At 38.2% G+C, this 144179-nt stretch overlaps 2 protein-coding genes across 2 annotated transcripts; both read left to right on the plus strand.

The window, feature by feature from the left end:
* The first annotated feature begins 5773 nt into the window (after window positions 1-5773).
* Window positions 5774-82399, plus strand: LOC146002176 (odorant receptor coreceptor-like). The gene is made up of 6 exons (XM_083139894.1): window positions 5774-6422; window positions 15887-16308; window positions 20980-21079; window positions 22859-22963; window positions 25116-25271; window positions 82349-82399. Exons 1-6 carry the CDS (start codon window positions 5826-5828, stop codon window positions 82397-82399), a joined length of 1431 nt encoding a protein of 476 aa, XP_082996020.1. The 5' UTR covers window positions 5774-5825.
* Window positions 82400-89680: 7281 nt separating this feature from the next.
* LOC146002177 (odorant receptor coreceptor-like) lies at window positions 89681-112933 on the plus strand. Its single transcript, XM_083139895.1, has 6 exons — window positions 89681-90289; window positions 91373-91710; window positions 95185-95284; window positions 97033-97137; window positions 99374-99529; window positions 112637-112933. Exons 1-6 carry the CDS (start codon window positions 89681-89683, stop codon window positions 112931-112933), a joined length of 1605 nt encoding a protein of 534 aa, XP_082996021.1.
* The last annotated feature ends 31246 nt before the right edge of the window (window positions 112934-144179 follow it).

The following is a 144179-nucleotide window of genomic DNA, read 5'->3' on the forward strand; positions in this document are numbered from 1 at the left end:
CCTGCTTGGTCATGTGATTCAATGCTTGCATATGATCATTTTACAATTACATTACAGTGCTGGTCATGAATTTTCAACCATTTATAACTGGATTTCAGCTACCATTTTATTACCAAATCCTAAATCAGCGTAATAATTTCGCACAATTTATGTATTCGTAATGTATCTCGTTTTGGTTAATTTTTTTGAAAATTCATTCGTTGATTGATCGTTGTATTTAATCTAGGAATAATATACATCAGGCTAGTCTGTTAAACGCGACACAAAAGTGAGAGCACAATGTAGTGGAAAAAGACGAAGTGGAACCCTCTCGTTAAAGGTACCTTCCCCACATTGTATTTATTTTAATTATCACTTGTTTCAACACGGGCAATGAGAATGAACTTATGAAATGGATCTTAAGACACCACAGTGATGCATCGACAACTCCCAGTGTTCGAATCTGGAACACTAAATATCGATACGTCTAAAAGTTATGGCTAAATATGATTGGTCATGTAGTATTTTAACTCATCTCTTTTGCAAAGAGTTTTGGGTTCGATAACCTTTGGCCTATGATTGATGAGTATTCTATGTAAACCAGCATTTTATGACGATTCTCGACTTGTACTCTAATATCAGTCACGAAAACATTTCCTTACGAGTAGATCTATCTGAAGGAAGCAGTTCTTGATGTTTTAACTCCATTAAGCCTTTTATCTATGATAACCAAATATCCAATATGCTGACCAAGGCAGAATTTATTTGATTTTGAAACATAAACTAAACGTTACGTTTCAACCTTGTAGCAAGGTATTCTTCAGACTCTGTACCAAATACAAATAGAATAAGGTACAAAGCAGGAAGATATATATATACGCAAAAATCAGCCACCTCCAAACACAAGAATATTAGAAAGTTGTTTATCTGGAACATTCCTTTCCAGGTGTTCCAGCAGGTGGCCTTCTCCTGTCAACTGTCAAACTTTCTCCTGTCTCCTGTCAAATTCTGCCTTGGTCAGCATATTGAGATTTTAGTTCATGATCCTTTTCTTTCCATACTTCGTAGCATTTACTGTGTTCGTTGTGGCTATGAGCATAACTTATGCCATTTTTCTCACAATCTAGAGCCACCAGGCAAAACCAAGTCAGAATTTTGTTATTTGGTTTGCATAGGTTTGGTTTGAGTTGTTGTTTTAAGTCCACTTTATGCACTGTAAGGCTAATCGGGACTGGACCTACAGTTTAAAGTGGGATCCGAACCACTTGTGCCTCCACCGGGTATCGAACCCGAGACTCCTTGATTACAAGGCAATGGCGTTACCACTGCGCCATAGGGGAGGCCCCAGTTTGCATAGGCATTATGTTTTAAGACAATACGAAATTTGAGTTTACCTGGCCCAAGTATATTCTCTCATGCCCCAAAAGTTATGTGAATGTTAGGAGATATTATCCCAACAAATGTAGTTAAATTGTTTGCTTCTAAACTGAAGCTAAACTGTATTACCTGCTATAAATATAAGGGTTCCTCAAATGAAAGTGAGACTCTTGTCGTAGCGTGGTGGCTTTGTGTTTGCTCTGGTAGGTGGTGTTGTATGTAAGAAAGCGGACTGTATGGTCTGACGGCGCAGTGTGTTGTGCACAAGCACTTTCACAACATGGATTCGTCCAAACGGGTCCAGCGAGCAGTTATTCAATTTCTGAAAGCAGAAGTGTTAATGGAGCCAAAAGTTATCATCGTATGAAGAACGTGTATGGGAATGCGTGTCTCACTACCATAAACAAACTCAAATCGCCCTCAAGAGTAAGCGAACTGGCATGTTGTCAAATGTGGTTCTTCTGTTGCACGACAGCGCACGCCCTCATGTTGCACAGGTGTGACGTTATCTTCTGCGCCGTTTCCGCTGGGAAGTCCTCGACCATCCTCCCTACAGCCCTGATCTCTCGCCCTGCGACTACCACATCTTCGGGCCACTTAAAAGACATCTGAAGGGCCACTGGTTCGCCAACGATGTTGAATTCAACGTGACGCCGTTGAAGATTGGTTCCGCAGTCAACCACGGACGTTCATCGCTCAGGGTATCCATACCCTTGTGACGCGCTGGGACAAGGTAACTATGTGTAGAGGATATATCACCCATGGAGCAATTTTACTTCCTGTATGTTCATATTTTATTCCAACCAATAAATCATTACCGAAAAAAAGAAGGGTCTCACTCTCATTTGGGTAACCCTTATATAAGTATTTTTTTGTATTTCAAATTACTCACAACCTACATCATACTCATACACAGTTACTGCATATGGAGATGCTGAACACTTGGAGTTGTGTCCTCATTTCGTGGATAAAATAACTAGTGCTCCTTTTTTCTTTCATTAAAGTATATTTGTGGAAATGCAGATATAGAATTACAGAACTTCATAAAGGCTGATTCAATCAGGACTTAATTTCCCAAAACTCCTAATGCCTGACGGTTTCTAGCTAGTAACACTTGAGGATTATATCGCCTCCGTTAAAATTAATGGTTTATCTAACTAGTTCTCTTAAGAAGAAGACGACTGCTGTGGGATATGTTATCTTGAAGTATGTGTGTTTGAAGTGCCATGTAATTTAGGCAGCAAGTACTACACATTTCAGTGTATTTAACCATAGGACCATGGGGCACCTACGTATTTTCCGTTATCAAGTGTAGAAACTAATCAATGGTTCCTAGGTATCCGCACATGATTTGCTTAATTATAACACAGTATGATTTCAGTTTCGTTGTCATCGTATTTTGACCATGAAACGCTAGTCTTATTCTCGTTCTCGGAACAATGGGTCTCGTCTTTGTCTCGGAACTGAAAACTTTACACGATAAAATGACTAAATTCTGAATCGAGACAACGGTCTGCATCAGTTGTATTCAAATTTGTAAAGGTATATTTTGTATATTTAGGCGATTCACAGCTCGCGTCTTCAATATACACACAAATACATTTTTAAACCTTGTCCCTAGGTTCAAAACATGCAGTAGTTGAAGTTCTGTGGATATAACTATTGACAATAGATACTCGAATCATTACATATTATCATATTATCTTATTTGCATAACTTAAATCTTGGCCGTTATTCGCAAAATCCACATTTTAGTGTGCCCTGTCCCCCCTTCTTGAAGAGAGTATGTAGACTCGTGTAGCCACTGGCTTTACGAGTAAATAAGAATATCCCTTCAGTACCAAAAAAGGTGGCTGAAGGTATGTGTACGTGTGTACCCGGTTTCCCACATGAAATGTACTATTGAAATAATTAGAAAGGAGCAAGTGTGTGTATTAGAAGAAAGAAAGTTAACATCCCCGTTGGTTCACATAGTAAGGAAAGAAAGCTCGCCCAGCCGCTCCCCTTAGCGATGAAGATACATCGCCGTACTCCGCCAAACATCTGAGAGCCACTGCTCCCTTCCCTTCCTATTTATAGGCCCCAGTAATCACCTAACCGTTACTAGAAACTTTCCGCTGGTCGGCTGTCCAGCGACACACCTAGCTACCCCAACTGCCAAGAATTCAAAAGTAAAGGAATACATAGACATACACAAAAGTTGCACCCTAAAATTATCAAAACATATGAAACTAAAAACCGACCAACCCAAATAAATCATTTAATATACATATAAAAAAATGGATCAAGTAATGATCGCATTATTACAGATTGTAGGGCTCGCTTCCCTGGGGAGGCGCCAAAGATTCGCATAGGCTCGAGAACTTTCGAGAAAAAAACTGATAGTTAAAAGTGTGTTAATAGAAATATATCAGTGTCTTCTTTTGTATTACTTCAACTAACATTGGCTTTCCTTCGGCATTGTGATCTCCCCGATCGGGCAATGGTAGTGTCGTCATCTTGTAATCAAGGGGTCTTGGGTTAGATACACGGGGGAGGGACATAGTAGTTCGGATCCGACTTTAAACTGTACATAAACTGTGCATAAAGTGCACTTAAAACACCCCATCAGTCAATCAATCAATCCCTCGGCATTGTTTTTGAACTGAGGCAGGAACTACCCTCGTACCTTGTAGAGTAAATCATGCAAGTACTAAAACCTTCATTGGCGGTGCTTTCGTAGAAACATTGGTATCCCTTTCCGATATTTTCTACAAACTGAATGTTCTAAACGTATCTCTACAATGTACGTACAAGAGAATCCTGCACTTATCAGACAAGACGTCAGCCTTCAAAACAATGTTGCCCTGTAAGAGAGAAATTAAAGATAAAAGTATTGGTGATTGCTTCTGTACATTGAGCATGTTGACAAACAGGATTACAATTAAGTGAAATAATCCAAACATTGCTGTAAGCCTGTTTTTAACATCTATTATCTAGCTTGGCTTACTATCTGTATTTATGGTTTTTATCTAATGGATATCATATCGCTGGATGAATTGACACCAACTTATAAATATTAAGAAATTGTGCATTAGCTGTATTAATCAAACATTATATTTTCATTTCTTGTATGTGTACCAACAGTAAGTAAACACATGAGGAGATTTTGTATTTATCTTTCATGGTAACATCACATGTATTTAACTACGTGTATTATTATTGAAGGGAGACGTGTGCAGATATTGGCAGCAGAGGGGAGCTGCGATAGCAAACACTTTGATAACCCCTCGTCTAGATGGTTGCATCTTAGTCTAGTCTGGGTCTCGTCTTGTCAGCTCTAGGTCTCATGTAAGTCGAGTTTCAATTGACGACATCTAGTCTAAAATATGTTGGCCACGTTCTCAATCTCATCTATCGAGAAGAGATCCTTAAATCGAACACTTTTCACCTGGGGTACTTGAGGAACTGTGAAGTGTCAGAGAAAATAATTTACCAAAAATGAAATGAAAAACTATTCAACAAGTGTATTATTCTACAAAAGAGCTTTTATCAAAAGTTGTTCAAAAGGATGATAAAATAATTTTGTATATTCAAAGTGTAATAACATTTTTAAAGATCCATCACCCTCTCCCTCACGTGTCAGCTTAACCCTCAAATACCCTCACAATTATCCTCACGATTTGAATCGATATCACGACTCAACCTCGACCTCAACCTCACGTTGTAACCTCACTCTAAAATGCAAGTCTTCCCCAGGTTTACCCTGTAGTGTAGAACCACAGATAAGGATATTTATATACCCTTAACTGTGGTAGAACACCTTGAACCTGGTACAAAAGACACGTATCCTAACCATTATGCAACCCATTTCAAAGCAATGTACATTGGGTTGCAAAATACAAAGGCGCTTTATGATTTCAAAATTTGGAGTGATTTCTTTTTATGGGAGAGAGATTGCAAAAAAGGTGGACTTACATGGCACCACAAAATTACCCCCCAGTGAACTAACTGCGCCTCAAAGATTTTCTAGAGAAATAGTGCAGAAATATTTATAATGTTTGAACAAGTTAGTAATAAGAGGTCATTCAAGAACTGTTCGATAGGCTGTCGAAATTCTGGTTGTTAACTTCAAAAGAATATTCAGCTTCATAAAGATCCTTGTTTGATGAAAAAGAGGACTGTAATTATCTGGAAGGAGACGATAAAACAATCTTTTAAAACTCATTAGAGGCATATTAATGACACTCTGGCCAGTCGTTCTGATCGGAATACTTAATTGTCTTGGAAAAGGGAATACTTGAGTATGTCTTTGAGCTGGCGAGTGATATTGTTGGCAAAACGGAATTGACAAATTAGGGCAAGTTCTGCTACCACTGGGAGGTATCGGCGGAAGAGCTGGAAGAATTTGTAATATTTTTGATCGAAACATTCTTGATATAGTTGAATTGTGGTGTGCACTATAGAGAGGTGGTTAGAAAGCTCTCAAGATGAAGTGGGAATCGAAGGGCTTGTTGAGGATCCTATCCCCACAAATCACATTTCTACAATTCTGTGGGCACTTTGTTCTCGATTTCCACACCAACAAAGCCCCCATGTTGCAATTTTTCAGAGGTTCGTACTCTGTCATCCAAATCTCACTGACATTTCTCCACATGGCTTTCTGCTTCTTGAAGATCTTCTTCAGTTTGAGCGACCTGACAAAGCTTGTACCCGCCGTGGTGACAACAATGCTTGGGATTCACGGCGTAATAAAGCTGATCTATGTTGCGTCACGGAGAAAGAGGCTAGCAAGGACCCTGAGATTGTGGGACGAGGTCAAGACGCATCCCATATTTGAGAGAAACGATGAGGAGACCCTAAACAGAACGAAGAGAAGAGCGGCGAAGTGGCTCATCATCGCCGCGATTTTCTACGCATTTTTTTCCGTGGCGTGGATCATCTCCCCCATCTTCGACAGCGGATTCGAGGACATCATTGTTGATAATGTAACAATGACGGTGGAGAAGCCACGGCTGATTGTTGGAGCGTGGTATCCTATGAACCTAACAACGTCCCCTGGCTACCAGATAGCGTATATGTATCAGGTAAGGCAATTAGCGAAACCAAACTTCTTCACAGACTCAGGCACACAGGTAATATGAGACGTTGCGGATACGAAGGGCGAACTCAACAAATGCTGGTTTCGAGAAAAACGCATTGAAGTAATTTTGCACTCTGGCGAACTCAACAAAAAAGGCATTTTAGCTACTTTTGCTCTGGGATGTCTAAATTTTGTTAAGAAATATTATCTATAACAAACATTCGAAAGTAAGTAAAGGAAATAAATGTCAAGGAAAAAATTAGAGGAAACAAGACTTGAAATGAAAATAACTTTATTGCACAAAAATACTAATGAAAGGATCTGTATTGCACGATATACTAATAACAAAATCAGAACTCACAACTTTTTTCTCATCGAACTTAAAACATTATTATAACTTTATTTTAAACTGAACAATATGTAACTTAGTTATCGTAATCCACTTTTTCGTCTTATTTCCTCAGCGTCACCCTCGTTTGGCGTGGAGCTATTTCCAGGTTGATTTTCCAGAATGGTTGTGAAGTATGGTGACCATGGTAGTGAAACGTAAGGCAGTAGATCTCGAATATATTTCAATTTTGCAGGGGGAACAGGTACAGGGGAATCATAAAGACTCGGTAACTTAACTGTGGCCAGATTGAACGTCGATTATCCATACTTCACGTAATGAGATCGTGATAACATTCCACCAACGTGCGCAATAGAAGTGACGGGCAAAGTAAGCCACGTGCCAAGCGAAGCGAAGGGGTTGGGTGGGCGGGGTCCGAGGTAGAGTTCGCCCTTCGTATCCGGAGCTCAACCGCTCTTAGAAGATAGGAGAGCTTCTGTCAGCCCTAGTTTTATATGGTTAGCAGGCCGTCTTCAACAAAAACTTATCTAGCATATTCCCTAATGCCTGACAAACCAAGTCATGGAAACAAAAATCTCCTAATGTTGAGTTCGCCCTTCGTATCCTCAACGCCTCATATAATTAGGTCATTTTTCAGTTTTTAGGGCAAACAAACAAGATAAAGTTTGAATAAAAATGATTCATTGATTTCGTTAATTTTACTTCTTTACTTATCTTTACTGTCACCTTTTGACTAATGTTGAAGATGAGGATGTGATGAAATAAACGAAGAAACATTCACAAAGGAGACATATACCCGTCGCGTGGTTTAAACTCAGAAACCGTGGTTTCATAGCTAGGGGTTTGATTGATTGATTGATTTGTTACTTTATGTCTACTTTATGTACAGAAAAGCTAATCGGGACTGGATCTACATTCTAAAGTGGGATCCGAATCACTATGTACCTTCAACGGGTATTGTCATAGGTAGGGGAAAATGAGTGGCAATAGCAAGCGATTACCACGCTGACAAGTGGTAGCTATCGGAACTATAATTATTTGAACTACTGGTACTTTATCTCGAAGTGTTTTCGATATACTTCTGACGCAAGCGAGTATCGATTTGCCTTCAACTAGTTAATTTTTAACGACAGCAACAGTTATTTATACTTTTTATAATAGCTTTATATATCCAACAACATCGCGGGCTAACAAAACGTATATGCAGTGTCCGAGAACTCCACGTGCACCTAGATTATAGTACATAGTACAAACTACCAATAGATACACATATGTGCTATACTTATTTATTATAGCATACGTGCTGACCACGTGGCAGAGTGGTTAACACATCGCGATACGACGCCAGGGGTCCCGGGTTCGAATTCTGGCCTAGGCATGGATGTTTGCGAGTGTTCATTCATCAATTTCATCATATCATCACTCATACACATCATCGCAAATTAGCCAATAGTGGCACAAAAAGCGAAGTATAATAAAGCAAATCAATTAATGAATCAATATAGAGTACGTATACATGTATCTACAGTGTCTCTCAAAAGTTTTAGGACAACGACATTTTAAACTAGGCAACCCAATTTACAAAAAGGCGTTGGTTGGTTGCGTGTAGAGTTAGGCTCAATTTCAGGGTTGCCACATGCACAATAGATATTTATAAAATACGCGAAAGGAATAAAAACAAGTAATATTGTATAAAATTATTAAAAATATCACTATTATATCGCAAGTGACAAAATTCTTTCTGAAAGAAAAAAAATAGGTTTTCTAGTATTTCATCGCTGATGAGTCTACAGAAAGGAAAAGAGGTGAGATAAATCGAAAGGTGACGAAGGAAAGGAGAAAGAAAAAGCGAAAGGAGAAGAGGAAAAGCCGAGGAGAGAAGAAAGAGAGGATAGACGACGAGAGGAGATGTAGTGAGGAGAATGGAAAAAGATTCTAGGAGAGATGAGGAAAATGGAGCAAAGAAGAGAGAAGAGGAGACGAAAAGAGGGGAGTGGAGAGTAAAACAAAGAAGAGAAAAAGAGAAGAACGAAAAGAAGAGGAGAAAAGTGCAGTGGAGTCTGAAATCTAAGACAGGAGAGGAGATACGAGGAGTGGAGATGAGTGGGATGGAGATAAGATGCGAGGAAAGTAGGGTAGGCGATATGAGATAAAGCAGAGCGAGCAAAAGGAGGAGAGAGGAGAAGGAGAAGGACAAGAGAAGAACAGAAGGAACTGAAGAGAAGAGGTAGTTGCAGAAAATATTGTCTCAGCGTCAAGAATTGATGCATTGGTCAAATTATCGACATGAAACATTCAATAACATTTTGAAAAAATTGGAGAATGTATTAGATCGTTTCAAAATGCCTTTTGGCTTAGTTCAGACCAATGTAAAATCTTCCATGTAAGATCTTTGATTTTACCTGCGATTATACCACAAAAAACATGAATGTAATTTGAATATTTATAAGAATTATCCAATTCCTGTCCACTTCTTGGTTCGTTGAAATGGAGATTTTGTAATTTAATATTTCCACTCCCCCCACCATTAATTCCAAACTGAATCATTCCCTTTTACACTCTGTGGACAATGAACACAATGGGATAGGTATAAAACTTACGAACATTTTCTACCACCGGAAGAGTTTGAACCTACGACCATCAGATTGACAGTCCTGAACTGTAAACACTACCCTACAAGCTTTCGCTCCTGAAAGTAAGTAGATGGAGCTGATCAATGTGAAATGTAGATGCAACTCTCCTCCTACATGGAATTTGCAAAGAATACTTGTTTGTAACAAAGAAAACGAAGGTAGTACAGTGGGATCGATGAGAATTACCGTGCAAATTGTCCATGACTATTTTCATCAATTTTTCTCTTGCATCCTGTGTGTTTTTAAGCGATGGATTTTTATGTATGCTGGTGAAGAAGTTGTCAACAGTTTGTTTTGAGTTTTCTTTTAATTCTTGAAGCTCTTATCGGGTCAAATAAAGTGCACGAACATGGTGATGGACAATTTGCAAGGTAATACTCATGGATCCCACTGTACGACTCGGCGAAAACATTTAATGGAGAATTGCACATGCTGAAAACTTTTCATTCGATGTTTGCGGAGGTATCCTTGCATTGAACTCGAGTGGGAAAAGGGGTAAAATTAGTATGTCTTGAATTGCCACAAATATAAATAGTTATTTCATTAATATTTGTCAATGTCTTTGAAGCGTAACACAATTGTCGTTAGAGTATCATAATTCACAATCTTATACATGAAAATATCCCTTTGAATGTGTGTCAATTCATTTATTTGTTTATTTTTTAAATAAATTCCATATGCAGAACAATGTGGCCACTATACACTGCTATTACAAATAATGTTACCATGCGCTCTACACCTAGTACGGAGGATCGAACCTGGGACCGCTAGCAGCCCAATCGAGAAATCTAACCACTAAACCACGTCCTCACCACGCCTTGAAACAACAATATTTAAGTGTTCTGTCCCTCCAATATTGTAAATGTCGTTGGGTACATGTAGTTGAACTTTTACTTTAATTTTGAATTGCTTTCTTGTAGTATAGCAGATAACTTCGAGAAATAATTTTCGAAGTGAAAAACGAGAATATTGGTAGCTGCGAAAATGCGAGTTATTTCTTCTAACTTATTATTGCGATTATACATTATTAATAGAAAATATATTTCTATAGAAAAGGATTTTTATTATTATATAAGAGAGAGAGAGAGAGAGAGAGAGAGAGAGAGAGAGAGAGAGAGACAGATATTACAAAATAGTTCAAATAGTGCTAGCGCCATTGAAAAGTCATGATGATTCTATGTTTAGAAAATAATATATTTATAAATTAAAAGCTGCGTACTAGGAATTATTATTACAATAAAGAACATGTCTAATTGTGAGTTAAGAAAAAACAATAATAAAGGGACATTCTCGCATCACGATTGCAGTTCGAGAAAGTTTTGACAGGGATTGAAAGTAACGCACTGTCCTGAGTAAATCGCTAAATCGGACATCTGGTAGCCTTGCATCAGTGGTTATAAAACTAAAACTTCCCAATATTGCAGCCTGAAGACTTTTGCGCAAGAAACAGATTTATTTATGTAAGAACAAAATTGAAATTTTTACACATTTCTAAAATCGACGATGTAATTTTCGTAGTTATTGAATGGTTCACATTTAAATATTTTTTCAGGGTTCGAGGGGGGCATGGCCCCATGCCCCCCCTGGGTACTGGCCTGACGTAGACAGTGTGAGAGAAATTTTGGAGAATCTTTCTATTAAGTTTATTATTTACATCCACCTTATGCTCAGATACGTTTATTGACAATCGTGAACTTTTCGTTTAATAGATAATATTTAGTTTTAAATGACAGGAGAATATTGGTCAAATTTCCTTTCGTGTTCTTTTGAGAGAATATATACTTCTACAATAGCAATCGCGTTCGGAAACGGTGAAGAAAATGACTTGGTTTTCAAATGCAGATAAGCTTGGTAGCGTAGCTTGCTCGCGTTCAAAGTGACTCACTCACGCTATTCAAGGCCGCTTCTTATCGCAAAACACTGTGCGTCGATGCACAGTGTCTGCACCCAGCAAGTTACAAGTGACCAAAGTCGAATTTGAAGGAGAACATGAAGAAGGATAGATTTCATCAGAGGCGGCTAGGTGGGTACTAGCTCAAATTGCAATAGTTTAATTCATAATTTCTGACAGACAAGAAATCTTATTGAATAAGTATTAGGATAGTAATAGGTGTATCCACTCCTTTTTAACAAAGTAAGCTCGAAGACAATCTGTATTCCAATTGTTTATATTGGCAAATTGGTCAACCGGAGTTTATTATAAGGAACTATTTCGTAGCTGTTCATGTAATCGTTATAAAATTACAAATAAAGTATATTCACAAGCTTAGATATACTAACAACGAAGAAATAAATTGAGAGTTACATTTCAAATGCATGTGTATAGAGTAATTCTAGAAGTACAGAGTATTTAACTTCTTTTTGCAGGATAACGTTTACAAAATTCGCGCGACAGAATAATTAAGAACTGTTGCTCCAAGGGAAGCAAAGGGCGCAGTGTATTGGTTAGAGTTCTTGAAAGCATATATTACGGTCCCAGGTACGCTCCTCCATACTAGGTGTTCTTTTTTTAATTCTCCTTTGATTATAAACAAGAGCATGGTAACATTATTTGTAATAGCAGTGTATAGTGGCTACATTGTTCTGCATATGGAATTTATAAAAAAATTAAACAAGTAAATGAATTGACACACATTCAAAGGGATATTTTCATGTATAAGATCGTGAATTATGATACTCTAACGATAATTATGTACTGCTTCAAAGACATTGACAAATATTAATGAAATAACTATTTATATTTGTGGCAATTCAGGACATACTAATTTTACCCCTTTTCTCACTCATGTTCAATGCAAGGATACCTCTACAAATATCGAATGAAAAGTTTTCTGCATGTGCAAATCTCCATTAAATGTTTTCGCCGAGTCGTACTACCTTCGTTTTCTTTGTTACAAACAAGTATTCTTTGCAAATTCCATGTAGGAGGAGAGTTGCATCTACATTTCACATTATTCAGCTCCATCTACTTACTTTCAGGAGCGAAAGCTTGTAGGATAGTGTTTACCGTTCAGGACTGTCAATCTGATGGTCGTAGGTTCAAACCCTTCCTATGGCAGAAAATTTTCGTAAGTTTTATATCTATCTCATTGTGTTCATTGTCCATACAGTGTGAAACGGAATGATTCAGTTTGGAATTAACGATGGGGGAGTGGAAATATTAAATTACAAAATCTTCATTTCACTTAACCGAGAAGTGGACAGGAATTGGATAATTCTTATAAATATTCAAATTACATTCATGTTTTTAGTGGTATAATCGCAGGTAAAATCAAAGATCTTACATGGATGATTTTACATTGGTCTGAACTAAGCCAAAAGGCATTTTGAAACGATCTAATACATTCTCCAATTTTTTCAAAATGTTATTGAATGTTTCATGTCGATAATTTGACCAATGCATCAATTTTTGACGCTGAGACGATATTTTCTGCAACTACCTCTTCTCTTCAGTTCCTTCTGTTCTTCTCTTGTCCTTCTCCTTCTCCTCTCCCCTCCTTCTGCTCGCTCTGCTTTATCTCATATCGCCTTCCCAACTTTCCTCGCATCTTATCTCCATCCCACTCCTCTCCACTCCTCGTATCTCCTCTCCTGTCTTACATTTCAGACTCCACTGCACTTTTCTCCTCTTCTTTTCGTTCTTCTCTTTTTCTCTCCTTTGCTTTACTCTCCACTCCCCTCTTCTCGTCTCCTCTTCTCTCTTCTTTGCTCCATTTTCCTCATCTCTCCTAGAATCTTTATCCATTCTCCTCACTACATCTCCTCTCCTTGTCTATCCTCTCTTCTTCCTCTTCTCTCCTTTCCTTTGTCACCTTTCGTTTTTTCTCACCTCTTTTCCTTTCTTTAGACTCATCAACGATGAAATACTAGAAAACCTATTTTTTTTCTTTCAGAAAGAATTTTGTCACTTGCGATATAATAGTGATATTTTTAATAATTTTATACAATATTACTTGTTTTTATTCCTTTCGCGTATTTTATAAATATCTATTGTGCATGTGGCAACCCTGAAATTGAGCCTAACTCTACACGCAACCCACCAACGCCTTTTTGTAAATTGGGTTGCCTAGTTTAAAATGTCGTTGTCCTAAAACTTTTGAGAGACACTGTAGAGTATAACACACTTAGGAACTTTACATTACGTTACAGTACATCGTTTTGCACCGTCCGACGTCATTCATGCACCCACACACACGTTCCTTGTCGTTTCTCAGTATTGTAACTAACTACCGTCGGATCAAATATTATAGATACTGGGATTTTGACTCAGAATAAAAATTATGCAGTAGACCTACATAGAAACGAGCTACATCAAACTTGAGCCCATTTAATTTTTGCGTTATTTTATGCTAACCAAATTTGCTGTTGTCACTACCGCGATGTCAGTTCAACCGTGGAAACTGCGGGCTGTTACTGCAAGTCATAGCGTGTGGTGTTGCCACGTTCTACATACATCTTCACTCCGTTGAATAAAAATCTGTTTCGAAATTTGAATTGACATTGAGAATGGATTTTAAAAACAAATGCAAAGATCTTCAAAACAAGACCAATATTATGTTTGTAGGACTACTACCCAATACTAAGAAAACGTTGTTGCGCAAAATTGATAAAAACGGCTCTTTGAAGGACCTGTGACTTTCAGAACAGGGATACCAACCGCGAAAACTAAATGATTCCCAAGATACCGAATACCAACCAACAGATCGCAACAGGATACATGCAAGTAGGAGTACTGGGACTTCTGGGACACTCTTTACTGTGCACATCCTGTACAATTCATCACATATGAACATTATAATGGTCATTAGTTCCGTTATTACTTTTATCTAAAACTATTAGATGATTATGATTGCATTAAAAATCAAAAGTTTTGTATTTATATTCCTCCTTTATGTCAAGGACTTGAACGTCAAGTTAGACTTAAAAATATTATTACCCCAAAACTAAAAGAAACAAATACAGTAACACCTCGATAATCCGGACTGATAGGGGGGATAAGTTGGTTGGTTTAACGAAAGTCCGAATTAACTCAAATAACCTAAAAGAACAGTAGAAAGTTCATTAAAACTCCGTTTATAGCAACAAAACACGTTTATTACGGTGTATTTGAAGGGTAGGCCAAACTACACTATAGAGTACAGTACACAGTCTGCGGGAAACAGAATTTCATCAGTGGTTGACTGCTTTTTGTTTGGGAAGTTCTCTTGTTGACTTCTAGCCACATGTAAAACGTTGCATTCTGCTTTTCCCTGTACGGATTAAGCGAAGTCCGGGTTATTGGGACGTAGATTAACGAGGTTTTACTATATAAAGAAAACTAAATGTAAATATTTTACTCACAAATGATCAATACAAAAGCATCCAAATCTAAAGGTTAGTCCACAACCGGTTTGCGAAACAAATTTGAGTTGTTTAGAGAATCGACGTCTTAACACATGGAAGTTATATCGTGTGAAAAGTTCGGAGCACAACCCCGTGTGTTCGGAGGTTTAAGAGGATAAGATCTCGTTATAGTGTTGGTCTTTGTAATCCATGTGATACAAACTGACAGTATTTGCTCGGAAGTTCAGGGATGACACAAAAGTGCCCTGGAGAGAGAGGTTGGTCTGACGCACGAACTAGGCAACGCAGCCCAGTTGACGTAGCCACACAGTGCGCGGGAAGCAGCGACTTTTGTCCCGCTCTCGCTTTGCTTTCCCCACATGTGGCAGCAGCGCAATTCTTCCCAGCCGCCTATTTTCATGGAAGTACGTTTAGAATGTTCTTTACATATTTCTGAAAACTATGTGGAACGTAATTGGTTCTTACTGTAGAGATGGTCCCGAGACCGGACAACTCTTCATCTTGAATCAAAATTGCCTACGTTTATAATTACTTATTATTATTATAATTGTTGAGTTTGATTTAAGTCCACTCTATGTATAGAGATACTAATTTGGACTGGACCTATAGTTTAAAGTAGGATCCACTACTATGTGTCTCTACAGGATTTCGAACTAGAGACACTTTGATTACAAGGTACTGATATTATCATTACGCCATTGGAGAAGCCATGAAACTGTGTACATGCTAACGTTAGAAGTAAAAGTAAATTGCTACCCTGTACCTTGCACCACACCATAAAGGCGTACAGCGGATGTGGAGTTAGGGCCCCAAACTTTCTTGATCACGGCAGAAGGTGGGAGCCATATGATCAGCACCACGATCCTCACTTCCTTTACACCCACAGAGTTTCCTCCAGGTATCCACTTTATACGACGCTGGGTGGAACTGGAGCTCCGTAAAGAGGTGGAAAAAATCCCGGTTATGCTCCCCAACCTAAGAAATTATAGAAAATTAAATAGACAACGGATAATACATTCAATGAAGATTACACAGTAACAAAATAACATTCAGACAAGTATCAAGTTGTTATTTCCGTTAACTTTTCTTGTATTATTACTATTAGTTGCAACAGTTTTTTGGCACCGTTTCTCACTCTTTCAGATGTACTGGGCAGTGTTCTGTCCAATGCAAGTGTACGGCATAGACATTCTGTTTTGCTGTCTCCTGGTGCACGCCAGCGAACAGTTGAAGCATCTGAAGCAGATCCTGATCCCTCTGGTGGAGATGAGCTCAAACAGAGAAGGCAACCCGTCCGCCAAGTCCAAGTATCTAGGCTTGTCGCAGCTCAGTCTCTTCCAGGACAACAGCCTCTTGTCAGAGCTACCGCGGAGAAGGCAGGTCGCTTGGTCCAACAATAAGATCTACGTGGACGAGATTCTCAACAATGACAACAACCTGAATGCGGAGACTGGAGCGTCGCCTGGAGACCAGGGGATGGCGGCACAGATTATGGATGCTGAGAAGAAGAAGACAGTGAGATCTGCCATCAAGTATTGGGTGGAGCGTCACAGGCAGATCATAAGGTAAGTAAGTCTATTGAAAAAGGTACATTCTCAGTTTAATAGCACGGTACAAGAATCTATCAACTATTAAGAAATTCTATGTAAATTTAAGGCAGCAGACCGTGCAGGCCTAAAACGAAGTACAGAGTTACAATGTACTCAGCCTATGTCGAGGGTATTCGTCCAGTCTTCAAGTCGGCAAGGTTCTGCCAGGCCAAACTTCTCGCTCATACAGCTCCGTGGTCGATCCAATGACAGAGCTTGCTAAAGTCACGTGATCATACAGTTGTACTTGACGTCATTATTGGACCTCGGATTTTTAAGTTCTAAAACGTGTGCTTTAAGGTTCCTAAAATAGGCTCTAAAAATCCTAAAATAGGTTCGAAAAACCCTACAATAGGTTCTAAAAATCGTAAAAAAGTTTCTAATAATTATAAGTTAGGCTCGAAAAATCCTAAAGTTCAAAAATCCTGAAAATGCTGATTAGGTATAGTCACCGGCAAAAAATGGGACACCTACGTATATCCTGAAACACGTACTATCTCGCATAAAGTAATGTGTGTTGCCTAACTATGCAGTGATGGCAGATTAAAATCCACTCTTCGCCGTATAGTTAGGCAACAATCTTTTTTTCATGTTATCCACAGCCAAACTCCGCAATTTTGTCTGTGAGGATAATCGCATTTGCTGAAAATAATCTTTCAACAAAAACATAGTCAATGGTGCAACCTTCAATGCTAAAATGTTAGTTTGCAAGGCGTGAAAGTCACAAAGCACCCAAGTGATGTAAAAGTGAGCAAGACCACACAGATCAGACTACTTTGGATTATACAGGTAACAGTTGCACCAGACATTTTGAATTGAAAATTCACCATGGACTTGGAGGAAGGGAAATCGACAGAGAGTACGTTTCAAACACGTCCGTCATTGAATATGTTTCGTGACCAAACAAAGCAAATGCCTCTGTGTGACATAAAAATCTTGTAAAACCTTTATATGAAAACCTAAGAAAAGGCTTGAATTAGGCGCTTAAATCTAGAATAGGTTCTAACAAGTAAAATAGGTTTTCTTAGGCAGTATAAAGCTTCATTAGTTGTTGCATTTTTTTAACAAAACGCTGACATAACTTATTATTTCTTACATACCTGTAAAGGAAAAATAGGTTACAAACCTAAAATCGGAAGTCTAGTCATTACATGAGCCATACTACATTGTATGCTTATAAAATTCAGATAAAAGTTCTGGCAAAAAGGGGAAAGGAAGAATTTTATAGAAAATATGAAATTTGCAGGGAAATTTGAAGATGTTCGACTCATATATATTAGTATGAAGTCCTTTTGAAATGTGAAAGATACTATGCCTCTCTTCTGTCGCGAAATGTATACCTTTAAAGGGAACTTTAAAAATACTATATTTAGCTAAGGAACATTTAAAAATGCTCTATAATCCAAATTTATAGTTATTGTTATGTGACAGCAAATGTGAATAACACTAACTGTTGTCTTTAACATTTTCGTATTTTGATATCAATCTAAATATTTTGTTATTATCTATATTAATATTTATGCAATGAATGTTAATGTTTTTAAATTGACATTTCTAATGGATCATTAAAAATGATAGTAATTTTTGTTATGAAACATTCCATTATTCTGAAAGGAAATTTATGAAATTGGGAAATTTCGTACTTGGTAAGGTCAAATTGTACTCAATTGTAGTGGCAACACATAGAATTCTAAATATATATAAAACAAAACTACTGTTCATGTATATTGTGCGCTTATGCTTCTCGTCATACTATGAATGGTTAATAAGTGATGTTATGTTGCTTCTAGTACATAGAATGAACGTTCTTAACATTTTTAGGGATATTTTAAAATGTAATTACTCTACCCGAAACTTTCATTACTGGTTAATTACATACATAATTAACTACGTCACATACAAAGTAGATGGTGAAAGGCCGAAGGTTGAAATGAAAATTAGAAAGAAAGGAAACTAGAGAGCATAGCTTTCGCTAAAAGTGCCACCTCGCATTAATTCCCAGAACCTTCTTACACTCCATTGTGTTAACACGATTTAGAAGCGTAGATGGTATAAGGAAGCATAAAACTCGGCAAGTAGCCTGGCCCAAAATCGAAAAACAGTTTTTCTTTAAGGTAAAGTAAGTCACTCCCAGTTGGCTGTCAATGGACATAAAACACCCCATACAAATTTTGTTACAGGAGTGATATCAAAGGATAACCCTCCTCGATAAACGTAATCCATGACCCTAAAAAGGCATGATTACTTTATTTTTTTTAAAACTTGAGTTCATAGATATGCAGCAGGTCATGAAAGAGTCACAGAATACATAATTATTGCTGGAATAGATTTGAAGTGACTAAGTCGGTCGAAATCTTACGTTTCTTCATGCAAGTCCAGATTTGTCTCCTACACTGACCCCCTGCATCACTTTTCTTAGAAGGACCATACTTGTTACTGATTCTACTATTCTTCCTCCACCTGTTTTCCTAGCGCTTGAGCAGAAAAATGAAGCAAGATCTTCACTGGCGCGTCGTCTCCCTTCAGAGCGGTCACCCTTCTGCGGCGGTAATCCTGTCCCACCTTCCAGCTTCCAGCTTCTTCATAAACCCTTCCATTTCTAGAAACTTTTTGCCCTCTTTAACTTCTGTTATTTTCATGACGCTCTGATGGAATATATGGGACCTCCCAGATGGCGCAGTGGTACCTTCGTCGTCTTGTAATCAAGGGATACCCAGTGGAGTCACATAGTTGTCCGCATCAAACTTTAAACTGTAGGTTCAGTCCCCGATTAGCCTTTCTGTGCATAAATTGGACTTAAAACACCAAATAAAAAATCAATAAAAATCTGATGGAATATATTAAATATATCTTCCACTGTTTTTGCAAACGTCGCTTCTCTACAGTTGTTTCGTTGTTCTCTCTTCATGCTTACACACGCTTTGCCATTCGTGGTACAGACCTTCAAGTCTTATTAGCATTTACTATGGGCTTAATAAATAGGACAGCACCCTGCCAATACCCTGTCAACTTATCCGACCTAGTGTCTCAGATTCTTCTCACAGCACGTGATTGATTCACTTTATTTTACTTCGCTTCCTGTGTCGCTTTTGGCTAATTTGCGAAGATGGGGACGAGTGATGATATGATGAAATTGATGAACGGACAATCACAAAGAAGTATGGCTAGGCCAGGATTCGAACCCAGGATCCCTGGCGTCGTAGTGCGATGTGCTAACCATTCCCGCCACGGGGGCCGGCTCACAGCTCTTGAAACATTAGACTTCGCAGGATCTCTTCTCTTGAAGGCAGCTTGTGGCTCTCCAAATCTTACAAGACGTGACTACAACTTCTTGCTTCCTCAGCGGCACTTTCACACATCGTTGCATGCCCACTTCATACAGACACGAGGGCACGTGAACACGAGGATCTACACTGAAAGGAGCGCAGATACTCATTAATGTCGATTTTCGGCAAGTTGCGAATTCCGTGCGCTCTATTGACATGCATTTGCTACACTGCCGGCAAGTGGTGCCACCTAAAGACGATACTGCTAGGCTTCTGATACGGACAGAACCACATGGCATGTCACAACAGCAGCATGTGATCAACTTTGCTATTTTTTGTCACTTTAAGTGTCAGTCTTCATTTTGATGCTAAATAAACATTTACAATGCCCCAACGAATATGGTTACCCCTGGGCCTAACATATCTCTATCATGACCAATTGTACCCAACATAACTGCTTTACATGTTAGACAGGGTGTAAAGGGACTTTTGAATCTTTTATCAGTAAAATAGCTATACATATTATTTTGTATCTCCTGATCCCATTGCAATCCCAGTTTTATTTTTTCATATGGTTTACAGTATAGCATGGTGTACCAAATATATTTTTGCCACGATTTTTTGGCAATAACATGTTTGAGATTTTCAAGGTCAAAGTCAAGGTCACGTAACAATGTTTTATTTTTATCTAAACTTAGGCTTTACATATCATTGGAAAGCTTGTTCAATTCCATGCACAATCAACTTCATACGTCAAATACGAGCAGAATTACAGCACATTTAGTATAGCTAAACGTGCTCAAAAAGAACAATTTCTGCTAAATTTGACCTTGAATAATTTTACACTTACAAGACAAGCGAGATCCAAAGTTTTTACAGTTAGTAAGTTCCATGCATAGTTTCAAGTCCCCAAATTTCATGAAAATCGGAAATGGTCGGGTTGAAAATTTCACATATCTGTGTTGATTTGGCATGGAATGACTCATATATATTCTGTGACTCTTTCACGATCTTCCTCATATATACGACCTCAAGTTTGATAAAAGACAATAAAGTGGTCAAACCCTTTGAGGGCCATTCAGCACGTTTGGCGAGGATAAAAAGCAAGGCCGGAAAAATGTCGCACAGGTGCCAACATTTGTGTAGGATGTTTTTAGGTCTATTGGCACCAAACTGAGGGGTGACTTGCTAAATGCTCGTATTTTGGGTATTTTGGACCAGGATACTGCTCAACTCTCCAAATCATTGAAAAAGATTTAGGCTCATTCAACAATAAGTACAGTAGAATTTTTACAGTGTTTCATTCTTTACAATAATATGTTTCCATTCATACACTTCACCTCCATCTCTACCAACATTGTTTTAAAATATCCTTTTTTAGGTTTACCGTCGAGGTTGAGGACATGTATGGAGTGGCACTCCTCTTACACATCCTTCTGGCCGCCATGAATCTGTGTATCCTTGCATTCGAATCTAGTCAGGTAAGTTCTTTCGCTTACAATAATTCGGCTTTAGTTCTAGTAATGCGTCAAAAAATTACGTCGGTACTGTCCGAATCACGTAAGACACACCGAGCTTGAATGGACGAGTCAAAACGCGAAAGGGGAAGTAGCTACAAAAATGTGCGAAACGCTTCGGGTTTCCGTAACAGTATTTTGCTTGAATACATTCTGTTGTTTGTTATCGCTTGATAGTTTGTGTTTGTGGTTCCTGATGATTACTACAATACGTAACGAATCCTAACGAAGGTATACGCAGACGACTTTTGCAGCATTTGCTTCTCCATCAAGCAACTACCACCTCTATTTTGCTACTGGACTTGCCCAGTTCGCACATGCGCATTTGTGTCAATGGTCATGCCTAACATAAGCGGACTGTAGCAAGAATGCGATTTGAGTTACGTTTTCAACCAAAACTGAATAACATTTCGGACGTTCTGAAACGATAATGATGCTTTACTCACAGCCATGTGGGTTTAAGTACAAGAGTGATGTTTCACTCATATAAATATTACTCCAGAAATAAACAATTAAGTTGCGGTCACAGGAATTAGTAACAGATCTCAATATAATTTCAGTCACTAGAATACATTTTGAGCCATAGAAATTGATTTCAGTCACGAGAATTAGGTGAGGGCGTTTTCACTCAACATTATCAGGAATTAATACAAAATAATTATTTAAGAATCAATAAAGAATAATTGTTTCCTCTGTGGAGAAACTAAAAATCACAGGATCAAGTCCTTGTGTGGACATGGTTGTTTCTCTGTACATAATAAATCACCTAACTGTCACCTAACTATCCTACTGTCGTGATTAGTCAAACGTGGCAGAAAACCGGAGTAACATAAAAGAAATACAAATATCCGCAGGGTTTTCTTATTTTCTAGTACTCTAAGAGAGAAGTTTCTACAAAGATGTTACTACTCAGTGATTAATGAAACCAATGTATCTTATAGAACAACCATAGAATAACTAAGCAAACGCCTTATCCCTTCACTAACATATAACGCTATTAGCTACACTGTGAAGACATTTACCGCAATTTTACGGCGAATACCTCGGCAGCTAGGACGCCAGTCCTATCAACATAAAATTGCAGTTGTATCACAGTAAAAAAACAACATTTAACCAGCGAAAACAATGAACAACACCACAAAGACAGCAAAGTCAATTTCCCATCTTTCGTTGTTTTTCATGTGTTTGCGTGTAGTTCTCTCTAGACACAGTAGTGTAAATCCGCTGTTTCTTGAATATCAATAATTTACACGTAAATTATTTTACATTTTAGTACCGAATTGCATACCTTACAATAACAATAACGGTTTTAAAATGCATCTTCAAGTTGTTCGCCGTCATGTATGATATTTGTAATATACATTCAGGGTTTATAAATTTATCTTATGGACGGTGAAAATAGTGTGGAGTGAACTTACGGTGAACCATCAGTGCATTTAACGGTAACATGACCGTAAAGTTACGGCAATTTCTATACATTGTAGAATGTAGTCAAAAAGCCTACAACACCTTCAACAGATTGCGTAATGGAATGTGCGCGACACAGAAAAATAGTCAAGTATGGAAGATTGTCTCAGTTACATCACTTCATAAACTCGCATTGGTTATACATATAAGAAGAAACCACAACTACCCAGAAAACGAACCTGTCTTAATTTTATATTATGTAATCAAAACTTAATATATAAAATATGTTTTATGGTTTCAAGCATGTAATCTTTGTCGATTTTGTCTGTTTTCCAGATTAGGCAGATGAACATCTACTCTATCAATGTTCTTGGTTTCATGATTCAGAATCTTCTCCACATCTTCGTCTTCTGTATAGAAGGGAATAACTTAATGGAAGAGGTAAGACAAGTATCAAACTTTACTTTATGGTATGAACTTGTATCGTGGACCTCGCCAATGGCGTAGTGATGGTGCAGTCGCCTTACACTCAAAGGTTTGATCTCCGGTTGAGAAATGTTCATATCCTACTTTAAATGTAGGTCCAATACAGGTTATACTGATCACGCAATGGAATTAAAAAAAAAACTTTTAAAATAGCTTTCCTCGTCTCCAGACTTACGTATAATAACAAACCATTAACTACATGAACTTTGCACGTATGTTTTGTACGCTCTGTAAACACAGAATCTTTACAGCGTTCCACACCCTGACAACGTATCACTCTGCAGATTCCACTCTGACAATGTAGCTTCTTGACAGTGAACACCCTGACAACATATTATCGTGAAAGTGTACCATTCCAGCAACGTAATATCCGGACAGCGTATTACACTAGCAACGTACGTGACAGCGTACCACTTCACAATGTAGCATTGCAGGAGCATACCACTTTCACAACGTAACATCATGTCAGCGTACAATCCTCTCAACGCAGCATCCTTACAGCGTACCACTTTGACAACGTAACATCACGACTGCCTATCACCCTGACAACGTAGCATCCTGACAGCTTAACATCCTAATAACATAGTGTTGTGAAAGCATACCACTTCGGCAACGTAACACCCGGACAGCGTATCATACTGCAACGTACGTGACAGCGTACCACTTGACAATGTAGCATTGCAGGAGCATACCACTTTCACAACGTAACATCGTGTCAGCGTACAATCCTCTCAACGCAGCATCCTTACAGCGTTCCTCTTTGACAACGTAACAACACGACTGCCTATCACCCTGACAACGTAGCATCCTGACAGCTTGACATCCTAACAACATATAGTTGTGAAAGCGTACCACTTCGGGAACGTAATATCCGGACAGCGTATTACACTAGCAACCGAGCAGTGTACCAGTTTGAAATATCAACACCCTGGCAGCTTTTCACTTGACAACATAGCTTCCTGACAGCGTACTCTCATCATAACAGAGTATCGTGACAGCGGACCATCATTACAATGTAGCAACGTAGCACACTCATCTAGAATGTGTTCTTCAATAGACTGAGTGAAACAAGCACGAACACAATATCGGAAACAATATAAGCTCACGATATCCTTCTTCAACTTAATTTAATTATGAAAATCATAACACCATATCTATTTTCGACATCAGGATTAAACAATTGAACATCTGTCATTCATACAGTCCTGACACAAGTATACATTAGTATTAACAATCTTTTGGTTTGTTTGAAATCCACATTATGCTTCGATAAACAAATTGGTGCTGAACTTACAGTTTGAAATGGTATCAGGTTCACTGTGCAATATACTTCAAACCCTGGACCATAGATTACAAGCGACACAATTACCACTACTACATTGAAAAGGCAGTGCAATTAGTTTTTGGGAGGGAAACTAAAACGTAGGATTTGGTCTTTCCAAAACTTAAAAAGAAGACAATGCTTATTTGTATGATTAAGGATCTAAAACCTTTTCGCTTAAATTAGATTTAGTTACAGGGCATTCCATTAGGATTGGTGGGACGCCAAGTGCACATTTTTGGCATTGAAGTAGCTATTGTACTGATTTATAGATATAAGTGAACAATTTTGTGCCACTGCCTCTTTATGTAATAAGAAATTTATTTTAATTTCTATGAATTCTCAAATGATGGAATATAAATTATTTAAGACAACGAGAGAAGGCAACGTACCTTTTAATACTTTAGTGGAGGTGAAGAGGAATAGAGATAGTTAGAGGGGAACTTAATTGTTATTGGATATCTTGGGTTTGATGGGACACAATAAAAGAACAAAACAAATCAAAAAGTTAAAATAAATTAACAATATGCAAAATATCGTCTACCTTTAACATTATTATATATAATACTGAAATTTGCATCCAAATGACAAGTCCATATTGTTGACTCACAAGATATGACAAAGTTATAGCATTTGATTTAATTTCAAAAATTGAGATTCAGGGGCACAGTAGTAATGAATGCCAAGAACGTATCCTAACGATACACATCAACTCTACACTTATATTTATATTTTTAACTGACTCATCTGCACAACTGACTATTGAATCCTCACCTCTCATTCCAGAGTTCGTCTCTCATGAGATCTGTGTACGACAGCTCCTGGTATGCTGGTTCAGAAGAAGCCAAGGTCTTCATCCAGATCGTCTCTCAGCAGTGTCAGCGCCCTCTCAGCATCTCTGGAGCAAAATTCTTCACCCTGTCTTTCGATTTCTTCGGGTCGGTAAGTTGCCTAAAATTATACATGAAGAACTATCATTGTCGAAGAGTTCTGATAGTGTATAGTATTGAAAGTGTATCACCCTTTCAACGTAAAATCCTGCGAGTATGCCACTCTGACAACGTAGCATTCTCACAGCCTACAACAACGTACGAGGGTCACTATTTATATTTTGAGCCTAACAATGAAAAAACAGGTATTTGGCATTGAAAACTGCTTTATTGTTTTTCGAAGTATTCTCCTTTATGGTCAATACACTTTTGCATTCGTTCGAACCATTTGTCAAAGCAGTTTTTCCAATCTTCTTGAGACACCTCCATAATATGGTTTTTGAACGCATCAACGGCGTCTTCAGCCGACGAAAATCGTTGTCCACGCAATTTATTCTTGACATTCGGGAACAAGAAGAAGTCATTGGGTGCCAAATCAGGACTGTACGGCGGATGACCCATCAATTCGATTTTTTGACTCTTCATAAAGTCGGCTGTTAGACGAGATGTGTGACAGCTGGCATTGTCTTGATGAAGAATGATCCGACTGCGTTTGTTTGTTTTCCGTATTTGACCGAAGACCTCTGGCAAACAAATTGTTGTGTGCCATTCAGAGTTGACCGTTCTACGTTCCTCTAAAGGCACAGTTGCCACATGACCAGTTTTCCCGAAAAAAAAGGCGACCATTTGTTTCGATGTGCTTCGAGCGCGAACAACTTTTGTTGGATTGGGTTCATCTTGAAACACCCATACAGTCGACTGCTGTTTACGTTCCTGCTCATATGCACATATCCATGATTCGTCACCTGTTACAATCTTATATACGTCTTTTGAAGCACCAAGATTGTATTTATTGAGCATTTGTTTGCACCAATTGACGCGAGCGTCTTTTTGAGTTTTTGTCAAATTGTGTGTGATCCAACAAGAACATACCTTTCTCACAGCTAAATGATCATGTAATATTTTATATATGCTGGTGAAACTAATGCCTATGGTTGCCTCAATCGCACAGTATGTCACATGACGATCTTGCAGTATTAGTACAGCGTCTTGAATAACGTAGTGTGGAAAACAACCCAAGAAACTGGTTCCCCGAGACGATGACAAGTAGATGGCAGTGCGATCGACCCAGGTGCTAATTTTGTTACGAAAGTAATGCGGCTTGTTAGTTTTTGGAATATATTGTGTAGATTTGTTTGTCTAGAAAGGCGGTAAGTGAATTGATGGAAACAGTTATATTTGTGGAGTGATTTGCATTCACGAAATGGCATTAATTTGGAAAGAAAAGTAAAATAAAATTAATAAATAAATAGCATGCGTAACACAAGAAGAAACATCGCAATGTGATTCCGGGCGTCAGGTCTTGGACTGTGTATTACAGTTTATTTTTCTATGTTATGATAATATAAATAGTATCCTGAGAGATATTTCATACCGAGGCGACAAACTACAAATGTCGCTAGTAGAGTATTTTTGTGACTCCCACCACAACTTTGATTTCTTGACCAAACGACTACAAAAAGTTGAAAAACTTACTTTCTCTCCCCGTTCCGCGCCTCATTTAGTGCGCTGACGATGTTTCACGGGGGCAAAAAGGCAGTGATGAGTGAAAGATGAGCTCTCATTCTCTCATCCTCCTCATCTTTCTCATCTTTCTTATTGTTCTCTCATTCTCTTTTTATTCTCCTGTTAATCCTCTCATTTTTTTTTTATTCTCTCATTCTCTCATTCTCTTATTTTCTTATTTTTTGAAAGATGAGTGCACCTTATCGTAATTTTCCAAGTCTGGGACCAAATGTTTATATATCGTGACCTACGTAAACCTCTCCTCTCATTCTCTCATTCTCTTATTTTCTTATTTTTTGAAAGATGAGTGCACTTTATCGTAATTTTCCAAGTCTGGGACCAAATGTTTATATATCGTGACCTACGTAAACCTCTCCTCTCATTCTCTCATTCTCTCATTCTCTTATTTTTTGAAAGATGAGTGCACTTTATCGTAATTTTCCAAGTTTGGGACCAAATGTTTATATATTGTGACCTACGTAAACCTCTTCTCTTATCCTCTTATTCTCTCAATCTCTCAATCTCTCAATCTCTCATTCTTTTTTTACCTTTAGAATATTGTCGTCAACATTAGAGATGAAGTTGGAGTGCTGGAATCAACGGGGCCAAATGTTTATATATATCGTGATCTTCGTAAACCTCTCCTCCCATCTTCTCATCCTCTTATTCTCTCATTCTCTAATCTTTTGAAAGATGAGTGCATCTTATCGTAATTTTCCAAGTCCGGGACCCAAATGTTTATATATATCGTGACCTTCGTAAACCTCTTCTCTCGGGGAGGGAACGATGTACCATACACACATACACATATACACACACACACACATACACACACACACACACACACACACACACACACACACACACACACACCCCTGTTTTCCCACCCTCCATTAAGAGGAAGCTGGACTTTTCACGCCAAAGCGAGGAAGTTTTAAAAGTGCTCTGATTGGACTGAGATTTTTATACGTAATAGAGGTACTCCCGAGGATAGCGGGAATCTGGGTGTGGCTGCTATACACTCCATGGAAGTTGAGATATTGACAATGAATGGGCGGACAAGCACAGCACCCCCAAGAGAGGAAGGTGCAAACTTAAGAGTATTGCGAGGAATCGTTATTCATTTGTTATTTCTTAGGTCACACACTGCGTTGACGAAACGTTATGTAAGAGGAAGCCACAAGCACCAAACCCCGAAGCGAGGAACCAACTAAACACAATAGTGTCCGTAAAACGTGAATAGAGAGGAACTACGTGTCACGTTATGATGAGTGACGGGTGATTCGAAGCGCGCGCTGGTGTTTGACGTTCCTAACTCGGCCCCCATTGGCTGCGCTACCTGTCAGCAATCTGCCGTCGATCACGCGGCAACCCAAGCACCGCCCTCCATACCAAATCATATGGGAATAAATGTTGCAACAATGTGCGAGAGCGTCTCCGCGCCAAAAGGGGTGGAACAAGCTGGTTTCGGATGGCTTAGTAACGGTGCAAGCGGTACGACAGGCGAGGAACGTACGTACGGTGGCCATTTTCTACCTCGCGCAATTAGTCGACGTAAGGTGAAAGGACATCAATGGGGAGATAGACTAAATTGTGGTAGAATGAAAAATTATTCTTATAAAAAGAATATATTTGAATTTTCATCACATGGAATTGTTACTTGTTTGGGTTAGTTCTTAACACCGCTTTATGCACAGAAAAGCTAATCGGGACTGGACCTACAGTTTAAAGTGGAAACCAAACCACCGTGCAATGTGCATCTACCACCACCATTGCATGGCATCAGATAATATTATTTCGATGGATATTGTGATGCGTTGGAGGCTGATCGCTGTTAGTATTGTCAGTTGGGATGTCTAGATAAAACTGTTTTTTCTTAACTTCCATTAGAACGCCGTTAAGTCATGTTGATATTTACTTACATTTATTTATTTAACATAAAATATGTGTACCGTCACGTTGACCTAGAAGATGGTCGGCCCCCGTTGCGGAGTGGTTAGCACATCGCGCTGCAACGCCAGGGGTCCCGGGTTCGAATCCTGGCTTGGGCATGAACGTTTGTGATGTCTATTCATCAATTTCATCATATCATCACTCATCCCCATCTTCGCAAATTAGCCAAAAGTGGCACAAGAAGCGAAGTAAAATAAATTTTGCTTTCTAGTGTCCTTTCGGGAGGCACTCGCTTCACTTTCACCGGCAAATGTTCCACACGTAGGACGCTGCTCCTCAATCCTCAATACTCAGTGGTGGCGATTGGGTTCCAAAACTAGGGGTCAAGGTACCAAATCTAGGTGGGGGGGGGGGGCAAAGACAGTATATTTCCCTTTGCAGATAAGATTTAGCATAGTGTGAGGGCAAAAGTGGGGAGAAGTGGAAGGCAAATGCCCCCCTCGCCTCCTTCCTAATCGTAACCAAATAGCCCTTTCACAAAACAACATCGAAAACGAAACCAACCGCAAACGTACGGTCACGGACACTTGTCGGTTGTAATGATTTAATTGAAAGTCAATGGTGTTGTTATAATCCAGAAGTGTCCCTGACTGTACAACGTGCAAAGTGTCAACTTAACAGCTTAGAACAAGCGAGGCAACCCTAGAGGGCCAGGGGTGTGGAGGAGGCAAGGGAAAACTCCGAAAGCGAGTGACCTTGACTGGAGTATACTTGGCGTCAGTATTGCCAATAACTTGAACGTAAAAGTCGTGAAAAGTCCTTAGAAAATCCGCTAGAATGTCGCTAAATGAAATGTAAAGGCTCTAGAAAAAGTCGCAAAATGAAATGTACTTCTAAAAAATAGCAAAAAGGTGGAAAAAATGAAGTACTTGCCTATAAAAGCAACATTTCCTCTTCCTCTGAACACTGCACTTCACACTGATTACCGATGTCAGATACTAAATCATCGAGAAAATGCACTGCAAGAACGTTGTTTATTATTTCTGTGCACTTGGTTTTATGCAGGCGAATGCATGGTGCACTGCAGCTGTCAGTCACCAAACCTTTTCATACATAATTCGGACAAGTGATTCACGGTTAGCAAAGAACAGTGTTCGGCAATGAATAAAGCTAAAATAGCTTCAGCACTAGAAGTATTTAAATTTTCCGGTTTGAACTGTTTTTCTTCTGTTTTGCAGAACAGAAGTAACCAGATCTGACTTTATGTTTCTGTGTTTCGAAAGTTTTTTTCAGATCAGTAGTTTGGGCATACAGATAGTTCTACTTTGCAGTACTTACAATACGCTTTCGCCGTGTCACTATCGACAGGGATTAACCATTTGTAGTTTTCCCACTCCTTCCGATAATGTTTCTTGTATTGCGGTTTTCACCACACTGGACACTGCCCTGCCCTGGGCTACCTGCGCACAAACACACACGAACTTTATAATTTACACTAGCACTTCCTTTGTCACCACACACTACCCAAAAAACTCCAATCTGAACCCACGCACGACGCGACCGCGAAGTCAAACGTTCTGTTTTATAATAAGGCAGCCGCAATAGCGCCAGGAGGAGTGTCTGATAACAATGAGCTGTGAACAGTGATGTTTACAAACATCACAAACCATACTGGAAAAGGGGGTACGCTTTGCTTCAGTTTCTCTTTGTGCATCAGAAGTGAATTACGAGGGTATTTCCTTATTTAATAACTATAAAACGGACATTTTTAAGCATTTAGACGTACCTACGCAGATATTTTGTGAATTCTCCAAATTAGTCGCTAAAGAGCACACGAAGTAGCCAGAAAAGTCGCTCGTCACTTTTTCACGTCTTTTGTCGCCAGCTAGCCAGATCCGCCAGATTTAGCGACTTCTCGCTAGAGTTGAAAACACTGCTTGGCGTCAGCTTTAGTAAAGTGTAATATCATTAATTTAGAATTCATGAATACCTTAAAAATTAATTGTTCAAAGAATGATGAACTTTCTTTGTAAACAAAAATTACACTTACAGGCTGTATTATCGATGTATATAAATGTCTGAATTATTGACAATCCATTTGTATTTTGCATGAAAAGTGTTCACAATTTAGATCCCCTGCTGTCAAAAACTCTTCGCCATAAATCGGCACGACAAAAATGTTAATTAAATGAATTTCACTGTTTTAATTCGACGTAATATCCAGAAAAGAATATTCCCTCTTGTTTCTCTGCACTTGATTTTTATTTCACTAGCTTTGTTGCTGCTTAGGCTATATCAGAGAAGAAGCCTCATGACTTTTTTTTTTTCAGAATAATACACGAGCTTAATAAATTCCGTGGCGTAACAGTTCTGCACATGGTCTACAAAGATGTCAACGGAAAGTTTAAAGAAAGCGTCAAGAATATTAAATAGAAAAAAAATCGACTTTGGTAGTTTTTGTTCCTTTTGTGCGGTCCTGGAAGACAATATGTGTAGTCATAGTTAAAGCCCGCTTATTCCTCTTTCGGTGGAGCCCTATTTCAAATCCGTGGGTTTAGCTGCTTGCACGTAACATTCATTCCAGTGATAACTTGCACTTCTCCAGCATTCAGCATTCAAAGTTTACCACCGCCTGGAATTTCAGGATGCGGAAAGGGCTGTTGATATGTTGTTTTGACATCAAATAGAACAGATGTGCAAATTTTCAGATTCACACAATTTTTGCAAGATTAAAACCTAAATTGACGGTCTGTAAGTTTAAATGGAAAGTTAGTCTCTTTGGCTGCCCCAGTCGTTACAAAGCTATCAAGGCGCGAAAGAAGAATCCCTTTTAATTTTATTTTTTATTTTTTGCGAGACATGAGAGTGTATAGTTGTCTTTGTCCCATTGTACACTCGTAAATGCATTCTCATCGTCACCGCAAGAGATAAAAAACAACGAAAATAACTGAAGAAAAAGAGAGTGAGTGTCGAGAAGTTTCGACCTATACAATCGTTGAGGACGCGGTGCAACCTAAAAAGACCAATACTGTTAATTGTGTGCATTACCTTGTTTTTGCTGATCGCTGATTAAATTGTTTTTTTACATACTTGTAAAATATGCATTGCACATTGAAAACACTTGTTTTGTAAATATAAAACCAATCGAACGCAGGCTTAGGGTTGTCCGACCTGTCATGATATGCTGGAACTGCTGTTGTCGTCGTGAAGAGATTCCTTCCTAGAGTTTTCTCACTAGCCACTGGATTAACTGTGATCCTATATATTTTATACCCTAAGTCCCTTACCGTTGGAAAGAAGTATGCACACAAAAATTACAAAGCAATTCGAACTTTCAGGATTCGTGATATTGTTTCTTTCCCTTCGCTCTTGTGCCACTTTTGGCTAATCGCGAAGATGAGGATGAGTGGCGATACAATGAAATTGATGAAGTAACACTCCTCACACACCCATGACGAGGCCGCGGGATTCGAACGCCGAGACCCCTGGCGACGTAGCGTGCTGTGCTAACCATCCACCACGAAGGCCAGCCTTTCAGGATTCGTCCATTACAGTGCGGCGAGGGGGTTTAAGCTTTCACGTTTAAACGTACGTTCCTGTCGCCAGGAAAGAGATGAGCAGGCAAGCAATGTTCGTTTTTTTTCACCCATCCTACTGGTATAAATCATGGTTGCAGTTTAGTGTTGCTATGCGAAGGTAAACTTCCCTCAGGGCAGGAGAATTGAGACAAAATTTTAGGCGAAAAGCATTGGCGGCGCCAGGGGTGCGTGAGTGAGTGCTTGCGCGCCCCTTAATTTTCTTCCGCATCCCTTCTGCACACCCTACGTTCAACTGAAAACATTAATATGTAATATTATGTCATGTCATATTGAGGGCCGAATGATAGGTTATTATTGTATGCAACAGGCAAGCACTGAAAGAGGTACCAATACTTTTCTGTACTTGCGGCAGCCTCTGTAAAGATCAGCGGCCGTTTTTCTTCTTTCGTCAGCCTTGTCGTTATCAATTTTTTCTTCTTTTGTTTCTTCAAGTGGTCTGTTCGTGGTTTTTGATAATTGGCTATAGATTAATGTGAGTTATGTTTTTTTCTTTCTTGCATTGTTCATAAACGGTTTGTTTTCCGTCTACTTGTTCTTCCTTACACTGGAGCAAAAAATTCAGGTACTTTTAAGGTATCACCTCATCAGGTCGTGCTCTGGAAATTATTTAATGCGAGTTGTAACATGAAGGGTAGTTTTCTTCTTAATACGTTCTATATATTTGTTCCACGTTTAATGTCCAGTAAACGTAATATTTCAAACTTTTTCCAAGACTGTTAGGAAGGTGCCCAATGTTCACGAAGAAATTTTACAGTTCGTTGTTGGGGATAGTGCGGCAGAAGGGATTTTAAAGATGACACAGTTCCTGTACTCTTCGCGTTTTGTCTTGTGGCAGACGGTGCCTTCATTGGTTACATTGAGAAGGTTCAAAAATTGTCTTTTTAAGGGCAGGATGGTTTTATTTTGTATTTCACTACATAGTTCAATAAGACTGCAACGTGTATCTGAATGTTTACACTGCATGGAATGACCACTTTCTTGTAATACATATCGCACCCCCTAACTTTCTTTCCGCAACCCCTCAGCACCCGTAGATGAATAATTCTGGCGCCGCTGTTGGTGAAAAGAGATCGAAACTGCAGAGATATTTGAAGATACAGTCGTTGCATATTAAAATCAAGCTGGATGGAGGCATGAATTATCCGTTTTTCATAATTACATATTTCAAACTTCTTACTTGGTAAAACCGTATTTTCTTGATAAAGTTTTGTGATCGTGTTTTAGTTTTTCCTTGGATTAATGGAAATTTTTCATAATGCAAAGGAAAATTATACTTTCCACTTTTTGCAACAGTTGTTTGTTTTCTAAGTAACAATTTACGGAGTTCCGTGATTAATAATGGAACAATGAAATCTGAGTGCTCGTGTTCCCATCATCGCGGTTATCAGCTGAAAATGAGTTTGAGTTTTTGTTTTGAGTCCACTTTATGCACAGAAAATCTAATCAGGTCTAGCCTTACAGTTTAAAGTGGTATCCGAAACACCATGTATCGAACTCAGAACCCCTTGATTACAAGGCGATGACATTACCACTGCGCCATCGGGGAGAGGTCTTGGCTTAAAAATCGAAAGATTCCTTGGTAAAGAAAACATTCTCTCTTTCAAGTTTTCATGTTCATGCCTATGTGCGAAATTTAAATGTAAGTACAGAGAAGTTCCCAATGTTTCCTTTTCTCTCTCCAAGCTACTCGTGAAGAAAAATATAAAAACCATTAACGTAAATAGTCATTTACAATTTTGAGCAAGCCTTTACATGACAAATTGCATGATATGCTTACAAAATTTCGAGGTTGTTTAAATCAGTTTGATTTAAATTGTGTGATTGACAAAAATCAGTGTTCTTTTAAAATAAAATAAATATACAATAATGCACATAAGTAATTTGTGAATATCAGAATCACTTTTGGTGAAGATACATCAATTTCTTGATCATTCAATAGTTTTTACTGGGCTTCGGTGTATAAAGTGGGCTTAAAATCAAACTTAAACAAAGAAACAATATCGAAGGAAAATTAAGTGAACAAATTATATGTACTCATGGAGTGAAACTCGTAAGAGTTATGAATGCAGCAGTAGCCCCCCCCCCCCCCTTCCCAACAGACGAATAAAATCAGCTTAATGTGAACTCCTTGGCGTCGCAAGGCCTTTTTACGTGACACGTCCTCTCGTTAATTAATTAACCGCCATATTAATGCTAAACTTCGTCACACATTTTGCACTACTCAAATACTCTGGATTTTGAGATATTGAATGAAATGAAAGACGCAAACATATGCACCGCACTACAGTGACAATGATTTATGGATTACTGACAAAGTATATCGGCAGGCTTCCTTTGTAACTAAATTTCTCGGAGACATTAGCTGCCACACAACAATCGTAACATAACCCCCCACCTATACTGTTATTGAAGAGAGTTTGGCTGGTTGTTTCCATCGCGGCTTCTCACCTTTCATCAAAGCCTTGCCGCTTGAAAGTCTCCCTCCCTTCTTTTATCTGCTCAAGCTACAGCCAGGGCATTTGAAGCGGTGTTTGTTTTTCGTTACGAGTACTTCGTCTGTGGGCTGCATAGGAGTGCGCAGACACTCTGATTAGGGGGAGGGGGCAAAACCTTGATGAAAATCCAGTCGGGAAATTAAAACCTCATTCCATATCAAAGGCGCATACCCAGATTTTTTTAGGGCGGGGGAGATCCTAAAATGTGGAACAAAGAGAAGGGCCGAAAATGCAGTTGGATTAATTGAGTTAAATTACTTTACGTCACTTTTCTGCCACTTTTGGCTAATCGTGACGATGCGGATGAAATTGATGAAAAACACTTACAAAGAACACCCATGTCCAGACCGAGATTCCAACCTGGCGTCAGAGCGTGATACGCTAGCCACTCTGCCACGGTTGTAGGCGAAATGCTGTTGGAGTATTAGATGTCACCATCAATGCTATGGTGGTATTGCAAGGAGATATATAATTGTAGAGTTGAAATTATGGTCCAAAGTAACGAGAAAAATAAACAATAAACCTGGCAATAAACAGCACAGTCGCTCACATACAAAGTCTGTCACACAGCGTACAACTGAGTGATTATTTTTGCACTCAATTCTCAGAAGTATTCTAATAGTACTTTCCTCCGCAAATTGTGTTTTCAATTTTCCATTAATTTTCTTACACCAGCACCATTGAACAACCATGATAATTCTAGGTTTAGATAATAATATATTTATAAATTAAATGATGCGCATTAGCAATGATTCTTCTAGTAAAAAAATGTCTATTTCTGAGTTAACCAATAGAACATTTTTGCATTTTCGCAGCACCATTGCAGTTAAAATGAAAGTCGGGACACTGATGGAGACGACAGGCCGAATCTGATCAAAATTCCCGACCCTTCTTTAACTAAACCTTTCACTACGCACACGTTTGCAAATTAAAGGCTCATATTTTTACATATATATTTACAAATATTGGATAACGTAAACACTGATCGTCCAAGATTAGAATGAACTTTTGCCGTCTTAGGAGAATATCTTATACTACAACGTTAGTCTTCTTACAGTTGGTAGAAGTTTCAAACGCCTCCAATGTCACTGACACAATCCTGTGCGACAAAATGTTGCTTAACATAAGGCAACAACAGATAATTTAAGCTGTTTAAACGGGTATCTGATATTGCACCATCTTAGAGAACACCCATTCACACGAACAACTTTGTCACAGGAAAAACAAAGTATCTTCAGCAGTGGCGGTCATGGACGTCCGCAGGGAGGAGCAAGGTAATTTTTCCAGCGGGGGGGGGGGGCAAAGGAGGCATATATTTCCCCAAAATAGTGATACCCCTCAAAAACACTGCTTCAGTCTGAAACATAGGCGCCGACTCCATGGGGCTTGGGGGGGCTCGAGCCCCCCAATGTTAAAGATGTGGGGCAGAGCCCTCCAAATAATTTTGCTTAAGAGGATCTAATGTATTATTTTGCTTCTCTTCTAAAGTTTACTCTGAATTGTGCCACATGAACTGAACTTTAAATACACATTTGAAATGTTATAGACCATCAACTTGGGGGGGGGGGGGGCTGAGACCGCAAAATCATCAACTTTGAGGGGGCTATGACCAGAGACAGCAAAACACATGATTTATTACTATATACTAAGTATGTAATTATGAGTATTGTTAAATTTTTTTTACTAAAAAGAGTTTCAAAAGACGATATGCATGAACTAGGGTAGTTCGGGCTACAAATGGCTCTCACATGACATTCAGAACGAGATCATTGATATATTAGAGAGATCTGTTTTGCGCTCCGTGGTAGCAGATATTAAAAGTCGGGAATATTTTGCTATTATGGTTGACGAAACTTGTGCCATATACATCCGTGGACAATTAATATTCTGCATTCGACCTGTGAATAAAAATTTTGACATTTATTAGGAATTCATGGGCTTTTATGAGTTTCCGAACAATGAAGCCAAAACTTAAAAAAGGGAGAGCGAGTCATTCATTAATTTATTTCAGTGATCAGAGCCCCCTCCAATAATTTTGACAAGTCGGCGCCCCTGGTCTGAAATTATCATGTTCCTTCAATGCCCTAATAATAATTAACAAAAATTAGTGTGTCTGAATGAAATTGTGTGAAATACATATAATTTAAGGTGGACAGAATTTTAGAAAAAATGTACATGTCGCATTTGACGTAGTATCAGAATCATTCAACCACCTAAGTATGAGGGAGTGCTAAAAACAAGAAATTTTCTGGAATGTTAATGACAATAAATTTGTTAGAGTATAAAGTGGGAAAGTCCAATTACATAATAAATAATGTATCCCCTACGTAATTGCTTGGAACTCTCATTGACATGAAGATATTTCATTTTTCTTTAGTAGTATAATATTGTCGATAATATTCCTCTACACTAAATTTCTAATCGGCAGTATTAAGGGGCAACTGCCCCCCTTACCCACGCCTATGGTGGGCTGTACTCTTGAGATTTGTTTTACAAATTTATACAACACGTAACTACGGCCAGGGCCTTTATTGTTATAACATATTTTTCATTTGGCATCGAATCGAATACTTATCTACACTTATCTGATGAAAATCAGCCGAAATAGACAAACTTGACAAGGCATATTTTAACATATTTTACCAATTTCGCGTCTATACAACGTATTTCTTCAATGTTCTCATAATAAGACATATTTCTGTATAATTTCGTAATTGTCTTGCACATAATCGGTTATTTTATAATAGTGATGGGTCATGGCAGTTCCATTTCGGGAAGCAGTTCACCGGAGCTCGCTCACCGAAAGGAAGCGTTCACCGGAAGTCATTCAAAGGAACTACGAAGCCACGGAGCATGCTCTCGGACGAGGCAGTTCCTTTTAGAAAGGCAGTTCACTGGAACTTGCTCGTTGAAGGAGTCGTTCACAGCCATACCAACACAGATCGAAGTTGATTTCGTGGGCGGAGGAGGGGATGTGGGAGACTGCTTCTGGAGTGGGTGAAAAGAATTAGAGGGGAGGAATCCGTCTTCGTGCACATATTAAACAGCTATAGGAAACAATGTATCGACTGACCGACCGAGGTTCGGGAGCTGCTTTCAGGGTGGGGGTGAATGAAAATACATTTTAATGGATAATTGAACTTTAGCAGACAAAAAGTCCTCATCGGAAAGGAAAAGATGGACAAGTTCTCTTCCTTTCCAAAAATGAATTCCTACCCCTTGTTGTCGCAGTGCATTACAGCGCCTGGTGATAGATTAGGAAAATAATTGTAAATATTTTAAACATGGACGTCCGCTGTATTTTCTCCAGGGAAGGGCAAACAATGTATTTTTCCAAGGTGTCAAACGAGGCATATTTTCTTCCAAAATAGTATAATCTCCTAAAAAAAAGAGTTCAGTTTGAAGTTAGCATGCACCTGTAACGCCCTTCTAATAATTAACAAATTGAGATTGAAATGAAATTATACGTATGTGTAAAATGTACAAATTGTAGGTTGAAATTTATTTTCTAGGGTGGCCGTCGCCCCTCCCCACCATTACAGACTTTCATGCAATTAAATGAATACACGGTCAAACAAACACCCGTAAGAGAATGGAAGAGAGGACGCTAAATCTTTGACTACGAAGAATGCATTCGTATTTTTCAAGCTCTCTCCGCCTCCCGGCCCCACTTTTACTTTGAGAAAATGGAAGAGCACGGAAACGGAACATTTGATATGATGATCTTATATCTATCAAGTTCCTTGCAATGCGACTTGCGAAAACATGCCACAAAAAGGATTAAAGGTGAATTAGTTGCCCATCCCTCTCTCATTGTTGAGCTTCTGCAGCATTACTGTAAACAGAGTTGAACGCATAGCTACGCGGAAAACCGCCACTATCAACAATCAGCAACAAAAGAATGGACCTCGCTCTCTCTCTCTCTCTCTCTCTCTCAGGTTCGTAGGAGTGAGTCATCCAATAGGAGCGTTGGCAACATACAAGCAAAGCTCACGACTTCTGAGGAACTACCACGGGTCATGGCAGTTCCTTTTCGGGAAGCACTTCACCGGAGCTCGCTCACTCAAGCAGCCATTCAAAGGAACGAAGGACCAACTCCTCCCGATGTTGGTTTCGTGCAGCTGAAGTGAAGGGGGTGGGGGAGGACTTTCTGGAGTTAGCTTGAGTGAAAAGGATTAGGGGAGAGGGAACTGCGCTTACTACTACTCGACTTCCCACAAGAAAACCAGAGAACGTACACGCAAAGCTCACGACTCCTGGAACAAGGAACGGTTCGTTCACGAACGACCCATCACTATTTTATAATTTATTCTTCGTACCTTTAACGCAACGGATAGTTTATATTATCGATGGCAGTATAATTAAATTAAGGACAAAGTAATTAAAAGAAGATGCCGTCTTTTCTTACCAACTAATGCAGAACAATAATATTCCCCCCCGATTTTTTTTTATCCCGCGACAGTTGATAGCCGTGCGAACATTATTGAGGAAAGAATGTACTCTGTCATTGTTGTGCATGCACAAGACTCACAGGAAACAAGTGTCAACTGTTCTCGTTTGTTTACCTTTTTCGCTTCTCATAATAATCAGTCAAAAGCAAAAATAGCATTCTGTACATTACAGCCCCTACTCTATCGGCAATCGAGTACAGGAGTTTCAAGATATCTTGTCGTTGGAGCCACTGTATATACTCTGTCCCTCCTTAGAATAATTGCAGTGAACCTCACGACATTTCCTATATTTTCCCACCACATTCTTCGGTTAAAGGAATTCTGTCTTTATTTAATAGAGTCCAGCGCAGATAATTCTGCCGTGCAATGCGCGACAGAACTAAAGAAGCAGTGTTGCTAATGGAGCAGATAGAAAAATCGCTGCGGTGCGCCGATGCACAGCTGTTACGTACAACAATAAAATTAGAGAATTCAGGTCTATCTAACGTTGAGTTTTAAACGTCATGCATTATACCAGGACTAGGATTAATATGTACTAACAAGTGGCTTTGTATGTAGCTACATACATATGGACTAAAAATTCGCAAAATATGAACTAACACATAAGTACAATTACCAAAAATTCTGCAAAGAAGACTTCTTCATACGATTCCTTATTTGAGTGATTTCAAACAAAATAAAAAAAATATATACGTATATATTATTTTTCATTGCATTAATGCACTGGTGGCGTTCTAACTTTTCACTCCCAAAACCCGTATACACTGGTATGGAACTGCAACGGCAGATAATAACATGCCAACGTGTTAAACCGCTACAATTGCACCATAACACTCCTCCTCAAACAGTATTATTATTTCCTCTCTGAGATCTGTGACAGTCGGTTGCCTTTGTTGTACATTTACAAAGGATGCCGGCTTCGACAACAATAACAAGTACATATACTGCCACTAGATGATAAGCTGCGCGGCTTTTTCTTTTGTTATGAACCAGGGCCGGCGCTAGTCATTTTGCCTCCCTGGGAGGTGGCAGTAGATGCCGCTCTATTTCGACCCCCCCCCCCGGTCATTACGCAGCAACGGAAAATTGAAAATCAATATATTCCTAACTAAAACATCAAATATAAAATAAATAATGAGACTTCTTATGCTATTTCAATACTATTCAGCGCAAAAGAATATCTCGCTCGATCACAGTTTTCAATAGGCTTATTTTTTTCTTCTCTTCAAATTTTGCCGCTCGGTTCGCCCTCCCCTTCCGCCGGCCCTGCTATGAACTTGGTCACCCATCAAAGCATGGCAATTTTAACACAGAAAACAATATGTATCGCATTAAGCAGCAAAAATGACAGCCTCCTCTATGCAATTTCTACAAGAACACCTGCCGGAGCCAGAGTTGAATTGCTTAGAATTTCCCGAGCTTGGCTATGCAAGGTTTTTGATTTCAACTTCGACAGAACTGGAGGCATTATGGAATTTAACGTTCATTAGCAAACACACACTTTTACATACACACACGCAATACACGCACACAACGTCAAACCGGTCAAATACTTAGTATAAAATAAAAATATGGTGCTTCCAATCCAACAAAACTCACCGCCACTTTACCTGCTTTCCCCTTCCGTGACAGAAATAGTGCTTCATTATTACAGTTGGCAACACTAGTTACTAGCTAGCCAATGAACATGCACTGCATAAAAGAAGCAACGACTACGCCGTGCTATATTGCCACATTGCCGTCCCTGCTGACCGGTGGGAACCGCGAGCTGGAGCGCTGTTCAATTGTTTTCAATGAAGTTTGCGCGAGTGTGTCCAGGAATGGAATGACAATATGGCAACAATAGCGAAGGTTTTCGAGCAGGGTAGAACACGTGATGCTAAGAGAGAGGGAGACGAAACGAAAATTCGTTTCTACGCAACGGCAAATTTACGTGTGTGGCACTCTACCCCACCTTAATCCATCTTCCCCGAATAATGAGAAATTTGAAAGTACTGTTGTGCATATATTTAGTTTTACAGGGAATATTTCTGCATTTTCTGACATTTTACATTTTTTATGACATATTTCTAATTTCGTGTGACATATTTTTCAACTTTTATGACATAATAACACACATATTTTACAGTTTTATAGGACATAAAGTCCTGGGCCCTACACATAATACATGCCCTAAGCTCTTGTTCTCCCTTATTTGCATGATGGCGATATGACCACGAACAGTGTTAATAATATAGAACACTGACAAGTATCAAACTGAAAATCTAACGGATGATTATGAGCAGTAATTAAGTTGTGAGAATTCTTTAAGAGTATGCTGTAATTATGAAAATTTTTGTTTTGTTAAATGCTGGAACTTTATTTCTAAAATATAATAACAATAAGAGACAAATTGCTGAATGGTCTTGAGCTCCACAGTTGGCGCCACTGAGATAAATCGTACCTGGGCAATTCCGTTGAAGATTTTTCACCTATTTCATGTTCTTATGTACGTGGAACACTCCAGTACAAAACGAATTTTCATACACGTACGTTCAAAGGAAATAAAATCAGCTACTCAAAATTCATGGTAATGTAGTAAAAAGTCCTGGAAAATATAAAAACTTTTTTTTCCATCTATCATTTCATTTCTTGGTTAGTGGCCGCGGTGGCTCAGTCGGTAACGCGTCTGACTACCATGCTCAAGGTCCCGGGTTCGATCCCCGGCCGGTTCAAATCCGGGAACTTTTCTAACGGTGAAAGCGGCCCCGGCGCCCACCCAGCGTCGAATAACATGGGTACCTGGGGGAAACCCTGGGGGGTAAAGGCGGTCAGGGGCGTGATGCTGATCACATCACCCCCACTTACGACCGGATCAAGAAAGTGTGGGGCGTTACTCCCACACCCCCTATACGCCTTCATGGCGTGGTGCTATGCACAGGGGAACACTTTACTTTTACTTTTTTCATTTCATATCATATTTATCGGGTAGTTACTTCAAAGACACTGGGTTCACCTATCCAGAGGTAGCTTCTCTCACAGACCCCTTACAAAAGCACTGCACGGATCAATGCTCTTCATCTTCTCATTTACATATTATTTCCAATCCCATCTACAAGAAAGCATGCTTTTAATCTTCTAGTGTCAGTAGAGTGCCAAAGCAGGTGTTGGTTGGGCCATACCCCTCATCCCTTTGCCACAGCATTCCTTTAAAGTGAAGGCATCAGCCTCCCTTATGAAAATCCTTGACATACCACTGTATGGGGTACAGAAAAATTTGGACAAGCAAACCCGTGAATTGCTTTAAAGAAAATTGGGGGGGGGGGGGTTATCGAGATACATGTACATCCGATTCCAAAGTGAAGTTATTTATATTCAGACAGAAACACGTATATTGCTGGGTGGTTTATGCTTGATTGTTGTAATTTGTATTCTTCTGAGTTGCTGTTTTCCCTTTTTTAGTTTAATAGCGATGATTGGATGGAATTTATGATGAGGCATGCCGGAATTAGTACTAGACTCCTGTGTAATAGGTCGTGAGTTGATTACTGAAAATACTTCTCCACCAGAAGCGGTAAATCTACTATTGGAAAAGTTGACGTGTCTTCATAAAAATAAATTCGCAGTACCATTTATATGCGATTTGCATGTTATGAAACGAGTGAATTATGGAAAAATAATGATTGCGTATTTAAATCATAGCTTAATCTTATGTACCCGTGGTGGATCTATCGGGAGTGTGTTACGCTGCCACGCGGCGAACACGTATTTGATTTGCAAGGTGGGCGATCTCCAAGTCAATATTTGAGTCCGCTATATGCTCAAATAGGTTATTCGAGATGGGGTTACAGTTTAAAGTGCTATCCCAATCACTGTGTGCCTCTATGGAGAATCGAGACGTATTTGTTCTGCTTGCAAGTTGTTTTCTTGCAATTGTTAACCCGGCAGGACGCACGCTGTGTAATTTTAATTGTTTTAAAGCTTGTACTTAGTAATACCTTTATTGATTAATTTTATTTTATTAATTTCGAACATTTGAATGGAATCACACAATTGATAAAAACGAGAAAAAAATAACATGTTGAAACACCAAACTGAAACGTGTGAGCACGCGTTGGGTTAAATTTATCCAGGCAGTTTCTAAGATCCTGCTAACTAACGAACTAAATCAATGGGCCATATTATCGGTTACGTCACTGGCAGACTGCTGAACTTCGCACACTTTTTCTCCTTATGATATACGATTTGAGCTAGATCGCAAGGCAGGGCCGGCTTTAGGGCGATGCAAACGGTGCCACCGCATCAAGGCGCTGTAGCTGTGGTGGCGCGTCAGTTAAGATTCATTTGATTGTTGTGTTGCCTCTGCACTAAAACCACCCTTTCTGATATATTTCGCGATATGACGGAATACTTCCTAATTTCGCATGTCATATTTGTAAGAGACAGATGCAAGGGGCTGATGGGATTACAGCATCCCCAAATCCATGAACGAAAAATAAAAATGTGGGAAATGTTTGAGAGATCATATTTTTTTTTTTTTTTGCTCACTACACTCGCAATACAAATGTTTTGAAAAGGGTCATACCAAGTTTATACTTAGGCCTATTACTTTAAAAATATTGGTGCATTATCAAACTAATGTTGTTTTTGGTTTGCAAATAAACATATTTTTGGGAAAAAAAAATCTTACTCGCACTCTAAAACATTTTAGGCATCATCAAATGTTTCTGCCTTGGGTCTCGTGTTTGATACGCGGTGGAGGCGCAAAATGGCCCGAATCCCACTTTAAGCTGTAGGTCCAGTCCCGATTAGCCATATTGGCATAAAGTGGACTTAAAACACCAACTCAATAAATCAATCAAATGTTTCTTCTCTTAAAACTAATTCCGACAGAACTAAAAGATTTTTCTTCCTAAAATTTATGTGTGGCGCCGAATTCTTTTCTTGATCGGGACCCAGGAGTGCTCACAAGGGGGATTCATGGCGTGCCTGAGTCATGGGAATATTTAGGGGGGACAACAGTTTATAGTTTAGCTACCAATTATACATATCTTCACACAAAAATGTGGGGATCGTTTCGTTTGATTCACTTGTTATTGATTTTTAGTTATGATTGTTATTATGTACAGTTTATCTACCTACCTGTGGTTGATCACGGCGATGGGATAGAAATGAAACACCCCCTCTCATGCCTTTAGAATCGGTTTGGATGGGTGGGGGACATGCTGTTCTCATTAATACAAGGTTAGTCAAGCAAACAAACTGATAATAATAAGGTTCAGTACACTAACAATGGCAGTGAGACTCAGCAGTTTTGTACGTTTTATGTTAGCAAACGTGAAAGTGAGCCGTGCCTTTTCTATCTTGTGTCTTTTAATTTCAACTGCAATGAAAGGTTTCGAATGCCATGCGCCTTTCGATTGCTGGCATCTCGACCAGTGGCAAACATTGTCTCTATGCACAACTCCTTAAAAGAGAGTGAAAGTTCAGTTCAGGCACAGGCGACATGAAGGGTTCTGAAGATTATGTACGATCAGCAGAAATGCATTAACCCTTAAGAATCGCTTTTTTAGACCATACGTTGTTGTTGTCCAGTTCCAAATGTGCAGGTATTGTATAATATTCTGATCACCATACCAGTGACAAGTTGCTTTGCACAATGCACAAGGAGTGTCATAAGAATCATTAAAAGCAGACTACGTTCGTGAATTGCTGATGAGTGGTTAAAGTCTACCATAATTCCATCCTGTGTGTCCGATATTTCAAAGTGGTACAAAATGAGGAAATTATCGATAGTTTTGCTGCAACAACTTTGTAACGTCAGAAGTTATTATAATTTATCTAATTGTTATTTCACTCAACGTCAAATAGATTGATTGATTTGCTTTATCTTACTTCGCATTTTGTGCCACTTTTGGCTAATTTGTGAAGATGGGATCATGATGAAATTGATGAATGAACACTAACAAACATCCATTCCCAGGCCAGGATTCGAACCCGGGACCCCCAATCAATGTCAAAGTAACATATAATAAACATATAAATGTATATATTGAAAACAATACCTAAAGTAAACATGTAGTGCTTACATTTGTTTATATTGTATTGTTCCGCAATTTTTTTGTGACCAAAATAATTTCAGTAAATAATTCGGCATAAAGGTGGGGGTGGGGGAAATATTATATCTTTATGGGGGAAGGAGTGCGTCAAAGGCCTTGGGGAATGGGCATCCCTGCCGGGATGTAGAGATATTTAGCTAAGACTTTCCAAGTTTAGGTTTCCTCAAAAAGGAATGAATATTCCTACAAAATGAACTTACATGTTTTTGAAATGAGACATGCATTTTTCTTTATATTCTCAAGACACAAAAACAGATTTCGTGACATTGAATCAGAGGAATGAATTTAGCGAAAATGTACTCCCATGTAATTCACAAGATAATCCTTGAAAATGAAGAGGTGGGCGCCAGCTTGTTTCCTCGAACAGGGCGCAGCCAACCCTGAGGCCGGATCTATCGCAAGGAAAGGAACTAGCGTTTGGGATGGCTAGATCTGGAACTCGGGTGATACTGGATCCTGATATCCGGTTCTGATTTTCGGTTCCGGATACCCGATTTTTATTTTCATACAAGATCCGAATCTACAGTTCTAGATTCAGATGTAGATAATTAAGCATGTCACAATTTTTGTTGTATTATCTTTATACTACATTACTACTTAAGATACTCGTACGTCATGCTTCTAAATTGAGCATAGAAATGAAAAGGTACTGACTGTATCGTATTTACGTCGATATCTGGTTACTCCAGATTCCCGGAGACACAAGCAATCATAAAGAGAGTTGTCATGTTTTCTCTTTCGTCCTATTGTTCGCAAAGTTAGCATATAATTACCGGGAAAAGTAACTTTAGAAGTAACTAAAAAACCTGTTACATTTACCTAAAAAGTAACAGAGTTGCAGTTATTCCCTTTGGAATGTAACTGCGTTACAGTTAGGTACTCGATGAATTTAAGTATTAGTTGCAAACGGCGGCATTATAAGTAACGAATTACTTCGAAGCACTGACCCATCTCCACTATTTACTTAAGTACATAGTCTAATCTTCATCTTCCCGTTGCAAATTTCAAACACTTCTGCCTTATAGTGTAAAAATTATAATAAAATGAACAGTTAAATTGTAAGCAAGAAATGCCATCTTTCCAAACGTGAGATCACACATTCCAGTTTGATACCTTTCTTGAGGTTACTTTTTGGAAATTGGAAATAAGCGAATATTACACAAGAATGAATCCACCACGACAACTAGCGCCCCCCTCCATCTTATGACCCTTTGCCTCACAGAGGGTGGTATTGATTATTTTGGGCATCACTCCTCGAGCAATATGGTTTACCATTGAATCTGATCCCAACAGATACATGATGCTACTATTGACGGGAGTTGAAAAACACAATGGCTATGCAGTTGAACCTGAGTTATACGTATGTCAAGGTGAAGAGAAAATAATACGTATAACTGAGAATTACTTACAAATCAGATTTACATAACACGCCATTATTAAAATAACTGCATCTATTTTGAGTTACAACATACAGTACAATACAGGTCATTTCTGTAATAAAGTGCTAAATTAACGAATTTACAAGTTAAAAGTTTAATTCTTAAGTGCATTACATTTGTCACTTGAATAGTTTTATGTGGATTAGCGTTGACTTCCCGTATACAATTTACTTTCTGACCAAGCAGGTAACTTTTCCTCTCTCATGAATTTAAACTCATATTCATTGTTGCAATTAGCCAAAAGTGACAATAAGACGGTGTTAAATAACAAAAATCAAATAAAATCAAGAGGAAAATAGATTAAAGATAATTATGTAATGTTTCAGGAAACATATAAGCAGCATGACTTTTTCTTTGCCAAAGAGGGGGGCAGGGTGTACTGGACCCTGTGCTCTTTTAGTTATAGCTACAACCCCCCCCCCCTGTTAGCATCCATGAATGTCCTAATTTTCTGTTAAGAAAACGTGGCCAACCTAGTGTACCTACAAAATAAAATTCGTATCTTGTTCTCAACAACTGCGTCAAATCTCCTCTGATTTCATGCCGCGTGCCGCCTCTGTTTGTTGTCTTCTCTGTGACGCCGCCGCGCCGCACTCCCCTTTCTCGCAATTCCAGACCGACCGCCGCCATATCCACCTATCCTGTTGCGTATTTGTGTTTTTGTGTGACATTGTTGTAGCTTGGTTACGTACAAATCAACTGTATTTTATGTTATAGGTTGATTGATTGATTGATTTGTTGTTTAAAGTCCACTTTATGCACAGTAAGGCTAATCGGGACTGGACCTACAGTTTAAAGTGGATGTTATAGGTATAACACAGAATTACCTATAAATGCATTACGTACAAGTAAAGGTTAATTAACACGTTTTAAAATTATATTTTCCCGAGACCTACAGTAATTTACGTATAAAACCGAATTACACAGAACTGAGTTACGTAGATCGTGACAGCTACGTTCAGATTGGGTTCGATTGTTGGGCCGAGTAAAACAGGCAAACAGACAGGCTGATCTAGAATAGGCATATCATATTGTATCAACTTGATAATTCACAGTTAATTCAAATCACCAAATTTCGTACTTGTAACTAATAGTTGCAAAAATATCGCAACATCAAAAATATCATGTGATATCGGTTTGGTGTTCTTTGATTTCTTTTTTTACTTAAACCTATCCAATCATTAATTTTACCTTTACACCATGCACCATTAAAGTGTTTATCGAACCTATTGGCAAACAACTAATAAACACAAGAAACCAACCAACACAATAAAGAGCGTCTAAAATAGAGGAGTAGCATAACCAAAATCTCTCTTTTCTGTCCGGTTTAATTCATTGATTTGGTGTGTTAAGTCCACTTTATGCACAGTAAGGCTAATCGGGACTGGACCTACAGTTTCAAGTGGGATCCGAACCACTATGTGCCTCCACCGGGTATCGAACCCGGAACCCCTTGATTACAAGGCGACGACGTTTCTGTCCGGTTTAAGTACTAGGGTATAATAATCGGAGGTTGAAATATACAGCTAATGAAGGGTTTTCTTCTAATCTGGTAATTCGCTTTCTACTTTTCTAGTGATTAACATTTTATGTTTGCAGTTGCAGGTGCATAAAAATACATGTTTGGTTGAAAATATATTTTAACGCCAAAAAGAAAACTTGTGAACTATCAGTCATTCGTAATGCGCCCCCAGGGCCTCCCCGATGGTGCATTGGTAGCGTCGTCGCCTTGTAATCAAGGGGTTCGGGGTTCGATACCCGGTGGAGGCACATAGTGGTTCGGATTCCACTTTAAACTGTAGGTCCAGTCCCGATTAGCCTTACTGTGCATAAAGTGAACTTAAAAAAACTCCAAATCAACAAAAATTAATGCACCCCCGAAGCTCGGCCCCCTTCCCCGCACGATGGGGTTGCGGGGGTGTTATTTGAGCCACTGGTTATGGCTTATTCTTCTTAGCACACAGTCTAAAATTTTGCCATCTTCTCATTTATTCGACTTCTATTTTGTTTTAACCTGGGTCAAATACGGGGCCGTAACTGCCATCAACTACATGGGTACGCCAGTGCGAGCTTGGCACAATCAATACTTATCAAAGCTCTCAAACCGTTGAACTATCACAAAAGCCATTGTAGAGCCAGTAATTCAGACGTATGGAAACTGTGAGGCTATTCTTTCACTAAAAACATTTAAATGACTATTATCAGATTTTACGATAATGATACCTTTAAAAAGACACAAACCTCCTCCACAAACCATACCCAGACACTTTCAATTCACTATTCTGTTTATGACAGTATTAAAACACGATTTGTGAAAGTTTTTGATGAATTTACTTACTTTTATAACTCGTAATGCAAGATAGTACAGTTGTTCAAAATTTTCTTGTGAAGTAATACATTTCAAGCCCGATGAGACGCGGCAAGAAATTTCATAAAATTCCAGATTTTTTCTTGCAGACAACAGGAGCCTACTAGGCGTATGTCCACAATTTTGATGCGAAGAAAATCGTAAATTTCAAGAAGTTTTTACTTGCATTTTGCTATTTATGGTCAAAATTATATGTATCCAGGTTAATTGCGGCATGAGGATGAACTATTAAATATGTGATAAATGAAACACAATCTAAAGGCAGCCACACCCTGCCTGACCAGGATGAATATCATGCAGGCGCGGTTATCTGTATAGCGCAAATGTGCAGTGAACCCCCAGTAATATACAAAATAAACAATAACTGAGATGTTCATAAGCGTAGAGTGCCAAATTCCCTTAGTGAGAAGGAGAAACCGCGGGCCAGAGCCACTCAGCTCCCCTCTAGTTCCGTTTCGTGCAAAGTCTCCGCTGAACCTCCGCAAGGCAACCCCTACCATGCTAAAAGCATTGGACGGCTAGCAGAAGCTCGACGCGTACATATGGCGAAAATACATGCAGTCTGATACTCCAGGAAGGTCGTCGCGTCAAAACGGACATGCGCAGTTCGTAAGATCACCAGCGAGCTGGAGTGAACCACGCTCTTCTCGCTTCCAGTGTTGCACTATGTGTTTCAATTTGAACTCATTTGGCATTCTCTTTGTATTATTTATATTTTACAAGACTTATTAGATTAATGAAGAGGGTGTAATATAAATGTAGAGGTGACCCCAAACGAAAGCTAGAAGTAAAGATGATGGGACAAATAAGATAAATATGATAGAAAACAACTTGCCTACACATTCAGAGTTTTCTTCTTTAAGATGGAAACACTTCAGGTGGAAGGAGACGAAAAGTCAAAAATAGCGCGAGGGCGAGGGGTCGCTTATCGGACAAGACTTAAACAACCTTTTGGTCTTCTTACGTCAGACTAAATGCTTCCGTTGACATGTTAGGCTTTTTAGGTTTAGTTGTCTTAGAATATATACACTGCAATTTTCGGGGCTTTACCGTGCTTGACCAAAAATGTAGTATTTACTATTTATTCAAGCCTAAAACAACAATGAAGGCATTTCGCACTTACGTCAGAAGACGACCAAAAAGTTGTTTGAGTTTCGTGCGATCAGTTATACTCTAGCGCGAGAGGGTGTTCGAGGGGACGCGCGCGATTGACTTTGTTACGTGTCATTGTCTCCATACTTGTTAGTTTGTTTTGAAGTGCGTGGCTGGTGATTGAAATATATTTGGCGTGGTGATACGTTGAGTGGAGTGGGTGGATTGTGTATTGGAAGGAGTGTAGTTGTTGCTGTGTGAGAAGTTAGAAATAAGTTTATTGAAATGGCTAATGTTACGGTGAAAAGCCTAACGGAAACAAAATTTTCGTCACTGTCCCTTGAAAGGAAACTGGAGGTAAAGCGTGTTGGTCGGCCGACGCCCCCCTTGGACCTTACCCAACGATCGAAAAGTAAGGACAAGGAAATCATAAGGAAATTTAACATGGATGTATATTCAAGAAATGAATGGATTTGTGGGTGCAGTGAAACTAACAGGTTATTCTGTTTCCCTTGTTTATTATTTAGTGTGGATGGCGAAGTATCATGGACGAAAACAGGAGTTGTTGACCTCGGTCACTTGTCCCAAAAAATCAAGAAACACGAAATTTCCAAGACTCACATGAATTCTGAGTTAGAGCTCAATCTTCTGGGGAAGCAAGACATACGACAGCAACTCGACAACGCGTACAGACTTAATATTCAAAGACATAATGATCAGGTTCGTAAAAACAGGTACATTCTGTCAAAAATAGTTGACTGTGTAAAATTTTGTGGGGTGTTTGAATTAGCGCTCAGGGGGCATGATGAAACAAGTGAGTCACAAAATCCTGGAGTTTTTCGTGGCCTCGTTGATTTCAGTTCTGAACTTGACGTTGCCCTCAGGGACCACTTATCAAAAGCAACTGTTTTTAAGGGCACGTCAAAGGACATTCAAAATGATTTGCTATCGTGCATGCTTGAAATTTGCCACGAAAAGATAAAAGATGAAATAGCGAGTGCAGACTTCGTATCGGTAATTGCTGATGAAACAACAGACATTTCATCAATTTTTCAATTGGTTCTTGTTTTGAGGTATGTTTTGCCCAATGGAAACCCAGTCGAACGGTTTTGGGGCTTTTTCACTCCCCCCGACCATGATGCTAAAGCTCTATCGACATGCCTCAGAGAAGCTTTAATGCAAATCGTTGGGGACCCGAATAAAGTTATTTCGCAAAGTTATGATGGTGCGAATGTCATGAGTGGTCGCCACTCAGGTGTTCAGACTTTACTCAGGGAAGATTTTCGATACGCGCATTACATACATTGTTATGCTCATGTTTTAAATTTAATTTTGGCACAAGCTACCAGCCAAAATACAGATGTACGAGTGTTTTTTGCTGATCTGAGCGAAATTCCCACTTTTTTCTCACATTCCTCACAAAGAACTGCAGTTTTAAACGAAATTGTTGGGAAAAAAGTACCCCGTGTTTCAAATACAAGATGGAACTTTAAATCTAGAACAGTCCAGGTTGTGCAGGAAAACAAGGAATCTTTAATTGAGTGTCTTGAGAAAATTGAAAGAACTACTCGTCAAACTTCCACCATAGCTCAGGCAAGAGGTCTTCGCTTAAAACTAGAAAATGAAACTTTTCAGTTTTGGTTGTCAGTATTCTACCTCATAATGCCCCATGTCGATATATTATATGAGCAATTACAGAACCGAAATATAGATCCTATACAGCTTAAAGATGCAATGCTGGGGTTCGAATTGGCAATTCAGAAAGTAAGAGACGTACATATTGAGAGAATTGAAGAATCATCCCAGGTATTTTCACAATCAGCAAAGCGAAGGTGTCGGGAATCGAACATATCAAAGAGTGTTGCTGCAAAAGAAGTTTGCGACGTTATAATCAGTCACACAAAGGAACGCTTTCAGTTTACCAACCATCTTCTTGCAGCAAATCTTTTTCTCTCAGATCAATTTGCTAGTTACGAAAAGAAATTTCCACATGTGTTCCTTCAAAAAACTCTAGAGGCTTACCCCTTTATTGAAGAAAACAAAATTCGAACAGAACTGGAAATCCTTTACATGCGTCAAGACTTTCGGGAGGTGTCGGGAGCTTTAGCACTACTACAGTTCATGATGAGGAACAATTTATATACAACTTTCAGTCAGTGTATTAAGTTATTAAGAATATTAGTGACCATTCCTATGACAACCGCAGAGGCTGAACGCTGTTTCTCCACCCTTAAACGTGTGAAGACTTTTCTCCGGAGCACGATGACAGAAGAGAGGTTAACAGCTTTGGCCATGCTTTCGATAGAAAAGGAGTTCATCGGTAGCATCCAAGACTTCAACGAGGCTGTTATTGATAAATTTGCAAGAAGAAAGGAGAGGAGAATGGACTTTCTCTACAAACATGGACAGTAATGCAAGTAGGTGAACAATATATTTTGTTTTAATATTTCTTGTGCGCTTTGATTCTTGTTTAATTCTGTTCATCGCAAGAAAGAAACATATTGCATAGAATAGAATCGAATAGCTTTGATTTAGCGATATACTTTCGAATAGTTATGTAAGAATTATCTTGTAATCGAGGGGTCTTGGGTTCGATTACTGATAGATGCTCATTTTAGCAGGCAGAGATTTGTATGTTTAACTGTAGGGTCAGGATCCAGTTCCAATAATATAGTCTATTTGACAGTGGTGGGACCAGAAAAGAGTTGGCAAGAGTGGAAGAGGCAAAATTGAGGCGAGAATATTTTCTGAATTCTGAGATACCCCTAAATACAATACCATACGAAAATCTTAAATTAAAATGATCGCCCCCTACACACACACTCCTTGGTGCTGTCACTGTTATTTGAACATAGAGCAAATTAACTTTGTCAGTAATCTACCGGCCAAAATTTGATAATTTTCCCAGTACTATCTCTAAGAACCAAAGCGTGTAGTGTCTCAAAAGATTTAGATAAGTCCACTTTGCTTAATTTTGGTGAACCCCCAGGAAAATTATGCACGAGCCGCGCCTGATATCATGACTCATTGAATTTGCTGTCAGAATTAGTAGGTCACTCCACTAGACACTAAATAACAAAAGGGGAAGTGAGTTACATTTTCCTTCAAAATTCGATTACTTTAAACAAGAAGAGTAAAGTTATATACACCTGTTTCTTCAATCTATTAATATTTCCAATATCAATTTCCAGCATTTTATGGAGTTGATTGTATCAATATATATTTCAATGCATAATAATTAGGATTATTAAAATATAATGAAAGCATTCATTATAATTGAATTGAATTGTTGTTTTAAGTCGACTTTATGCACAGAAAGACTAATCGAGACTGGAACTACATTTTAAAGTGGAATCCGAACAAGTATGTGTTTCCACAGGGTATCGAACCATGGACCCCCGATTACAAGGTGACGACGCTGCCACTGAGCCATCAGGGAGGCCCACACAGACCTATTATAAGTCTCGAAGTAAAAATCATATGTTGCAACAAAAGGAAAGAAGTTAATGACGAACTAAGCATGCAAAGACAATAGTAATTTCTCATACACACATTCTTCGTTTGGCAACTTCGCTCATTGCTATACCATTTCTTCCCTCTAATCTCTTCAACGCTGTCACTTACATTGTACTTAATTCCTAGCTATACAAGCGATTTCAGGATTATTGTGTTTCTGCACAGCAACAACAAGAGAAGAGGGCCTTGGGGAATACTGCACACACTCAAAAATCCAAAACATAGATATCAACTGAGCAGACGGTCCCACGAATCACAACTGTTGCCACTTTCAGGTGAATGTGGAGGAGGGGATACAAATTATATACGTATACGTACGTATATAGACACAACTGTTTATTATTATTATTTTATTTATTTGCTTACATAAACGTCCTCGTTGTCCCCAACGGAGAGAAAACCACAACCGTAAATCTTGGTGCGTTGCCAGAATTAATTATATACAGAGCATTCCTTACATTCGCTACGAGACTCGGCGGCAAGCGGCCCGGTAGCAGCGCTCGTCTTTCCCTGTGAACGGGGTCCGCGACAGTCGCTAGAGTCGGCTATTAAAATTACAGTTTTCATATTGTGTACTAACCTTGACTACAGAAGGTGTTGAAAATGATGTCCCTCTGCTACAACACATTCCTGGCATCTCCGAATGAAATTGGCATTTACACGTGCAAGTTCGTTTACTACTGTAATTCTCCCGATTTCTCGTACAATACTCTCTTATAACTCACTGATGGTGTGCGGATTGTCTTTGTATACTTTATTTTTTAGGTTTCCCCATTTTTCTTTCCACTTTTATTCAGAACTGACCCTGTTACTCTAAACTTTTTTACGAGGTTTAATATAGTGGTTCTATGTGGAACGGGAACACCAGGAAATTTCGTTGCAAAACGTCGTCGCACTTCTCCACAATTCCTCTTTCCGAAGTAATACTCGACAACGTAAATTCTTTGTTGCAATGTAAACTTTTGTTGTGCCATATTAAGCCACAATCTTCAACACACGGACACGACACAACACAACTTCCGAGGGAGGATTATACTGGCGTCAGTCTGCAACGTCAACAGAAAGGGAAAGAGAGCGAAGGCAGGGAGAGCGAAAAAAACAGACTAGCGTGCGACTGTCGCGGACCCGTTCACTGGGAAAGACAAGCGCTGACGCCGGGCCGCTAGCCGCCGAGTCTCGTAGCGAATGTCGGGGAATGAATGCTCTGTAGAAGTGCTGAGAGGGTGTGGAATGAAATTTAAGGGGCGCGGTGTTGAAAATAAAGAAAACATGAAACATGCATGCATGTTTTAACCACTAATTGAAATTCCAATAATATGCCAATGAAAGTGGATAAAACTAGCGAAAGGTGTCCCGGGTTCGATACCCAATGGAGGCACACAATGGTTCGGATCCCACTTTAAACTATAGGTCCAGACTTACTGTGCATAAAGTGGGTTTTAAAACTCCAACTGCTTCACTCTTGCTCGGTTTTAGTACAAGACATGTTTAGAAATTTGATTGATTGATTGATTGAGTTGGTGTTTAAGTACACTTTGTGCACAGTGAGGCTAATCGGGACTGAATCTACAGTTTAAAGTGGGATTCAAACCACTATATGCCTCCACCGGGAATCGAACCTGGAACCCCTTCATTACAAGGCGACGATGCTACCACTGCGCCATCGGAGAGGCCAAAAATTTGAAAAGAACAGCTTGTTGAAGGGAGGCCAATGACATACATGAAAAATTGGAAGATTTTTCCCAAGGAAATGCAAGCAAGGTATTTTCCCACGGGATGGGAGGGAATATGTTTCAGAAAATTGATGACACATTTGACTTTTTACCCAATAAAAAAAATTGAAAATTAAGAATTCTATTTACAACCTTTCTACCTGCATATTTAAATTCGATCACGATCGGACGATTTTTTAAATTTTTTTGATTTCTTGTTTGGAAAACGCAAAAAACGGCACTTTTTTTTATTCTCAAGACGACTAAAAATCGAATCATACTCGAAAAAGAATTGGTTACTATAGCTTAATACAGAATTGAAACAGTCAAATTTTGATGTAACTCGTTTTTATGTAGGTCTACTGATTAATTTTTAATTGGAGTCCAAAACTCGAGTATACATAATTTTTGATCTGACAGTAGGCAGACAACAAAAACGGTGTATCAACAACGCAAAGGATAACACAAAGCACCTGACATTGAGCTATAGGCACTTATCGACAAACACAGACTACGTGAAACATAAGAAGAAACAATTCTTAACAACAATGCTGACAAAAGAAAGAAAATGGCGGCTTGCCTTTATAAACTGCCGACAGTACAGGAAAGAAATCGGCGATCGGTGTTTACCTGTTGTAAACAATAACAGCGGTCTCACTTTAGAACGTAACATTCGGCGGTGAATATGACATGAGATAGCATGGCACTCTAAGAGTTGTTCTTGTTGAGTTGGTATTTTAAGTCCACTTTATGCACAGTAACGCTAATCGGGACTGGACCTACAGTTTAAAGTGTGCCTCCACCGGAGATGGCACTCTTAAGAGTTGGTGTTATTGGTTGAAAAATGTGTGCGGAAGAAAATTAAAAGGTGCGCAAACACTTCTTCGCACCCCCCCCCCCCCCGGCACTGACAAAGAAAGGGTAGTTCAGAGTTGCCAAGCGTCTGGTCTGAACGTCTGACCACTCTCTCCCTTTAAACAGGACAGGGAGGGGGAGGCGGGCGGCGCTTTCGTTTGGTTCGTTTTTTTTTCAAGGGTAGCAAATAACTCATTGCAGTTCATTCCATCAATACTTGCGTCAGTAACATCTCTATAAGCAAAGGACAATTTGATCAGATCTCAATGTTTTCGTACTTCATTACGTACTCTATTAATTAAAGTAATTATTGTTAATATTATTAATATTAATATACATATTCAAACTTGCAAGCAAAAATGTAATTTCAATCAAGTTCAATGTAAGATTGTTTTTAAGTACACTTTATGCCTAGAAAGGGTAATCGGGATTGAACCTACAGTTTAAAGTGGGATCGGAACCACAATTGCCGATGGGCGTCCGGAAGGGGGGGCAAGGGGGGCCGTGGCCCCCCCTGGAAAATGAAAGTCAACTAAAAATATGTATTTCACACATATAATTTCATTTTAGCCGCAATAATATGTGTTAATTATTGTATGAACACCATAAATTCAAATTAAAGCAATGTTTTTTAGGGAACAACACAATTTTTGGGGAAAATTTGCCTTCGTTTGCCCCCCCCCCTGGAAAAAATACCTTCCTTGCCCCTCCCTGGAAAAAATCCTGCGGACGTCCATGCAATTGCCTCAACCGGGTAACGAACTCTGGACCCCTTGATTACACTACTTCCTGGAGAGAGAGATTCCAAAATGGCAAACCTAGGTTTCTCAATGGGTTAACACTTGTATTGTAACTGTGAATAGTACAGGGTATAGAGAATATGAGAATCGCATTGTAAACTGGCGATATGCAGTGGAGGTGCACTATAGCTACACTGGTTTGGTTTGATTTGGTGTTTTAAGTCCACTTTATGCACAGTAAGGCTAATCGGGACTGGACCTACAGTTTAAAGTGGGATCCGAACCACTATGTTCCTCCACCGGTTATCGAACCCGGGACCCCTTGATTACAAGGCAACGACTGCGCCATCGGGAAGGCCCTATACACTGGTTCGAATATTATATTATATAATATGTAATATATAATATATTACATCTTGTATATTATATTAATAACTTACTTTCTGTCCTCCAAAATCTGGGGGATAGGTTAGTTCAGTGTAATACGACGCCAGGGTTTTCTGGTTTGAATCCCGGCCTGGGCATGACGTGTCCCTTCCTAAATTTCTTCTAAACACCACACATCCGCACCGTTGCGGTTAAATAAAATGGCAGAAAAGCGCTTCCTAATAAAATTATTGAACACTGTGAAAAAGTAATTCACGGACTGTAACTTCTTTCTTAAAATGTGTCAGTCATATTTCTGTCTAATTTCGTTGATTTTAAAAACAATTTTAAAAATATATATTTTTTAAAATTTATCAAGTGCTTATTTTTATTACAAAGCGAAATGAAATAGAATGTGTATGGATGAATGAGAAAAAAATCTGATTCCAATATTTCAACTGATTTCACAGTCGAATAATCATTACTGACTGAGGGAGCGTAGGGCGCCAGTTGCCCCCCCCCCACTTTTAGCCACTTTTGATCCGATACTATGCTAAAGCTTATCTATAAAGGAAAAGTAAAGTTCCTTTGCCCAACCCAGTTTTGGAACCCAATCGCCGCCACTGTCGACAGCACGCCTTGCAACACACACCACGATCCTGAGCCCAAAGGAAATTTCCCCTCCTGGCCACCTTTAGTTTTCATTGTTAGGCTGTGAAGTCAAAATGGAGACTTGCTACTCCTTGCCGCAGGCCTGTCTCTCATCCCTCCCTCATGTATATGCCAGTGGGCGATGCACTGACCATACGTAGGGGACGATTCGTTGCTGCCACTCGAGAAGAGGGAAAACATGTGCCATATACTAAGTTAAATACAATTGAGTCGCCGTAGTTTTCTGGTTTTCGATATCATAGTCTGCTCCAATTGTTCTCACGGTGCCACTGGCGTAAGCAGGATTTTTGTTCTGGAGGGGCTGAAATTGTAAAGGTGTATAGTATATAGCTTTGTTCTAGAATTGTGGGATACCGAATAAAATATATAGGCTATCGTACATTTTGAACTTTTCACTCTATTAAAATTGTACTCGAAGACAGAAATGGTTATCGGGTGTCATTTTAACTTTAAGGGAGGTTTGCGTTTACATCTTTCCTTTCTTTGAGTTCTTAACAAATTTTCATCTAAAAATTTGGATTTTCTTAAAATTTCTGGAGGTCAGTAGCCCCATCAGCTCCCCCCTGTGTACGCCAGTGCAAGGTGCTATGCCCCACAGGAAATCGAAACCTTTATTGCTCGCACAAAATCATGCGTGTCGTGTCGTTTCAGTGTGAAATCCCCATGTAACGTGCTTCTTGAAAACAAAAATTTTGAACTGAAGCGACACAAGATGCATTTGTAGCTTGGACTGGACTATGTTCTCAATACGGTGCATCGTGTCACCTGTTTCTGTTGTTCCCGCATACGCAATGAATCTTTTGCGTTAGATTGAAGGGTCTCGTGTCGCTTGTCGCTTGGGTGTGAAATCACCATGTCGCTCGGGCCGTGCATCAAATTGACTTGGTCTGTTCACTTGTGCGCGGTGTACGTGTTGCTTTAGTGAGCTTTTACATGTCTCTCGAACTGGGCTCTTCTCTCATTGAGAGATTTCACATTGAAGAGACATGTGGTGCTTGAGAATCTCACCAGTCGAACTCAGTCTTCTGGGGCTACCGCTAAGGTGTGAAACGTTGATATTGATTGACTAGTTCCGAAGCGACATGTGTTGTGTGTCGCTTTGGTCTGAAAGCTGCTTGGCATCTCCGTGTTGTTTGTCGCCTGTAACTTTCAGACCGAAACGTCAAGCAACACGTGGATTTCACTCCAAACAGCAAGTGCAAATGACATAATTGGAAACGCGTCAATCCACATCAACGTTTCATAACGTAGGGGCAGGCATAATAGGGCTCAGAAACTTGCGTTGGATTGGTGAAATCCTCAAGCAACACGTGTCGCCTGTAAGTTCGGTATGAATTCTACCTTAGTTTAGAGACATGTATTACGAAAAATATTGAAATGTTAGTGAAGAACCTATTCTTATTAATGTTTAACTACGTATTTTGCCATTTTTGAACATATGCATCTGCATTCTAGTGACGAAAGAAACATTTTAAGGGTGGAAGGTATTTCGGGAAGGAGATTAAAGTCGTACTCTTAAATACGCCACTGTCACCACAGAGGAGGAGCAAATTTTTAACGAGTGGAGTAGACGGAGAAAACGAATAGTTAGACCATAATTAAGAACGTAAAAATGTATGTTGTTTTTGTACTATATTGTCCTGTATCTGGCTTTTGTGTTTTAGTCAGATTAATCATTTCCAGTATTCTAGCATAGGAACTCTGGTTGAATATTTTGTTAATTAATACAAGAAGAAATCCTACTAGTTTGCTTTCTTGATGACGAAATACACAAGCATTTCCTACAATATTCTTTGCTCGCTCACACGCGCCCTCCGTCAGATTGCTACAATTCTTAGTTGATATATATATTTTCCGAGAAATACGAGACATAATTGCCCAAGCTCAAACCGATATATTAAATACGGCTACTATCACACAACGAACCCTCTCAGAACGCAATCGTGAAGCGCCGTTAACATTTCCCATGTAGGCAATGATGTAGCAACGCTGCATTCTCCAGCGTTGCAACTTATGCAGCACTGCGAACAATGCAACGTTCACAGCCGTCAGTGAAAAATGCTGAGTCATGTAAGTTGAGGGGGAGATCCGACAACGCTGTTCTCTGCAACCGCAGGCCCCACCCCCTACGATCTTCCTCGCTCCGCCTTGACGTCATCGCTGATGTAGTTCCGCAATTTTTCACACACTGCAGATGTCTCTGGCGTCGCACAAACGACACACACGTTGTGTGTAGGTGATAAGCACAGAGCCCCGTTGAGAGGAACCGATAAACACCTGATACACACGTACAGGCACAATGCCCCGAAAAGAGGAACCAGAAAAATGCACTGTTTTGTAGCATAACTCCGAGTACAATTGTCGGACATTGTTCTATCTTTTATCAAAATATAGATCTTGGTCCCCTTCGTCGATTAATTCCACGACATTAAATTTTCCTTTGCCGGTTCGGCCATAATATTAAATAATGTGCTTTCTCGTTCCGAGGAACCACCAAAATTACCTCGCAATGAAAAAGTCCCTCTTAATGCTGGTAATTTTTCTGATCTTGTTCCTCCTAATGACGGGTATACCAACGCACACACACACACACACACACACACACACACACACACGCGCGCGCGCGCGCGCGTATGTATTGTGACGCAAACAAACAAACAAACAAAATAATAATTGCTGTTTTTTAGAATACCTGGCCCCTAACCCGCCAGGGTGCGTGGTGCCCAACCCAAAAAAGGTTCTAACGGCTACGGCTCTAGATAACCGCACCTCTGTAGGGTTTCACGTGTTTTTTTTTTTCCCCCCCAAACTTCCATGAAACCCTACAGAGGACCTCCGTAATGCATGCAACGTGTACTAACGACTCTAGTGTTATTTGATGTTGTGATATTTTTGGATATAGAGTTTTATTGTGAGATATAGATAAAAATAATTATGTTTATTATAATATTTTCTTGATGAAGATGGAGAATATGTGCGTGTTACAAATAAAGTTGCATGCTTTTTTTTTTCTAGTGTGTGTGTATGTGTTTTTGATGTTTCGACAGCATCTGAAACGATAAAAAAAAATTTTATTGTTAATTTTCACGTGTAAAAACAACAACAAATTTTTTTTGTGCAAATTTTCTGATTGTCTCTCGTGCTATAGTGCAAAAAAGATATTGTAACTTATAACTAATGAAATTGACATTTGTAACTGATCTGAACTAGTGAAATTCGTATTGTGCCATTGTAACTGATTGTGCTAGCACTAAAAATTTCTTATTGTGCAAGAAAATAGATGATAAAAACTTGTTAAAACTGCTCTGTGACCCTCTCATTCTTCACGTCGTAGGCGAAGGACTTCTCTGCAATCAGGATGACACTGCATAGGGTATCCTCGGGCAAGGCATCGTGGAACTCGCAGACGACCTTGATGTTGGTTCGATCGTTGACCACAACCTTCTTTCTCTTAGATGTGTTGATGACGGTCATGGGTCTCCGTGTTTTGAACTCGCTGGGCGTGTAGTACATGTCCACACTTCCCTCGGTCACGCGTTTGTAAGCCGAAAACGCTTCGTAAAGTTTGAGATAATCGTTTTTGGTCATGTCGAGGTTGTAATTCTCGCGCGGGAACACTTCGTTGCGTCCATTTTTGAGATAAACGTTCTTGATCTTGCAGTCGTCGAATTTGCTGGAATCTTTTTCCTGATTCTTGTCCCTCCCGGTCTGAAAGAGCACTACGACGAAATCTGGCATGTCGAACTGTATGTTGTTGAACTGCGTCGTCACGTCGAATTCCATGTGACTTCCCGTCGCCATCTTCTGCACGCACTGGTAACCGTGAAAGTGAATCGGTACCTGCGGACTTTTCAAGATCTCCGCTTTGTACTTGAGGGCATAGTTTGTCTCGTATTCCACCACCGGCATTCTCAATTCCATGCTCCGGATGATGCACTTGGCTGCTTCGGGTAAAGTGTTGGCTATTGGTGTGCCGTCGGCATTCAAGTTGGTGTATCGCATTATTGCGTTGTTATCGTTGGCCGCTCTTCGAAACGTGACTCTCAGTCCTCCCTTCCACATGATCTCCTTGTAATCGGAGAAGAAACCAGGCAGCAGACGCATGGGAAAGAGCACCGTGTGACTTGTTGTCGATATTTTGGTCCCTGCTTCGAATCCTCCCGCCTGATAGTATGCTGCGTCCGTTTTGGATAATTTCAACGTTCCCACTGCCGTCGACGTGATGCCTGGATAATCTATTCTGTCAATGACGGTGTTGTGTTTCCTCACCTCCACCTGCGAGAACAGGTGAGGCACGAAGTTGTCTACGAGTATCAAGTTTGCTGCTGCGGGAAACATGTCTCCGCTTTCTTTCTTCACCACGTCGAATTGAAGGTAGAGGTCTGCTCTGTGAGGGTGAATAAACCCATCGCCTACGTCAACGTCGTATTCGATCTCCCTGTTTGCTTCGTTCAGATTGGCAAACGTGCGACGGTTGGGAGGGAAAGATTGCAATTCGTAACTTTCGATTTGCTCCATTTTATATGTATGGTTATTTATTATACGTTGATCTCCACGATGGCAGTAGTTGTTGCACCTGCGAAATCCACCACGTCTCCTTTCTCGTTCGTCACCACCAACTCTATGTCGTCTATGCGGTTGCGACATACTGGAAAATAGATCGGCGAAGAGGGCGTGTAGATGATCGGTTCCATGAACTCGGAACTGGGTTTGAACGTGGCGATGATTCCCGTCTGCTTGTGACTTCCTAACAATCCGTCCGAGGATTTCGTGATCATACCTTCTGCCACGTTACAGTGTACGTTCAGAGTCTCTATGGCCAAGAATTTAGGAATGTTGGTTGCTGTGTGCTTGATGCCAGCTTCGAGTTTGGTGTCGTTCTCGAAACGTAAAAGTTCTCCCATGGTGCCCAGGTCCACGGTTTCCGTCGCGGATAGGATTTCCACTCTGTGAGTGACCGAATTTTGAGAAAAGTATGTGCCTTTGGGTAACTGAGCTTGCAAAGTGGAGAGATTGTATTGTCCTGGCGTGACGACGATGTGTTCGCTTCCGACGCTAATTTTGTTGTTGTGCTGCGTAACATTAGGTATGAGGTACATGCTGTAGAATGCACGCAGAGCCACGGATTTAGGATAGACAATGTCGTCGTGCAGCGTGAGTTTCAAGATTGAAGATTCGCTCGTGAGATGGAACACGCCCATCCTAGTGATGCTGTTTGAGGTTCCACAATGCTTTCTGGAAATCCTCGATCGTAGGGTTATTTATTTTAGAGAGAAACGCGAGCACGGAGAGGCAGAGATGACCGCAGTTCACGTCTCCGAAATCTTGAATGCGTTCGTCGTTGTAGTATATAGAGGTTTTGTTTGTTTTCAGATAATGAACTAAATTTGTAGGTGGAACACCTCCGAAAGAATCGAAAACGAATGCTTTATCATTGTCGTTTTTGTGGTAACATATCCAATGCGTGCCTGGATTTTCTTGACCGTCCAAGTTGACTACTCCGCATTCTCTTCTTTTAACGCTTGAAGGTAACGAGTCGGACATGAAAACTCCTCTGAAGTATTTGATTCGTAACGGTTCGATCAGAGATTCAATGTCTCGGTTGGTGAGTGCTTCTGTTTCTTTTTTTTAAACTTCTTCATCACGCCCTTCCCCTTCTTCTCCATGGCCAGGTTGTGACGTTTCTGTTCTTCCAACTCGGCTTTGTTCTTCTTCGAGTCGATGACGGTTTTCGCGATGGCGGCACTTCCGCCAGCCAAACTTCCAACGGCCCCCAATGCTGCTAGGATGGCCGGGATGCTGAATATGAAACCTCCGATCTTTTGCTGTTTCCGCGAACGCTGCAATCTTTTCAATTGAGGTGTGCTGAGCAGCAATTTCATTCCATGTCCTTTCGACAAGCAAGAACGTTTCTTCTCGCGTTGTTTCTTGGTGAGTAACCCATCGAGGGCACCTAGATTTTTAAGATTGGAGTATGGTATCTGGTACACGACACCCTTGGGCTTCATGTTGATGCTCTATGCGTTATTTTCGCAGTATGTTATTTATATATATTCTGAGATTTTTTCTTGTGTAGTTTTTTACGGTATGTTATTTATATATTTTCAAGGCCTCGCAGTCGCTACACAAATTCTATTACGTGCTTTGTTTTCTTGCCAAGAAGTTCCTTTGTCCCCTTGTACACGATTTTTGTTTTGTTCTCGATTAAAATAGATAGCTTCTCGTCCGATAACATGTTAGCGTATCGATCTGGTAAAAATAAACTGTATTGTGCGTTGAGCAACAGGCGTACCTTGGGACCATACTGGGTAGAAACGATTGAAGCGGAAGTTATCGTGTAAGATTTGTCGACTTCCAATTCCCGAATTTTTACATACTCAAATGACAAATTTAGCATTTGTTTTAATGCTTGGAGCTCACTTATTTTTTCGGTCGTCATATCAAAGAAAAATTTCAAAGTGTTAGAGAGAAATTTAATTGTTTTTCACGATGTGTGTTATTTATATATACCGAAGATTATATTTTTCACGATGTGTGTTATTTATATATCAAGTTTTTTTTTTTGACACGTATATATATTATTATTTTTTAACAGAGGAAGAAAGTTCGTGCTTCGGAAAACGCGAGGATGTGCGTAGTGATATCTTTCCTCTCCTGCATAGACTTGTACCAATCATCAGTATACTGTCTTCTTCCCTGCATCGCCTCGTACAGTTCGTCCGACCTATCGTCCAATTTTTGCCCTGCAGCCAAAAGCAGAATGTTGAGATCACCGCACCTCAGGCCGCTGATCTCCCGAAGAAGGTCCTTGAGAACCATTTCACAAGGGATGCGAAATTCCGGCATTGTTCTTGCTATGTTTACAAGTTTATTAACATCTCCGTTAACTACCTTTTTGAATATTTTAGATAGTAGCTCGGGTGGCAAATTAGTTATGCAATCCATGTTGTTTTTTTACTGTATGTTATTTATATACCCCACCCCAATTTTTGTTTCGTGTTCATGGCGATGGTGGTGCCTAGTGCGGCGACCCGTTCACCCAACGATGCGTCTCTACTCACGAATCTTTCGAAAGCTGCGTGCTCTAACTTTCTGTCTGCTTCGTGACGTGCATCCAGATCCGTCTGCGTGGTGTTGTAGGCGATGTCGTGATCTTTGCATGCGGCGTCCAACGGATTCACACCCTTGTCTCCTCTCTCCAATCTTTTCTCGAGTTTGGTACCCGGTCCGCAGTACTGGTAGCCAGGTAAATGCATCTCGAAAGGTAACTTGTTGATGATGTCGTTCACGAGTCCCTTTCCTTCGGCAACGTTCCAGAATTTCGGAGGCAGCGTGTTGATGATTTTGATCAGGTAACCTATGCCCTTGTCGTCGTTCACGATGAAGTTGGAAAGTTTCGTGCTGATCATGTCCACGATGCCAACCTTCTCGTTGTAGAAATTACGGTTGCCTGCATTCTCTTCGCCGGCTATCACCAACAATCGGTCCACGAGTTTCCTCACGTCGTCCACCCAAACGAATTCTTTGGGTAACGTGTTGTAGCGTTTGACCCCGCTGCCTGTTTTGACCTGGTTCCAAATCGGTTTGATGAGATTCCTGTACTTCTCGCCGCTGCTCGATTTCACCCTATTCTGCGAGGCGTCGTTGTTTTGGTACAAGGCATCCGTCATGATTAGAATTTCCTTGTAACTCTGGTAATCTTCGTCGGTGTAATCTTTCGGCTGCTTTTTGGCAACGAGTTCCCACAGTCCCACCGTACCCGGATACCTGTTCCAACTATCCTTGTCGCCTAAATTGACTTTAATGTCGTTGCCTTCGAAGGTCACCTTCGATTTCCCAATCTTCCACACCACACCGCCGCCTTCGCTGGTTTCCATACTGGGATACAATCCGAACACTTCATCCTTGTCGAATTTCCCCGTACTCAGGTAGTCTCGTGCCAAAGGCCCCAACTCAATTTTATCCGAAGACGACGACGTGCTGCCTATGGCTCGACGTCGTGCAGGTGCATCCTTCAGTTCGAACGGCGTCGAAGGAATGCTCGAAATGGGCGTGGGTACGGTGTAACTTTTAGCTGCGAGCGGTACGAGTTCATTAATCAAATTTTTATTTTGTTCCGTGACACTTTTAATTTCTTTACCTAGACCGCTGATGGCATCGATCACGGGTTGATCCTGACGTTTCTTCTCTTCGTAGAATCCGCGATTCTCGGATTTCCAACCTTTGAAGCGTTTCGCGAGGTAATCGCGAAGCTTGAGATTTTCGTCTTCGATTTTTCGTTTCGTCATGACGTTATTTATATACGTCGTTTCTCACAACGTTGCAACGTTTAGAAAGTCGTTGATTTTGTTTCTGTATTTTCCATCGTTGGGTTTCCTCGTCATGTCGATCGTCGCGAATCCGAAATCGTCACCGTTCCAGCAAGTAGAGCAGCAGCGTTCCGAAAATTGATTGTAGTTCATGTCTCCGCCTACGTAGTCATCGTACGCGTGCTTGAGGTTGGTGTGATCTTGACGAAACAAACATATGAAATTAGCGTTGTCGCGTACTAACTGTTTTGGAATTTTGGAAAACGTTTGAGCTAGGTAGAAGCAATCCATTCCTTTGTGACGACCTTGCGTGAAAAAGTTGCGAATTTCATTTTGATTTTCCAGGATGGCATCGTCGAACACAACAACTGAATTTTCACGACAATCGTCGAGTGGTTTTATTTCCGAGGCGAACGTTGCAATGTCCAGACCATCGTACAGTTTCATCAGTTGCTGGTATTTGGATTGCTCTAAACTTTTCGAGAACACGTACAGGTGCCTGTTCTTCCAATCTAACCAATTTGGTGCGAGGAGAAAATTGTCCACGAGCAGTGTTGTTTTTCCACACCCCGAAGGTCCTACGATCAGACAGCGGATGCTGTCGGGGAGCAATTCACCGTTTTTTTTTCTTCCTTCCACTTTCCGAATTAGGTAAACGTTTCACAACATTCCACGTACTCATAGAATCACTTTGTTTGAATCGATCCAACTTGTTTCCGGAAGTCCCAGCCATTTCACCAAAAGTTTGTTGCCTCTCTTGCGCAAAACTTTTTCGATAAGGTAGGTGTCAGGGTATTTAGTTTTAGAGAGTTCCTCCTCGTAGAAGCGCCCCAATAAAATTTCACCGCCACTGTCTTTTATTATATACGTGTGACGGTTCCCGGGTAGAACCCGAACCACGGTAAAAAGTTCAGTACTCCAGTTTCGTGTGAAACCCCTGTCAAACGTTCGCTTCAATTTACTGACCCTCACCTGTTCTCCAATTTTGTATTTAGCTTTTTTTGTCGTGGGCATGTACTTTGGACAGTAAACGCTAGAAATTAAACGTTGCTCGTCAGACCTGGTAACGTCAGCTGGCTTCATGCCTATCGTTGCGTGCCGTGTGTGATTATAGTCGTTAACAAGTTCCGGGAGAATAGTGACCCACTTGTAGCTTCCCTGAAGCGTGAAGCGTGACCACATGCGCGATTTCAGAGTGCGATTGAATCTTTCCACAATGCTGGCCTTGACGTCACTGAAGGTCGAGTAATGATGAACGTTGTGTTTCCGAATAAACTTTTGGAATACGGCATTGTAAAATTCCTTCCCTTTGTCCGTGTGCAGAAACCGAGGTCGTCTGCCGCCGCTTTCGCGAAAAATTGTCTTGAATGCTTCCGTGACGCACGTTCCTGTTTTCGCCTTCAAAGGTAGAGCCCATGCGAATTTCGAAAATGTGTCTATGACGGTGAGGAGGTACTTGTTGCCCTTGTTCAATTTATGCACGTTTTTTAACTTGCCGCTACTCATTTCGACGAGGTCGCTTTCCCAGAGGTCGTCGATTCCCTTGGTTACCACAGCCAAACGTTCGTAGTTGCGGCGTGCAGGTTTATGCAATTCTTGGACGATGGCTTGCCTAGACATTTTTTATTATTTTTAGAGATTACGTTTCAAAAGAAGCACAAGCGTGATGGGATTCAAAGAGGGTGGCACTTCGCTCGTGTTTTGAATGATCAGCTTATCGCCGGCACTCACGTCGAAAACAGTAAGATCTTCGTCTTCGTGTATTTCATATATGTTGCGCGTTTCGTTCCAACGCGCCAGAGGAATGTTTCCTGCTTTCTGGACACCACGATTCGATATCAAAGTCATGGTGGGAACGCTAGCTTTTCTGCCGTGAGACCAGTACGAAAATTCGTTTATCTGAATCGTGCCATCGAGGAGAAACTTGTAGTACGGATGATAAGGATGTAGCATGTACAGTTTGTTACCTTCGACGAAGGTGGAGATTCTCTGTTGATTGGGAACGCTGTTGATTTCGATGGCTTGCAGAGAATGCAGTTTAGCGAATTTAGTATCGATGCTAACGAGGTTGCTGTGAAGCTGACCCAGTGTGTTTTGTACGGGCACCAAATGCTCGACTATGGTATCCGTTACGGTAGAAAATGACGGTTTGATTTTCACTTCCACGTTCAACTGCTTGTAGCTTTCGTTGAGTTCTTGCAACTTGGCACCGAAAGAGGCCAGCGTCGATTCCTGCGTTGATTCCAGCACTCCAACTTGATCTCTGATGTTGACCACAATGTTCTGAAGGTTCTCGATTTGATTCAATTTCGAGCTCTTCTCGGTAAGATCATTCACGATGATTCGCATCTCTGTAAACTGCGTGTGAAGGTCGACGACGCTCTGCGAAGTGGGCAGCGTCGACACCAGCGAAGCAAGTTCGTCTCGAATCTGTTCCACGTTCGCCGTTTCCGTTTCCAGTCGTTTCAGCATACGTGATATGTTCCTTTTCAAAGCGTGTAATTCTTTGGAGGTGGGGAGATTGGCCACCCTACTCTCGAGATCGCTCAACGAACTTTTGATGTCACTCGAATCTGATAGTGCCGTCACCGCCGTTTTCAATTTTTCCAAATCTTCGCTCGAAGGCACGCTCGTTCGTAACGATTCCAAGTCACCCTGTATGTTGTCCAGTACGTGATGAAAATGAGTAAGATTGGATTCGACGTTCAAATTTTCCAAATATTGGATCTTCTGCTGAACCGTGCTTAACGTGTCCTGAATACTCGTCAACACACTTGCTTCAGCGTGAATATTTTTAATTTCTTCGTTGATCAACTCCCGAGACGCCTGAAGCGTAGCGATGGTGGTTTGAATGTGTTCAAAATCTTGATAAGCCTCCAGTTGAATTTTTATGTTCGCGACGCTTTTACCAATAACCTGCAGTTCGTCCGACGATGGTAGGTTCGTCATTGTATCTTCCAAAGTCTGCAACTTGGATTTGATTTCTTCCAACGTGCCGGTGAATTCTTCTTGTAATTTGGAAACAACAACCTGCAAGCGTTCTACATCAATATCATTCACGACGGTTTGAAGTTCAGAGAAATTCTTTTCTATTGCGGAAGTTCGCTCTTCGATTTCGAGTTTCAATTTTTCCAAATCTTCATTTTTCGATTGAAATTGCTGTAATTTGGCCAAATCATTTTGAAGCGAATCCATGCTCAACTGTATATTTTGAATGTTGTCGTAAGAAGGTACGTCAACATAATTTTTTATCAGTGTTTTCAGTTCGGAATCGATTTTCAGAATAGGATCGAGACATTGCGTTTGGAGCGTAGCGATCTCAGACTCTAAACTTTTGTTTAAGGTCTCCTGCAAAGCGATCAAATCGGTCCTCAACTTCTTAACTCGAACGTCCAGCATGAGAATCTCTTCTGCATGGTCTACACGCTTGGTGTTGCCGAAAATGTCGTTAGGCATTTTTGGTTAATGGTTATTTATAATAGAATAGACGATTCGTAATTCTACGAAGAGAGGAACGAGTTTGTCGTAATCTCCTAGGAGTTCCACGTAAAGATAATCTCCTGCAGACACATCGTACGACATGTTAGAAAGTATCTTGTCGTGCTTGATTCGAAAAATGTTCTTGCCGGTAGAAATTTTGATTTCGCCTGCGTTCTCCGGATTCACGGTGATTTGAAGTTTCCCGTCGATCGGAATTTCATAGAAATGTAAATTGTTATTAAAAACATAAAACATCTTGCCCACATCGTTATTTATTTCCGTCCAAATGCTGTTGAGGTGAATGATTAACAAACCGTTGAGTTTAGATAACACGGAAGGTAAGAGGTTATTGAAATTTGGTGATGCAGTGTCCATGTTGCTTTGTTTGCGAAAACCAAAGAGATTCATTGTTCTTGTTAGTTATTTAACACATCGTGCTTTTTGCTATTCTTCAAAACATATGGAGGAAAAGAATGAAAGGGAGAGCCCTCGGGCGATGAAAAGTTGCAACCTGTTATTATGTTGTTAAGCCCGCTCCAAATCGAGGCTCATTAAATTCAACTCTTATTTTTCATCGCCCGAGGGCTCCCTCTTTTATTCTTTTCCTCCGTCTGCCATTCTTCTTCAAAAACACAGCGGACTTCATGACTATGGGGTTACGGTTAACACACGTCACATTTATCGCTTTTATTGTAGTGCCCCCACTCTCGCGTGTGGATTTGACAATCGAGAACGCGTAACTTGTTGTCTCTGCCATCCAATGCGACCTTGGTTACGCGCGTCGTGTACAAATCATGCAATTTACTTGCAATGCGATGATCGGTGCTAAGTTGCCTTTTACCATGAAAAAGGCATTCTTTGTAGTCCTGCATGCTAAATTTGCTGGTACTTATTTTTCCTACCCCCTTCGCCTTCTTGATCTCTTTTTCTTCTGTAATCTTTACACAGTACATTTTGGCACGAAGCCCCGCAAATTCCCTGCTGTAATTACCAGCCGCTTCATCTTTGTATTTTCCAATCGTCATTTTGTTTTCTGTCGAATGTAAGTGATGGCCTGATGGTAAGTTGCTAAAATCAAACAGATGCTTCATCTTAGTCAGATCATGTTCGAGGCTTGGTGTTTGGATTAGAAAAATGAAGCTATCCGTGTCAATATAACATATTTGGATGTTATCTCCATAAAAAGGTTGAAACTGATCGTAGTACGATTGGTACATGTGCAATTTTGATAGTTCAAGGACGGTGGCACCTATGGCAATCGGCTTGTTGAGCATCACTTGCTTCTTGTTCCTCTCAACAAATACTAGATTCTCGTCGAAAATAGTGAAGTTTTTGAAGTAGGGTGACGCAACGATCTTCTCAAATTTCTTTTCGTCCGTGACCAACGTTGCGTCGATGTAATTACGCACGTTCTCCATCGTCTTGCCGTAGATGGCGTTATTGAACAGTTTGTACAGATCCTTGTCTGCAGGCGATGTCGATTGCGCTCTGCGGCGCGTGTTCTCGGCTATGTACGGTTCGAGCCACTTGCTCTGTCGGAACTTCAATCCTCTATGAACTTTCTTCAACTGCAAGCCGTGACTTATGTAAAATTGGAGGAGTCGGTAGTGCAGAACGTAATTCCGCTTGTTCTCCATGCTTAGTATGAGTTTTGGCTCCGATCCTCCAGGTGGCTTCTCCTTGGTGGGGGCCAGGGCCAATCCGTGATGTTTCTCGTGAAGCGTTTCGGGATAATCGAGATCCACTTCCAAGAAACAGCCCCATTCATTATCTTCGCTCCAGTTGAGAAAATCTTCGCAGGAGAGTTCCTCTTCGGTCATCCACCCGTAGTCGCTGATGGGAAGACACTGGGACATGGAGTGGCCGTACAGGTTGTTGACATCCCAGTAGACAATATAGGTGTTGGGCTTCGATGCATCGTAACCAGGCGTATGAGGATTGTTTGCTTGAGCATGGCGTCGGGGACATTGGACGATGCCACCCCGTATCGCACTCTCCATGAAAGCATACTGTTCCTTCTCTGCGATGAGGCCCAGTTCCACGTTGGTGTATTTCATCATCGATTCCCAAGTCAATCCCGGCGTGGTGAAGAAATACGCAGGATCCAACTTGTATATCGCGATGCATCTCTTACGAAACGATTCGAAAATATCCATCAGAAGTGTCACGTCCAATTTCAGATAAAGATCGTGATAATCGCGAAAAGTTTGGCAATTGAATGCCGTCCACACACTACGAGCGTGTTCGTAGTCCTCTTCGGAACAGACGTCCTCCGTGAGAGAAGAATAAAATACCTCCCGGGGTGGAAGTTCCGTCTCGTCAAATTTGTCGAAATTGTTGACGTACTCGTAGGGGTAGACACCCTTGCGACGCAACAGATTCAAATTCTCATCTCTCCCCGAAAAACATTTTTGCTTGGTGGCCACAAGATCTTCGTCGCCAAGTTGAGAAGCAAGGCTTGCGAGGCTGGAGGACAGGAAATTGTAAGAGTCCAGGATTCGCACTTCCACGCTTCCTCCTTCTTGGAGAGGGATCCACACTCTCACCACAATATATTTCTCGCTCGTTCTCGGGATGATGCTGATTCGAGAAGTTATGTTGTGGAGTTCTTTGACGAAGAGATGTGTGTCGTACTTCTCCGTGTAGTGCAGAAACACGGCAACAAAATGCGACTCCTTAATCTTGAGATTGCACGAATTACAGATGGTGCTTAGAAATAATCCATTCTGGTGGTTATGGTGGACGACCTTGTAATTTTCGGCGGTGAAAGCCTGGTTACACTCCTCGCATCTTGTCGCCGCGTCATGTCTCTGTTGTTGTTCTGTTGTGAGAGCAGGTGGAGAAACGTAAGAGCCTTTCAGGCTGGGTGCAAGTTCTCTCGCGCATTCCGCTATCTTCTCAACAAAATGTTTTGCCGCATCAGGTCCGCAATACAAGATGACATCATTCAATTTTTCTCCGTAGATGGAGAAACTGCAAGGCTCGTGGTGAAAAATTTGGGTCGTGCTTGAGGTAGAGGGATCAGGGTCGCAAGACGTCATGGGAACTTGGAAGCTTTCAAAGTCGGCATAAAGGACGACGGGATGGTGGAGAAGAGCCTGGTGTTTCTGAAATTTCATCTTGGTTCCGGGTTCCGGCATGACATCTTCGGGTTCTGCATTCACGGAGCCAAAACACTTGTGCTGTTCTCTCATCTTCTTACCCCCGCGAAAAATTCTCAAACACCGATCGCAAATTTCCATCTTATCGCGATTCTTGGTGATCTGTCTTCCTACTAATCGTGAGAAATTCCGTATCAAACTGTAACGGCCATCTACAAGCAAGAGTCGAATTACATTATTCTGGCTTCTCGCAGGTCTTAACACACGAATGTTGTCGCAATCGTCAACCCCAAACACAGAAATATTGATATCTTTTCCTTTTTCCTCTCTATAGTTTTTTTCAAATTGATTGATCTTATTCAGGAGCACAGGATAGGAAATTCCTCTCATCATATTCTCGTATCTTCCCTCGTATCCTCTGTAATTGGACAGACGTTGGGGGTTATTATTATTAGCCGGGTGTAATGCGGCGATGACAGACCATAGGAAACTCTTCTGATCATTACTTTGTATGTTCAACACTGCATTTTGCTTTTTTTGTTTTTTTGTTTTTTTTTTAGTGCTGCGTAATGGTTTGAAATTGCAGACTCGAAGTTCTAACATGTGGTTGTGACCGCAAAGACTCCATCCACTTCCTCTACCTTCAAACTCTTCTTGTTTTTGTGTCAAGTGCTCAAATAGCCGTGTCACTATCTCGTCAAGATTCTCGTTATTGTCATCGTGTAAGCTTTCACACCCTACGTAAAAGCTGAAAGTGCTTGACTCGGACGAGACAACTTTCTCATACAGCAGGGTCAAGACGAGATGAATTTTAATTGCAACATTGGCGAGGCAATCACGTAATTTATCGACTACCAGAGATTTCACATTGTTGAGGAAGATGCTCGAGTCACACTTTTCATCGCTTCCAGATTTATAAGTCATGATGCGTGCACTTTTATTCAAAGCACCCTCCTCATGCCCATCAGTGAGAGATTTCTTTGCCGGCGGGGCTACGACATCATGATCTGGTAGACGACATTTTTTCAAATGCCTAGCAATATTAGGTTTAGAAATCAACTTTCGACAGTTGCGACATGCCACAAGACCGGAGGGACCTGGTTGCGGTTCCATTTTTTCCTTCTGTTATTTATATATATACACAGAGAAATTTTTTGGGGGGGGTTGTGGTGATGGTAGTGGAAAGCGCACTGAAACAGAAGGAAAAAAAGTTAAAAAATGCTAGATATTTTTTCCTTCCACATATATATTAGACGCAAACAGTATGTATGTATGTATGTATGTATGTATGTATGTATGTATGTGTGTGTGTGTGTGTGTGTGCACTGTTGTAGGAGGTTAAAAAATATGGGACATGTAAGTGTGTGTCAATTTTTTATGGCTCCTCTGAATATGTGTGTGTCAGACGCAAAACAAAAATATTAATATATCATGAAAATAAAAACTTACCTTTCAACAGAGATGGAGAGAAACTTCAAAATAAAAACTTGTAGCTCACTAAAACTTCCACGATGATATATATGTATATACTGCCAGACAAACAATTAAGAATACTGAACTGCCACGATTGACGTTCACCTTTCAAGAGAAATAGAGAGACTTCAAAATAAAACTTGTAGCTCACTAAAACTTCCACGATGATATATATGTATACTGCCAGATAAACAAATTAAAAAATACTGAACTGCCACGATTGACGTTCACTATGATAATGATGTACAAAGAAGAAACTAGTACGTTATATAGGAACTCCTCTTTTTTTTCTCCTTCTCTCCTCCCTACTCCACGCGACTCTCTTTGGTGAAAACACAATAAGGGCTATGGTCAATATCCTAGCAAATAAAACCCTTGTTGACTGATTTATTCATGCCATATTTTTTCAACAAAACTTTTGTGATATGCACAATATCCTGTGGGGGGACAAATAACAATAAACGGGACGTTGATAGTTCCACCCATGTATGTATTGTCGATTATTTCCCCTCGGCCTCTATTCCACGCCCCGTCAGGGTGTGGTGTGTGAAACAAACGATTCCCAGTATAAAACTCAAAAAGCGGAAGATGCTGCTGTGTTTGCTTCCGCCACATCCCCCTCTGATTCTATTGTTATCGGGGATGTAATAGATTCTTTATTCAGAACCGTGGGAAAGCTGAAAAAAAATAAAATCTCTTCGGGCGAAAAAGGATGTAAGGTGAATGGGTTCGGGGAGGGGTTGCTGTGGATAGTTTGGTCCGTGATGAAAATGTTACATTGAGCGATGAAACACAATTTCTCCACAGGGACAGGAAAAATTCTACCGAGCGTCGCTATCCACGCGAACATTAGAAATTGCCTGAATAGCTTGGGGGGCTTGGCATAGGATTATCGATTTTTGTTTTAGAGAATAATCTATGTAAGATTCTAGCATTGAGAATAAACAACATTGATTAAATTTTTGACAACATTCGCAGTACAAATCTAAACTCGTGATGATTTCGCCGTTAGAACCTTTTTTGGGTTGGGCACCACGCACCCTGGCGGGTTAGGGGCCAGGTATTCTAAAAAACAGCAATTATTATTTTGTTTGTTTGTTTGTTTGCGTCACAATACATACGCGCGCGCGCGCGCGCGTGTGTGTGTGTGTGTGTGTGTGTGTGTGTGTGTGTGTGTGTGTGTGTGTGTGTGTGTGTGTGTGTGTGTGTGTGTGTGTGTGTGTGTGTGTGTGTGTGTGTGTGTATGTGTGTGTGTGTGTATATGTGTATGTGTGTATGGTACATCGTTCCCTCCCCGAGAGAAGAGGTTTACGAAGGTCACGATATATATAAACATTTGGGTCCCGGACTTGGAAAATTACGATAAGATGCACTCATCTTTCAAAAGATTAGAGAATGAGAGAATAAGAGGATGAGAAGATGGGAGGAGAGGTTTACGAAGATCACGATATATATAAACATTTGGCCCCGTTGATTCCAGCACTCCAACTTCATCTCTAATGTTGACGACAATATTCTAAAGGTAAAAAAAGAATGAGAGATTGAGAGATTGAGAGATTGAGAGAATAAGAGGATAAGAGAAGAGGTTTACGTAGGTCACAATATATAAACATTTGGTCCCAAACTTGGAAAATTACGATAAAGTGCACTCATCTTTCAAAAAATAAGAGAATGAGAGAATGAGAGAATGAGAGGAGAGGTTTACGTAGGTCACGATATATAAACATTTGGTCCCAGACTTGGAAAATTACGATAAAGTGCACTCATCTTTCAAAAAATAAGAAAATAAGAGAATGAGAGAATGAGAGGAGAGGTTTACGTAGGTCACGATATATAAACATTTGGTCCCAGACTTGGAAAATTACGATAAGGTGCACTCATCTTTCAAAAAATAAGAAAATAAGAGAATGAGAGAATGAGAGAATAAAAAAAAAATGAGAGGATTAACAGGAGAATAAAAAGAGAATGAGAGAACAATAAGAAAGATGAGAAAGATGAGGAGGATGAGAGAATGAGAGCTCATCTTTCACTCATCACTGCCTTTTTGCCCCCGTGAAACATCGTCAGCGCACTAAATGAGGCGCGGAACGGGGAGAGAAAGTAAGTTTTTCAACTTTTTGTAGTCGTTTGGTCAAGAAATCAAAGTTGTGGTGGGAGTCACAAAAATACTCTACTGTCGCTTGAAAGCGAGCAGTCGGAAATCAATGCAGCCTTTCGAACCGTAGGGACACAAGCTCTGACTGCATCGTTTCCTCAAGGAGATTTTAGACCAAAGCGACACGCGACAAACGACACGAGGATTTCACACCAAAGCGACACGGGTCATTCGGTCCAAGGCAACTTTCATACCGAAGCGACACATGTTGCTTGGAAAGGAGCCAATCAAGAGCAACATTTCACATCGTAGCGGCATGACGGGAAGCACAGGCCAACGTTCGGTTGGTGAAATCCTCAAGCGATAAGTGTCGCGTGCCGCTTGTCGCTTTGGTGCGCAATCTCACTAAAGCAAGACACTCATTGCATCGCGTATGCGCGAACAACAAACTACGGCAACATGTTGCAAGCTATTGAGGAAATGGCCCAATTTGAGCGACGCACAAGCGACAAAGTGACACGTGTGGCTTATCGTGTCGCCTAGATCTGTTATTGTAATGTGTCGCCTATCTGTTGTTTGCAAGAAACGTTTGCTAATAGACTGAAGGCACCATGTCGCTTGTCACTTAGTTGGGAACTCCTCCTGTAGCGCGTCGCTTCGGTCTCAGCACCCTTCCTTTAAGGAGCTTTCCGACCGAAGTAACAAGTAGCACGCGAATACGCCATATGAACGTGTCGTTTGCTGTTTGGACCCTCATGTGCAATGAATGCTATTTTACAGTCTGGAAGTGTGTGTCACTAGTGTGACAGTGTGAACATCCCGTGTCGCTTGTCCCATTGGTTTGAAAGTTGCCTTACACTCATGTCGATGGCTCTAAGAACGTTTTGTGGGGTTCCCCTTGTAGTTTCATGCAATCATCATTATCATCATCGCCGCGATTAGTTTAAATCGGAAGAAAAGAGACAGTAAATATCCAAAATACAAATGCTTCAGTGTGTATATCTTTAAAAGAAATGATGATGATGATAATAATAATGAACCTAATTCATACACAAAAATTTAGTTGCCAAGAACATTGCATGCGTATTTTTTCTCCCGTATTATTAACGAAAGTATGACGATAACAGGACGTGGTCGACTTTCTAGAATGTTCGTTAATATCTTCGCGACCACTGTACCAAATATCATAGCAATTATCACATTCATAGAAATGTTTCATGTAAAAGAATCAGACGTTGCAGCGAAAACTCCATTTACTTCCATTATAAGCAGTCGAACACCGAGCACCGGGGTCAACACCAGCGCCTCTAGCGGATAATTTTCGAGTGGAACCAGCCAGAGAGCGCAGAACCATGCCGTTTTCCACACTACGTTATTCTAGGCGCTGTAGTATTAGGTTTTGCACAGCATCAATGTTTTCTTGAACAACAACTGATTTTGGACGACCTTCGCGAATCTCGTCGGTGAGCGAATGGCGACCACGATTAAATTCGTTATACCAGCGTTTCACAGTGGCAAAGGATGGGGCTTCATCGCCAAATGTGGAAGTAAGTTGATCGATGCACTCTTGTCTTATAATCCACGTCGAAAATCGTAAAAAATCATGTTCACGAGTTAATTCCATTTTATTGTTGTCGCGCAATCTCCAAGGCATCATAAACAACACAAATTAAGCTATTGACAAAACATTTGAAGTACGTTATGGTCAATAATGCCAGACGATTCCGTGCAAACGTCAAATCGCGCCTAACTTCAATCAGTGTTGCCAAGGCTCAAAATATAAATAGTGACCCTCGTAGTATCCAAACAGCGTACCATCACAACAACGTAGTATTCAGACACCGTACTACCTTGATAACGTAGTATTCTTACACTGCACTAGCACCTTGAGAGTGTGAAACACGGACAATGTGACACCCTGACAGCGGACTACGTTGACAATATACAATCCTGACAGTGTATTTTCCTCACAACGTAGTATATTGTCCACGTAGCATCACCTTGACACGTAGCATCTCGATAATACTAATCTTACTGTTTTCTACATTGAGAACTTAGCCCCCTACTACAGTTAAAACATAGAATCCTAAGAGTGTTCCAACTTGACAGCGTAGCGTCCTAAGAATGTAGCATTTAGAACCGTAGCATCTTAAAAAGTGCATCATCCTAACAACGTAGTATCATGACAGTGTACCAATCTAACAACGTAGTATCATGACAGTATACCAATCTAACAACGTAGTATCATGACAGTGTACCAATCTAACAACGTAGTATCATGACAGTGTACCAATCTAGCAACGTCGTATCATGACAGTGTACCAATCTAACAACGTAGTATCATGACTGTGTACCAATCTAACAACGTAGTATCATGACTGTGTACCAATCTAACAACGTAGTATCATGACAGTGTACCAATCTAACAACGTCGTATCATGACTGTGTACCAATCTAACAACGTAGTATCATGACAGTGTACCAATCTAACAACGTAGTATCATGACAGTGTACCAATCTAACAACGTAGTATCATGACTGTGTACCAATCTAACAACGTCGTATCATGACAGTGTACCAATCTAACAACGTAGTATCATGACAGTGTACCAATCTAACAACGTAGTATCATGACAGTGTACCAATCTAACAACGTAGTATCATGACAGTGTACCAATCTAACAACGTCGTATCATGACAGTGTACCAATCTAACAACGTAGTATCATGACAGTGTACCAATCTAACAACGTAGTATCATGACTGTGTACCAATCTAACAACGTAGTATCATGACAGTGTACCACAACTCTAAAGTATTCTGACAGCATACTACCCTGCCAACGTAGCATCCTCACACAGCACTACCTTCACAACAAAACATGCTGATTTAGTAGAAACAAATACATTTTTTTTTGTTTTAACATGTTTTAAATGTTTTATACAGTGTTTTAGTCAAGATCAAAAAACATGTTTTAAACAAAAAAAAATAATTGTTGATAAAGAATCTGTTTATCATCCACGGAAAGACTGTTATTTCTGGTTATAAAGTAAAAACTTCACTTTTCTTAAAACACCTATTTATTTTACTTGCACTGTTCGAGAAGGTTCCATTATTCCACAGTTGCCAGGTCCCGTTCTATCCATGTTGTGGCTACTCTGTTTTCCGAAATATCACATTTTATTGTTAACAATATGCATTGACATGAACAACAATGTACGTTAATTGCGTAAAAAAGCAGTGTCATTCATATACTATTCGATTCGAGCAGATTCGACATAACTTTAGGCCACTTCTTATACATGAAAAAGTTGAAAGGGAGTGTCTCAATGCTCATTATGACTGGAAATGTCACAAGTGAGTATGTTTAGAACGCAACGTTAAGTGTGTACGTGATCTAATATAGTAAAAATTCTCAAAATATTATTGTCCATTTCCTAAACTTTCGGGACGCGCGCTTATCTCACTCAAGCAAGCAGTCGCTAGTTTGAGTTGGTGTTTTAAGTCCACTTTATGCACAGTAAGGCTAATCGGGACTGGACCTACAGTTTAAAGTGGGATCCGAACCACTTGTGCCTCCACCGGGTATCGAACCCGGGACCCCTTGATTACAAGGCAACGACGCTACCACTGCGCCAAAGGGGAGGCCCTCAGTCGCTAGTTGTACTTTTTACAACATACATAAATTAGCTATTTTCACACGCTTAATTTATTTTGTGCTCCTCTATTATGTTTTTTAGGTTTTTATATTTTATTTTTTATTGTTTTATTTAGTTTTATTTGGTAAGATTTTTACGCACCTACATAATTTATTAACTCATTGTTTAATATGTCAATTATGAAAATAAATACTTGTGTTATTCAATGACGTCATAATTTGTTTTACTCAGTTTTGTAGTATGTGCAATGGTTATTGACTAACCTTGATATAATTGAGTGCTGATTGCTAGGTAATGTAGTTTGTTGATTCTGATATCTGAAGTAAGTGACTTTAAAAACTGAATGTTTCAATTTGTGTACTCTAGTAATAATTTCAAACTTAATACAGTTTTAATTCTAATACGAAGTTTATTTGAGATTGCAAGTGTGTCATATGAAGACCAACTAAAGTTTTAAGGTATACTCTGTGTGAGATTTAATATATTTTACACAAAACTACCCTACGTTATTCCCACGTCTGAAGAGGCCTCATGGTAGGCCGATATGTCTTGTGGTTTCCGGAATGGATTAACAGTAGCTAGGTTGAAACCGAGAACGTAACAAGATTCTTTATTATCTTATATTGGTGCCATGGTCCAAGAAGCTTCCTGAGAATGTTTTTAATCTCACAAACCTTTGTCGTACATCAAATAGTTTTTAAATCCTTACCAAGCACAAATTCTCTAACAACACGTTCTTGAAACTTTAAACATCCATATAATAAATACAAAATAGTCATCATACTCAATAAAATCTTCACTCATGGTAGCTGTCACTCTCGTCTAAATCACTAATTACGCCTACATTGTCATCCTAGCTTGAATATTCTAGAAGAATTTGTTATATTTTACTTGTATCTAATCTATTTGACACGTTGAATAAGATAATTACTCACAAAAGGTACAAAAATCAAAAATAAATACTACACGAGAAGGAGGATGTTTTTAAAAGTACAACATTACCTGAAGCTCATTGTTACAATTCTTATTTTCCACTGGAAAACCGTTAGAACTGGTGGGTATAGTCAAGAAAAAGAATAGACGTGAGCCCCACTTTACAATGTTACCAAATGCCTTTGCTAGAAACAAAAGCCTATAGAATTACATTCATTCCCCGTACCTTGCCTCTGTAATAGATTCTGAAGTCCATATTTGGAAATACGAAAATTCAAACATCGTAGTTTTTGGAGTGAAAATGCCCTTTTCTTAAGTATCCTAGCAACGTCTGTTTCCAGGGCCAACAATAAACATGGCAATCACGACAAAGTATTACAACAATAAACATTTCATTTAAACTGCCTCGATGTAGGTATTTTCATATTTAATCTCTTGTTTGAAGCACGTTTTCTGACTGGAATTGAATCATCTGCGTAGTTGTGGATCTCAAGGGAAAAGTATGAGAAAACAATGTTTGATTTCGCCCCCGGAAACGGACATTGCTGGGAATCTGAGGATAGGGTATTTTCACTCTTAGAAAAGGCTAAGTGGCTAATTTTTAAATTTATCGTTGTGTTGAGACAATGTCGTGGAGCATTTTCCGCCTCAGAGGCTTCTTTCAAGGAGCATATTTATGTCAGTGAGTGAGTGAGTGAGTGTTGGAATTGGGCTTTCATTACTCTTACTTCGTTTCAATGATTTGAAAACTAACAAAATATTCATTACGTCACAAATAAATGGAGCAAGTGCTTATTCATTTTTCTTAATCTAATTATGTATCTTTCCATTGCTAAGAATGACAACAGAAATAACTTCAAGCGACAAATTTCTTGCGATTGTAACACTGGCTCTGAGTAAAACAGACCTGTCGCGCAATATCATTCACTTTCCACCCCACACAAATGTTATATAAAAATATAATGCTGTAAACCAAACATTTTAAACATTTTCAATGCGAAGAATTGAGAATAAAATTTAAAGAGAAAATACCCTGTTTAAATAATACCTTGAATTTTATTAAATTTCTAAAAAATGTAGGATTTACTGCACAACACACTAATTCCTCTTTGGAATTCTAATTATATTCAGATTTGTGTTGCTATGGTATTATTTAACTGAGTTTAATTCATTTTTCAGGTGTTAGGAGCTGTGATAACCTACTTCATTGTCCTGGTACAAATGAAATAAGAGAGAACAGAACAGACCACGAGGGACAACTTGTGGCAAATTTGTAAATAACGAGAACTAAGTACAACTATGCAGATTGATGAGGTATAATGAGTGAAGTTAGAGAAGAGGCTCTCCAGCATCTCCACCATGAAGTGTGACTCAAATAAAGTTCGGGGATCAAGAGTCACTGGGATGTAGCAAGAGCTTTTCGGTTCATAACTACTGCAAAAGGGCCCGCCCAGGCCAATGAAGGAAACGAAGAGTTATACCTGAGTGAGAATACCCCCTCTCCACACGTATCATACCTGCTCGCTGTTCTTGAAGAGTCCTGTCCTAAACGAATATGCAAGTCGTGTCCATAACCTGGCAGAGTCAATACTTCGAGTCTGATCAACGCTTCTCCGTTATCGCGCGTCAAGTGCATCGAATGAGTTACTGAGTTAACTGAGAGCAGTGTCCTTTGGGACCTCATGTTTTATTACTCCTCAAGTCCTCTACCGGCGAGATGTATTTTCGTCACCTCCCGTATAACCTCAGTACGAAGGCATTAGGAAATGCAGCGTATTTCTGGGAGAACTTAGAGGCAGTCGAAGGAGGCGAGAGGTTAATGAACAGTGTAAAGATAGCATTAAATGAGCCGCTTCTCTAACTTCACTCATTATACCTCATCAATATACACACACACGCATACACAGGGTGTATCATAAGTAACAGCGCAAACCAAAACTATGAAACTTACACGTTATTAGAAGCAAAAACGTCTTAGTAAACATGTGGTTGAAAACGAACTGTTTGGGAGATAATGCCACTGACTTGTTTTTTGTACACATCGTACGCTTGTCACTTTACAAGTGACGTGCCTGTTACGTATACCTTCTGTCCTGTACAGGACGTATGGTTTGTTTACAACGCCACCTTTCAATAGCGTTCAGTTTTAAACAAAGAAACCTCGGATTGCGCAAGGAAACAAGCGTACAATGTGTACAAAAAATCATGTCACTAGCGGATCGTAACCATACACTCCCAATTATCTCGCAAACGATTCGTTTTCAACCCCATATTTAATGAGACTTTCTTTCTCTACTACCCTGTACATTTCACCGTTTCAGTTTTCGCTATCACCTATGATACACCCTGTATATATACATACATATCTACATATATACACATATGAAATGTTAATTATACATTATAACTATAATCAACGCCTTTTAAAGGAAGACAAAAGTGTAAAAATATACAGGGTGATTCTTATAGAACCGACCTGATGAATTTGCTAATAATCCTGCAGGTGGTTCATATAACAGCTCTTAATTACTACATAATCCGTGGACTGTACTGAGTCGAATGGTGTGCAGATGATCTCACAGGTGGCAGCACTTATGCTGGAAGGTTACGGGACACATAGTGGAGCATGTACGAACGTGTTTGCAGTGTCCAGGCATGCTTCTTTTGGGGTTTACTGAAGGGCAGGGTATATGCAAACAAACCGCGTACGTTAGAAGCTTTAAGGGACAATATTTCGGCTGAAATCAGGAACGTCACGGAAGAAACAATGCGGCGAGTCACGGCGAATATGCAAACGCGGGTGCAGGCGTGGCTTCTTGGATACGACGGACATTTTCAACACATGCTCTGACCACAATCAACGGCACACTATCCAAGGTACATCATGTATAAATTACGCTAATATCTGTATAGTTTATTTTATATTACAGCTCATTTTGTCTGGTCGGTTCGAATCACTCTGTATATGACTCAACTAACTCTAATTGGATTCTTGTAAAAATTGTTCATTATTGTTTGATATTGTACTCAGAATTTATGGAAAATGTATGTGCACGAAAAACAGTTCTTAAAAGAAGCACCAACATTTTGAAATACTCGCTACATGATATGTGTATTGCCTAATTCTCTTGGATGACTGACGGCAATAGCAAGATCAGTCCCCAACGTAGAGTTAGTCAACCCACACAATGCATTGTAGGGAAGCAAGCATTTCAGGATTGTAAGTATCTCATTATTATTGCCGGTGATTGTACATATATACAACCATTATATATATTTGGTGGGAAAATATTAATGTTTGTTTTCAATGATTTAGCATTAATATTTTAATGTTTGCTTCGTTGTTTACCCTTTGTGAATCTAATTTTTGAAAACACAATTTTTCATTTTGAAATTGCATTTGTTGTTTAATAATGGAAACCAATAATATGAACAACACACTCAGTTATTACCCCACAACCTGCACTTTTAGAATGGTTTTCAAGAATATGTTTGGTTGTTATTCTTAGTACCATAATATTTGTGTTTATTGTGTATGTTTCCGTTATTAATAAAGTTTAATAAATAATTGTGATGTCTAAAAAGTTTCTTTATTTTATTTTTAAGTTGTACTGTTGGCAAGCATGAAAATTTTAGGCTTATATTATAAAGCAGAATGAAGACGATCACACTTCCCTTCAGAAGTTAGGAAAGATAAAACCAAATATATGCTTAAAGGCCAAAAGCAAATGTTAGTTAACAATCAAAATTGAATTATTGATAACAACTCGTTTGAATAAGTTTCCAAATTCAAGTACTTAAGAGTAATACTATAAAATGAAAAATATATTAAAGAGGATGTAAAGAGCAGACTTAATTCACGATAATGTGTGCTACTTATATCCTAATAAACTTTTATCTTTTCATATAATACCTACAAAAACGGAAATCTTGCCTGTAGTATTATAAGAATGTGAAACTAAGTCCCTTACAATGAAAGAGGAACATAATTTAAGAGTATTTGAAAATAAAATCCTTAAAAAATATTTGGACGTAAAAGGAATGAGGAGACGGGTGAAAGGAGAAGGTTACATAATTTAGAACTACACAACTTGTATTCCTGCCCAGATATTATTAGAATAATTAAATCAATAAGACGTAGGTGGGCAGATCACGTGGCACCAATGGGAGAGGAAAGAAGAGTTTACAAGATTCTTGTTGGGAAACCTGATGGTAAGAGACCTGTAGGAAGACCAAGAAGATGATGGAGGGAAAAAGTTGAGATCGACCTAAAGGAAATGGGTAAGGATGGAAAAGAGTATATAGATCTTGCTCAGGATAGGGACAGATGGAAGGCCTGTGTTGCTGCAGCCATAAACCTTAGTGTTTAAAGTTAGTTTAAGCATCTACTGGTTATAACCAAGTGTGGAAGTAATAAATGTTCCTGAGACCACAAGTATATAGTGTTATTTTTCTGGCAGGGAGACAAGGCAAAAAAGTGTAATTTAAAAGTGAAATTTTAATAAATATTATTCTTAGATTGAATAATCGATTTGTTTTTTATTTTTATTGCAATTTGTTATGTAAGGATAATAACAAATTTCCATACATTGTTATTATATCTATATGGTTTGTACTTCATTACTTTTGATTTAAAATCACAATTATGCGACCTATTTTTTGTACAAATTAAGTAGTTCCTCCAGACTCGATAAACAAGTGGTCAGTAGAGCTTAAAACATAACATCTGAATTTTGAGAGAACAGTTACTGCAAACACAAGAAGTATAAAAATACACACCACTAAATATTTAAGGCGTAGTAATATTGAAATATAACAGTATTTTGTGGAAAATACACATACCTCTACAAAGGTAGCGATTCTTCTAAACTATACACCTCAGTGTTTGGAAATATGCACTACTCTTTTGTATGACTTTCAACTGTAATTAGCTACTTTTCAAATTAAGTAACTGTGATTGTAATATAGCAATTTATTCAACAAACGTAATGTTATCAATTATCAAGAGTTACTTTAGAACACTTATCGTAACGTTCCTAAAACAACTGGGATCGAATCTGCGTGGCGTAGCTCATTCATCATTCATCCCCAACTAATGGCAAACTCGCTGATCGGGGTAAGCTTGATGGTAAGGTGCGAGAGGTGATAACTACACACATATGAATGGCAAAACGCAACACTTGAGTTTTATATCCTCAAAGACCGGATCAACATGGTGAATGGAAATACATGTCTCTCACCGTGTGGAAGTGCTCCCTCGAGGTATCGAACTACGGACTGGTTATAAACGAGGTGTCCGCTGTGGTGCTAGTCTAAATGCACAGCCTCCACTCTACTTCTACTAGACTTTTGTTGCACTTCTGCACCCTCTGACTGACGGCTCAAAACTGATCAATGACCTCCAGTCTCTTTTATTAAGCAACGCAGAGACAGTCATGTGTAGTCTCTTCCTGGGTTCCACCTGTTTACATGTTTACGCAGTTGGCGACCAGGAAGAGCTTAGGTAAATTCTGCCACTGCATTCCTGATTGTCAAGTTCCTGTCTGGAAAATGACAGCTACTGCATGGGATTTGGAGCTGTTTTTAATCTAATGTAATTTCAATATTTGAGAATTGTTACGTTATATAAACTTGAAAATTTGTAGCGCGCGGAAGCGCAATCCTGTTTCCAAGTACGTATCCTCTCTGAATACTAAGTTGAAAGGACTTTCATGGAAACACCTGAGGAAGCTAGGCATTCCAAATTTAGAACATTCACGCTTCATTTCGATTCGTCATTTCTAATTTCGTTCGTAGACTTCAGTGTTTTAGGTGGAGTGTTGAATTAATTTGAACTTGGTAGTCGAGCTCTATTGAAGTATGAAGATTATACTAACAATTATAGTTAGAATGTATAAACATTTAGAGTATTTACGTTCAACATAATTCACAGAAGCATTTAAGACGAAGCCTTATCTAAACGTTTTTGTCACAGATGGAGTTTCGCACGAATTCCTTTTAGTTAAAAGAAACTACCATTTAACTGTTCTATCACGTTGTAATTTGATTAATGCATTCTATTTTAAGATGTTATTTAGGAAATGTTGTAGAAAACATACATATTTCCAATAGGAAAGTCTTGTGATTTATATCACGACCCTAAATCTACATTTCTGGAAGGAAGGTTTGGTTCAAAACTTATTTCTGGGGGTTCTTTGTAAAGATTAAAGTAGTCGGTTTGATTGTGGTGCCTCAATAATACTTTAGCTGATAGATTAAGTGGCAAATTATCTCCAGCACACTCTTTAATCAGCAAAATGTCACCTTCCCAAGTGGATGATTTCTTCCAATTCACTTGGATATCCTTTATCTTTCACGAAGGTGACAATTAGGCTGCCATTAAGATCTTTAATCGGTTCTCTAAAAACATAGATTACAACCAACACTAGACTTACATGTAAGTCAACGATAATAGAAAAACGCTCAATATATCTACTGCAATTTCGTACTTCCTTTTACGATACGAAGTACTGCTTAATAATAATAATGCAAAAGCTATTATTCATGCTAAATAGATTGATAGACTGAAAGACAAATCTGTGCCTAGTAATAGAAATCTAAATTAATTAAGTTTCTGAACGGTGCCTAGGGTCTGTAATACTTCTGCAACGATTCATAATCGTTCTTTTCTCACTTCGATACACTGGACCCAATCTTACCAGGACTGGGTCTGTCTTCAAATAAGGGACAGAAAACAAATATTGTTACACGAGAGTCGCCATTCTAAATACAGAACAGTAAGTTTACATTGCAATATCTAAAGAGGAACATTACAATCTAATTCATAATCTAAACTTTTTTTCTGTGACATATGTATTTTAATGTATGTAATTCAATTATGTCAATTATGTTAAGGTTTTCTGACAAACGTTAACCGCTATTCTAGCATAAACAGTAATTGCACCATGCATATATATATGTATGTAAAGATGTAGCTAAAGCTTCCCCCTGCACCTTATGTAGGGACATGCTCTAAAGAAACTCACCATGAGAGATGACGTACCTTAGGTATCAAAACTGGTACACACACACACTTTCACATACATACAGACATACACACATGTATGTTTATTTATTTATTGTTGACTCGTAAGTAAAAATTAGAAGGTGCTCTTTGAAAACAACATATTACGGAGACAGGATGTTATAAAAGCTTGTAAGGTGTAAAAAAAATGTTGTTCGAAGTAAAGATAGACATGGATAAAAGACAGATATGGAGTCTCTTGCAATAATGTTTGATCTGTATCAATGGTCCCTATAGGTATTTATCGAACTGAAAAACGAACGATAGATTTTTATGAATTCTATGCATAAAAGGTAAAAAAAAAGTTAAAGTTCCCCGTGCATATAACACCGCGCCATGAAGGCATATTAGAGATTTGTTGGAGCAATTCTATGCATTACTGGCGATTTATGGGGTTAATCATGCCATATTAAAAAAAAAGTTTTTTTATATTATGAAGTGTACTGGCAACATTGGTCATGTTAGTGCAGCACTTAGTGCGCCGACATTTGGAGATGTTATTCAATTAATTTTCAGATGAAATAAAAGATTTGTAATTTATTGTACAAAAACTAATCCACGTATATCTAACACTATCTTTTATATTTGAAAGAACATTCCTGGTCACGAGAAATGTTCAGTTCCACTGTGGTGAATAGTGATTTAGGAGTTGGGAATCCCTCACTATGTGGTAACGACTTCAATGCGAAGGGCACATCAACAAATGCAGTTGCCTTTATTCTTCGAAGAATAGCCACGCATTACAGTGCGACAAAATAACAATCTGGTCCCTTGGTTCAGGCCATATCAAAGATACATAAAAAGGCATTGAATAAATACCATTTGACCATTCTCTTAGTTTTACAGCAGAACTATGACATGTACCATGTGAGTCTCATGCGCGGTTTTCACATCCCAGCAACAACAGGAGGTACACTATCTTTACACAATCTGTGATGTTTTTACATTGCAATTTTGGAGTGCATTGGTCAGAAGTGTAACAGAATGTGTTATATACACAGATAAGAAGTTCTTTGAGTCCACATATTGTAACTTATCAAAGTTCAACCACATGCCACTTTACGAATCAAACGCTGTATATTTGTTACGATATACAGTAATATGTTTTATTGTAGCAAACAGCTTAGATCATACCAAGACATAAGAAACGACTGAAGGTATACATGACGATTTGGAACGCAAACAGGTAAAGTGTTGCCAGATTACAAGAAAAGCGGAATTCAGTGGTGTATACTTTACCCATATTATACCTTCGTACGTGATGAAGAAATGTGAGTGGCAAATCCGAAATCAGCATGCCGAAATTAGTTAAGAACACATATTCGCTAAGAGGATACAAAATGGCCGTTCCCTAGTGTTATCTCGATACTTCTCCGGATGGTGATAATTTTCAGTCTGAAACAAAGGTGTCTTTTCGCATTGCAGAGAGAGAGAGAGAGAGAGAGATGATGAACAGGGAAGAACACAGATCGCGTCCTGGTCTAGGAGGACTCTTCAGGTTGGCCATCAGAGAGATGCAGTTCGCCGGTCACTTCGACTTCGACTACTACACGGACTACAGCCGGTGGAAGGTCATCCTGAGATACGCATACTCGTCATTCCACTTCGGAGTGCTCTTTCTTCATATCATCTTGACCTTCGTGGACATCTACTTCAAAAGAAGCGACTTCGAAAAGATGATTCCCGCCATCGCCACGACGACCTACGGTACCCACGGCGTTATGAAGGCCCTGGTTTTCATCACCAAGAAGGAGAAGTTCCAAAAGGTCCTTCACTGTTGGGACAACATCGAAACCCATCCGTTGTTCGTTGCTGAGAACGAGAAGGCAGATCTCACAACTTACAAGAGAAGCAGATGGATCACAGCATTGGTCTCCATTCTCATCTTCATAGACTACATCTTCTGGGCCACCAAGCCTCTCGTGGACTACCCAGTCAGAGAAGAGAAAAAAGGAAACGAAACCATCCTTGTAAAGAAGAACATAATGATTGTTGAGTGCTGGTACCCCTTCGATATACAAATTACTGGAAATTTCTTAGCTGCTTACGCTTATCAGGTAAGTGTTATGTTTTGCGGTTCCTATTTAGTCAAGGTGAATTCATCTGGTTGATTCAAATCAGGCAATTTTTTGAAAGCAATTACTGATTTAAATTGCTTTAAATAAATTATTTAACAGAATATTTAAATAAGTTTTTTTTAGATATCAGAATTACTTTTAGTGAAAGAACATTAATCTCGTAATAATTTATTAGTATTTATTAGGCTCTAAGATAGGAAAATAAACAAAATATACCTAGTATGTACTGATGAAGTGAAGCTCATACGAAGAGAAATGAATTATGTAAACTATAAATATACATAAATTGTCTGGATTGAAAATTCAATAATTTTTAGAACACAGTGTAGAGAACTGTTAATTTATCACTTTTTCTCCATCTGTAGGCACGAACTGGAGAACAATGTTATTTATATTGAGATGCATACAAGTGGATATGAGAATGATAATGTCTTTGCTTTATTTTTATGGCATCAATATTAGGGCGAAAGATGTGCCTACTTTGCCCATCGCCTGGAAAAAAATACCTTGGTTGCCCTCCCTGGAAAAATCCTACTGACGTCAAGTCCACAAATTGTTAACAAACTAATGCACTCATTATAATAAATTAGAAATTATAAGAGATGGGTATTTATAGAATTAAATAAGTGTTTAGAAGAGATATCAACAATTTACTTGGGTCAACTAGCAATCAATAATTCTCTCGCCACAAAAACAGTCCAGTAAAGGTCACGTAACAAACCAACACTGTTGCCAATAAGCAACAATTTCAACCGACGAAATCAACCGCATACGTACAACGCGCGAAGTGTCGACTGTGCAACTTAAAGGAAGTGTGGCAACCCTGGAGGGCCAGGGGTGTGGAAGAGGCAAGGGGAAGCTGAGACCTTGACTGGACTCTTTTCTTGGCGAGAGCTGTATTTAAAGCGTTTTATGGCTCTAGGATTTAATGAGGGCCTGGTAATGTGATCCTACTGCGTAGTAAGACATACTCACATAACGTACCTCCCCCAAACAGGTTACTGACGTGAGTGCCATATACTAGCTCCATCTATTTATTTACTTTTCAATAACTTTTTTCAGCTTTATTGGATGACTGTGTGCATCATGATAGTGACGTCAATTGATATGCTCTTCTGCAACATGTTGATCCACGCTAGGCAACAATGCCAGTATTTGAGAAACACTGCCAAGCTGATTGTTGAGCTCACGTTACCGAAGCGCAACAACTTCCATGAGGAACCATTGTTGCACTTATCTCCGCGAAACGAGCAGCTTATAACAACTGATGCGACTGCTGGGGTGTCTGCTCAGAGTGAAGGACTTCAAGCTGAGGTTCAACGGTTGGACAGCGAAGCCAAGGAACAGGTGGTGTCGTCAGCAATAGAACATTGGGTGAACCGGCATAACAGTGTTGTAAGGTCAGTCAGCGACTTGAGTGTATAAAAACAGTGTCCGAATCAGCAGCTGCTGCTGCCCAGAGCACCGTTCTACCCGCGGAATCTCCACCGCTTAAGTCCGAATTCACGGCATAAGCGTAGTTGTAGGGTAGTAAGTAAGTAACTCGATGTAGCACTACGTTCGGCAGCCATATTGGAATTTTCACTTTGAAGATGCAACGTTTGGTGATAGAAAATATAAACCTCAGAGCTCCTGTACCTTTTATGGGAAACAATGTTTTCATAATAAATTTCTGAAATAACAAACACATGCTACATTTTAAATGTAAGCAGTAGCTAAATAGGTGAAAAATATTATCACATTTTGTTGGCGTCTTCCGTCTGATTCTGTATTGTACATCTTCACCCGAAAGCGCGATAGGTGACTTTCGAACTGACGCCTGGTGGCAAAGTAGCTACTACTCGGGAGACTTTCGATTCGACCTTGGACGACAGAATAAAGAACGTAAAGGTGCGCGGGAAGATTCGGACACTGTCTACGTTATGTAGAGTGCTAGAAAGCTCATAAATCGACGGTCTTTGTTGAGGCAAATCGAATTCCAAAACCTGCCTAGTTAAGTCATGGGGACTTGTGAAAGATGGTTTGCTCTTGTAGCTAGAAGTTGCTCCCGAATGTACATTTTTCTTTTAACTTTCTTTACAATGATGGTACACGAGTGAGGTGGTTACAATAGCCGCTTTAATTTCAAAGTATAGTAGAGATATAAGAGGGTTTCATACATTTCCAACTCAAGTATAAAAAGGTTAGAAGTCAGCACTATTTCTTTCAGAATTGAATCGATTCATGTGATGTTGATTTAAAGATGATTCATGTGATGTTGATTTCATGATTGCACGAAATTTTTTAAATTTAATTTTTGTGCATGATTTCAGTTTTGTACCTAAGATCAAAACCGATAAAACGTTTCTTTCTATCATTTCTGTTGTATGACTGACAGCCATATTTCAATCATGGCGTGCTCTCATTGCAATTACAGACCTCTACTATACAGAAAATATCTATGCATCTGTAAAGCATACAACAATGAAATTAGAATCATTCTAATCACTACGTTTGGGAGTAAAATTGATGATGTAACTCTTCCTGAAATCACATACGTCAGCCAAATGTAATTTCAGAGTATTTTTGTCAATACAATGGGTTAATTCTTAGGGCTGACGATTTTAACAATAACCACATCAACTAGTAGCATTGTTGTACCAATTATTGGGCTACACGATCACCTTTCCACTTTTTAGAAATCAGTCAGTGTTCAGACTTTATCATTTTGATCATTTTTGGGTGTAAATCTCTGACGGGAAAATTGTTTATAGCATCTAGTGTAGCAAGTTCCAGTAAATAAAACTTACATGTTGTATCTTAACTGGAGTGAAGCTACAACAGGAACAAATTTACCAAAATTATGTTCACAATATTGGCTATTTTACTTTAAGATAAGCCTAAAAGTTAGTAAAATATTATTAGCATCTTATATTTGATTACCATATATTACGTTACTACAAAACCAAGCTGTAATTGCATTATAAACCTTATAACTTTTTTCAGAGCTGTTAATTGTATATTTTCCTTAAGTGCTACTACATATGAAATGCATTTTGATCTATTTCGTGTGTATAAAAAAAGGGTATCTCAAATTTGAAACTGTTTTATCTTCAATGCGAAACATTTGTACATTTTATAACATATGGTAAAGTTCACATAAACCAGAAATTTTACAAATGCATTTTTTCTCCGAGAAATAAGAAAATATGATTTGAATATGGATGAATGTGTTTATTTGGTTTGAAGCGACTTATGGACACATTTCAGTGGTTCTGTAGAGAAACTTGACAACCCAAAAATCATTGAACCGTGAAAAACGTAGATCAAAGTTTTCTGCAGCAAATGGAGACTAGTCAAGAACAAGATACTGTGAAACAGGACGAGAACTATGCATCAGCAGGAAACTGTACAGAAGCAGGAGACTCTGTATCACCGTGAGACTGTGCAGGAGGAACAGACTGTGAAGAAGCTGTAAACTGTGCATCAGGGCACTGCAGCAGCTGGAGATTGTACTGAAGCAGCAAATTGTGCAGCAGCAGAAGACTGCACAAAATCAGGATATTGTACAGAATTAGGAGACTGTAAAGAAGCCGGAGACTGTACAGAAGCAGGAGACTGTGGAGCAGCAGGAGACAGTAAAGAAGCAGGAGACTGTACAGAAGCAGGAGACTGTGGAGCAGCAGGAGACTGTGCAGCAAGAAGAGACTGTAAAGAAGCAGGAGACTGTACAGAAGCAGGAGACTGTGGAGCAGCAGGAGACAGTAAAGAAGCAGGAGACTGTACAGAAGCAGGAGACTGTGGAGCAGCAGGAGACTGTGCAGCAACAAGAGACTGTACAGAAGCAGGAGACTGTGCAGAAACAGGAAACTGTACGGAAGCAGGAGATTTTACGGCAGCAGAAGACATTGCAGCAACAGGAGACTGTACAGAAGCAGAAGCAACTGAAAACTGAGCAACAACCGGGGACTTTGCAGCAACAGGAGATATTGTGATGCAGCAAGTAACTGTGAAGCAATGCAAGACAGTCCACGAACAGGACACTGAGTATTAGATGCATGAGACTATTTATTACTTGTAGACTTTGAAGCAATAGGAGATTTTAAATATGTCTTTTACATCAAATAGAGATCGTGCAGGAAATAGGGACCCTTCAGAAACTGATGGATGTGAAATAAGACGAAACCCTCTAACAGAAAAATATTGTCCAAACATGAGACTGTGTAGATAGTAGAGGCTCTGCAGTAACCGGAGATATTGCATGAGCAAGAAACTACGAAGCATCGAGATACTGTGACGCCACATAAGACTGCAGGAAAAAGAGTGTGTGCAGCAACAGAAGACTGTTAATCTACAGCAGAATCTGCAGGAACAAGAGACAGTGAACCAAGAGAAGACTTGTTCAATCACATGAGAATCTGCAGGAGCAGACGAATACGCAGCACCACGAGACTGCTGTTCAACAACAGGAAAATCTGCAGGAACAAGAGACAGTGAAGGAACATGAGAAGTTTGATCTATTTTGTAGTTCCGAAACACATACCACAGTTATCTTATATAGTATTCTAACATGCTTAATTTAGTTTCCCAACTTTTCTTTGTCATATCTTTAACCAAATGTTCCAATTCTTTATTTGAGGGGCCTCTCCGATGGCGCAGTGTAACTTCGTCGCCTTGTAATCAAGGCGTCCCTGGTTCGATACCAGGTGGAGGCACATAGTGGTTCGGATCCCACTTTAAACTACGTATATGTTTAGTCCCGATTAGCCTTATTGAGTATAAGTGGACTTAAAACATGAATCAACAAACTTTTACATTTGAGGGCGTATTGTTTTTTCTGTTAACCTAGATTCAACATGTTTTGGGACGGATGTAATATATTTCTCTTTCTTTAGGTATGTTGCACTTGTCGAGGATGCGTATGGATTTGCAGTGCTGTTGCATATGCTGGTATCCGCAATTGCTCTTAGTGTTCTTGCATACGAAGCGAGCATGGTAAGCATGTTGCTAACAATCTATCCTCTAGTTCCTAATATTCATAATATTCAATTGTTTGCTTATTTGCACATTGCAAATGAAACATCAGATACATATCTGTCTGAATAGCGTCGATTTCCGCCAATTTAAATTTAATCGAGACCATCAGGATGAATGTTGTTGAGATGAAATTGACGAAATTCAGCATACTTATGCAAGGAACAGTATGCAAAATCACACTCTGAAGGAAATAAAGAAAGGAGAATAGAGCGAGAGAAAGAAAAGAATGATAAGAAGAAATAAAAGAAAAATAGAAAAAGGTATAGAAAATGAGAAGAAAAAGAGAAATAGGAAACAGACAAAGAAACAGATAAAGAAACGGGGGTAGAAAAGAAAGAGAGAAAAAAGTGGAGAGAAATCGGAAGAAAGAAACAGAGAGAAAGAGAAGAGGGAGATAGAAAGAAAGGATGAGATAAAGTAGAAGGATGAAAGAAATTATAAAAATATAGGAAAATAGAAGAGCAGAGAAAGAAGCGAATAAAAGCGAAATAGAGAGAGAAAGGAAAGAGGAAGAGGGTGAGAGAGGAACAACAAGAAGGAGAGACAAAGAGAAAAATGAACATTTACAATAGTTGGAGATACGGATTCAGAGAATATAAAAGAAGGTAGATAAGCAGAGAATGAGAGAAAGAAACGATGGGTGAAAGAGGGAGCTAGAAACAGAGAGAGAGAGAGAGAGAGAGAGAGAGAGAGAGAGAGAGATGGAAATAGATGAAGAGAGAGAAACGCAATGGAAAAGAGATATGAGGTGGATTGAAAGGATGTGAGAAAAGAAAAGTAGAAGTGAAGGAAAATAGAGATAATGGAATGAAAGAAACAGAATTATAGAAACGGAGGTAGACAGAAATACATTATTTTATTGTTTAACAATACATGTATACTGGACGTGAGAAATATAATACTTTCACAAAGCTAAGTAAATAACTTCTGATTTTTCAAATTCACCCCCAAGTGGCAGCACTTTGTCTGAGCACTGTATTGTTCCTTTATTTATCCAGGCTGTAATTTAAGTAACTTTACACATGAGAAAATAGTTTGTAAACTTTCGTCTATTGATATTAGCTAGTTCTTTTCAGAATACGAACTAGAGAGTGAAAACATGATTAATAGTGAACCACGCAAATGAAATAAAATCAGGTACCTGAATTAGGAACTGACAACCTAGTATCTAGATTCGGATCAGAAAAGTGGGTACCTGTGTACAGATTCGGTAACCAGGTATCCATATTCGAAAACAATCATTTACCCACGTTAGGAATCGACAAGCAGGTACTCAGATTCTGAACCGAAAATCGGGTACCGGTATCCGTAATCGACAACCGGGTACCCAGTAACTGGGTACTCAGGATTCCATAACTGGATACAGAGATTCTGAACCGAAACTCTGGTACTTGTATACGGATCCTGCAAACGGGTATCCACATTTGGAACCAAAACTCTGGTACCTGCATCAGGAACCATCAAGGGTACACAGATTGAGAACCAAAACTTGGCTACCCGTATCCGGAACTGACAACCGCTAACCGAGATTCGAAATAAAAAAAAAATGGGTACCTGCTTTCGGAACAGACAACCACACGGGTAACTAGAATCGTAACCAAAAAATGGACACCGGCCCTGAATTCGGATATTTCAGGACCAACAACTGTCCATGAGTAAAATGGTAAATCGAATTAAATTTTAATTCATCTTTCTTCTTTTTCTAGGGTGACATAGGATTGGTTCAAGCTGGTAACATGCTCGGGTACCTGATCCACTCTTTGGGCCAGGTGTTCCTTTTCTGCTTTTACGGGGATCAACTTATGGATGCTGTAAGTAGCATAATCTCCTATTTTCAAAAAGAATGCATAATTCAACATTACGTGATATATCATTTGTCAATGTCGTTACAAAATGAGCTTACACTTCATTTAAAAGATTACTGTGGTAGGTGTTTTGGGAACTATAAAATTTAGCAAATTTCTCCTGTTGCTGAACAGTCTTCCGTTGCTTCACTGTCTCTCATTCCTGCAGATTCTCCTGTTATTTAACAGTCTCATAATGCTGCATGTTCTCTTGTTCCTGCAGATTCTCGTTATTGAACAAGTCTTCTCTTTCGTTACTGTCTCTTGTTCCTGCAGATTCTCCTGTTTTTGAACAAGCCTTCTGTTGCTTCACTGTTTCTTGTTCTTGCAGATTCTCTTGTTGAACAGTCTCATGTTGCTGCACGTTCTCCTGTTCCTGCAGTTTCTCATGTTATTGAACAAGTCTTGTCTTGCTTCAATGTTCATATATGGACCACGTCAATCGGAAAATTTAGCAATTATGTTACCAGTAGCTTTATTGGTTTCGAATATAATATATCCACAATGAAAGAGATATCGATCCTTAATTCTCTTGCATTGTTCCAGTAAAAAGGTGGTAACAATTATGTGGATAATTTATATTGCATCATGACAGTACTGGATAGAGATATCAGTTCACACATTATGCCACACATTTTTTGTGGTTTTCATATTTTACATTGCTCTTCTGCCTCTTAAGGCAAATCGTGACGATGTTTGATGATTATAGGAAAGGGAGCACTCATGTTCAGACCGGATTGGAGCCGATAGGAGAGATCAGGGATCGACAATTCAACGTAGACTTACTACTATGGCAGCTGGTCAATACTTAAATGATTGGTTACAATTGTTGCTTCAACGATCACAACAATAAGATCATATTTCATGAACCCCGCTCCTAACTTTTTGTCTGTCAAAATAGTTTATCCGTATTTGTTGTCGTTCACGAAATACTTCCGGTGGTAACTGACTCACCCAGTATATAAAACACACATTAGAAAATAATATTGTTACACATCAATAACACAATTATAGAAGAATTGAAAGGAATGTATCCAATCTTCCGAGTAGCGTCTGTGTCCCCCACGACTTTCAGCGTTCGCTTGTTATTACTGCAAAATCGTGTATTTGTTACAATTCCCAGCAAAAGCGAGGATAAAATGCATAGCCAAGCATAAATACGTGCTGTGTTTAATTGTTTAACTTTACACACAAATAAAGCGTAACACCACAACATACAAATTTCAAGTTTGTACTTAACACTTGAATAACCTCTTAGATGACACGGACAAGCACCACTGTTTCTGTTTAGCTGATTGCTATCTCCGTTACCTGGCTAGAATTTAAGGGGCATGAGTGTTGAGGGCCTTCTTGGTGAAAAGATGTTTTGACATAGGCCAAAAATGGAGCACATGAGGTATTTGAAATGTGATAAATTTATTAAGGTACAACTAACCTTCTGATGTAACTTGACTTAAAGTCATAGATTTTTATGTATCCCAAACATGAGAAATATGCACATAAATATGTAGAATAAATTGATTGTTTTGTTTTTTGTTTTTGTTCGAGCAAGTTTCTCAAAACTTTTGTGAGAGCCAATAAAGGTATAGGATCAAGAGAAATTATTTTAGAAATGTGACATTACTAAAGATCAAACTACACATGTAGCTTCGATATTGGGTTGTGTGATCTCCATAACTTAAAATGGGACTGTTCAAATGTAACGAGATTGGCAAAAAAAAAATCAGATAAAAATTACCGAACATTCAAAGAAATCATATTTCGAATCTTTGTGCTGCAAATATATATCTGGTATCAATTTTAATCACTGAAATGTCCCGGAACTAAAATGTATGCCACCAAACTTACCTAGCACCAAAATGTCCTTGAAAATTATAACCAGAGAAATTTTGAATTTTACGAACCATATTTGCTCTAAACGGAAAATATACAATAGAGGTCAAAATATATAAAAATATGTTATATGAAATTAACGTATTGCGTTACTAACCTTGTAATTCGCCATATTTGTCATTTTTGCTGGGTAGGGCATTTCCTATACAAAGGAAAAATATGTAAGTACATAAAAATCGACCCATGTTATAACTGAAATGATATATGAGGTCCGCTCAGAATGGTGTTAGTACTCGGCCTGTAAATTATGAATAAAACTATATTTATCGTTCCCCAGGTGCTAATTGCATGTTTTTTTCTTTTGTTGCAGAGTGCCCAGTTGATGAGGGACCTGTATGGAACACTCTGGTACGACGGCAATCACGAGACACGAGTGTTCCTGAAGATTGCGAGTGTGCAGTGCCTAAAGCCCCTCAAGGTCACTGGTTCGAAATTTTTCACCCTCTCCTTCGAATTTCTTGGGACGGTAAATGTTATGTGTTTGTCTTAACAAATTGTGATTTCAATTTTCAATATGTCTGTTATTAGTTTTCGTGTTCAACCTTATATTCTTGTGCAGGGAATAACCGGGAGAACGAAGAAATTGTTTACACTCGAATTCTCCGTCTTATGAAGTCGTTGAATTAAAATTATCATGATGTTCAACTGTTTTAGCCAACAATAGAATAAAATAGAATAGAATGGTCTTTATTGAAGCAGGATTGTTTCGGCCTCATGGGCCGTTCTTAAACCAATCCTTGTCAGAGCTACAATAAATAAATTGTCACTTTCTCGGATTAAACTCAGTTGACAGACTTACTGTTATTACATTTCGGAGAACACAAGACGTTCCAACCTAATTTGAGGCCTCTTCAGACGTGGAAATCACTTATGAGTATTTGTTTTGAAAAATATATTAAATATCGTTCAGTCAGAATACCTTAAAACTACAGCTGATATTAATATCACACCCTTGCGCTGGAAAATAAACTTCTTGTTAGAAATAATACTGTACTAATCTTTTAATTATTCCTCGAGTACACAAAGTAAAACATTCATTTTTATATTAAATTTCATCAGCCATCAAAATCAATAAACCAACACTCAAATGTCTTAAGGTTAGTCAATAACCATTGTAACAGACTAAGAATTTGGTCAAACAAATTATGAGATCATACTTTGATACAAATATTTATTTTCATGATTAACATATTGAACACTGAATTAGTAATTTATGTGGTTTGTAACAAAATTAAAACAATGAAAGAGAGAAAAAACATAATGATCACGATAATACAATAAACACATGTAAAGATTATACAATGATAAAATAATACATTGAACTGATTAGTATGTATTCTATACTGTGGAGTAAAATATCATTATCAGTGCATTGTAGGAGGAGGGGGGTGATAGGTATGTGCTACATGGTGTGTAACTGCAGGTGCAATTATTAAGATATGTAGGTTGATGTAGTTGTTGGGACAATAGTAACTTCTTTAATTTTTTCCTTAAAACTTTCATGACAAATAATGTTAGTCAATGGTGCAGTCAGTTTGTGCCATTCCCTAATCTATGTAACAATGAATGTTATAGGTGGCGGTTTTATGTTAACTACTTAAAATCTATCGCAGAAATGTAAGCTCAAAGGATTCTGGCAGAATGTGTTTTTGTTCTATCGAGTTACCTAGTTACCCTGTTTAATACGATTCATACCTTACGTTGATTTAACAGTGTGAAACTCTCTCTTTGATTCCGCTGCTTAACCTCTGTGGAATTTTCTTTTCTTTCAAATATTTCGACTTAAGTCTGTTTACTCAAATTTGAACCGAAATGTTGGATCTCATAAAGATACAGAGATTAAAGGAACAAATTAACATGAGCCACCATACATTGATCAGCTAAAGACAAGAATTGAATTTCAGGTTGAAATTTTTAATAAATGATAAACTAAACGTTAAACTAATTTTTGATTAGCAAATAGTAGAAAGGTGAATATGAAAAGGAAATTCAGTCAACTTTAATATTTTCACAATATTACAAGGAATTTTAACCTACAATTAATTTAGCTAGGACTACGGAAAATGAATAACTACATTAATTAATATACTATTTACATTCTCTTTCAGTTCATTGGAGCAGTGGTATCTTACTACCTGTTCTTAGTGCAAATGAAGTAAATAATGTACTGAAATACTTTACAAATAAAATTGTTGGAATGCTAATTGAACAATTCGTTTTCATTACCTATCACAATCACCAAAACACTGACCATATCTTAGGATTTGGAACGTATTTTATGTAAGATATATTGGTTGGTCATCTTGCAATTGAGTACTAGTGTGATGACTTTGCATGATACAAGAGAAATCTCGTAATGAATTCAACTAAAACAATTGAACATGGACTTAGTACTCTGTTGTGGATGTTTCATAACAGGCAATGTAATAATTCAACTATAGTATCACAGATCATACACGAATAGAATACAGATCATTCATACAATTACATGTTTTGACAATCTTAACCAGATGACAACACAGATCAGGCGTAACTTTTGAAATTGTTTTCAAGGTCTTTGAAGAGAAAAACAATTGTGCATAAAATATGTGATCAATGGGTACTTCGTAGTAGCATGTCTTCTCTGTAAAACTATGCATAAAATGAAATCGTTTGTTTCATTGTATGATTTATTTTAATTTTTCTACAATATTTTTCACGTCTATAAAATGGTGAAAAATTTAAAAATTAAGCTATGTAGACCTTATAATATATGTGTGTGAATATTCCATATCACAATCCAATATTCCAATATAAGTCGTATGGAAATTGAAAAAGAGAGGAAGAGAGAGAGAAAGAGAGAGAGAGAGAGAGAGAGAGAGAGAGAGAGAGAGAGAGAGAGAGAGAGAGAGCATTGACTGTTTATATCTAACAATAAGACAATGTGAGCGTTGTAGGTTTCCTGGCGACGAATGACGAACAGATTCCATCGGGTGGCATATCGACGACTAGATGACTTCTGGAAAGGTTTCCAAACTTTCCAGAGTAGTCACTCTCATCTCCAGGGTACAAGTGGAAGTGAAGTGAAACGATATCAATATCCCGAGAGAATCTGTTCAAGTAGATGTGATTTCTAACTGCACATTGTAACTGATTGATTAATTGGATTTTCATATTTTACGTCGAATTTTCTGACACGTTTGGTTAATCACGACGATGAGTATGAGTGATGATGAAATTGATGATGGACCACTTGCAATGAACACCCATCCCAGCTCGGGATTCAAGCCTGGGAGCCCTGGCTAACTGAATTGAATACTGAAATTCAGATTCCTATATTTCCTTATCTAATGATGTTTCTCTGTCTGTAGACCAACGTCCGGGCACTTAACCCCTAAGTAAAATACCGTCAATAGAGGGAATAATTAGGTTATATTTTAAGTATCACACATAACTCTTTATTGCCCACTGGACTCCGGGTTATTTTTCTATTAAGATACTTTAATTGCTTGAAAATTTCAACTAAATTTTACTTTTGTTCTATATTTATATAATTCTAACAATATTGAAAAACTTAGGAAATTTCGATTAAATCTTCACCGGTGTTGGTATATATATTATCCCATATAATAATTACTCTTTACTTGTCATCTTTTTACTTATTAATTAAACTATTTAATATGATGAGAATTTTATCACCTCTTTTGTGTTGTAATGCAGAAGTTAAATATTATAAATATTTCCATACATTAAATTTACTTTATCTTTTCCTTATACTTGCCAACTAATATTAAATTAATGCTAGTATTGCAAATTAAATTTTGTTTATATTTTGTTTGAATTCATGCGCGTAACTCCAACGCAATTACTCCGCTAATAACTGGGAGTATAAAACCCACAGACCCAGCACAACTACCTATTATATAATTTAGTTAATAGTAATTAAATCTAATTAGGAACACATTGTGTATATGCAAAGGTGTGTCAATAATAAACAGAGGAACGAAAAAAACGTGTTTTCATCTCGACAGGGATACGAAAGCTCCAACGGAATTGTACTTCATCTAGTCGCTGTTCCAAGAAAAATGCCAGCCAAGCTATCTTGTAGGCACGTGAAAGATAAGGGGATTACATGTCTCGCGGCGGTTGCCACAGGAATGTTACGTTTTCTTTTCCTCACTTAAGGTAACAGTGAGGCACGAGATATGTATGTACGATCACCAAGCACCTCTCCTAAGCACTAAGGTGTGATTGCGATCGAGTTCAGGGACCACGTTCTGGGATACCGGAACGGACTAAAAACGCTGGCCCAATCGATGTAATTGCACTTCAAAAAGAATCTAAGGAACATAATTTCTAAACCCTGCTGGTTCTAGTTTCCAGAATTGACAATAATACTCTTTGGTTTTTTAGCTCTAAATTGAATAATAACAAAATACGCCACCACATCAAGAGGTTGCATAAATGAAAAACGAAGGTAATAAAGCTGGTTTGGTCCCCAGAATTACAAAATAGATCAGAATTAATTATGTAAAAATATAACAATGTTTATATTATTCTTTATATATATTTTGCTATATATTATATTATATTATATATTGTAAATTTGAATCAATAAATAAGAAATATAATGGCGGGGAACCGTAAATATTTCACGCAACTGACGACCTGGTATATTTTAAGGAACCAGAACAGTAAGAAAATAATCTCAAATGTATGGGAGAAGGCTTATACCTCCTTTATTTCTTTATGTCTGTAAAAGTTATTTTCTAAATGAGATTAATTACAAATTGATGATATAGTTTAATGTATACATGCATAATAAAGATATCCTGTAGAGATACATATGAACAGTATCGGAACTACGTAGAAGAAAAATTACATCTTCGCTTCCCACACAGTTATGCTAACTTTGATCCGTGAACTGATTTCGGTTCTGAAAATACCTCAACGCCCTATAACTTTGAACATCGAATTCAACTCCACCTCCTTTCTGACGTCACTGCCCCTTTTGTGAACACAGTTAAATAGAATGTGGCAGTTCGAAAGGAATTTCTGATAAAAGATTTTTCGCTTTGAATTTTAAATAACACATTTGAGAATTCTTTTGTCACTCCACAGATTCAGAATTGCTACTTGCAAGAAGGAATGATTAACCGATTCTGTGATTTCAAAGTAAAACAATAAAATTTTCAACAGAGCACTTTACAATGCATCTGAGAACATGGAACATATCACACTCTTGCAGCCAAAGATGGACACCAAATTTAAGCCACTAGGTCTTTGCAGCCATACTATGGCCAAGCATTAAAGTTATGCAGCTATGTGGATATCTTATATTGGATTTCTATACCAACAATAGTCCTTTCAGAGTAACAATGTGTGATATGCTCTCTATTGTCCAAATAACATTTGATATCCTCCAGTGTGCGTCTACTGTTGTTGGCGCTTTCTTGCAGACTGAAGATTTTAAAGAGTTTGTTTTTGGAATATCCATATCAATTTACGCTATGAAAGGTGTTATCACAATTGTGTACATGTCTTGGAAGAGGAAGGCTTTTTGCAAATATCTGACCTTAACTAACTAACCAACTAACTCTCTAGCCTTCTTAAACCCGAAGGTTCATGGCTGCAGCAACACAGGCCTTCCATCTGTCCCTATCTTGAGCAAGATCTATATACTCTTTTCCATCCATACCAATTTCCTTTAGGTCCATCTCAACGTTGTCCCTCCATCTTCGTCTTGGCCTTCCTACAGGTCTCTTACCATCAGGTTTCCCAACAAGAATCCTGTGAACTCCTCTTTTCTCTCCCATTCGTGCCACATGGCCTGCCCACCTAAGCCGTCTTGATTTAATCATTCTAATAATATCTCGACATGCATACAAATTATGTAGTTCTAAATTATGTAACCTTCCCCACTCACCTGTTTCTCATCCCTTTGTTACGTTCCCCGGAATATACTCAAAGAATCAACTTACGTTTATTCCTCAACGGCGAGCCTGAGACTTATCAGCCTACTATGAAGCCCTCAGGTTGTGGGAAAACAGATAAGGATATGCTTAAGTAAACCTTACCAACTTGCACTCGCAATTAAACTCCTTATTAGAAACAAAAGTGTATTTAGATCTTAACACTTCTTCGCTACACAAATTAAAACATTCACATTTCCAAAATCACTTCCATTATCTTTTTTTTTTTAACATTCATAATATCTCTCACCTCTCCACTCACAATCAAATGTTTTAAGGTTAGTCCATTACCATAAAAGACTACCCAATTGAACAAAACAAATTACGTCATAATAGACAATTACCATTTTAAACATATTAAACACTTAAAATGATACAATAAGTGGGTGCGTATCATGGCATCCTCCCACAAACAAAAAAAAATTAACAAAATGAAAATGGAGTAAATTTTCTTTTCCAAAACTCTAAGGCCATCCACTCAACTCAACATCTGCTTCTCAGTTTCTTGGAGTGTAGGACGGGGCAGACGTATTCCAAGTGGTAACATCTAATTGTTTAACATTAGTTTCTCCACTATCGGAATCTTCCGTCTGTGTAGCACTTTCTTTCCTCCTCCAGTTGGAGTTACCTCTATACCGGTTATAGCGATGTGGGCAGAAATTATTATTACCATATGAACTTCTTCGGAATGGCGTTCTTCTTTCTTCTCCAGAAGATCGCTGTGATCCCTCGCAGTTCCTTCCTCTGTAGAACCTGCTTCTATTTTCTTCTCCTGAATGATTGTCACTTTGTCGAGCGCTACCACTAAAGTTCTCATTATCAGATCTTCCGTTACCAGCAGGCACCTTCGCTGAATTGGGTTGATTTCTGGAAAACGTCAATTGCCTAACTCTAGCTTGGTTGGTTCTTCTGTCCTCGAATCTCTGGTTTTCTGTCCTCCATCCGTCGAGTCGCTCCGAGGCTTCATATCTTCCCAAGAAGCTGGTAAGTTGATCCATGTTGCGTGGATCGCGAGTAAGTACCAACTGACGCACTCGCAGCGGAAGTTGACTAATAACCAAGTTCAGCGCTTCGCTTTGGTCAACGCTATCCACAAGATTACAATAAGAGCCATATGTGTCCCAGCAATATTGTTCAAGTGAGAGGCCACAGCTCCTCGAATACCGTTTGTTTCTCAGCGTCTGCATTTCCCTTTGCTTGGCATCAGCAGAGGCATATTGTTTTCTAAAGGCAGCACAAAAGTGTTCAAAAGTTTTCCACTTCTTCTCATTTGCAACAAACCACGCCTTAGCCTTTCCTACCATAAGAGAGGGCAATAACTTCAATACTTCAATCTAAAAATCATAGGGACATTCATTAGATCCAGGTATGTTATTAGCTCTTTTAAATACCTCTCAGCAGAGACAGTATTAATCTCTCCAGCAAACTTTGAAAGAGCGTTAACATCAGACATGCGAAAAGATTTGAAGGAACTATTCTTATAGGCATTGTCACGAGATATCTCGTCCTGTCCCCATCTCTCAGACTTTCCATTATTATGTCTCTTCCTGGGCTTTGTATTTTTCCTAGTTTCAGTTTCCTCAGAACTAGAGGAAACTGTAGAGCAAGAACTTGACGAGTAACGATTCCTTTTCCTCATCTTCCCCTTGGAATTACCTCTCGTTGTTGAACCGTTCATTCCCGCTTGAAATACCGCTTCACCATTTTGAGAAGGTTCTAGAACCCGACAGCCTGCCATTAACATCTGTAGTTGATCGACCTGCCTATCTACAGATGCGACTTTCTCCGTAACTTCTTCAAGTTTCCTTTCTTGCCTTCTCTGATTTAGCTCTAAATTATCAAGTAATTCTGAGGAACCCTGTGTTGCTTCTGGCCTTGCAATTATTTCAACACTCTCTATTCGTCCCCTCAATTTCTCAATTTCATTTTCCATTTCCTTTTCTTTAGCGTCTCTAGATGTTTTCTCCTGTGTCAAGTCTAAGTTCCACTTTTCATAATCCTCCTTTTGTTTTTCTTCCAGCTTTAGTATTAATTCAGCTACTTGCTGCCTCTCACACGCAATTTCCTTCCTCAGAGTCTCCTTAATTTCTCTACATTCCTTTCGCCCCTCTTCTATTCTAAATAATAATTCTTCCTTATCTTGACTGAGCAGCTTCATCAATTCTCCTCTTTCTTCATTCCTTTTTCTTTCTTGTTCATTTCTTATCCTTTTCTGTTCCTCTTTATCTTCTCTTCTGATTCTTTCTTGTTCATTTCTTATCCTTTCCTGTTCCTCTTTATCTTCTCTTCTGATTCTTTCTTGTTCATTTCTTATCCTTTCCTGTTCCTCTTTATCTTCTCTTCTGATTCTTTCTTGTTCATTTCTTATTCTTTCCTGTTCCTCTTTATGTTCTCTTCTGATTCGTTCCTGTTCCTCTTTATCTTCATTTCTTTTTCTATCTTGTTCATTTCTTATCCTTTCCTGTTCCTCTTTATCTTCTTTTCTTATCCTTTCCTGTTCCTCTTTATCTTCTTTTCTTATCCTTTCCTGTTTCTCTTTATCTTCTTTTCTTATCCTTTCCTGTTCCTCTTTATCTTCTTTTCTTCCCATTTCCATTTTCTCCATCAGGGTTTGAAACAACTGTTCCAAACAAGGACTTCCTTTGTTACCCTTCTGTTTACAAATAAGACATTTCAATTCTTCCCCCTTATACTGCAATTTTGGCAAAGGATAACCAGCACAACGTAAGTAGAAGCTTCTTTTACAATCGTTGCACTCGACCTCTTCATCATCAGCTTTCCCTTTATCGGAACAGCAACTTAAAGTATCCATTTTTAACTTACGACGATCACTTCTTAAGTTACGCTTCTGCATACCCTACTCAAACACATTTATCGAGTCCCGCGTTGCGGCGCCAAAAAGTTTACATCTGTTACGTTCCCCGGAATATACTCAAAGAATCAACTTACGTTTATTCCTCAACGGCGAGCCTGAGACTTATCAGCCTACTATGAAGCCCTCAGGTTGTGGGAAAACAGATAAGGATATGCTTAAGTAAACCTTACCAACTTGCACTCGCAATTAAACTCCTTATTAGAAACAAAAGTGTATTTAGATCTTAACACTTCTTCGCTACACAAATTAAAACATTCACATTTCCAAAATCACTTCCATTATCTTTTTTTCTTTAACATTCATAATATCTCTCACCTCTCCACTCACAATCAAATGTTTTAAGGTTAGTCCATAACCATAAAAGACTACCCAATTGAACAAAACAAATTACGTCATAATAGACAATTAACATTTTAAACATATTAAACACTTAAAATGATAAAATAAGTGGGTGCGTATCACCTTTTAGGTCCAAATATTTTCCTAAGGATCTTATTTTCAAATACTCTCAATTTGTGTTCCTCTTTCAATGTAAGGGACCAAGTTTCACATCCATATAATACTTCAGGCAAAATTACTATTTTGTATATTTTAACTTTTAGTTTCTTAGATATTAAACGAGAAGACAACATTTTATGAATAGAAAAGTAACATGCATTTCCTGAATTAAGCCTGCTTTTCATTTCCTCTTTAATATCATTTTTATTTGTTAGTATTACTCCGAAGTACCTGAATTAGGAAACTAGTTCAAACGAGTTGTTATCAATAATTAAATTTTGATTATTAGTTAACACTTGGTTTCGACCTATAAACAAATATTTAGTTTTCTCTTTGCAAACTTCTAAATCTATCTATTTAGCTGCTTTGAAAAATATTATAGCATTATTCTTAATTGTATTTATATCATAACCTAATAAGTCTACATCATCTGCATATGCTAACAATTGAGTCACACCATTTAACTTTAGTCCTTCTTTAGTTTCTTTTACCTTCCTAACAGCATATTCTAAGGCCAAAAATGAGCAATGGAGATAATGCATCTCCTTGTTTTAATCCATCATGAATTGTAAATTTGTCAGACACATTAATACCCACACGAAATTTACTTTCTGTTTCACTGGTGCATACTTTTATCTTACTAACAAGCTTCTTAGGTATTCCAAACTCGACTAATATATTATATATTTTATCTCTTTTGACCGAATCATATGCTTTTTTGAAATCAATGAATAGCTGATGGACATTTTGATTATATTCCCACTTTTTCTCAAGTGTCTGTCTGATGTGAAAAATTTGATCTGTAGTTGATCTGTTACGTTTAAATCCACATTGATAATCACCTATAATTTCATTAGCATATGGGGTAAGTCTTGTTAAAAAAATGTAAGATAATATTTTATATGTTGTTGAGAGTAGAGAAATTCCACGGTAATTATTGCAGTTCACTTTATCACCTTTTTTAAACACAGGAACAATTATGGATTATTTCCACTGTTGAGGGATTTCCTCTTTTTTCCATATTAAACAAATTAATTTATGAATTTGACATATTAATGAATTTCCACTATATTTAATTAACACAGCTGATATTAAATCAATGCCAGGTGCTTTGTTATTCTTTAGCCTTTTAATAGCATCTTTAACTTCAGTCAAGTTAGGTTCTGGAACTAAAGGTTCTTCTCTGTGTACTTCATTTACTTCTGATTTATCTCATAGATGAACATTTAAAAGGTCATTAAAGTAGTTCTTCCATCTATTTAGAATATCGCTTGGGTCAGCTAGAAAATCACCGTCTTTATCTTTTATCAAGTATACTTTAGGTTGCCACCTCTTTCTAAATTCATTTACATCTTTATATACACCTCTGATATTTTTGTTTTTGCTATTTGTTTCAACTTCGTTAATTTTGCTTTTCAAGTAATCTCTCCTTTTACTTCTAAACTTGCGGTTAACTTTTCGCTTTATTCTATTATAATTGCTTAGATTTGTATCATCAGAGTTATGTAACCACCTAAGTCTAGCCTGATTTCTTATTTCTATTAGATTATGACATTCATTATCAAACCATGGCTTACTTTTTCTTGGTTTATGGTATCCTATACTTTCTTTAGCTGTTTATTCTATTGCATTACGTATGTGCTCCAAATTCTTATTTACGTCTGTTTCATTTATATTTTCATCATCATTTAAATCCTGCAAAACATCGAATCTATTTGACAGTTTAATTTGGTAATCTTTCTTAATTCTTTCATCAGCAAATTTTCCTGTATTAAATTTCAGAACTTTTAGATTTTGTTGCTTATGATTTATAACTGCGAGTCTTTATCTTAATTTAGCAATTACTAAGTAATGGTCACTGGCAGAGTCAGCACCTCTATGTGAGCGAACATCAATTATACTTGTATGCCTTCTCTTATCATTGAGAATATGATCTATCTGGTTATGAATTTTACCATCTGGAGAAGACCAGGTATATTTATGGATATCTTTATGTTTAAAAGTGGTACTTTTCACAATTAAATTCTTTGAGGTTGTAAAAGTAATCAATCTGATACCATTATTATTACTTAATTCATGAAGACTTTCTTTACCAATCGTGCGTTTAAATGTCTCTTCTTTGCCAATCTGTGCATTACAGTCACCTAACAGAATTTTCATATCATACTGAGAAAATTTATCAAAGACTTGTTCTAACTCTGTATAAAAATCATCTTTAGTATTAACATCTTTATCTTCCGTTGGAGCATGTATGTTTATTAAAATAATTTTACACCACCTACCCTGTAAAACTGCATATTATATCCTATCATTAATAAATTCTACTGTTTTAAGAGCCGAGATAATTCTATTATTTATGAAAAAGCCTGTTGCAAAATTATGATTTTCAGTACCACCATAGAAAAAAAGTATAATTTTTAGTTTTACAATTCCCTTTTCCTGGCCACCTAATTTCCTGGACAGCTACTACATCTAACTTATACTTAACTATCTCATTAACTGTACACTTAAATGCCTCAGGCCGGTAAAGGCTCAGAACATTCCAGGTGCCTAATTTAATATCCTTATTCCTAATGTAGATGTTATCCTTAGTCCAGGGACCTCCCAAAGTAGTCCCCACCCGGAGATCCGAATGGGGGACTATTTTACCTCCGGAATATTTTACCTTGGGAACATCCATGGCCTCATATTGCAGTTTCTTGACATGTCTTTTTACAATGCAGAGTTGTCAGCTCTACGCCTAACCCCCAATATGAATGGAGGACCGCACCTGTCGTTGGTCAGCGGATCCTTCGGATCTAGCTGGGAGGATCACATTGTGGTCCACCAACTTAAACCCCAACTCAAACAAAATAACAAATAAAATGCATTGTCTGGCTCAATACAACAGGAAACAAATTTAAAACATTAAAGCCATGTTTTCATTACAAAGGAATAAAAAATACAAACACCTGTACCCTAGTAACAAATCATACTAACCATGATTCTTTTCAGACAATAGGGACCTCGTGGCTGGAAGAATATTTCCATCAGTTCAGGAACTTTACGAATTATTCTAAATGCACATAGAGCTGCTTTTTTCCTTATGTAGGCGTTCGGAGATTTCATTAACCTCTCCACCTCTGCAGCAGGTCTCGAGACATCTCAGGAGAGGCAAAAGCTCCTAGCGTGCACAGCGCAAGCCCTACCACAAACTGTGTTGAACTGTTCAGGTCACTGGAAAGAGGCAAAATACAACATGTTTTGCAAGACGTGTAATAGAGACCCAACATGCATGTTCACCTGTAAAAAGTAGAAATGATTGCAAGTGCCAACAGAAACTGTGAAACACATATAAAATAAGGCACCAGAATTATAAAAACAAAGAATAAATTTAAACGAAAATCAATTTATAAAACCTTTACTCTACCTTGGTACAGACATGGACACCTCTGGACTGTAACGATCCCATTAAGAGTCAATGGAGCCGTTACAACGCAGAACTGTCCGTGACTGTACCAATAACAAAATGCAGTATAATAAAGACTTAACAAACAGTGATTTCAAATTGATATAAGAACAGAAGGCTTGGTAACTGCAAGAGAGCTTTCAGACCAAAACAGCCAATTTTTGTGGTAGAGTGGTTAGCACGTGTGCTACGTGACACGTCCTTTCCCATTGCACAAATATTTATTGTTATTAATTATCTTTTCTCTTGTGCAAATGTTTATTGTTTTTGTAATATTAATTACTGTAATTTACCTATCACTGATAATGTCAGGATAGTGACTAACCTGTATATAATTATCTTGTTAAGAGCTGTTGCCATGGGAATTACGAGTGTCTTTTGTCTTGACTTGAGGAGTTCGGACTGGGTTTTTGAAATAGAGTGATCAAGTTGAATTGTAAGAAGATTTATTTGTTTGAGTGACATGGATTATATGTTAGGAATATAAGTATTTAGTTTGCAAAGAAGTAAAATAGACTTCCTTTTTCTTAGTGCAAACTTACCTTTGATTTTTATTTGGTTTGAACAACGAAGAGAGATATTACCCCATACCCTGAGAGGCATCACGTGTATACTTTCGAGTCTTTCATGTGAACTTATTATTTGTTCTTTTAGTTAAATCATGTTCTTTTGACCAAAGTACGTTTCAATATTTTGGTGCAACAACGCGGGGCCCGAAATCTGTTTTTCGTTAGTGGTGTTCATTTTTGTGTGTTCGTGAAGAGTAATTGATTTGTGATTGTAATGGAAATTCTGTGCTAGAAGAATATGGATAAGAAGATGTTGAGAAGTGCAGGTAAATCGTCGGCTGAGGAAAATGAATCTCCAGTGCAGTCAGTTCCAGTTACAGCAGAATTGCTTTCTTCAATATGGATTATGTTGGAGGAAAGTACAAGGGCTATGGAAACTAAAATTCAGGGAAACATTAGAGAAAGTTCCAGCAATCTGGAAGCAAAGATCCAAGCAAACGCCATTGCTTTGGATTCTCTGGAATCAAAAATTAAGAAAACATTAGAGAAAGTTCTAGCAATCAGGAAGCTAAGTTTCAGGAGAATGTAGCCATGTTGGATTGCAGTTTGAACTTAAAGTTAGAGGAAAGTGGTAGAAATCTGGTGGAATCAGAAAGGCACTTAGAAGAGAAGTTTTCACAGGGTTATTCGAAACTCACAGAATCTGCTTTGGAGATGGGACAGAGACTGCACAATTTGACTGTAAAAATGGAAGAAAATCAACAGAAGATAAAAGAAAGCATTCAAATAGAGATAGTTAACTTAAGTCAGATATGTGAAGCAAACTCTCTACAAGTGGAATCAAATGTGCAACAAGAAATTGCCCTGTTGAGAGAAGAGGTTGAACAATCTCAGGGTAACTTTCGTAAGGAAATCGCTGAAGAACAGAGCAGTTTCAGAAAGGAAGTGTTTGAAAATGTGAATCACCAGGTAACTGTTATCACAGACAAGTTAGAAGATACCATTAATCACAAAGTGGCAGAGAAACTTGCTGAGAATATAAATGAAACCGAGGGATACCGAAAAGCTGACGAAGAATGGAAGAAAACAGTTGAAACTAAACAAGACAAATTTTCCTCAGATGTTGGTCATATCTGTAGTGAAATTGTTCATATTTCTGATCAGCTGAATAGGTTACAGATCCAGACGAACACTGATCATTCTAAAATCCACCGTGTTGATGAAGGTTCTGGAAGATCGACATTTTATCCCATCTGTTCAGATGAAGCTTCAAACCTACAAGGAAAAATCTCAAGGAAAAAGAGGTACAAGAAGATGAACGAATCCAGCTCCTCAGACAGTGAATCAACTGCTCGCAGCAGAAGAAACAGAAGAGAGCCTTTTTCACGCATTGTACACACTGGGGTAACTCCTAGGATGTCAGACATCAATTCTATGAGAAAGTTCGACGGCATCTGTGAGGACTATGGGTACAATAAGCAGAATGATAGCAATGTGGAGGAATATGTTTGGTCTGTGTACTCTGCCTATAGGAATCTGAATAATCATTACACCGAGCAGGAAGTAGTTAACCTAATCATCGGACAGCTACCTTTTAGAGTAAAGCAATTGTGCTTGGCTCATGCTCCGAACACCGTGGATCTCTTAGCGGATTTTGTTAAGAGATATGAGCAAGCAGAGGAACAAAATGCTTGGCGGTCTACATGGAGACGAGAAACTGGCTCTCAACAAAACAGCAGAGATGTTCAAAGAATGTCTATAATTCGCTTAGTTCAGCAACAAAATAGGAGTAACCCAGCTGAGAGTCCATACCCTAGAAATGGAAATAATTACCGTCAACAGCGTCAGTTTAGATCACGACGAGAATATCCAGCTTCCAGAGGTAATCCTTACGATAGACCGTATCCTAACAGCGGGTTTTCTTCGCCAAGTCAACGTTTATCTCCAGCGAGAGATAGCAATAATGCTCCCGGAACGCAAATGACGAGCAGTGGCATGCAGACAGACATTGTTGAACTATATCCCAGCGTTGAGCAACAGCGAAGTGTGGCAGTAACGAGGAACTTCTGTTGGGACACCGGATCTAATCTGGACCAGGTGCAGGATTTCACCCCTCGCTTGACATAGAAACGTTCCTTATGTTAGGCAGTCTTGGAGGGAACTGGTGGCAAGAAGAGAGATTTTACAGTCTGGTGACAAAGATATTATGCTGATATTCGTAACAAATCAGAATTTATGTGTAAATTAAGGCAGATCGTTAACTATAAAAATTCAGTGAGCTAGAACTAGAATTCAGAACTTGAATTTGTAGGCAAGCGTAACTCAGTGTTCGAAACTACTGAAAGCACCATTCTCATGGAAATCTTAATTATAAAAGATTTACAATAAGATCTGCTGTTGGTTAATCGTTTCTGCGAAAGTATAAAACTGAAATCAGTCTTATACATAGAATATTATATTTAATGGTGGACGGAGTGTCAATTTAAAAGGAGCTAGAAGAGAATTATTCCGTAGACAAGTAAATAAGGGTCCGGAAATTTAAAGCTAGCCATTAGAAATGGATTCCTTCACCAAGAGATATGAAAAAGAAGATTGATTCTTGTAAAATTACTGAAAATGTAACGAAGTACCGATTTAAGTTGAAATCTTTACGATCAATAGGAAGGTGTCTTTGGAAAGGCCTGGCACTGGAAACGTTTTCTTTGAATTTGTGGTTACGACATGTTGTAGAACCAGAGCATATTTGAATAGGCTGCTGAATGTTTATTTGATCTGGTCTTCTTAGTTGTATGAAGTGTCATAGTTTATTTATGATGTATCAGAAGTCCCATGCTAGTAGTATGATTTGACCTATTACTATCTCGATAAAGTATGAACCCCCCTCAGGCAGATTTGCCTACACTTAAAACTAGCTCAACATGCCCATATGAGCTTTTTGCTCAAGTGTGGCACCCTGTCTAATCCAAGATTTTTGTAAAAATGCCCTCGGGAATTTCCCGTGAAAGTATGACCCCCCTCAGATTGATTTGCCTACACTTATAAAAGGCACTTCTGTGAGATTGTTGTCCATAAGCTTGTCAAAAATATGCCCCTCTTGATATTGTATGATATCTTAAGTATAGTGACTGCTATAGTGCCCTAGCATGTATAGATTTCAAAATATTAACAATTTTGTTAATATTGCACTTTTCAGAAAATTCTATTTATAAAAATTAGGCATTTACAGCTTAAATATTGCATATATCAGGAAAAGTATAGAGACAAAAAATGTAGAGAATCATGCCTAGAATATGCCTACAAAATTTCAAGTCTCCAGTACTGATAGTTTTTGAAAAAATCACAAATTCAAAAAATTATCGATTTTTTAACAAAACTTCTAAACAGCCTCTAGATTTCAAATATGCAACCCCCATGCTCCTATCTTGAAAAATAGGCAAGTTATTCAAGATCTAGAGTACGGCAAGAGATTTTTGAAAAATTATAGAGATCAAAAAGTTGCATCTCTGCATGCCCATGAGAAATCACCAAGCCCCATGTCTCTAGCATTCATGGTTCCAGAGATAATCAAAATTCAAAAAATTATCGATTTTTTCAAAATTTGAGTATGTTGCTCTGGGGGGCATGCAGAGTCACCCCCATAAATATAACTGTCCTAGGATCAAAACTAGTGAAAAATTCAGAAATAATATTATCGATTTTTTAAAAATTTCAGTATGTTGCTCTGGGGGCCATGCAGAGTCACCCCCATAAATATAATTGTCCTAGGATCAAAATTAGTGACAGAATGTAGAAACAAAAATTATAATAAGGCTTGGATACAGCTACCAGCCACTATATTTTTATTTTGAACACAGCACTTAAAACTAAGCCAAGATGCTCACCCACCCACACCCACCCACCCACATCCATACATATTTACTTCCGGTCCACTTCTATTGCATAATATTGCACAACATAATGCAATAAATTATTAGGCATGTGTTGTTTTCTGATTAATTGGTTATGACATAATGTGATGATGTGGTGTTTTCTGATTGGTTTAAATAAGCAAGGTTTCTATTGGCTCTATAAATCTATATAAGCCAGAGCACAGTGCTGTTTGTTACCATTGCTGGATCGGCAGTGGAACCCACAAGTGGGGGGCAGAATCTGAACAGGCTCTACCAGATTGTAGGAGACTTGAAGCATACAGTCTGGTGGAATAACCCAAGTAAGATCATAGGGACAGTATACACTGGTGCAGTAAAAGCCAATTTTTGGCAGGGGGGCCAAAGTGGTTCCTAAATACAAAATAATTAATATCTCAAGAACTAATTGACATAGAGCTATGCAGTTTTTTGTCTGCACTGAACCCAACTGATATTTTTTATTAAGCATAGAATTTTGATTTGAATCCCAAGAAATTTTATATAATAAACCAACAACAAAAATACCAAAGCCAAAAATATTAACACACACACACACACACACAAATCACACTACTGAACCCAACTGATATATTTTATTAAGTATAAAGTTTTGATTTGGACCCCTGGAAATCTTATATAATAAACAACAACAAAAATGCCAAATCAAAAATATTGTAAGCAATGCAAAAATAATATATCCAGCCCCAATTGGGCTAAGCATCAAAAGAATTGTAATCCAGACAAATGCAGAACTCCCACAAAAATATGCCCTAAATGCCATAGAAAATATAGTCTGGAATATTTCTTATATAAACATAAAGGTAATTGCTCTGCACAGTCATCAACATTGCCCCCACAACCATCTACATCTGGTCTGAAAAGGAAGCATGAAACACCTGTTAATGCTAGACCGGCAAAGCAGCCACGCTATGCACCCATCCATAGCAGTTTTAATGGCCAACTTAGGGATCACCGGTTTGTATGAGAGCCAAGATGTGACATTAAGAATTTTTTGAACAGTATAAATCCTGATGTGCAGGCAATTCTAAATGCACAAAATGGCTCTTATAAGCTGTCCCTCAAATTGTTTACACAATATAAGAAATCAAATGGCACAAAATTTACACAGCCCCACATAACAGAAACTGTACCTATATATTCAAATGCAAATTTAGACAAAATAATAAGCAGTTTGATAGATCAATTGAATATTAAACACTCTGAATTTGCTGGAAAAGAGTCTGGATGGAGCCTATGCGGATCTCCACACAAGCTCTATGTTAATATTTCTGAACTCAGCCCATTACAAGGATCTACATATTTGCCATTACCTGCCAATATTAAAAACAAACAAGCCGTGGTTAATATAAAAAATAATGATGAGAAATGCTTTTTGTGGTGTATTTTAGCTGCTTTGTATCCAGTTTCAAGGCATCCTGAGCGAATAAGTTATTATAAACAACATGAACATGATTTTGATGAAGCAATGGAGGGTTTAGAATATCCAATGTCTGTTCAGAATATTGATAAATTTGAAAAAAAGGCCAGGAATATCAATGGAAAACAATTATCTATTAATGTATTTATTTGTTCTACTGGCCGTGGCAATTGCTTGATAGCACCTCTCAGAATCAGTACACTTGATGATGATTCTGCTGTTCCGATTGATTTGCTCTTAATTGAAGGGGATGATACACACCATTATACTCTGATACATAATCTTGAAGCTTTAGTGAGAGCACAACTAGACAAATCCAATACAATATTCAAGTTGTGTAGAAGATGTTTAATTGTATTTGATGGTAGAAAAATGGTGAATGGTGTTTGTGAACAGAATGCAGAAATTGCTAAAAACAAGTTAATTGAGCATCTGAAATACTGTGACAACCATAAACCTGTTCATATGGTGATGCCTAATCCAAGTGAAAAAGCCAATTTTAAAAAATTTGAAGCCTTGTTGGAACACCCAGCATATATAGTCTGTGATTTTGAATCAAACCTCAAACCTCTTGCATTCTGTAGCTCAGATCCTGATGAATCTTCAATTACATCATATCAATTACATGAACCTTCTAGTTTTTATTATGTTGTTGTACAGGATGGTGTTGTTAGTAAAGAAGATTTATACATGGGAGCAGATGCCATCAAAAAATTTGCACATAAAATAGAAAATGAGTGCCATGACATAGCATCTCATGTCTTATTAAAATCAAAACCTATGTTGCCTTTAACAGAAGAACAGATTGAAGATTTCAACAATACAGAAAAATGCCCGATATGTGATTCTGAATTTTCAGATACAAATATCAAGGTACATCACCATTCTCATACACATGGTAAATTCTTAATGGCCCTGTGTAATAGCTGTAATATTAAGATCCAGAGACCAAAATTTGTCCCTATATTTTGCCATGGTGCATCCAATTATGATTTTCATCATTTGATCAGGTACGAGGGGTTTGACAAGCAGAATTTAAATATTTTAGCTGAAAATAATGAGAAATATATTGCCATTAGAAAGATAATTAAAGTTAATGGTGTTCCTATTCACTTAAGATTTCTTGATTCATACAGAATTCTGTCTGCTAGCCTGGCTACACTGGCCACTCAATTATCTGATGATCAATTCAAAATCACATGTACTTTGTTTCCAAATCAGGACCTGAAATTAATTAGGCGGAAGGGTGTATATCCATATGATTATGTTACAGATTTTTCTAAATTTGATGAGTGTTCTCTGCCACCACAACAAGAGTTTTACAGCAAAATCAGAGGATCTGAAATCACTGATGAAGATTATCACCATGCCCAGTTGATGTGGAACAATTTAAAATGCCAGACATTTGGTGATTATCACAAGGCATATTTAAAACTTGATGTGACCCTCTTAGCTGATATACTTCAGGCATTCAGAAAATCTTCCATGCAAAATTATAAGCTGGATCCAATGTATTTTTACAGTGCTCCAGGCCTAGCATGGTCTGCAATGTTTTTTAACACTAAAATGCAATTGGATCTAATCCAAGATCAAGATATGTATCTGTTTATGGAACAATGTATAAGAGGAGGCATGGTGCAATGTTCTCAGAGATATGCCAGAGCAAATAACAAGTATATTCTCAATTATGATCCAGCACTGCCATCAAATTATATACTGTATGTAGATGCCAACAGCCTCTATGTTTATGCTATGATGAAAAAACTGCCATATGCAGGGCTTGAGTGGGTTGAAGATTTCAATATTGAAGATCTTCGGGATTTTGATGACAGTAACTATGGCCTGTTCTTAGAGGTTGATCTGACAATTCCTGATGATTTACACAACACATTTTCTGATCTGCCCCCAATTCCTGAGGTTGAGTGCTCACCTGGCTCTAAACAGAAGAAATTGATGATGACTCTGGAGCCAAAACAGGATTATGTCATATATTACAAAAACCTCCAGTTCCTGATGCATCATGGTGTTCAAGTCACCAAAGTTGGAAAGTTTTGAGGTTCAGGCACTCAAGATGGTTGAAACCATATATTGATACAAACACAGAGCTTCGAACATCTGCAATAAGCCAATTTGATAAGACCTTGTTTAAATTGATGGTCAATTCTGTGTATGGCAAAACAATAGAAAATGTCAGAAAACATATTGATGTTAAAATAATTACTGACCCCAGCCTGAGCAAAAAATTGATAGCAAAGCCCAACTTCAATTACAGAAGAATTTATGATGAGCATATGGCACTTTTTAATATGAAAAAAAAACAAAGATTAAGTTTGATAAGCCTATTTATGTAGGGGCTGTGATATTGGAATTGGCCAAATTACACATGTTAAAGCTCTATTATAATGTGTTGAAGCCTTTTTATAAGGATCGTGTAAAACTGATGTACATGGACACAGATAGTTTTGTTCTTGATATTCAAACAGAAGATGTTTATCAAGATATAACACAGCCTGAATTGTTTAAATATTTTGATGCCAGTGAACATACAGAGATTCAACACCACAACAAAAAGGTGCCTGGCAAGTTAAAAGATGAGACACTTGGTGATGTTATTGTGGCATTTGCTGGGTTAAGGGCCAAGATGTACAGTTTTGAAACATGTAGTGGTGTTGTTGCCAAAAAGGCCAAGGGCATTGGTAGAGTGACTGTAGACAAAAAGCTTGAATTTGAAGATTACAAAAATTGCCTCAAATCATGTAGCACAATCAGAACATAAGAATCCAGAATTCAGAGTGTGGATCACTTGTTGACTACAAATATTGTAAGAAAAGTGCCTCTGGACCCACATGATGATAAGAGATGTATTTTATCATGTGGCATACATACTCTACCATGGGGTCATTGTTATTTGAGAAGTGGTAATCAATGCCCAAACACAGAACATGATTTGAAATAAATAAACATGCCTATGAACTTATTTGGGTTCAAAAAACAGGCTATTATGGACCTTCCAACACCAGCACCCTCTTCTGATATAATATCTAAATTAAGTGGCTTGTTAATTATTCATCTGAACAGCATACTTACAGATGTTGATGATGAAACAGGTAAAACATTGTACATATTTAACAATAATTTAAATTATTACCAATTACCTGTAGGTGGTCAATTACAATTTATTACAACCCCCGAGGGTAATGTCAAGATTTCAATAGGGAGAAATATTTATAGAATAAAGCACTCAAACATGATTTCTGGCACTGTATATACTGTTTCTGCTGGTGACTGCTTATATATTGAGGTCCCAGGATCCTATGACAAGCTTATACCCTTTTTTATAGAATTAAGAATTAGATATTCAATAATAAATAACCACTAAAACAAAAATGCCTAATGATATATTTGGCCATACAAGGCATGAAGATCACAGTGATGAGATTTTGATGCTTGATGTCAGAGTCAAGAAATTAAGAAGTGATTTACAAGCTTTACAAACCACACTAGTCTTCAACTAGAAATTACAAATTTACAATCACAATGCATGGACCCTCTTCTTAAAATTGATTCTGAACTCAAATTGCTGCTTCAGAAATATACTGACTTGGCCACATTAGATAATTTTCAAAGTTTAGAAGAAGCTGTAGCAGCTCTTCAAGCCAAATTTAAGACCCAGGCCACCAACTCTGAGCAATTGAAACAACAATTGGAAGAGCAGATAAATAATATCCAGACACAGCTCCAAACAATTGTCAAAAGCATAAAATCACAAGAAGATTTTGATCTAGTGATTTCCACTCTAAAAGAACAGATTCAATCACTCCAGATTCCTAATCTGGGCTCTCTGAACAATGCCATAGCCGAGGTTAAAGAAAAAATTGAGACACTTGAAAATTTTATGAACAACTTGCCATCTTCTGATGCTTTGAGTGCACTAACTCGGAGTGTTGCCAACATTAAGCTGCAACTTGAAACATATGAAGATTTTGGAAAAATTCAAAGTACCATAACCCATCTTGAGGGTACAATAGCAGCAGTGCAAAGTGATTTGACAAATGTACAAGAATCTCTAGAATCCCGCCTGCCTGGTATTGTAGACACCCTTGTCAATGTCCAGCAACAGATCACAAAACTTGAAAACTTCAACACTGAATCTGAGCTATCTCATTTTCATCACTTGATCGATGATATCCAAACAAAGCTTGAAATTTTACAACAATCAACACCCACTCAGGCAGATATAGCCCTGCTCCAAGATGCTATGCGTGGTGTGGCTGATGCTTCTGAATTAAATGATGTGAAATTGGCACTTGAATCTTTGCAAAATACTGTATCAAATCTGCCTACATCACAGGAACTTAAAAATATAAAGAGAGCAGTGAATCGCATATTGAAATCAGAAGATATCAAGAATATCCAGACAGAGATCAAACAACTCACTCAGACTGTGGCCACTCTACCAACTAATCAACATATTAATGAACTGCATGCCCTGTTTGAGGATATCAGAAGACAGGTCCATGATCTTACTGCTCAAAATTCAAAATTGGCAGTTGTTGAAAATTTACAGCAAATTGTAGCTAATATCAAGCAACAGCTAGGGACCATGGAATCCAATCAAGCAAATGCTTTGTCTGTTTTTGCCACCCAGCTTCAAGAGATTGTGCAACAATACAAAGAACTTGTTGTGGACATAAAAATCAAGCCAGGCCATGATGATGTTGTTAGGACTATCAATGAGCAACTTGAATCTGTAACAAGTAGATTGCTTACAGCAGAAAAAGAAATAACCGGCATAATCGAGAATCCTAAACATACAGTAATTCTTGAATTGTACAGTATCCCCATCAAAGAATATGATTCACCATTTACACCAGGTGGCAAAATATATATGCTATCCCCTGCACAATTTTATTACCAATTTTTTGTTGGGGGCACACTGAGACCAATCAAGATCAAATATTGGCTACAACCTCAGGCACACCACTACCCTACCTTATCAATAACAAATGCTGATAACAAAGCAAAAATCACCAGTGTAGAGTTAGAGGATTTTACAGACCCCAATACATTAGAAACATCTTATGCTGAAGATGATGGCTCTCTGGAATTTAATATACAAATAGGAGACAAATTGTATTTAGAAAATCCTGTAGTATCAGCTGCTGAACACCCCATAGTTGCAATATTCTTGTTTACATATTATGTCTAGACAAATTATTGTTGATGAATTACACAGACAAGCCAGACATACTTATAAGAGACTGCCAGTAGTCACAAAAGGCATAGATGATTTATGGCAGTGTGACTTGGTGGAAATGGCACGTGGACAGCTGAAAAACTTAGACAAAATCAACAAGGGCTACAAGTATCTACTCACTGTCATAGATACATTTTCAAAATTTGCCTGGGCTGTGCCACTCAAATCCAAGACTGGAAAATGTGTTACAGAAGCCATCAGGACAATCATCAATCAGAGTGGAAGATCACCGCGCTATTTGCAAACAGATAATGGCAAAGAATTCTATAATTCTGTGTTCCAACAACTTATTAAAAGTAAGTCAATACAACATTACTCGAGTTACAGTGATCTCAAGGCCTCTATTGTAGAAAGATTCAACAAAACCCTAAAAAATCATATGTATAAACAATTTACCCTCCAAGGTAATTATAAATGGCTCACAATCCTACCAGAACTTCTACATAAATATAACAACTCGGTCCATTCCACAATCAACATGAAACCCTCTGAGGTAATTTCATCTGATGAGCAAAAATTGATCTGAACTGTTTATTATCCTAGATACCAGCCAACAACAAGAAAAGCCAAATACAAGGTGGGTGATCAAGTATGAATCAGCAAATACAAGCACTTATTCAAAAGAGGCTTTACAAGAAACTGGAGCACTGAATTATTTACAGTGGTTCAAGTTAAACCTGGGACCCTTAACACATATATAATAAAAGATCACCGAGGAGAAATTCTCAAAGGCAGGTTTTATGAAGAAGAACTCAGCAAAACTAAACAGCCTGACACATATCTCATAGAAAAAATCATCCGCAGAAAAGGCAAGAAGTTACTTGTCAAATGGCTAGGACTTCCAGAACACAGCTGGATCGATGCAAACAAAGTGATACTATGAACACCTGGGATGTTATAAAAAGGCTGCCAGAACCTGAACAGCAGATTAAGAGAAATGGCAAGTTGCTGCCTGATAATATTAGATGTCTTATTATTAGGCCATCGGCTTGTGGTAAAACTACACTAATGATTGATAATTTTTTATTGGCACCCAACTGGTTAGATTGGAAAAACAGGCACTTGTATGTTTTCTGTAAGAGCTTGGAACAATTAAAATATCAGCGACTGATGAAGCTATATGATGGACTGGATATAGCCACTTTTGAACCAGATGTTAAGCCACTCCTTGAATGTCTCGATAATTCTGTTGTTGTGTTTGATGACATTATACTGGATAATCAAAACAAGGTTAGAATTTTTTTTACACAGGGCCGACACAAAAACATTGTTTCTACCTGGCACAGACTTTTTCTAAAATTCCAAAGCAGCTGATCCGAGACAACAGCTATTTTATATGTGTGTTTCATCAAGATCTTACCAACCTCAAACACATACATGATGAATATGTAGGTGGGGACTTGAGCTACAATGATTTTATTAAGTTTTGCAGTAGGTGCTGGAATCAAGACAGTTATGGGTTTGTCACAATTGATATGACAAGGAAACCCAATAGTGGGAAATACAGAAATAAAATCAACAATTTTCTAGACATTGAAACATATATAAATAACCATGAAAAGGCCAATTATTGATGATCTTAAATTAAGAGATTATCTTTTAAAAAGATTTAAGGGATGGAAATCAGAGAACCGAGGAATCTATGAACAACACAAGCAAACAGAACAGCCTATTATTGATGCTATTAGTGAATTAGGTAAACATATAAAAACTGTTACAGAGCAAAATCAAAATTTGATCCCAGAGCTTGTACCTGTAGCTGCAAGGAACATATTAGGTTATCCAATCACCCCACTTTCTAGTATTCATACACCTAGTCCTGTTGCTCCTCGAAGAATTGAAGCTACTCAGGATCCTATTGAATTGGGTCTTCTTGCTCAAAAATATTTAAGCACACCTAAAGACAACAAAGATGAGGTCTTTGGCTTATATGCTGACACAGAGCGTGACGGTAGCATCACACATAGAATTGGCAATTTCAGAGTAACATTTATGGGAGATGATATAATTGTATATTCAGAATCTCATCTTGAAGAAAGAGGTGGTTTTGTTAAATATTCTGGCACACCTGGATTGTGGGAACTGATGACTAGGAAAAGGCCTGGAAGCTATAAAGATCAAGATTTTGAGCATTACAAAGAAATATTAATAAAATCAGATGCTCTATACCAGAACAATGATCCCACACAAAAAAGAGTCAAGTCTAGCAGTGGAGCAAAATACAACAACTTAATCAAGCCCATGTGGTCTCAGATCAAGACTGGTAGTGGAATCAAACAATACAACACCCTGCCTAAAGAATTTGTGTGGGTTGATGATGTCAGGAAACTTGTAGATAGGTTGTTGGTGATAGCTGGGGAGGAAAATGCTGGCAACCACAATTTTTACAATGAAAAAGTTGTAATTTTGGACATGATAAGCACAAAATTGTCTATTTTTATAGTGAATGACACTAAGGGGATTGGATATCTTATAAAAATTATTAATACTCTACCACCTAAATTTTGGAATATCTCTGAAGGTCGGGGTTTGGTTAATGACATCATAAACAAGCTGCCATTTGAACTACACATTCCAGGCTATCAGTATTGTGGTCCAGGCACAAAACTAGATCATAGATTAAACAGAGGTGATCCTGGTGTTAATCCCCTAGATGCTGCTTGTAGAGACCATGAGATAGCATACAACACACATTCTGATCTTGACAAGAGACATGTTGCAGACAAAAAATTAGAAGAGGCTGCATTTGGTAGATTTGTAAGCAAAGATGCTTCTTTAAGTGAGAGAATAGCAGCATTGGGGACCACCATAGCTATGAACACCAAACAAAAACTGGGGTGGGGGCTGTGAATATGTATATAATAAACCTACAATGAAGGCCAAGGGTGTTATGTATCAGATACCTTATGCAGGTCTTAAATCTCTTAAAACTATTGATAGTCTTTTAACCAAAAAGCAGCGCAAGAAAAAAATTCTTGTCTTGCCAAGGGCCATGGTATGAAATTATTACTTAGTACCCCCCAATTAAAAAAATACAGCAATCTAGAAAAAAATCACATGTGGGTGGCTTCATATTTACTATCCCGGCCATCCTAGCAGCACTTGGGGCTGTTGGGAGCTTAGCTGGGGGATCAGCTGCTATAGCAAAAACAGTAATAGATGAAAAAAAAATAAGGCAGAATTAGATGAATTGAAGCGCCATAACCTGGCCATAGAGAAACAAGGCAAAGGTGTTAAGAGAGCCATGAATAAGTTTAAAAAAAACAAGAGCCGCTTACAAACCAAGATATTGAAGCTTTAATCAAGCCACTGGGCATCAAACATTTTAGAGGTGTGTACATGTGTGATTCTTTACCAGAACAACCACTCAACAAAGAGTGTGGCATAGTTAATTTGGATAAGTACAAAAATCAGGGCACTCACTGGATCTGTTATCTTAAATATTTAAAAGATGAGGCATTTGTGTTTGATTCATTTGGAGGTATTCCACCTGAAAATTTAGTAAAATATCTAAAATCAACTAATCTTTATTACAATAATGCCCGTGTTCAAAATTTCAAAGATGTTAATTGTGGACATCTGTGTTTATCTGTTCTTAGATATATGTCTCAAATAAATAAACCATCAATTGAAAATTTTCAAAAGGCCCTGTGGTATTTAAAACATCATGGGGGTATTCCATTTCAACAGCCAAAATTCAATATTGAAACTTAGATTACATGATGATATAGTGTATCCCAAAACAATAGCTCTCAGAGCATTTTATGGCATGTACTTGATCCCTAATATTACACACCACAACAACACAATTGCAGTTGGTGATCAAAAAATTGTCATCACTCCAGGGCAATATAATCTATCTACTCTAAATGCTCAGTTACCCAGAGGTATAGTTTTAACTCAAAATTCTGTCACTCACAGAGTAGAGATTGTATCTGCTACAGAGACAGTGGATCTGGGTACTATAGGAGAGCTGTTAGGCTTTGAGAACAACACAAAACTTGAAACAGCCATCAAACACACTGCTATTAATATACCTAAATTCTTAGCCATAGAGACTCTGAATATTCACTGTAATGTGGCAGAGGGTATGATCACCAAATCAAATGGCATAGGCACTCACAAACAAACTGGCATCATTGCAACATTCAAACCTAACTCTGAATTTATGGAGCCCATCATCTACACTCCATCACCAACATTATATTTTCCTGTGTGCCATAATAGAATAGATTACATTGAGTTGATGGTCACTAATGAAAAAGAAGAATTAGTTGATTTTGTTGGAGCCACAACAACTGCAATCATAGAAATTAATATTTAAATAAAAATACATACAAAAAAATGGAAAATATTGAGAGTTATGAGCTACAATCATTCCCCCCAAACAGGAGGACCTTTGCAAATTCTAAATCAACCCAACACAGAGATTGAGGTTGATCTTGATGTAGGGGATGGCTTTATACACCCCCACAGAGCAGATTTATACATCAAATTTGATGTTGTAAAGCTCGATGGTACAGATTATCCGGCAAATTCAAATATAAAATTGGTGGACAATTTTGTGCCACATCTGTTCTCTGAAATTGAGATCAGAAAACATGGTGTTGTTATAAACAGAGTGGATTACCCCGGCATTACCTCCACAGCTTTGGCCACACTAAAATTATCCAAAACCGAGGCTTCTTACTACAAAATAGGTGGATTTGAGGCTGGTGATAAGATATTATCTAAAAGCCACACAGTGCTGTTCCCCATGCGCCTGTTGCCAGGATTCTTCTCAGATTACAAAGATATTATGTGGAAGGGTGGTTTAAGAATCACATTTAGAAGAGCTGCCAATGATAATAATGCTTTGATGAGGTACAGTACATTAAACTCTACAGGGGAAGCTATGCCTAATACCCTACCTGATGAGGGCAAGTGCATTATTCAGACTATGGAGCTAAGAATCCCGGTTGTTGAATATGAAGCCAGTTATGCTCTTAAATACAAAGCAGATATCCTAAAAAATCCACAGGTGCCTTTACAATTTTATACATATCAATGTGTGCAGAAGCCTGCCACTGGTAGCTATTATGAGTTTGATGCTACAAATTTCATTCTCCAGTATACAATATGACATGCCAGTTTTTGTGGTGGTACTGTTTCAGACTGGAAGACACAATAATCAGGAAAAAAATTCAAGTAAATTTGATAGCTGCAACATCAAAAACATATATCTTAAAAATGGCAGAAATGAGGTGTTTCCTAGAGAAAATTATAATTTAGACATGTCCAAGGATGATTTTCTTAAATTATATGAAGCATTTACAGCATACAAAAGGGTCACTACTGGCAATACTGACATGTATTACACACCAGATGAATTCAAAGCACAGAGACCCATGTTTGTCATCAACACTTCAAAAAGGAAACAAGTTGTGGTTAATGACAGGACAAACATTAAAATTATCTGTGAATTCCACGATACACTCCCTGATGACACCATATGTAGTGTTATTCTCATTGGTGAAAAATCATATGTTTATGATGTAAGAAATGAGAGAGTCACAGAGCAATTCTAGAGGGCCTCTGCACAATGCATTGTCTTAGTACTAGATATACAAGTTGAGCCTTGTGACCAATTAAAATATTCAGGTTAACATATTAATTCTCTGATCTTAAACCGGAAGTGGACCGGAAGTAAATATGTGTGTGTGTGTGTGTGTGTGTGTGTGTGTGTGGGTGGGTGTGGTCAAGGTCAAGGTCAAGGCCAAGGTCGGGGTCAAGGTCAAGGTCAAGGTCAAGATCGGGGTCAAGGTCAAGGTCAATGCGAGTGGGTGTGGGTGTGTGTGTATGTGGGTGGGGGTGAGGGTGGCTTAGTTTTAGGTGTAGCCAAAAAAATATCAAGAGGGGCATATTTTTGACAGGATTATGGACAACAATCTCACAGAAGTGCCTTTTGTAAGTGTAGCCAAATCAATCTGAGGGGCTCATCATTTCACAGGAAATTCCCGAGGGCATTTTTACAAAAATCTTGGATTAGACAGAGTTCCACACTTGAGCAAAAAGCTCATATGGGCATGTTGAGCTTGTTTTAAGTGTAGCAAAATCTGCCTGAGGGGGGTTCATCATTTCTCGTCCCAGTAATATGTACTTTTATACTACTCATGCTGTACTAAAAAAATGAATCTTTCTTCAAACGTCCAGTTTTATGTCAGAACTTGTGAACTAAATACATGAAGAATTGTAAACTGTTTTCCAGAGATTGAAACCAAAATCTCCTAGACTGTTGAGTTTTCCAGTTCGTCGTCGATTTTGATTTTTCTTTGGAGGGGGCAATTGACACGTCCTTTTCCATTGCACAAATATTTATTGTTATTAATTATCATTTCTCTTGTGCAAATGTTTATTGTTTTTGTAATATTAATTACTGTAATTTACCTATCACTGATAATGTCAGGATAGTGACTAACCTGTATATAATTATCTTGTTAAGAGCTGTTGCCATGGGAATTACGAGTGTCTTTTGTCTTGACTTGAGGAGTTCGGACTGGGTTTTTGAAATAGAGTGATCAAGTTGAATTGTAAGAAGATTTATTTGTTTGAGTGACATGGATTATATGTTAGGAATATAAGTATTTAGTTTGCAAAGAAGTAAAATAGACTTCCTTTTTCTTAGTGCAAACTTAACTTTGATTTTTATTTGGTTTGAACAACGAAGAGAGATATTACCCCATACCCTGAGAGGCATCACGTGTATGCTTTCGAGTCTTTCATGTGAACTTATTATTTTTTCTTTTAGTTAAATCATGTTCTTTTGACCAAAGTACGTTTCATACGGAACAAGGGATCCCATGGTTTGAATACTGGCCCAAGCATGGGTGTTCTTTCAGTTCATTAATTTCATCACACATCTCACACTGTATATGTACAACTAACAGTAGAAAACCATTGCATGTTACTGACAAAACATGTGACATGCAAGCAACAATTGACATCTGTTTGTCATGTCATTCCTGTATGAGTGTTGCATTTATTTCTTAAGGTTTCATTTCAAGTGACAAGTATTGTTTGTCACCTCCTGTCACTCTGCTCTGAAAGCTCCAAAAGAATATGTGTTTTGTCAACAACAAGCAATGAATAATACTGGAACCAATACATCAAAAATAATAAACATCATAGGTTCTATTTTCCTCAACCCCATTAGGATTGATGATGCAAATGACGAATGTAACCCATTACAACACAATAACAATGTGTGGGTTATAAAAATATAGTGACTAACAATACCATGAAGTAGTGTAATCAGATATGTTCTAAGCCGTACTTGGTACGAGGCCTATTATTTTCATTAATTTAAGCACAATGGAAAGCCTATTTTGATGATGTTCTTGTCGATTTTATACTATTGCAAATCTGTGATTTTTCATCTCGTCTTTCGTACGAGTGTCATAATTTCTTTCGAGTTAAGGTACGTAACACCTACTCCCACGCCCACCCAAACCCACCCACGCACACCCACACCCACCCACACCCACCCACACCTACACCAACCCACACCTACACCAACCCACACCTACACCTACACCCACACCCACCCACACAAATCTACGTCCGGTCTACTTCCGGTCTACTTCCGGTTTACTTCCCGTCTACTTCCGGTCTACTTCCGGTCTACTTCCGGTCTACTTGACAGACATATGTGGGTTTTTCTACTTTTTATAAGTACATATATTTTAGCGGTTCAAACGCACACTTGGTATGAGGCCTATTGTTTTTTATTAATTTAACCACAGTGGAAAACCTATTTTGACGATGTTTTTGTCGATTTTATACTATTGCAAATCTGTAATTTTTTCACCTTACACTTGGTACGAGTGTCATAATTTCTTACGAGTTAAAGTACGCAACATTGCGATGGCTCGTAAGGTAAACTATTGCGTAATGTGTACGCAACAAGTTATTACGCAGACCCGTATCTAGCGTGTTGTTGGTTATAACGTAATGGGTGTCTTCTGATTGACTTACTGTTTCGGATGTTTTCATCCGCGCTTAGGTTACTTAAAGGGTTTTGGCATTACAGATCAGTCAGTATCGTGAGAATGTTTGAAGAGTACGGATGTGTTGTTGCAGTGTTAAAAGTTAAGTATTTAATTTATTTTAAAGCTACATACTATTTATTATTTTTAAGTTTAAAAAAGTGTATCAAGTGATTTTTTTTCATAGTAATTTCGATCAGATTGAGTTTTGATGTGATCAAATGTTACTTGTTGTCTCCGGAAATTCTGTATAAATAACATAGCTGAAACTTTTATCGTAATAGCTACAATTAGTTTATTTTGAAGGTGGTTCAAGTCGTTTTTCATACAGATTGAATTTGTACGAATTTGTATTTGTATTGAATTTTTTATTTTTTTTCCGAGAAAATTTATATATAAATACCCGAGCTGAAAAAAATATTATAATTATAACTATTGTTTTTTAAGTTACATTCTATCAATTATCGTAAGTTTAAAAGTGATTTTTTTAGTAAATAGAATCTTATTGAATTTTGAGTCGATTGTGCGTCTTATTGTTATTTACTTTAAACATATTTTAAAAAAATGTCATCTACCAAGTTCATCGAATGTGTTATTTGTGGGAAATTCATCTTCAAAACTAATATTAGCAAACATAGGGCAAGATGTAGCGAAACAGGTTCAACAATAAATCGTTCGTTACCTACTAAGCCTTGTACTCAATGTGGAAAAATAATTAGCATTACTAATTTAAGTAAACACATGAAAATTTGCAAGTCATCAACCGGACATGCAACATTGAAAAGAAAAAGTGATCATCCTGAAACTGAAGCTTCTACTTCCAAACAAATTAAGATGTCTAATGACCAAAAGCCGATTTTCCTGGATTTTCTCTTTACTTCGAAACCAGGCTATGATATTTCTACTTTTTTGAGTGAAATTAAAACATCTATCATAAATATTTTGAAAAATAAACTGGAAAACAACTCCATAAAAGTATATGTTGATCTAATCTGTAAATATAAGAAAACCGATGGTACAAGAAATATTTTTGTTCACAAAACGAAAAACCAAGTTCTTTATTTGGCAGAAATTGATAATTTGAATGTTTTTTATTCTAATCTTACTAGTGAATTGATTAGGAAACATGATGAATTCGAGGCTAAGGGATCAGGTTGGTCTTTGTGTAGAAGTCCTCACAGATTAATCGCTCATGTAAACAAATTAACACCTTTTTCTGCTTCGAGCTACGTTCCACTTCCGGTAGAAATTCAGCATAAGAGAGCCGTGCTGAACATTCATAACACTGACAAGAAGTGTTTTATGTGGAACATTTCAGCGGCGCTTCACCCGGTTCATTGGATAGATCATCCGCAACAGGTTAGTCACTATAAGAAATATATCGATGAGATTGAATATGCTATGACAGGCATCGAATACCCTGTTGCTATTTCTGACATAACAAAATTTGAAAACAGGGTACGAAATGGAGAAGGAAAACGATTAGCTATAAATGTATATTCGTATACTTCAGTTAAGCATTTTGTGCATCCTGTTAGGATAACTAATATTGTTGATGACGAAGCCATGGAAATCAATCTGCTTCTCATCATTACACGCTAATTCGTTCACTCTCCCACTTGGTCAGAAGCCAAACAACCAAGTTTTGTGCACACATCGAAGTTTGTCCAAGGTGTTTAACCGTATTCGACGATCGTGACCAATGTTTACCAATATTTCAAAAATCAAGAAATTGCCAAACAAAAACTTGCTGAACATAAACTCTACTGTGCAGTCAACAGACCGGCTAGCATGTTAATTTAGAATTTAGAATTTAGAATTTCTTTATTCATGGGCGAAGTTCAGCCTGTGGCTGTTTGCCCAAAGCAAATGAATTCGAATAGATAAAATACGTAATTATTAGAATTTAAGGACGAAAATATGAACAGCGAATGAATGCTACGTTTGACTAATAGTGAAGATGAGGATGACAGTACGTTCTATGGTTCCTATATCAACGTTTCAACGTTTCGGTAAACGATATCGTTCAATCGCTGTTCATATTTTCCGTCCTTAAATTCTAATAATTATGTATTTTATCTAACAATAGATTAAATAAAATACCAAAACATTATCGAGAAACAATTCTCAAAACATTATACTAAAATATTACCATTATAATAAGTGTTCTTGCATAGCCATTTCAGTCTTCAAACTGCTTCCAACGGCTTCTGCTTTTTTTTTTCAATAAAATCTAAGATATGTGCTGTTCAATTTACGGTGCTAGCATGTCTCACTACTACACAAAAAATCCTACTGGAGTTTATTTTTCCAGGAGGTCTGAGACTCACCAAAAAACATATAATACTAACTATCCTCATCGTTGGGATATAAAAAGAAACATGAGTATGAGTAAATAAATAATTTTATTCTCTCCTATTAATTGTTTTTATTTAATTTAAAGTAAAGAAAAGTCTTCATGAATTAAGTAATGATAATGGTATAAGATTGATTACTTTTGCAACCTCAAAGAATTTAATTGTGAAAAGTACCACTTTTAAACATAAAGATATCCATAATTATACCTGGTCTTCTCCAGATGGTAAAACTCATAATCAGATAGATCATATTCTCATTGATAAGAGAAAGCATACTAGTATAATTGACGTTCGAATACATAGAGGTGCTGAGTGTGCCAGTGGCCATTATTTAGTAATTGCTAAATTAAGAGAAAGACTCTCAGTTATAAATCATAATCAACAAAATCTAAAAGTTCTAAAATTTGATACAGGAAAGTTTACTGATGAAAGAATTAAGAAAGATTACCAAATTAAACTGTCAAATAGATTTGATGTTTTGCAGGATTTAAATGATGATGAAAATATAAATGAAACAGACGTAAATAAGAATTTGGAGCACATACGTAATGCAATAGAATCAGCAGCTAAGGAAAATATAGGATACCGTAAACCAAGAAAAAAGTAAGCCATGGTTTGATAATGAATGTCATAATCTAATAGAAATACGAAATAAGGCTAGACTTAGGTGGTTAAATAACTCTGATGATACAAATCTAAACAGTTATAATAGAATAAGGCGAGAAGTTAACCGCACGTTCAGAAGTAAAAAAGAGATTATTTGAAAAGCAAAATTAACGAAATTGAAACAAACAGCAAAAATAAAAATATCAGAGATTTATATAAAGGTGTAAATGAGTTTAGAAAGGGGTGGCAACCTAAAGTAAACTTGATAAAAGATAAAGACGGTGATTTTCTAGCTGACCCAAGCGATATTCTAAATAGATGGAAGAACTACTTTAATGACCTTTTAAATGTTCATCTATGAGATAAATCAGAAGTAAATGAAGTACACACAGCAGAACCTTTAGTTCCAGAACCTAACTTGACTGAAGTTAAAGATGCTATTAAAAGGCTAAAGAATAAAAAAGCACCTGGCATTGATTTAATACCTTATGATTTAATTAAATATGGTGAAAATTCATTAATATGTCAAATTCATTAATTAATTTGTTTAATATGGAATAAAGAAGAAATCCCTCAACAGTGGAAAGAATAAATAATTGTTCCTGTGTTTAAGAGAGATGATAAAATGAACTGCAATAATTACCGTGGAATTTCTCTACTCTCAACAACATATAAAATATTATCTAACATTCTTTTAACAAGACTAACCCCATATGCTAATGAAATTATAGGTGATTACCAATGTGAATTTAAGCGTAACAGATCAACTACAGATCAAATTTTTCACAGTCCATCAGCTATTCTTTGATCTAAAAAAAGCATATGATTCGGTCAAAAGAGATACATTATATATTATATTAGTCGAGTTTGGAATACCTAAGAAGCTTGTTAGTATGATAAAAGTAGGCACCAGTGAAACAGAAAGTAAAATTCGTGTGGGTATTAATGTGTCTGACAAACTTACAATTCATGATGGATTAAAACAAGGAGATGCATTATCTCCATTGCTCTTTAATTTTGCCTTAGAATATGCTGTTAGGAAGGTAAAATAAACTAAAGAAGGACTAAAATTAAATGGTGTGACTCAGTTGTTAGCATATGCAGATAATGTAGACTTACTGGGTGATGATGTGAATATATTTAAGAGTAATGCTAAAATATTTTTCAAAACTGCTAAAGATATTGGTTTCGAAGTTAACGAAGGGAAAACTAAATATATGCTTACAGGCCGAAACCAAGTGTTAGGTAATAATAAAAATCTAATTATTGATAACAACACGTTTGAACCAGTTTCCAAATTCAAATACTTAGGAGTAATATTAACAAATGAAAATTATATTAAAGAGGAAATAAAAGTAGGCTTAATTCAGGAAATGCATGTTACTTCACTAAGAAACTAAAAGTTAAAATATACAAAACAGTAATTTTGCCTGTAATATTATATGGATGTGAAACTTGGTCCCTTACATTGAAAGAAGAACATAAATTGAGAGTATTTGAAAATAAGATCCTTAGGAAAATCTTTGGACCTAAAAGGGATGAGGAGACAGGTGAGTGGAGAAGGTTACATAATTTAGAACTTCATAATTTATATTCATGTCCAGATATTATTAGAATAATTAAATCAAGAAAACTTAGGTGGGCAGGCCATGTGGCACGAATGGGAGAGGAAAGATAAGTTCACAGGATTCTTGTTGGGAAACCTGATGGTAAGAGACCTGTAGGAAGGCCAAGACGAAGATGGAGGGACAACGTTGAGATGGACCTAAGGGAAATCAGTAGGGTTGGAAAAGAGTATATAGATCTTGCTCAAGATAGGGAAAGATGGAAGGCCAGTGTTGTTGCAGCCATGAACCTTCGGGTTTAAGAAGGCTAGAGAGTTAGTTAGTTAGTCATTTCTCTATCTGTACAAGTTTTTTTATATGATGAGGCATAAGTATTGGTTAGTCATTTCTCTATCTGTACAAGTTTTTTTATATGATGAAGCATAAGTATTGGAAAGCTAACAAGGAATATTTTACATGTTATAAATTCTGATTTCGGTGAGGAACTTAATGTAAGGTTCATCATCGAATCCCCATTCTGATTTCGCAGTCTTTTAAGTGATTTCAGGCAAAAAGAATGTAGCGGTTCCAAAGGAATTTCTGAGAAAAAAAAATCGCTTTGAATTTTATATAACTCACTTGAGAATTCTTTTGTCACCACACAGGATTCAAAATTGCTAATTACAAAAAGGAAGGATTAATGACTGCTGTGATTTCAAAGTAAAATACTAAAATTTTCAACGGTGTACTTTACAATTCCTCTGAGGACACGGAATATATCTCATTCCATCAGAATTTTTCCACTTCAAAAGATGGACGCCAAGTTTAAGCCACGAGGTATTGTAGCCATTCTATGGCCAAACATTAGAGTTATGCAGCTATGTGGATATCTAATATTGGACTTCTACACCAACAATAGCTTTCTCAGAGTAACAATGCGTGTTATGTTCTTTGTTGTCCAAATAAAACTTTATATTCTCTAGGGTGCGTCCATGGTTGCTGCTGCATTCTTGAAGACTGAAAATTTTAGGCATTTTGTTCTTGTAATATCTATATCAATTTACGCTATGAAAAGTGGTATCGCAATTCTGCACATGTCTTTAAAGTGGAAGGCTCTTTGCAAATCTCTGACCTTGTGGGATGAAACGGATTGTCACCCATTGTTTAAGGAGTCTGACGAAAGGGCACGTCAGAAGACATATTCACTAAATAAGAAACTTCTGTCGTGGTTTAGCGGCATGACAATCGTCAATGCGATTGTATGGTATGTATGGATAGTGGTCAAAACGGAATTGAAGGAAACTCAAGACGGAAATTCTACTATTGTTGTAACATTTCGAAGACAAATGCTTGCAGGATGGTATCCCTGCGAAGAACAAACCATATAGCTGTGTTCTGCTTTCAGGTAATACAACTAAACGCACGGCCATGAAAATAGGCGACTGTGCAGAATTGCGCTGTTGCCACATGTGGGAAAAGCAAAGCGAGAGTGGGACAAAAGTTGCTTGTTCCCGAGCACTGTGTGGCAACGTCAACCTCTCTCTGGGGCACTTGCGTGATCCCTGACCTTTTGAACAAATGCTGTCAGTTTGTATCGCATGGATTACAAAGACAAACTCTACAATGAGATCTTTCATTCAATTAAACTTCCGAACATACAAGGTTGTGCTCCGACGTGGCTACAGCGCGAACTTCTGCCACCGGATTAATTTCATGGCCGTCCGTTTAGTATGTAATATATTTTCACATCCCTTTTCGCTTAATTATACATATGTATGTAATGTATGTATAATATTGTCCCTAACCATGGCTGTGCGGTCGAAGACATCATGGTGTGATCTGGCTAAGGGACACACGCTGGTTCGAGCCTCCTATGGGGAAAAGTACAACTTTTCTCCTGAAACAACAACTTTTCTCCTGAAACAACAACTTTTCTCCTGAAACAACAACTTTTCCCACCATCGTGAGGAAATTAGGGAATTACGAATGAACGCCATAACCCGGTAATGGAAAACCTAGATGGTTTTTTTCCACTGGAATATTTTTAACTTTGGAGTTATTCTCACAGAGGACATAGAATAGATACTCTTTTCCCACAAAAAAATAATTTCGAAGAATCCCACTTTATTTTTAAAAGTATGGAAATGTGAAATCGATGATAGAATTAGGTTTATATGAAATATGTGTTGATTCACGCAGTGCCTCTCAATCACTTATTTTCATGTGATTTTATTTATTTGTCCATCACAGGACCGAAGTACCATTTAAGTTGAAAATTTAATGTACAGGAATACAACGTTAAAAATACTCACAGATATTAATAATAATGTTAATGTTATACACAAATATACACAACGCAATGTTAAAATTTAAAATAATATAACAAGACACCTATAATAAATAGTAGTGGTATTGGTGGTACAACCAGCACGAGAAAGGAAGAGCACTCCTCCAGCAGCTTTGCTACACTTAAAACTTGCTCAACATGGCCATATGAGCTTTTTGCTCAAGTGTAGCACCCTGCCTAATCCAAGATTTTTGTAAAAATGCCCTCGGGATTTTTTCAGAAACGAAGAGCTCTTCTCATGCAGATTTGTTATACTTACAACTTGCTCAACATGTTCATATGAGCTTTTTGATCTAGTGTAGCACCTGCCTAACCCAAGAGTTTTGTAAAAATGCTCTTCGGAAAGTATCAACTCCCCTCTCAAGCAGATTTTTGTCCATAAACTTGTTAAAAATTGTTAATGTTTTGGTTATACTTCAAATTAAGCCAAAAACCTACACACACATACATATTTACTTCTGGCTTAAGTTTAATTGGATATCAGGTTCATCTAATATTAAAACAATGCAATTCTAGAAGAATATGCCCCCTCGGAATTTCCCGGCTGATGCAATTTTCGAGTATAGAAGCTTTGCATGCAAACAAAATTGCATCAGCCGGGAAATTCCGAGGGGGGCATATTTTTTTCACGGGAATTTCCCGGCTGATGCAATTTCTGAGTATTGAAGCTTTGCATGCAAACAAAATTGCATCAGCCGGGAAATTCCGGTTTTTTTTCTTCTCGGCCCGGCTTAGGGTATATAAAGAGATTTTGCATTGCATCAGCCAGTATTGTGAGAGTAGCTGAGGGGTACAGACGTGTTGTTACAGTGCTTCTCATACTACAGGCCTGTTTGTTTTAATATATCTGCCCCAGCCTGTTATACAAAAATCAATACATAACAAGGCCATTCTAGATACGCGTGTCTGTACAGGTATTTGCGGAGGGTCAGTTTAGATCAATATTTCCACTTGTGGGCTATTGCCCTTACAACCTGTCATAAGATAGGCATAGAGTTTTTGAATTGAACCCCAGGAATTTTTATATAAATACCAAAGCCAAAAATATTAAGTGTATACACACATATACACACACACACACACACATACACACACAAAGCACAGTGCTGAACCCAACTGATTCAGTATAAAGTTTTGATTTGAATCCCGGGAAATTGTATATAATAAACAACAGCAAAAATGCCGAATCAAAAATATTGTAATCAGTGCAATAAAAATATATTTAGCTCTAATTGGGCCAGACACCAAAAGATTTGTAACCCAGACAAATGCAGAACTCCCACAATAAGTTGCCCCAAATGCAATAGAAAATATAACATGGAATATTTCACATATAAACATAAAGATACTTGCTCTGTACAGTCATCAACTCAACCATCTACATCTGGTCTGAAAAGAAAGCACGAAGCACCTGTTAATGCTGGACCTGCAAAACAGCCACGCTATGCGCCCATCCATAGCAGTTTTAATAGCCAATTAAGGGATTATCGGTTTGTATCAGAGCCAAGATGTGGCATTGAGAATTTTTTGAACAGTGTAAATCCTGATCTCCAGGCAATTCTTAATGCACAAAATGGCTCTTATAAGCTGTTCCTCAAATTGTTTGTACAATATAAGAAACCAAATGGCACAAAATTTACACAGCCCCACATAACAGAAACTGTACCGGTATATTCAAATGCAAATTCAGACGGAATAATAAGCAGCTTGATAAATCAATTGAATATTAAACACTCTGAATTTGCAGCAAAAGAGTCCGGATGGAGTCTTTGCGGTTCTTCACACAAGTTATATGTTCATATTTCTGAATTCAGCCCATTACAAGGTTCCACTTATCTGCCATTACCTGCCAATATTAAAAACAAACAAGCCGTGGTTAATATAAAAAATGCCGACCTGAAATGCTTTTTGTGGTGTATATTAGCTGCTCTGTATCCAGTTTCAAGGAATCCTCAGAGAATAACTTATTACGAACAACATGAACATCTTTGTGACGATGCAATGGAGGGTTTAGAATATCCGATGTCTGTTCAGAATATTGACAAATTTGAAAAAAGGGCCAGGCACATCAATGGCAAACAATTATCTATTAATGTATTTATTTGTTCCACTGGCAATTGCTTAATAGCACCTCTCAGAATCAGTACACTTGATGATGAATCTTTTATTCCGATTGATTTGCTCTTAATTGAAGGGGATGATACACATCATTATACTCTGATACATAATCTTCAAGCTTTAGTGAGAACACAACTAGACAAAACTCATACAATATTCAAGTTGTGCAGAAGATGTTTGACTGTATTTGATGGTAGAAAAATGGTAAATGGGGTTCGGGAAGAGAGTGCAGAAATTGCCAAAAACAAATTAATTGAGCATCTGAAATACTGTGGCAATCATAAACCTCTTCATATGGTGATGCCCAATCCAAGTGAAAATTGCAAATTCAAAAAGTTTGAAGCCTTGTTGGAACACCCAATATTTATTGTCTATGATTTTGAATCGAACCTCAAATTTCTTGCATTCTGCAATCCAGATCCTGAAGAATCCTCAATTACACCATACCAGCTACATGAACCTTCCGGCTTTTATTATGCGGTTGTACAGGGTGGTATGGTTAGTAAAGAATATTTATACATGGGACCAAATGCCGTCAAAGAATTTGCACAAAGAATAGAAAATGAGTGCCGTGACATAGCATCTAACATCTTATTAAAATCAAAGCCTATGTTGCCTTTAACAGAGGAACAGATTGAAGATTTCAACAATGCAGAAAAATGTCCGGTATGTGATTGTGAATTTTCAGATGCAAATATCAAGGTACGTCACCATTCTCATACAGATGGTAAATTCTTAATGGCCCTGTGTAAAAGCTGTAATATTAAGATCAAGAGACCAAGATTTATCCCCATATTTTGCCATGGAGCATCCAATTATGATTTCCATCATTTGATCAGATACGAGGGTTTTGACAAGCAGAATTTAAATATTTTAGCTGAAAATGATGAAAAATATATTGCCATTACCAAGATAATTAAAGTTGATGGTGTTCCTATTCAATTAAGATTTCTTGATTCTCACAGATTTTTACCTGCTAGCCTGGCTACACTGGCCAGTCAATTACCTGATGATGACTTGAAAATTACACGTGCCTCCTTTCCAAATCAGGACCTGCAATTAATTAGGCGGAAGGGTGTATATCCATATGACTATGTCACAGATTTTTCTAAATTTGATGAGTGTTCCCTGCCACCGCAAGAAGAGTTTTACAGCAGAATCAGAGGATCTGGAATCAGTGATGAAGATTATCACCATGCCCAGTTGGTGTGGAACGATTTAAAATGCAAGACATTTCGTGATTATCACAAGGCATATTCGAAACTTGATGGGACCCTCTTAGCTGATATAATGCAGGCATTCAGAAAATCTTGCATGCAAAATTATGGACTGGACCCAGTGTATTTTTACAGTGCCCCGGGCCTAGCATGGGCTGCAACGTTTTTGAACACTAAAATGCAATTGGATCTGATCCACGATCAAGATATGTACTTGTTTATAGAAAAAGGTATAAGAGGGGGGATGGTGCAATGTCCTCAGAGATATGCCAGAGCAAATAACAAATATATGCCTGATTATGATCCAACACGGCCATCAAATTTTATAACTTATGTAGATGCCAACAACCTCTACGGTCATGCCATGATGCAAAAACTGCCATATGCAGAGCTTGAATGGGTCGAAGATTTCAATATTGAGGATCTTAAGAATTTTGATGACAGTGACTATGGCCTAATCTTAGAGGTTGATCTGACAATTCCAGAACATTTGCACAATAAATTTTCTGATCTGTCCCCAATTCCCGAGGTTCAGTGCTCACCTGGCTCTAAACAGAAGAAGCTCATGATGACACTGGAGCCAAAACAGGGTTATGTCGCATATTACAAAAACCTCCAGTTCCTGATGCATCATGGTGTTCAAGTAACCAAAGTTGGAAAAGTTTTGAGGTTCAGGCACTTAGAATGGTTGAAACCATACATTGATACAAACACGGAGCTTCGAACATCTGCAAAAAGCGAATTTGATAAGGGCATGTTTAAATTGTTGGTTAATTCAGTGTATGGCAAAACAATTGAAAATGTCAGAAAACATACCGATGTTAAAATAATTACTGACCCCAGCCGGAGCAAAAAATTTGTCGCAAAGCCTAATTTCAATTACAGAAGAATTTATGATGAGCACATGGCACTTTTCAACATGAAGAAAACAAAGATTAAGTTTGATAAACCTATTTATGTAGGGGCTGTGATATTAGAATTGTCCAAATTACATATGTTAATATTGTATTATGACGTGCTGAAACCTTTTTATGGTGATCGTGTAAAATTATTGTACATGGACACGGATAGTTTTATTCTTGATATTCAAACAGAAGATGTTTATCAAGATATGTCACAGCCTGAATTGTTTCAATACTTTGATACTAGTGAACATACAAGAATTCAACCTCACAACAAAAAGGTGCCCGGCAAGTTAAAAGATGAGACACTTGGTGATGTTATTGTGGAATTTGCTGGGTTAAGTGCCAAGGTGTACAGTTTTAAAACATGTAGTGCTGTTGTCAAAAAGGCCAAGGGTATTGGCAAAGTAGCTGTGGAAAAAGAGCTCCAATTTAAAGATTATAAAAATTGCATCAAATTATGCACCACAATCAGAACATCAGAAAATAGAATTCAGAGTGAGGATCACTTATTGACTAGCAATACTGTAAGAAAAGTGGCTCTGGACCCACATGATGATAAGAGATGCATTTTATCATGTGGCATACATACTTTACCTTGGGGGCATTGTGATTTGAAAAATGGGAATCAGTGCCCAATTACAGAGCATGATTTGAAATAAATAAACATGCATATGAACTTATTTGGGTTCAAAAAACAGGCTATTATGGACCTGCCGACACTACAACCCTCTTCTGATATGCTGTCTAAACTGAGTGGCTTGTTAATTATTCATCATAAATTATTAACAGCATACTTACAGAAGTTGATGATGAAACAGGCAAAACATTGTACATATTTAACAATAATTTAAATCATTACCAATTACCTGTAGGTGGGCAATTGCAATTTATTACAACCCCTGAGGGTGATGTCAAGATTTCAGTAGGGAGAAATATTTACAGAATTAAGCACTCAAACATGATTTCTGGCACTGTTTATACTGTTTCTGCTGGTGACTGCTTATATATTGAGGCCCCGGGATCCTATGACAAGCTTATACCTTTTTTTATAGAATTAAGAATTAGATATTCAATAATAAATAACCACTAAAACAAAATGCCTAATGATATATTTGGCCACACAAGGCATGAAGATCACAGTGATGAGATTCTGATGCTTGATGTCAGAGTCAAGAAATTAAGAAGTGATTTACAAGCTTTACAAACCACACTCAATGCCAGTCTTCAACTAGAAATTACAAATTTACAATCACAATGCATGGACCCTCTTCTTAAAATTGATTCTGAACTCAAAGTGCTGCTTCAGAAATATACTGACCTGGCAACATTAGATAATTTTCAAAGTTTAGAAGAAGCTGTTGCAGCTCTTCAAGCGAAATTTAAGACTCAGGCTACCAACTCTGAGCAATTGAAACAGCAATTGGAAGAGCAGATAAATAATGTCCAGGCACAGCTCCAAACAATTGTCAAAAGCATAAAATCACAAGAAGATTTTGATCTAGTGATTTCCACTCTAAAGGAACAGATTCAGTCACTCCAGATACCTAATCTGGACCCTCTGAACAATGCCATAGCCGAGGTTAAAGAAAAAATTGAGACACTTGAAAATTTTATGAACAACTTGCCATCTTCTGATGCTTTGAATGCAATAACTCGGAGTGTAGCCAACATTAAGCTGCAACTTGAAACATACGAAGATTTTGGAAAAATTCAAAGTTCCATAACCCATCTTGAAGGTACAATAGCAGCAGTGCAAAGTGATTTGGCAAATGTACTAGAATCCAGATTGCCCGGTATTGTAGACACACTTGCAAGTGTCCAGCAACAAATCACAAAGCTTGAAAACCTCAACACTGAATCTGAACTATCTCATTTTCATCACTTGATCGATGATATCCAAGCAAAACTTGAAATTTTACAGCAATCAACACCCTCTCAGGCAGATATAGCCCTGCTCCAAAATGCTATGCAAAATGTGGCTGATGCTTCTGAATTAAACAATGTAAAATTGGCACTTGAATTTTTACAAAATACAGTATCAAATCTCCCTACATCACAGGAACTTAAAAATATTAAGAGGGCAGTGAATCGCATATTGAAATCAGAAGATATCA

This window comes from Lepisma saccharinum, chromosome 18 (assembly GCF_977018435.1).
Source record: "Lepisma saccharinum chromosome 18, izLepSacc3.1, whole genome shotgun sequence".
Classification (NCBI taxonomy): Eukaryota; Metazoa; Arthropoda; class Insecta; order Zygentoma; family Lepismatidae; genus Lepisma; species Lepisma saccharinum.

What these genes read in the sequence shown, in the direction of transcription:
- LOC146002176 (XM_083139894.1), top strand. Translation starts at nt 5,826, where the DNA reads ATGAAGTGGGAATCGAAGGGCTTGTTGAGGATCCTATCCCCACAAATC. An exon ending in CGTCACAGGCAGATCATAAG is followed by an intron (nt 16,309 to 20,979) that starts GTAAGTAAGTCT and finishes ATCCTTTTTTAG; the next exon opens with GTTTACCGTCGAGGTTGAGG. An exon ending in CTTTCGATTTCTTCGGGTCG is followed by an intron (nt 25,272 to 82,348) that starts GTAAGTTGCCTA and finishes TTCATTTTTCAG; the next exon opens with GTGTTAGGAGCTGTGATAAC.
- LOC146002177 (XM_083139895.1), top strand. Translation starts at nt 89,681, where the DNA reads ATGAACAGGGAAGAACACAGATCGCGTCCTGGTCTAGGAGGACTCTTC. An exon ending in TAGCTGCTTACGCTTATCAG is followed by an intron (nt 90,290 to 91,372) that starts GTAAGTGTTATG and finishes AACTTTTTTCAG; the next exon opens with CTTTATTGGATGACTGTGTG. An exon ending in CGGCATAACAGTGTTGTAAG is followed by an intron (nt 91,711 to 95,184) that starts GTCAGTCAGCGA and finishes CTCTTTCTTTAG; the next exon opens with GTATGTTGCACTTGTCGAGG.